Here is a 144,179-nt window from a genome sequence, read left to right on the forward strand (position 1 = left end):
TATTTCTCTGGATTTCTACTTCAGCTGGAATATTTCTTTTTTTTCAGAGAAATCAGAAAAACAAAATAAAACCTACATAGTTCAATACTTGTATAAAATTATGGTCTGTGTCTTCTCAAAATTCTCTTTGCTTCCTACATCTTGAAGAGATTAGAATTCTCTTCTTGCTCTGTGCGCTTTTACAATACATAGTATTTCATTCGCTTTTCACTTAAAAAATGCAGTGTCACTTGCTGCTTTCATTTTACTGTGAAATTGAATTTAACATTAAAATTTCACTCTTTAAAACATCATTCTTATTTGTTCTAATTAAAACAAGAATATTTGGCATTCTCAAGCCATTTACAAAATTTATATGTACATATACAGAACACATCTAGTTAGAAAGAAGTTGTACTGAATCTCAAAGAGGTTTGAAAATACTCTAATATTGTGTTTACACTGATCTTCTGTTAACATTGGTCCCTGTTGATATACTAGTATAAACATATTTATAGAGGAATGTCGTATGATATATAAAAGTTTATTTTGTCCAATAAGTAACATTTTATAGACTCAGACACTTCATGAGACACAATATGCAATATAAGTCTACAGAAATCTGAGAAAAAAACTACAGAATGCATAAGATTTCCTGACCCCAAAATTGTTTAGGCATGTATTTTTACAGTGACCTGGGCAAGTGTTTATTCTGTTATTTTGTAATTTGGCAAAAGGAGTAGAATTCTTTTTACACTGGAATCAATGGCTAAAATCGCTCATATCCATAATAGAGCAGCATAATCTGAAGGTTTAGAATGTCTGAGCTTGACTTTGCACAAATTACATCCAAAATCCTCTCTTTACTAAATGGAAGCATTGGGTGTGCAAAGCTGGCACACTGGGTATGACAAAGGTAGAGATAAAATAATGTAACTTTTGTGTAATCAGACTGTTTGGGTCTACATGGCAACTCAAAGAATCTTCAGAATCTTCATTGTGTGCAACAAAAGTTCAAGACCTCAGTAGCGGTGCCTTCAAATGGGATTTATTCATTGTAAAGTGGATTTATAATGGCTCATTTCTTTTGGCAAAATCTTAGATATTCTGAAGTCAGATGTAAAAGTGAAGGGATTTTCCACAATTTTTAATGCTACTCTATTAATTTCATAAATTGCACTTCTGCCTTCTTTTTGAATATTGACTCATTATTTGATATCTTCTAGTCCTCCAGCTTAGTAGCTGATCTCAGTGATTGGGTTAGTTGTGCAGACGCTTGATTATTATGTTTCTTCATAATTTTTAGAAGTATGAACTTGAGATTTATTTTTAATACTTTTCAAGTGGACAACAGGTATTTCTCTATGTCAATTCCAGCCAGGCAGGTAGAGGACTAATAGTTCCTCTTGATATGCTAGTAATGGGAATTGTCCATATCTGTGTTTCTGCCTTGTATTTTAACAAAGTTACTAAGAATTTGTCTGTCCACTTCCAATAGTTATTTTATATGGGGAAAAAAATGTAAGCAAATGAGATTGTCAGTTTTTTTATTTTGTGGCTCTATAAGCAATTTTCTATAAGAAACACTTAAAAATGGAAACATTATCAGAAAATATTATCAAAATGTTATTCAGAGATAATAATCCCACTAACAGCTTTTATTTTTGTCATTATTTGTTATCATACTTTGTGATGTCATTTTTAAGTAAAGGTGAGAATGGGTCTCATTTTGTTACATACTAAACAGAAAATCCAGGTAGGATTCATCTCACTTTCCATAATCATCTACAAGTTTAATTTACTTTAGCTGTTCAGACTTTCTCAGCAATCAGATGACAGATTTGAGCCTGTGAGATAGATGCTTATTCAGATGGAGTGACTTGTCCTGAGAATGCGCCTCATCCTCTTCATTCACTAGATAGAGTTTATGACTAACTTATGCTTAACTTATATTTACCTAAAGATGCTCAACTTTTAAGATAAGTGAAGCAAGTTTCATTTGTAGGGAAAGATAGTTTCCAGCGGAAAGGACTAGCAGCATGAATGACAAAATATAGAACATCTTCCTCTTCTCAGTGCAATGAACACAATACTCCAACTAATATTAAGGGTGCTTGAATGCAATTCAGAAGGCATTCATAGAGGATGGCATTTAGCTAGAAAAAAAAAAGGTACTTGGATATTATGATTATTGTTACTGCTACCAGTGTTACAAATAAAATGCAGCATAACTCTTTCAACAGTAACAAATCAACATGCGGCCAATTAAAAGAACTGTCCATTAAAATAATCTAACAAGATATAAAAATGAAACAAGACTCTATGTAAAAATATTGGGATTCTGAGAAAACTTACACGAAGTGAGCAAATGGTGTACTTGCAATGGTAAGTTGATCACTATTTCTTTCTATTAATCTTTTTCTTCTTTGGGTAACATAGCATGACCCTTTACTTGTTGCATAGGAATGTAATAGAGAAAATCAAGGAGTTTAATCGTGATTTTTTATAGGGTTTGCTGTGTAACCTTGAGTTTGACTGTTTCATATAAACCTGATTTCTCAGTCTATATAAAGAGCATGCAATTTTGTATCTATATTCCTAATACATTTTGAAACTCCATCACATAGTGCATATTAAACACAGAGATTCTTAGCTGAAAGACTTTATAAAAATGCAAATATTTTTTTATTATTAATACTCTCTAGTTGGCAAATTCTCTATTAAGGCTGCAGTCTAGAACATAACATTTAACAGCTGCTTAAGCATCAGCTGTCTCCTTGGCACTGGGGGCTGCTTTCCCTTTCAGTAGCACTTTGCAAACTTTATGACTCCCTCTGCCCTTTCCTGAAAGAAAATGCTTGCTGACACAGACCTCTTTTTCATGCACTTAAGTACACTGTAGATTTTCAGGGTATTTACATCAAGTCTCAAATCTTCAACTTTATGAGCCATTCCCTATGAGCTCTATTCTCCTTCCTGCTAAATGCCAGTTCTGGTTTGTTTGGTTTATTTCCTACAGTATGTTTTCAGAGATTGAGAAGTCTTGTCAAATATGCCTCATGGGTATCAATTTTACCTGAACAGTAATAGTAGGTTGGGAAAAAAATAATGTTAAATGGTATGCAGTCTGCACGTTGTCTGAGAGACCATCCCTGCCAAAGGGTAGCAATGACATGCTTGATAAGCTTCCAGGAGGGTGCTTGGACAGCCTTCTTCACCACAGTATCTTAGGGAAGCCATAAGGTGGCTTTTCAATAAGTCAGCAAATAATAGGGACAAATTCAGTCCTAAACTATCTATTGAATTCAACACAGCTAGATCAGAAAATTAATTTAGCCCAAAGTATTCTGACAGATCTCATTCATATTAATAAGCTTGTGCTTTGTTCATTAGGTGGTGTATTTTATGATGGAGTTTCTGGTTGGGTCACTGATCAGGCAAAAATGTGACAGAAGTTTAGAAACTGGGCTTTCTCTGCAGTCTGTTACATTCAGAGGAAAAGAGACACACACCTAGGAATGAGCACAGGGCTCTCAAGTTTGGGTTTGATAGCATTCCTTTAGATATATTGGTCTGGGAAGCAAAAGAGAACATGGGACTTGAATATCTGAGTTAAAGGTAACTAAGGATAGAGATCTGAAAAGAAAAGATGGAGACCTGAAGAGAATCTGAAAGTTGTTCAGACTCAAGGCTGAAGAACTGGCTGTCTTTAACGGCCTCAAGGTAAAGGCTGACTGAAAAGGCTGCCTCAAAAAAGAAAGGGTGTTGAGGAAATACCAGATAGCTAGACTTGGATGTGGGAAATAGGTGAGAGAAAGATCTAAAGAAACCACACTGTATGGTAATGTTGTTATAGTCATGATTATCCAAGGATTTAAACGAGGAAAGATCTGTGCAAAGAGGTAATATTGCTTGCTAAGCCAACTAATGCAGGGAAGAAAAAGACAATTTTCCAGTCAGAACAACCCCTCCCCTTGTGACAAGTGGATGCACACTGTCAGGAGTGGCAGGGCAGACTGGCAGTCAGGGCAGGGGAGCAGGCACCATGAGGCGCAGGGCCATGCCCTCAGTCCCGTCACCTCACAGCACCCAGGTGAGGGGAGCAGATCCAGGCCGGTGCAGCCACCAGGTCCACCCTAGCCCCACCATGGCTGGGCACCGCCACAGGGATGAGGCCAAGCCAGGAGGTCACACTGGTAGATCAGTCGGTCCTGGATCCATCTGGGAGCGAGGGCCTGAGTTTCAGTGAAGCCCCCATCATGGGCAGAGACCTTGATAGGGTGCTCACAGGTCTTCTTGCCCTGGCACTGTCCCAGGCTATGTAGCTGCACCCCGTGGCACTGGCCTTGAGCACAGGCAGCCAAACTGCTGGCAGGGGAAAGAGGTTGCACTCAGGGCTCTGACACACTCACACAAATGATCAGGGCAGAACAGAGTCACCTATTTATCAGTAGAAAATTACGTCTTGCAAACTAACCATTCTATCTCTGACGTCATTCTTACATGAGAGCTACAAAACAACTTGAAAAGGGGAGCCTGAGATCTAAAATTCATAGCTCTCACAGATGATAAAATCACGGACTAGATAAAGATATGGTTTTATGACATATTATAATCTTTTTTGTATATTTTCTCACTCTACCTGTTCATTCCTATATGTTGTACAGATTTTAAAAAGTCCTGTTCCCTTTGTTACAGAAAATAAAATCTCACCCCGTATTTAAATCCTCCCAACTTCATGGGTGCAAACTACATTTTCTCTCAATAATCTAACTGATAAACCTTTCTAGTTAAATTCAAAAAAAGATCCTTAACTGGCATTTAGGTCTGAAATTTGTTGCTTCTCTTTCAGACCTGAAGAAACACTCATTATACCTAAAGGTCATCTATTTTTGTCATATGATCTAACAAAATATCTCCTTTACCCACAAACTTTGTTTTTTTTTATGGTTATGGAAAGACTTCTTTAGGTTTACATTAACATTTCAACTGCACTTTCATTTAATAATTACATATCATATCAACAGGGACAGTGTTTTATTATGTAGAACCTTGGAAGAAGTTCCCTGGAAGAAGAAAGGGAGGTAACACCCCGGCCAGCTGCCAGATTGCATGAGCCCAATTTTAGAAACAATCATTTTTTTGTTGACTTGTCTTGTAATAACACTCTAAGGCTAAGGTTAAGGCTGTGCTAAGGCATTTCTGAATACTGTTCTAATCTGTGTTTGAATCATCTAGACAGTCTTTGAAGAAGCTTTTACCTGAAAGTTGATGTGCATAGATTTTATTACTGTTTTCTACAGTGGTTTTGGTCATACCTGTAGAGTAGACTCACAAACTGATTAATTGCTTCCAAGATCCAGGCAAAGTTAAGAATTATCCCAGTTAAACTCAGGGAGATTTGTCGTAGATGAAGAGGCCATGAACTTGAATTTACAGTCTTGGCCATATTTCCAGTGCTCCCAAGTGAAAACAACTACTGTGCAAATAACATCACAGTAAGCAGCAGCAAATCCATCTTACTGAAACAGTCAACAGGTTTATGCTACATCGCAGACTGTTCTGTGTTGGTCACACAGCAAAATACACAATGCTTCATTTTCAAATGTATTTGACATTACTTCAATAAAATAATATCTGACTTGACTATCTGTCATCTAAGAGGAAAAAGTTGAATAGAAAAATATCTATGGAATAATTTGATACTTAAAATAATATGTACAGATTTATCTGGTGAATAAGCAAGACTCTATTTGTTGGGTTTCCTCTTTGTCTCTGTTAATTTCTCCTCCTTTCCCCATTCTCATAGTTTTGGTTCAGATCAGTTTTCATGTACGTGTATTCTCAGGTAAATACTAAAGAAAGAAAAAAAGATGGGCAGTAAGTGGTCATAAATGCTTTTGCTTTTGAATCCAAAGTGATCCAGGGCTCCCTCTGATTTTAAATTATATTTTGGTGCTCAAAGAATTTGGGATTCAAAGCAGAGAGATGATAATGCTGAAATCTATCGAATGCTGACTTGAAAAGAAGTTGAGAGTGCTTAGCGCTTCACTGGATCATTGAACAATGGAAAACGTCATTTAAAAGAGTAATAAAATCTATAATCCAATGCACTCCTAGATGTTTTGATCAAGGCGATGCTGAAAAACAAAAACAAAGTGAAATGAAAGGCAGTGTGAAAGAACAGCTCACTGACAATGGAAAGAAAGGTAGTGAAAGCAAAGAAAATATCCTCTGGGTTTTGAAGACTATAGCTGCTGAACAGAGGAATCTGGTTGCGTGAATGCATACTCTGTTCTGCAGTGAGAATTCATCCTGCAATAAAACTAAGGCTCAGACAATTCTCTGTGCTGAGACACGATGCCTTAGGCAAGCTCCAAGCAATGGTTCAGTCCTCACATAATTACTCAGGTAGAAAGAAAGTTCTAAGCAAGGCATGAACAGTCAAAAATACGATTAGCAAAGGAAATAAATCTGTATTCAGTAATTTCTAGAAGTGTGTAAAATGGTGCGACAAAGAAAATTTACAAAAGGAAAAGAAGAAAGAGGAAACACTGGAATATAGTATTCTGTTCCCTTTCAAGTCAGTAAGTAAGCAATACTGAGAAAAAGCAAATCATTGAAAGAAAGCACTAAGATGACTCATTTGTCCTAATGAAGGTAATCATTAACCTTTTCAGCAGCAAGTACTAGAATGAAGATGAGAACTGACTACAAAGCAGAACAGATATCCCAGAACTAGTCGCTATTAACATAATATTATTTTATCCTTAGTCATTTTTTGAAAATAGGTTTTATGCTCATTGTATACTTTGCATCCAGTTTATAAATGTGTGCATGTTTGCACTGTTGCCTATGTACTAGTGTATTTTTTGTAAATCATCTATTCAATGCTATTGTGCTGGCAGTACATAAATTCAGAGAGCATTCAGTTTCTGCCACAAAGAACATGGAACTGGAATTCTGAGAATACTTTATAGTAGACAATGAAAGCAATGAATATTCAGAGAATAGGTGGAAAATCCTTGGATTTAAGGTGGGACATACTTGAAAAATTACTGAAGATGCTGAACAGGTCAGTGCTAGAGTTCAATATACCCCATATTGGAAAACCTTGTAAGAAGTGGTGCACTTAGTGATTTCTAACCGTCTATTCATTTAGCTATTATAAAGATGCCTGCTGCATTGCTCTAATTTAACATTCTTTGAGTATCAATGACCTCAAAGGAGGTTAGCTGTGTCGAAGAAATAACTTACGGCAAACTGAAAATGAGGTTTGGACATTTCCTCAACCTCCCAGTAATTGAGCTGTAGTCTGTATGCTTAGATTTCAAACAAGTGTCCATGAAATTACCCAGTATATGTATATGAGTGAGTATAAAATGTTGTATTAAGGTTTGCCCAAGTTTCTATTGCTCTATTGTTCTTCAGTTTTACTTTGGACTGCTTTGGTTTATACACTGAGGTTCAGGAAAGAACCACTGAGTCACAATACTGGAATTTGTAGAAGGAACTAGCAAAGCTCACTTTGTAGGTATATTTCTACATTTGTTTTAACTGCTAGCCATGGAGCTGGTGAAGAAAGAGAATTGACAAGTTGTTAATTTTTCATTAATTTATTTATTTTTAATTACAACAATTGTCTCTCTTTTTCCAGCTCAGGAAGGTGATTCTTGGCACTAAGGATGACAATTTACTTGTCCAGAAATGGTGAGTACAACTGAAATAAACATTTCAGAAATGAATTGAAGTAAGTAATCATGAAAACAGGCCATGTGACAACACAAACACATTCCTATGTAGTCAAGGAGACCATTCTGAGACAGACAAATTAATGAGAAGTAGCTTAAATCCAACTTCAATTGTCCTTTTCCTCTCTGAAGAAGTCTCCTCTCTATCAAGAATATCTTACGTTACCTCTTCAAGGAAGGAGTTTCCAAGTACTTCATTGTTTAAGGGAAGAAGTTGTTTTGTTTTTTTTTCCCCCCAAGTTATAGTATCTTTTTAATGTCCAAGTATAAGATTATATAGTATAATTAATATTTTTAATGGGTATGCATTACATGATGTATTGCCTTTTTTGAGTAACCAAAAATAATCAGTGCATACCTCAAAACTGTGTTTAAACTTTTTTTCTATCATACACAACATTGCTAGAATATCTCTTTTTTTCCCAGCCACGTTAAAAAGCATTAAAATTTTGTTTAAAATGAAATTTTTGAATTTTATTCAAAACCTGTAAACCCTGATTTCTGCCAAAGACTTAAAGACTACTTTAATCTTTAAATATATTTTTTAAGCATAATTCTTAAGGTGATTTTTAAAACTTGAAAAATCATGAAATAATCTACTATCTTTTCTTATTGCCTATCTCTGAAACTATTTTTATTTTTTTATATTTGATTACATAATTCCTTAAGAAAGGTGAAAGAATAAGTTCTTTACTCTGTTATTTTTCTAGTCATTTGTCTTCTCAAACAATACTCAGGTTTGATATCAAATTACCTTTACATTGTCATAAATAAGATGTATAACAATTATATTAATTTATATGAGGCACCTCTTTAGAGACTGTATTTGGAAATGTTTGTCAGAAAAGAACTTTTCTAACTATTTGAGGACGAAACAGACATTTGTAATTGTGGGAGAAAATCTTTTCTAACCCTCAATATGATTCTTAAAGTTTCAATAGTGAAGACTTTGGAACTTTTATAGAAGATAGGTGTTCTCAATAAAAAGAAAGAAAAAAAACCCTTTCAGACATGTTTAAGCTTTAGAAAAGTGGGATATTTCTTTCCTTGAAAAAGGAAGTAAAAGACAGCAAACTGTTTTTATAGTGTAGTTTTACGATTCTGGCAAAACACCTCTGTATTCTTCCTTGCTCCTGAGCAGAACATCATAACAGTTTTTAAAGGCATAATTCCTTAAACAAGATATTCTGTAACATGTGGCTTAAGCTGTAGTGCAGTCTTTACTAAAATATATTTTATAGAAGTGTAAAGCCTTCTGGTTTTGATAAAACAAATATGTTGCATATTCCTTTTTGAGCCAATACTCCCTAGATTTACAATCTGACATTTATAGGGCTTACTACTTGCTTTGAAAATCATTCATTCAATACCTTATTCAAAGTCTAAATTAAAATGCCTAATGATTAGGCACATCCTTCAAAACAAAATGTAAAGAGGAATGATATGAAAGGCAGGAGCAAAATATTACTGAGTTCTGAGTTCCCTGTAAACTTTATACAATTTGTAGTCGGCAAAATGTAGGTCTTAGAACTCTCCTCAGTGTGAACACTTTATGGATTTAAAATAAATAAGTATACATTATCACCTTAAGCACAATAAAAATAATCCCCAATATCTCATAGAATTCATAAAAAATGTGCAAAAACAGTGAGTAAAGAGATTTTTCAGAAGCATATAGATTTGAATTTGCATAATGCTTTGTTCTTGTGCCAAAAATATCTTCCTTTTGACTTAATTTTAAATGGATCCCTCATCATCTGGCCTGGGGAGATAAAGCCATCAGGATGCGATGCTAGCAGCATCATTCTCTTATGTGTTGTTGGCTATTGGAAGGGGCATTCCCCCACTGTAGTGCTCTAAAGGACTGAGGAGGAAGATGAGGAGGACCTTTGACCTTAGCATTAGCTGAGGGACAGCCTGGCTGCAATATCCTAACATTGTAAGAATACATGAACTGATAACTGATTCTGGGATCTGTGCCTTACAGCACAGTGGCCATGACCTGTAAAGAATGTCCTGTGCTTCATTTTCTGTAAGAAGTCAGAGTGATTTCTTCCATGTGAAGAATGAATGAGTTGCTCAAGCGGAAGGAGTAATTCATAGACCATAAGGACAAGACAGATCCCATTTATATTCTGAGACACTGAAGACTTCTTGCACGATCAGTACAACCCCCCCCAGACACAATAAAGAATTGGCTATCGAGGTGCAAGGGAGAGAGGAAATTGCAGAGGAAGCTTGGAGAGACAACATATGTTTATATGAATTAGACTGAATGACTGTCTATAAATTCAGCTCCATGGCAAAACCAGTATTCTGGGATCCACAGCTTCCAAGATGTAGTTTATTAGCAGTATGTCTGGGCATGCCTCAGTGTCCTCTTAATGTTAGTCACTCTGCACGGTAGACTGTAGAGTTTCCTCAAAGCTCATTCATTTTAGCTAGACGTACACTTGTGACAACCACATTCCTCTGTTCTCTTTCCACTGTTTTCCTGACTGTTCAGTTCCTCTTAGCTGCATCTTTATTGTTTGTTTATAGTTTGTTTGTTTTTTTATATAGCATGATCATGTCCAAAACCACCAGTCAGTGCTAATACTATAACAGCACTGCTGTCAGAAGGTGTGTGACCTTCCTTCCCTGGTTTGTGCTAATTGTATTTGTCTCCAGGCTTTCTCTTTCTTGTGCCAGGGCAAAGATTTGTACAGCCAGCAGATATAATCTGTACAAATACCTGTTATTAAAATCTAAAATCAATGAGCACCTAAATATGCAGTTAAACATATAGGCATCTTTTGAAAATGCTGCTAGGTTCTTATTTTCATCTTTCAGAGTTTAAATATGTTTCACAATTCAAATTTTAGACTCTTAAATTCATAGGTTTAACCTTTAACTTTTGGCTTTTCTGCTTATCCCACATATAGCTTAGAAGAACAAATTTATATGTTAATAGAAGGGTTTGCCAACACTCATCAATGAGACAGTACAATATACAGAATTAATGCTCAGATTTTGTTTTCTGTTGCTTTTATTTTAATTAATTTTAAATTCCAAACATTTTCAACCACCTTTACTTCACAGATATAGGAGCTTTGTTAAACACTCTGTTTAAATCACCCATTCACAGCACATACATTGTGTTGGAGCCTGTCAAATGTTGGAGTTCATCACAATAAATCTTATGTCACATTACACTGAACTCTGTGACCCAGGGACTTGAGTGTAATGTGAATGTCAAATTGTCATCTATGGTTACACTTCCTAAGGGAAGTGGTGGAAACACCATTGTTAGAATAATTTAAAATGAGACTGGGCAAATCACTAGAAAATTATACTGTGGAGAACAATCCCACTTTGGCGGGAAGGAAGAAATAATAGGTTTTTTTTCTTTTTCCTACTTTTGTTAAACTATGAGACATGACATGGTAGGTTTTGTTTTGGTTATATGTTACACACTGTTCGACAGACCTGTAATATCCAGTAGCTTTGGGTTCTTATGCAGCAACATCTAGTGACATCACTACTAATTTATACAATTTATGGTTCCAAATAGACCAACTTTTGTTGTTCTAAAAGAGGTTATTATCAAATACTAGAACCAAGTCACTGATATTTGCTCTTATTTCTCGTATTGCTGTCTTGATTTTCTTAGTGAGGGTTAACTATAAAATCAAGCAAATAAAATTTGACAAAACCAAGGCAGAAAAATATCAGGAATGTGGAAAGCTTTTCTTCTGCAATAATTGTCTTTTATTGAAATTTAAATAAAATATTGGCATTATAATGGAAACACTGGAAAAAGGGATGCATGATTCAAGACAATTTGTACTATTCTTTCATTATTAAATACAGTTGTTAAACACAAGGAGGAAAATGCACACATAAAAGTCCAGAAAATAAATAGGTCACAGATCATCTATTTTAAAAATGTAGATATACATAAACATGATATATATATTTATAAATTATATATATAATTGCATATATAAAATTATACACACACATATACAAAATGTGTATAGTATCTATAATAAATGAATATATAGATTTGGTAGAGAAAAAATTTAGGTAGGTACAAAATACAATAATATTCCAGACAGACTTTGCTTCAACCACATTCTCATAACACAGTCTTACAGGTGTCATAAGGGATTTTCAGGGCAGGTAACCAACTGCATGATGTGTATGCTAGAGGTTACAGTTTCAAGCACAGTCTTGGTTTCTGAGTTGTAAGCACTCACTGGTCTTGCTAATTCAACATGCTTGTAGACTACTGCAGAGTTGTGTCTTGGAAGAGACAAAATGGGCCAATGGGCAGAACGGCAGCCTTTCAGAAGTAGAGAGAAATGACCCTTAACCGGGACATCCATGCAGTTGATCTCCAATTTCTGTTGAGCAGTTGAATATAAAGAGTTTAGATGGGTGTGTACAGTGACAACCAATTTTATGGGCAGTGTTCTCCCATTAGCAGCAGTGGCAGTAACTTCTATCTATAGCATCAGCCAGCACAATAAACCCATCTCTAATCTCTTATCTCACCCTAGAGATACTACAGTTCATCTTTTCTACACTGAGGAGGAGCCTTAAAATGGCTCTGGACTATACTACTGTAAACCATTTCAGTTATATGGATATTTTGAATTTTATATATTTGAACTGTGTGATTATCACAAATGGTTTTTATACAGTAATTTTGATAAACCATTTCAAAACCTGACTATAAATTCTAAATGGAATACATCTCACCTAGCTTTAGATGTTTACAATATGGATGTTCATACTGAGCAGATCACCTCAAACTCCCTTCAGAGGCATTAGAGAGAAATAGCTGCTTTTAGAGAAGGGCTTATCTGACCTATTTAGACATCTATATTAGGACAAAATGATCTGCGCTTTCAGAGTGTCTTTGCCCACAGCCTACAAAAGGACGAGGGGTGAATAGCTTGGAATCTGTACTGCACTTGGTCAGTTAAATCCTCTTTCTGATTTTGACTTAGGGTGTTTTATATCGATCCGAATAAGGTTAATTTCTTCCTACATCAAGCTGCATTGATAAAAAAAATCCCTGCATAAATAAATATCAGTCAGTTTAAGCCCATATAGTTAAATAAGTACACTGTGTACAAAGACTAAGCAGAAGCAAGAAGTGTTAGAAATAATAGTACTTCTGTAATTAGTAGGACCTCCTAGATTTTGGGTAAGAAGATAGGGAGAGAGCTGACATTAAAAATAAAAACATTAACTTTTAATAGACATGAGAAAGATTTAAAGGAACATAGAAAGGTTGAGAGATAGAAGTAAGGATGTGGAACTAGAAGATGACTAGCTTGTGGAGCTGTTAATAAGTGCACTGAGGCAACGGAAAGAGCCAATCAACCAGTGATGTAGGGGGTCTGAAGAATGAATGGGACAGAGAGCCAGTTTTCAGCACAGGCAAAATAGTCACTTGCCAAGGACGGTGAATTTATGGGAGGAGGCTCACCACCTTAAGAGGGAGACCCCTGCTCTGTTGTACTGGTGCAGCTGCAGTCCTATGCCAGTGCTGGCTCAGTGGCAGTGAGAGGGACTCTTGTCCTACATAGTCTTCTCATACTGTTTATGGTTTTGAAACTGAAGTAGATCATCAGCTTTGGTAGGGGATGCCTATGGCCCTGCTACCTGCATGAAATAAAGAAATCTTTGCTTTGATAGAAGGAAAAAAAAAATAGTAGGGAAGAGGGTTGTTCAGGCAACCCCAGAAACAAGGTTAGGGATTGGAGGAAAAACCAGCATTGCTCATATTGACTTCTGCTTTACCTTATCAATCTGGCCATGTTTCAGCAGGGCCTGGCACATCAGCTCAGAAGCACTTGAGAAGTAGGGTAAGCGTAGGGGAAAATACTCAGTGCATAGAGCCCCCTTAGTCTGATTAGTTTGAGCACCCTGCTAATCTCAGGGAAACAGTACAGGAACACTGAACACTGCCATCACAAAGATTTCTCTCTCTCTTTTTTTTCCCCCATCATTCCCGGGGCATAAAAAAAATCATTTGTATCTAAGCTGCTGAGAAGTCCTGCTTCAGGCCTCTTGGATGGCTCTGATAAGGAATCCGACATTGTGGCTCCAGGAACTGGAGTGGAAGGAAGGAAACAAGGGCTGCATCTATCCTGGTAAATATAACAGTCCCTAGATCTTAGGCCAGGTAGCACAGCATAGTTTGCATATATACAGCTAAAATCTACTGTCCCACGAAAAGAATAGATTCATCCAAACTGTTAAAGGGAACGGTTTGGGGACAGCTGGAGACAGCACATGTTATCTCCACAACTGTGCACGGCTTGTGCTTGGGATGCAAGTTTTGGCATGCTCCCAAACCATGCCAGCTACACAGTTTGAACAATGCCAGTCTGCATGGAAGTGCTGAAGCCTGTGCTCTGACCCAGCTTTTCTAAATAAAACGGAGCCTAAGACAAGAGTAAAATCTAACCATGGATATCAGGTTTGTGGAGAAAACATTTTGTGAACTTCAGAAAACAGAAAAGTCAGGAATCAGACATGTTCCTTTTTCATGTACAGTCACATCCCAAACACAGAAATACTGTGTTATATAACATGCTTTATTCTGCAAAGAAAACAAGGAAAGTCCTTCTTCCCATTCCTCTTTTGTGCGAGATGCCAAAAGTTTTCCTCCCATTGCTGCTACTACTCCTTAGCAGCTTAGTATTAGGGAGAGGGGTGTGTCGTTCTTGGCAGTCGTTATTCATGGCCAGTGAAATTTCTGTGTTAACTTAGTGTAACTTGGCTGGCTTTATAGAGTGATGACAGAATTTAAGAGGAATGCATAGAGGCATGGCCAAGTTTTATTTGTAATGAGCTGTAGCATTGCCTGAGGAAGTATTAAGGACTAATATTTGACATAAAGACTGCTGCAGTGAAATTGTATAAAGGGTTCCACAGGTAGATATAGATTATGTGGTGAGGCTAGAAATAGATGTTGCTTTTGCAGGCAGGTTTAATTTGAGCTTCCAAAGTGTCTCAGCCCCTCTCTCCTCTCTACTTCTTTTGTAGTGAGTAGGCGGAAAACTCAAGGAGAAAATTTTCTCTTCTCCTGCTGTGTTGTCAGGAAGATACTAAGTGAACAGAGATGATTTTGTTACCTTTAAAGAACTGTGAAGTAAGGAATCATGCTGCAGACACAGGAATGAATGCAGGATAAAGGAAAGTGTTCAAAGGCTATTGACCTTTGCAATTGCCAGAAACAATATTTCTAGGGACAGTGGCTACGAGTAAACCCATTGCTTATTTAACCAAACAGATATTTCTCCTTCTGTAAAATAACTAGTTCAGAACCTAATGAAAAGATTAATATATCTGATTATATTTTTCTGTTATGCAATGTTTTCTTCAGATAAGCAACTGACTCCTCAGAAGTATGATGTGGCTAGATTAACATGGGCTTTGATTGGAAAGTGTGGAAAAGCTTAGTATGATTTGGCATTATCCAGTTACCCTCTACTGATGAAAGTTGATTATGACTGCTATTCTGGTACATGGCATGCCTAATTATTGAATGTGCTGATATGAGAATAGTTTTGGATTGTAGCCAAAGCTGTTACTCAGAACAAAATAAAGAAAAAAAGAAAAAAAAAGATATGCAGCATCAGCTGAGAAAAAGATTTACAACATTCATCAGTTTGAATTAAAAGGAAAGAGCTGATAGGAAAAAAATTCACAAAAGCATAACCTGCCTGGAGATTCTATGGCAATTGATTAAGCTCTGTAGGGACTGAAATACATTATTGATCCATAAAACAGAATTTCTATTGAGAGCGAGTAAGCAAGTTCCATGGTGAAAGAAAAGCAGTCAAGGCCAACAGGCTTTTTTGCTTATCAACTAAAATGTTACTGAATTAGAATGATTTCAGCTATTGTCACAGCTTCTTTTTACAGATGTAGCATGGGCAGATATCTATGGGGAAAAATACCTACAGTAAGCACTCAGTTCACTTGCATAACATAGACAGAGGCAAGAGCTGACCAGCTCCATGTCAGTTGACAATAGCACTGCACACACAAAAGGCCTGGTTTGATTTTTTTTTATTGTCAAGCCAAAAGGCAGAAAGATAAATAAAAAATATAACATTTGCATAATGGCTGTTTATTCTCAGAACAAATTCTGGTATTCACTTGCAATGACTAGTTGCTTTATCCTTAAGCTAATGCTCTTGAACTTGACGGAATCTCGCTGGAACTTCCTGGAGTGTCATCACTTGCTGACATTCATACCAAGTGTCTCTCATCTCCCTTCTCATCAAAGCTTGTCTGGTTCATTTCTTTGCCTGAAGTCAAATTTGGCAAGTCACTACAAACAAAAGTATTTATCTGAAGTTATTTGTAACTCCCACTAAAGGTACTGTTCCTTACAACTTCAGATAGAAAGGAAGGGCCTGTCATGCCCAGTTTTCATGGAAAGCAGTAACGAGAATATGAAACTTGTCCAAAGCCCTATGAAAATTCTGTTTGAAAGCAGGGAATTTAACCTGCTTCAATAGTTCCCCCCTGCCCCCCCAAATAACCACAACCAGTTTCATGTGCTTATTCACATCCTCACAGTGCACAAAATGTTCTTTACTTTGTCTTTTTGTAGGGAACAACTTGTAGACCTGAAAAAAATACATAACGGTATACTAGATTAGGAAACAATTTAAGCATATGCCTTACTTTAAGCATAGGAGTAGTCCTATTAATTTCAGTGGCCTCACTGTGAAGACAGTTGACAAATATTAATGAAGTGTCAATTATAAATATGTGTTGGCCTTTGTTCCTTTATGTTTTGAAGTCATCTAAATTATTTCACGTGAGATGCATACAGCTGCTAACAACTTTTGGCTATTAGTACTGATTATTATTAGTAATGAGAATAATTCTGCCTTCCTTTCTTTATATCGGTTCATTACACTAGTTTGTATTATTAGTGATTATCATTATGTTCATTCTTAGGTAGGGACTGAAGCACATTAAGTTCAAAACAGTTGTTAAAGACTTCCTACACATGAATGGTGAAGTGGCTGAATAAAATCTATATACAGACTCCTAGTTCAATAGTCTGTCCTGTCCCCAAGATCACACCTCCTGACAGATCTTCAAAGTAATTTTCCTAGAAATACATCACACCTGCTTTTTCTGCCTAAAAGATCTGAGATCTCCCTTACAGAATGATTAGCCATGGAGATTAACCACTTTCCTGAGCAAAAGCTTACTCTAAAAGTAAGCCTAGGAATCTTTGTAACATGACAGAGAGTGAAGCCATCTGCAACCAAACAGGTGATCAAAAATTGAGACAACAACAACAACAACAACAACAACAACAACAACAATAATAATAATAATATAAAAATGCCTTTTTCCCCCAGTTAAAATGTTTACCGAAATGTTTTAACAGTTTCTGAACTGGAGATCTAAGAATCCTTTTGTTGGATTCAGTGCATCATAAGGAATGTTGAGGAATTTTAATAAGTCCTGAGAATAAAACAGAAACTAACCTTTCAAAATGTTGTTGATGTTAAGTTGATATATATATTTTGCTGTCAAGTCAGGCCAACAGCCTGACGCACAGTTACAAACAACAACAACAAAATACTGGAATATTCTCAAAAAAAAAAAAAGCTATTTTGGTGGCAACAGAATGCAAAAGATAAATCCTAAATAAAGAAAGCCATGATTGCTAGTTTATATGTGTGTATATGTGCATATATATACATATATGTATATGTGTGTGTGTGCATGTGTGTGTATATATATATATAAAAATATATATGTACATATATAAATATATAATTTCAAAAGGGAATGGGAAAGTGTGATAAACTTGTTTCTCTCCCATAACTCAGTTAAGTTTCATGTTCAAGTTTCTTGGAGACTAAAATCCATTCTATGAGTGTACGATCCCTTGACACCGTTAAGTGCTACCATTGTTCCCAACATAACTGCCACAACCACACAGCACGACAGAGCATAGTGCTCTGCTCAGAAGCAGGAGAACTGGCAAGGAGCGGAATGTGATCAGCAGAAGGGTCCTTGTTTGATGAAAGGGATTGGATACCATTTGAAATAGGTAATTCAGTTACCAAAACAAACAAGCAAACAAACAAACAAAACCCCCACACTATTTAAAAAGGCTGTATTTGTTTTCTGCATTAGTTATGTTTGCTTGTCTAACAAATCTGAAGCTGGTTAGATATTAATATATTATTATTTGCTGAGTACTCTTTTTTTTAATGTTTTTACATAGCTTTTTGGTTAATCCCTTTGGTTTATATCTTATTATCCTCTGCTCTCAAATATCTAGATCTTACAGCAGCAAATATACCAAATATATTAATGTGAGATTAGTACAAACCAATGAAGGCCTATATACCAGTTTGCTATCAAACAAAAGAGATTCTGTAGTTTTGTGGGGGTTTTTTAAAGGTGACAGGAGATCTATAATTTAGAAGGGTAGAACATGTTCTGCCGAAGTGAGCCTGAGCATTATTTTTACTGTGTGTATCATAGTGTAACATCAGTATCATTCTATATGAATGGAATGACTTTTCCTATCTGGAGGAGAGATATAATACCATTTCAGTATATGTCTGAAATTACAGCCAGCCCTGTTATTTTTTAAAAAGAGTGGCCTGAGTTTTAGAGAGACAGACTGAAAATGTAAAGCAATACAGTGACGTCTATATACTATGTCTGCAACAAGCAAATCTCTCCACTAGTGTTATGTTAAATATAATGCTAAAACCTTAATTCTGAGGATTTACCATGAAGTGTGGGTGTTCATCTAAATAATTATCTCCTTCCCTCTTTAGTCAATGAGAGAGACAAAATTCTACAGATGACAATTCATCCTAGATAACTGTTTTAGGATCAGTGTCTGTCACTCTCTGGTCTTTATACTGAATGATTAGCTTAAGCTAAATGCTGATTTTTTTGACTCCTAAACTAGGGTACATTAGAACTACTAGAACTACTATCTAGAACTACTTATCTACAAAAGCGTTTGCAGGGTTGGAGCTTAATTATACTAATATGGAAAGAGCAGAGCTCATAATTCTGCACTGTCAGAAGCTCTAGAGCAAGGTGTGTTCCTTTAAAAATCTTTTCTGCTACTAATAAAAGAGAAGATATCACAGGGGCCCTTTTACCTGACAGGGTTCCACTCTGCTGCTTGTTGGAAAGCTCCTGCTAAAGAAAGCCAGGATTTTCCAAACTGTATGCTTGAAATGAGGCTCTTAATTTCATAATTAGGTCCTTAAATAGTTCAATTAAAAAAAAAAAAAAAAAACTCTCAGGGATGTCAATGGGAGTTCCTGGTCTTTCTTTGAAGATAAAGCTATTTTTATACAGTTTGCTCATAAATAATGTATTGCCTCTGCAGTAAAAGTTAAAAAAGTCACCAGTTGCTTCAGGAACATTGTGCAATAGACGATGTAGTTTAGCATATTAGATCATTTTTTCAGCCTTGAAAATTGCAATGTTTCTCCTCATCTGTAGGTAACAACACTGAACAGGTGCATCTCATTATGCTTTTGGAACAGTGCTTCTCATGAGTAATGCATCTCCTAGGGTGGTAGGATTTAGAATTTTACATATCACCCTCGAGGATATGGACATGCTGGAATTCATCCCAAACCATGTGCAACCTTAAGAACAGACATACTTAGATTTTCAGTACACCACCTTTTTTCTCTTCAAAACTTTTCAAAGAATTCCAAAGAAAGCCTCGGGGCTCTTAGAGGACAGATTTAAACCAATCAATCCACTTGTTTTCTGCTTTTTTCCTGTTAAATACTTTTTTATTCTTTACTTATAAATAAGCTCTTTAAAATAGTTGCTTTTGTATTTATACTACACATCACAGATTTTTTTTCTTCCATGAATGTCTCTCTTTTCGTCTAATCTTTAGTATGTATCTCTTGTCTAATCTCATCTTTTTATTCTAAACTTGTCACTGTTATTTTCATGTGAAATTCTCATATTCTTATATTATGAGAAGTGAATAATCATATCCTACTCACCTTCTCTGTGCCACTCGTGATTTTACAGTCGTCTATTAAATCTCTCCTCCGTTGTGTCTTTCCAAGGTTGTAGAGTCCTAGTCTATTTACTCATTCATCATACAGAAGCCATTCCATTATTTTGATCATTCATGTTGCCCTTCTCTGTCTTTTCTAATTCTACTGTGGGTTTTTTCAGGTAAAAGGACTAGAAGGATGCCAAAAACATGCAAGAAACAGGCAAACAATAGATTTATACAATGATATTTTGTTTTTTCTCCTTCCTAGTCAATAATGACTTTGCTTGTCTGACTACTACAGAACACTAAGGCAATGTTTTCACATATTTGAAACAAAAACATCACCAGTGCCCATAAATCAAGCAAAAACAGGATAAAATCTCCTCTAAATTAGAGGCTGCCAGCAGTGTGGCAGGAGTTAAACTGGACCACCCTATACATATATACCTGTGAGATCATTGCCGCAGGCTCCTTTTACAGCTAATAAAAGAAATAGCCATTTTTAGGGCATGACCGATCTCCCCTACTTAGACATTCACTTCATGATAACAAGAATCCTGCCTAGGCTACACCTTTTTCTCCCTGTTGTACAGGGAGCCCAGACTATTAGCTCAGTGGTAGACATCTACTGTCTAGCTAGACACATCTGACCACAAGTCCCACTGCTAAAGTTCAGCACCAGCATTTTTTTTTCTCTTCTCTCTCCTGTAGTTTCTGCTTTGTTGACATTGGGTGTCAAACACACTTTACTGAACTTAGGCAAGGCTACACTAGATTGCTGATTTCTGCCTTTAACAATCCAGTAAAATCTCATATTGGCTTTTAGGGGAAGAGGAACATGGGAGTATACATGTGCTTGCTTGTTTATCCATAATTTTCTGGTGGTAAAGGAGAAAAGTGATAGAATACTGGCAACAATGGGACAAAAATATTAATATTTTTCTGTGCCATTTATAACATACTCTGGGCACATAAAGGAGGAGAGGAAAGGAAGTTAAAAAAAAAAAAAAGAAAAACCTCTCTCAAAAAAGGCTAAAAAACAAACGTTAAAGAGTATTTTCAAGTGATACACCTCACCTTCTTCCCATCACAATGGTTATATCCTGTAAACATATTTGATGAAAATCAGTTCTGTCCATCCCTGAATATGATACAGCTTTCAGTTTTCAGAGTTCGTTAGTAATATACGGGCCACAGGAGACTGTTAATCATATCCTAAAATCCTATTCAGGTAGAATCACATGAAGCAGAAGTAGAGAAAATGGATTATGTCAAATATTTTAATTAAAATGTATTGGGGACCCTATCTCTCTTGAACATAAACACAATCAGCAACTTTGATTAAGAATTTTCTATGTGAAAATGCCAGCTTTCAGCTTCCTTTGTTCTTCACGTGTGCCATGTTTGGAGGTCAAACAAGAGAATTTAGCACTTGAGCAAAATCATCACTGTTGTACTGGCACCTGGAAGGATGTGACAAAGTGCAGTGACATTTACAAATCCTTTGATTGCCAGGGATGATGAGATGCCCTGGTTAGTCAGAGGAGTGTTTATTTTTCCTTTGTAGCAACTGTAAAAGAGTCGGTCATCAGATTGTATCTGCTCAGTAGAAAAGGGTACAATAAAGGTGAAATATCTAGTCTAGAAATATTACAGCTGATATTTAGGGCAGGAGCTTGTCTGGCCTGCCTTTTTAATGCTTGAAACCATAAACAGAGCTTGGAATGTCAAAGTGATGAAACTATGAAGTTTACACCAATTTTCCAGAAGTTTGGTTTATCAAATGCCACTCAAAAGCAATCAAGTCCCATGAATTAATGATTAAGTTGTTTCACATTTAGCTACATGTATAGGTCTCATCTCTCCATAGCTTAGCCAGTTAAAGTGAGGTGTTTAGCTTACACCAGAGAGCTAGGCTTCCTTTATAGTGAATAGAGAGAAACTTACCTTTCCAAATATTGATTTTTCCCACCTACTTTGCATAAGTGCCTCCTGAAACTGATTCATCTGATCACAAGAAAACTATAGTGGCAGCTTTCTCTTTCCATTAGCCATAATGAGAATCTATATATCTGGGTTAGTGGGATGTTTTCTTAGACAAGGACACCTGATATTAGGTGTCTACACATTTGCTAGGTATCTAAGCTCCTATTATCAATGAGGAGCTTATCTCCAGAGCCACTGGAATCGACAGAGTAATTCATCTCTCTGGAAGGTAAGGCTGCCATTCAGAGAAATTTTGACAGGCTGAAGAAATACGCTGACAGGAACCTCATGAAATTCAACAAAGGTGAATGCAAAAATCAGCACTTGGCACAGAATAACCCCAAGGAACAAGTCATGCTAGGCATTGACTGTCTAGAAAGCAACTTGCAGAAAAAGAGTTGGTGATTCTGGTGAACATCAGGTGAACGCAAGTCCGTAGTTCATCCTTGTAGCATCGAAGACTAATCACACTTGGGGCTGTATTAGCCCAGTCCCTCCTCCTCATCTTCAATGCATATGCTCCCTAAAGTGCCTGTGCCCTTCCATAACAGCACTCCAGCTGTGCAAGCTGCTCCATGACATATCTGTGATCTTACTGAGTTTGTAGCTCTGCAACTTCATACAGACTTCTAATTCTTCCTGTTTGTTTCCCATCCTGTTTAAATTCATGTAAAGACACTTGAAATGGGTCCCCAGTCATACTACTTTCTCAGGGGAAGTGTGGGAATGTTCTCAATCACACAGTCTTCTGCTGTTCTCCTTGCCTCTGTTTCTTCACTTTGGGCTTTGGTCTGCATCCCTCAATGATGCTGCTACCCCATATTGTCAGATGGATCCTGTCTCTCTATAGCAATCCTTGTTCCTCAGAGAAGGTTTTGTGATCATAAAAGCACATTCTCTGCCTGCAACACCAGCCACACAAGCCCATCATGACCTGCAGGGTGCATCTGCCACCACCTGAACCTTTCCCTTTCACTGGCTGGCTCAGGGAATACCCAGGCTGGGCTTCCATGCCCTTCATCTTGGCTCCCAGAGCTCTGTAGTTACTCTCAAAAGACTCATGGTCTCCCTTGGCAGTATTGCTGGAGCCCATGTGGATAAGCAGCAAGGGGATAATAGTCTGAGGGCTGGATGGGCAGTCTCCCCAAAACATACTGGATGTGAGGCTCTGGCGAGTAAAGATGGCAAGTCAGCTTGGCAGGTGGGTGCCTCAGTTGCCTGAAGAAGGGAGGTTCTGATTACTACCATCTATTACTTCCTCCTGATGGCACTGGGTCCAATTCACAGGTCAGACTTACCCAGCTCAGGTGCCTTCCTGATAGAGCTTGTTCCTCTTTCTTTGTTACCATGATCCTATAACTAGTCAGTAAGTGGTACCTGCAAGCAGATAAATAACCTTCTTCCTCTTGCCAGAAGTCACAAACTTCTAGCCTCTACTGTTGTGGGAGTTTCCATAACATCCTCCAGCCACTCAAGCAGATTGCCTGGCAGTCCCTTGTTCTGTGCAACAAGAGCACCAGGCTCTCATCCCTGCGAGTAATGTGTGGGTCCCCCATTCATCCTCTCTGATGCTACATGGTCTACTTACCTCCTCTCTCTGTCTGGTGGCTCAATAATTTGTGTGCACAGCCCACAGATAATGCCACTGGGACAGTCACCTCCTCTCTCAGAAACCCTGTCCAGGCCAAGGCCTCTGCCTGGCCAGTCACTCCCGATGGCACTGTGGATTGTCCTGCAGTGCACCACCACCGTCACTATGCTGGGTTCAGCAGTCCGACACCATCCTAAGCAGCAGCTCAAAGCCTCTGGTGTGCTCCCTTTCACGTCAACTGCTAATCCCGTTTGCCCTTTTTGGTCACTGGTTAAATAAAATTAATAGATATTAGTTAAATAGGAAACTGGACACAAGCCTTCTCTGAATCATGGTCAAGCTCCCAGTTTGTATCATCAAAGCATTTTGTTTGCTTGGGTAAAAGTTATTTAAAATACTATTTGTGTCTTTGAAATAAAGGCCAGGGCTTGCTACCTGGCTCTTCTGGCACCTTGGAATTTTTTACTTGTTTGTCTACAAGGAGGACAGATTATTTTGTTGCTAGTCTGAGGGTTTCAAAGTGTATAATGGTCACCTCAAACTGCAAAACACAGAAGGCACAGTCCTCCCACCTTACCTTCTCAAATGTGAAATAATGCCTAATATACCAATATATCATATGTGTTTAAACTTAACTTAGCAAAAATACTATTTGTATTAAAATGTATGAATGTATTACTTCAAATGTAAAAAATAATACGCTTTTTGTATATGCTTCTCGCTTTGATGAAAGAATGACAAGTACCAGTCATATTCCTGAATGCACCACTAGAAACTGTTCAAATACTGTGGTGAAAAGCTCAGTATAAGAACCTGTAGAGAGCTGAATACTGTTTAATGTGGAAATATCCTTATTGTTTTTATTACTGAGAACTGTAAAGTACCTCCCAACCTGAAGAGAGCAAGCAGAATCTGGCCATAAAGGAAGAGAAGACTAGAATACATATTACCTAGGTGAGACAGAAAAGATGCAGTCTAATTATTTTATAGTGCCCCTTAGAATTAGAAATGTTTTCTTTTTTTAAAAGATTACAAACAACTTCCACGTTGTGGGACTGGGCGGCACCATCTGCTTCTTGCATGCAGTTATCTGCATTATTTTGCACTTGTGGATATTTTACAACAGCATATCTGCAGTTAAATGATGATTAATGAGTTGTCCAGTTTTCAAAAAAACAGTTTTGTAGAAAGCAATACACCAGTTGCACCTCTATCCAGATGTTCTGTGCAGATGGTATGCTGTTTTCTAAGAGGCATTAAAAAACCTCATTGTGAGGGCATGTGTATGTATGACTTGAAGAATGGGATTTGTCTCCTCTACCCTTCTACAACTAGTTCTGAAAATTATTTTGAACTTTTCTTTCTCAGATTATTTCAGTTCTTACAAAAAATATTGGACTGGGTATGCTCAGAATTCGCAACAGCCTGGGGTTATCATCTTTCTAAAATTTAACATTATCCATGAATAATTTCCTTGACTATGATGAAAAGTTTCTGTTTTCCTAAACATTGGGTAGTACCAAAATAAAGAACAATAACAACAAAAAAAATGAGGGCTAGGACTTCAACAAAAAAAGGCAAATGGATATGACTCATGCTTCTGAGAGCTGAGCTTCTGTGACTGTTCCAAGTCATCTGTTTTTATGTTGATATTTGACCACAGACTGTGCCCTAATAGAACTACTTAATTCATTAGCTGAATATATGTGTGCTTTCTCCCCAGTATTGAAGGCTAGTGTAATGCTACAGCAGTGACTATTCTGTTGACCTTTTCTGTATAGGGTTATATTTATTTTGAATTGCAGCAGCGAAGGCCACACTTCATGTGAATGGCAGGTACATTATAAAATGCACTGTTACCTCTATTCTTATTTTTGCAGCTAGGTGACACATAAAATTAAGTCTTGCCCACAAAGCTAAGGTAGATTCTCAAATGTAACTAAATCCCAGTTCATGTAACCAGGAATTTTGTAGATATTGTCATGGCGAGCATATGGCAACTCCATCCATAGGCATCCATTACTGATTGCCACAGAAGGAAACAAACATCTCCTCCAATCAAGACAACATATCTGACTGCTCATGTAGGACTGAATTGAAGAGTGACTTTAGTTAGAAGACATCCAGATGCAAATAACTATGTTCAAGTTTCTAATACTGAGAAGAATTATTGTGTCCCTCTGTCACGTGCTGATACCATATGGCAAAGGTAAAAAGCTTGAAATCTATGTTACATTTTAGGGAAGAAACAGCTGGGGAGTGTCTGGGATTAGCTTAATCAAAAATAGTGATTCTGTTAGATTCCCCATGAAGAGAAGACCAAAGACAAATCAAATGCGCTTGTCTCAGATGATGTCAGGTTAAATCCACAAAATGACAACACCACCTCAAAAGCCCATTTAACCTGATATTTAACCTCTAAGATTCAGAAAGTCTGTAGTTCAGCTCTTGCCTAAGCGTCCAGAGACATATTTCTGTGCATGTTCAAATCATTGAAGTGTTGGAAGCAACGAGAAACTCAAAACTTTGCATCTCAGGTCAGTGGATATTTGTGCCTGTCTTGAATGGAAAAGTTATTGAGATAAACATTGTCAGAGCAACCTGCTAGATTGGTGTCAGAACAAAGCACAGCTGGAACAACACTGATGTCTTTATGAAGATAAAGCCCTTAGTTAAGGGCCTTTGTGTGTACAATCATTCAGATTTGTTTGAACTATAATCTTCATGCTTCTCTAAGAGCCTGTGTTAATGTACCTGAGCTACAGATTTTGGGAAAGCATGAAAGCTGAGTCTGCTCAAAACAATCAAAATCTGGCATCTGTTTCATCTTGCTTGCTTGCTTGCATTCAGTCTGAGTTAAGGCAACATGCAAATTGCATATGCACTTATGGCCAGTAGTGTTAGGCACTTTCCCCTGTTTGATGTTGCTCACATGACAAAATCACTGAGGTGCATCAGTGTGATCAACGGAGATTCATGAATTACTGGGGCTTCTTCATATGCAGGCAGTTGCCCCCTTGAGCACTGCCTAGAGCACAGAAAGTGGCTGGGATTTCCTACCCGCAGGAATGCGGTGCTGCCCCTGAAGTGGCCCAGAGAAGGGAAGTATACTCCATGTAATGGCTGTGTCTAGGGTTACAACAAGTTGCCAGCATCCTGAAATCTTCACCAGCAAGGTGTTGCTGCTCATGATGGGAATTTCTTCCTCCCCTTTGCCAGGAGGCACATACTGTTGTTGATGCCAGTGGTTCATCCCTCCTAGGATCTCAATTCTTTCATTTTTCACTTCTCTTTGTTTTCTCTGAAACTGATTTTACCTGATCAGTACAAGGTTGGGCTCCTGTGGTGACTGTTGACCACTAGCATCACTGTAATCTGCAGTACTATCCTATTTCTGCACTCTTCCACACCACATTTTATTCTGGGGTTGAAGATTCAGTCCACAAGGAATAACTACTTGTTCTCACTATAAAATAAAGTTAAAAGAAATTCAAGTAAAACAAGCTAAAATCAGCCCAGGCCAAATATTTTGGGCATAACTGACAGGGTTTGGTAGCAGCGGCTGCAGGGGTGCCTGGTGTGGGAGGAAGTCATTAACTGCCCTGTGCTGGTCACGGATGGTTCCAGCCAGCCCTGAAACAGATGAAAACACCACATTGTGCACCAAAACTTCATCAGTCAGAGGAGCACATGGTCCTTTGCTCAAACATATTTAAGAAAGGGAGGCAGCTGCTCAGGGCAGGAGGTACGGGAGGAAACACTGGAGGAGGAAGTGAAGGAGACACTGCTGGGGACACAGCTGGGCCACCCTCTTGGAAGGAGGTGCTCCATCCTGGGACAGGGACACCCCTGAGGGACCATGGCCCATGGGCAACCCACACTGTGGCAGAGACACCCCCAAGGGATCGTGGCACATGGGCAACCTGTGCCTGAGCAGAGGAGCAGCAAGGAGCAGCAGAAAGAAACTGCTGTGAATGGACTTCACACTCCTGGGCTGTCCGCTGCCTCCACCGAAGGGATTGGGAGGGACCAAGTGTAAAGGCAGCAAAATCAAGGGGAGTCCAGACAAGAGAGGGGGAGGAGAGGTGTTTCCTTAAGTGTTTGTTTGTTTTCTTTTGTTTCCCAATACCCTAATCAGTAATTAAAAGTTTATGCTAAGTAGCAATAAATTAAATTAAGTGAAACTCCCTGAGTCGAGACAGTTTTGCCTGCAACAAGACAAGCTTGCCAAGTCCTGTAACCTACACGATCAGGTGAATTAAAAATCTGTGTTCTTTAAGGAGTCATGGCAAAATCATATTTACTGGACAACAAGTTTACAACGGGCGACGAGTCTGTGGCATTACTGTATAGCAAAGGTCTTCTATTAAATTGAAGGCTAGATCATTTTATTGAAATTATCTAAAACCTATTTGAAGTGTTACAGATCTCCTGGCAAATTATTACAATCAAATCTATGATTTCTGTATTGAAAATTTTTCTTTAGTTCTTTTTGTTTGTTTGTTTCTCTTGCTATATGACACAAACAGGGTAGGGATTTCAAATGGCTAATAGATTGCCTATACAGAGATAATAATTAACTTTGCTTTCTATTACTATTGGTATACAATGATTGTATGGAGTAAACATAAAGAAATAAAAAAGCTGTCAACTTACAGTGAACTTATGTATGAGTAGTCCACAAAGGACTAAAAATTACTGTTATATACTATTGATACGAATAAAGGTGTAACAGATGGTAATAAAATTGGATCATTATAACTGACCTCTTTGAAACTATGCCATTCCTAGCATGATAAACTCTCAGGAATAAGTATTAAGGATGCAATGATTTAAACATTATTCATCAGTAAATATACATTTAACATACAGGAAATAGACTTTTTTTTCTGTGAGCTTTCACTTCTATATTTTTAGATATTACTTCTAACTTGTAGTTGACTAATTTTTAGTAACCATATGATTTTTAATTTGATGCCCGTTCTCCAATTTGTGTTGCTCTTTATACAGGTTCGAAACTGCTACCAACGAGAACAACATTATTTTATTCTAACCTGGATTGATGTAAAAAAAAACCCAAAAAACAAGACATGGCACAGAACAGCCAAAAATGTCCTTTATTTCCTTTTGACATGTATTGCATGTTTCTCTCTTTTTATCCTCCTAGAAATTATTTCTGTTTCTACAGCACTGAACATGCAGTTAGTGTTCTGGAAATAATCATTCTGACTTATCACCATTAGGATTTACCAATTAGCTTGTCCTTTTACTCTGAAATAACCTGTGGTAACTAAAATAATACTTTCAAATGTAACATAATAGTCAAATACCAACATACTGTGTTAACTAGCTAATTCTGTGAAATTTTTAGTAACTGTATTATAGAGAACACCTCTGAATATAGTATTAAATTAATTCACCTTCTATTAGTCTGATATATTTATACTCAGTGGATCAAACTTATCCTATCTTATACCATGAAAAGTTGATAAATTTTTATCAGAGATTACTATTTCAACAGAAGAGGTCTACTTTCAATTATGGAAATTCGTATGCTTCTAAAAAACAGAACAAGAAGATCTTAATCCATTTAGGAGACTGCTCATAATGAACAAAAATTTGGGCCAAAATTTTAAGTGTGATGGTATGATTTTTATGACATGCAAAGACAATTGCAGTGCTTTCCTGGCAAGACACAAGGAGAAAACAAAATGGCAAAAGCTTCCCAAATTGACTGAATATAATTAAAAATCTGTCAACAGCTTTTTCCACTTAGCTCTCTTATTTTATGACATCTGGGATGTTACTAGGTGCAGAGGTGCAAAGTCTTTTCATTCTGACTTAAGTGTAAAGGGTGAGATAATCTGTTATACTTTTGCCAGTTGTTTCAAAAGCGATATTTCCCTCAGGAGATATTATCTGCACCAGTATCAAAAAAAAGCTAGAGATACGAGAATTGTTTTAAATCAAAAATACAAGTCATATAACAAAATAATTAAGGTATAAATGGCACACATTCTTTTGTTTTAACTAATATATTTTGAAACTTCTATAGGCATTAAGACATGACATTCTACTGTTACATTTGTCAAAAAATAATTGTTTCAGTGAATCATTTTGAACTTCCATATTTTTTTTGCACTTTCCCACCTAATGACAGCTTCCATCCAAAGCAGTTAGTCTTACAGTAATCTCTTCATGTCAATTCTCACTGTTGAGTTGGACAAGGTAGATACTGTTAGTGTCTGAGCTGTAAAAGCCTCTGTCATATAAAGACAGAATTGTACGTCTTAAGTTTGTATTCAGACAGTTAAAACACCAGCTGCTCACTGCTGGAGGCAATATATAGTTTATTTCTTTTTCAGCCATGGTGCCCAGCACTTCTTAGAAGGCAGCCTGAGGAATGATGGCCATTAATATAAAATTGAAGTCAGAGAAAAGATTAACACAGAAAATTTCCATGCTTGTGCCAGCAAACACTGACAAACCCCTGTGATTTAAAATACCTCCCTGACAGTTTTGATTATAATTAAATCACAGACATATGGGAGGCGAAACTGAACGTCATTCAAGTTGTCTGAGTAGCAAAGTTTTAGAAGCAAAGAAACAGGGAACTTGTTTCTTACTGAATGTCACTTTTCTTGTTTGTTCCCTGTTCTTTGCTTTGGTAACTGATCCAGCAGTACAGCCATGATTTTATTAGTAAATATTTTCCTGATGTGAAAAGTAGAGAGATTCTGACTTTGATACCAAACTATATTTTTTTCTTGAAGTAATGTACTGAATGATATTGAACAGCGCAGGATCTGAATTTTCTTTGTAGTCCAGAATTACAGTCAATTTTATTTTCCTGGAGGATATTCTGGGCTTCAGAGAAAACAGAACCTGTTCCCCAAATTGGGTGTACCTTCTGGACTGTCTGCTTCATCTAAAACATCAGCAGTTTCTTGAAAACAACCTATCTGTTACCAATGTATATAACAACAAGGACATGCTGTCATTGCCTTTGTTTATACAGTATCATTATTGATTCATTTCTGTGGAGATTTAAAGTATGCAGCAATGAATAAGACAGTTATGTTGACGACTTTAAAGACAAAAGTGAAAGAATCAATTTCTGTTTTTAAAACCCTGAAATGTCCATATAATTTGTTATTTTTATTTTTTAAATTACCTTTAGACATGCTGTATGTGGATTAGATTCCAGTCTCAGGTGAACTCTTTTGTCTTCAGTGAGCTTCTTCCAGTACTTTGAAATGCACAAGTTAACTCTAGAAGTTATATTTATATAAAATTTATATATAATATATATGTTAAATGATATAAATTTACATATTGGCATAGAAAATCACTCATGTATATGTGTGTGTTTTATAAATGTATATAATGCATATTGCTTGTTACTTCCCATATAAAAATTGAGATGGTGAGTTTTTGAACTCCAATGTCTTACAGATATGTCTTCTTGAACTTCCTGTATTTCTACTTGGTATTTTATATCAACTATTTAATGTAATAACATTGAAATGAACAGGGAGGATGAGTTGAGAAAGAAAATACTGTGATTTTCAGCTTAAAACTCTTTAAATTGTGGGGGAAAATAATCCAAATGCAAATATAAAAGGAAAGGGGAAAAATCTGGAAACCAATAATAGGGTAAAAGTAATTTAGGAACAGTAGGTGATTCAGATAAGCAGTTATTGGTAGCTGTCTAGGTGATTGACTTTGGATATGCAGATTTGTCTTCATAAATTCAGGACATCAGGTTTCCAGACACTTTCTAGATGATTATGAATGCTTCTGTTTACTTTTAGAGTCTTCATTACTTAAAGGTAAATAAAAGTGAACTCTGAAAAATGATTGAAGGAAATGAAAGACTGATGTTATAGAAGATTAAAAGGAGATTAAGTAATAATCTGTTTAAGAGATTGTGGTGAGGGTGATCGTGAAGTTTGCATCTGAGCTGAAAAGGTTTTATGAGTGCTGTAATTGATCTGTTCAATAAGGTAGTCATCACCTGGCAATGCTGGGTTGTTCACCTTCCTTGTGTGAATGTGTTGGTCTGATTTAATAGGGAGATGGTGGAAAACGAGGAAAGCAGCATGAAAGGTGAAGTTTACTTCCAGTTTTCAGCCAAATTCTCTTAGCTGTTTTGCCAGACTTAGAGATAGAATGTTTCAAAAGGCCTTCTGGAGGGAGCAAACCCTGGCTAGGTGAGAGCTTTCAACAGTGCAGGCAAAATTGAATTTGCTGCCCTAAGCCTGAGCAACAAGGTAATCCTCATCACTGGCCAGGGAGAAATTCAGTTTGTAGCAATGACAAAATGGCTAAGTAAAGGGCAAGCAAGTGAGAGAAAGTAAGGAAAATCTAGAATGCCTCAAGGCCTGAGATGTAATTGTGGATTCCTTCAAACGGACCAGAAGCAGCCAGAGTGGCAGTCAGTGCCGTTAACAGTGAAATGAAGTACAATAGTTTTCTGAAGAGCATAAAAACAATAGATTCAGAAAAACTGTTTAGGGGAAGAAGTAGACAAAACAGTATAACTTGATTAATGGTACATAATTCAGATACAGCAAGTTTAGACTGAATTTTAAGGCTGGGCATATCCCAGTAAAAGAAGCTTCATTCAGGATAGGGAGGTAGTCTTGAGGACTGCATTCTCCCTTTCACTACCATTACAGTCTAAAAGCTGATAGTTAGATCACACTGATTTTAAATATCATACTGATGGTTATTTTTTACCTGACATATGCTTAGTATGCTTAGAAATGAAAGCATTTCTGCCTTCTTCTTTTTTCTTTTTTTTCTTTTTCTGGTGTCCATACGTTGATATGAGTATCACGGACCAAATCTTCTCTCTTTCCACATAGGAGGTTAAATTGCTGGATTAGGGAGGGCCTGGTTGAGACAACCTTGAAACAATAATTTACCTGTGCAGTAGCTACTGCATGCTTTTACTCCTTATGTAAGAAAAGGATTTAATAACCTTGAAATAAGTGTAAGATAAGAGCAGACATACTGGCAAACCACAGAGAGGTTTAAATTCATGATCTAGCTCAGTACATAACACTTGCACATACATCCATACTGCTGTATTATTATCACCAGTTCCAATGTTTACCATTCCGTGGAGATGTCCTTCAATATGTAGCTCAAGTTTATGAGATCTGACAGAGTCATGGCTCACTACTTTAAATTTATCTGAAAAAGTGTAGCTTCTGTTTCTTAATCTTCTTCACCCTTGTTGTTACCTGAAATCATCATTTTAAAAATCACTGTATTGGATTGTTCTAATTATAATCTCATTGTAGTAAAACCAGTTTGTACTGTCCCTTATATATTCTGCAGTGCTTAGTTTTTGCTTTCTGTATACTACCCACCTCATTTCTATCCCCCTGCCTGTCCAGATATGTCATCTAGTGATTCAGAAGTGACCCATTCTGTTACTGAGGTAACACACATTACAGCATGAATTCTTGTGCAGAATTTTCCATATTTTAATTTTGTTGTGAGAGAATTCTAACTTAGAGTTTGACAAAGTATAAAAAGATGTTAAGACTGTAAACTTAGGTGACTGTAAACATAAATAAATAAATAATTTATTTATTTTTGGTGCAGCTGTTTTAATGGTAGGAATAAACCATGAATATTTCTTTTGTTTGCAGTTTTAAAACTTGTCATTCTGATGATTCTCTCTAATAATTTTACAGCTGGACTCCAATCACATGGCACAAATCAGGAGAAACATGCTGTTCTTTTTTTTTTTTTTATATATGTTTAGAGATTATCATAAAGTAAAAATTATTGTTATACCTCTTAACCTGCTGCATAACGTTACCTACCTCGTCTTTGTCTAGAACACTGCTTATTCTCTGTTTGTCAGAGATGTATCAACTTCAGAGGGGAGTTTAACAAATGATTCTTAAATATAAAAAAAAATAGTTATTTTATGATTCCTTACCAATTTAGAATAAATTTATAATTTAAAAACTGATCATAGTGTTAGTAGCAGAATAAAGGATCATCTGGTGATGTAAATGTCTCTCTCAGAGTTAACTTAACACAGATTTAGAAATAACAACTCTTATGCCACTTTTTTTCTGACAATGATGATTGAATATGACCAAAGAGTTAAATCTTCCCTGATAATTTTTATGCTATATATACAATGAAAGCGTGGAGGATACTAGCTAGAATATAATGCTGGGTAAGAAGTCCTTTACTTCATCACCTAAGACAGCCCTCTGTTAAGGGTAGCACTGAGACTGAGGAGTGCATCTTGTATGAACAATTGCTTCCTCCTCTTCAGAGCATAACAGATTGCATAGGCAGTGTGGGTGAAGGCTCTGTGCCTCATCTAGCCAGGTTGCTGTGGAGGGACAGGAGATGGTATTCTACCCTTCTTTCTAGCACAAAACAAGGAGTAATCAAAGAGCAAATTGTGACTGAGTTTGATCTTTTCTCTGTTCCTGGAGACATGAACTGTGATATCAACCTATTCCAGAACAGGAGAGTTGAATTTATATGTCAGCTGTGGCTGCCTCTGTATGATTTATAGATGGGGCTAGCCTATGTAAGGTTTTGCTGGAAATACCCTTTTTGTCTTTTTCAGAGTTCTGGGCAAACCTCTGACAAATGAAGACTTTGCCTAAGTTGTAAAATTCTTCTCAGAAACAGGATCAGAGCCTTGTTTCCGAGGGTTGTTTTGGCAGATTGTGGTTGCCAGCAGGAGGCTAGTGATGGGTACTAGCAAGCTATGGGAATGGTGAAGGTTGCAGGTGGAGTCTTGGATGGAATGGGGTTAAATACAAGGCCGAAGAGATGTATAATGAATGAATGAGTGTGTAGGGACTTTTGGAGAAGTTGGTGACTTTTAAGGAATGAGAGTTGTGAAATCTGTTTGAAAGAGAATTTTAGGTTCTTCTGATGGATTCTGTTTCAAGGATAGTATTCTCTCCACCCTGCCATCCTTGCAAAGTACTACCACACATGATCGAAGTACTTCTTTGCCAACTATTCTTTTCCTTTTCCTGTTTTCACTTGTTCTTTTTTGTCAGTCAGAAAAATGATACTCTTACATACTGAAGATCTGCTGTGCTTTCATGACTCAGTAAAGTGTGTAGATACCTGGCAGGAAAAGACATACACAAAGAATAGCTGCTTTGCACAGGACCTTTTATGCTCATGAAACAATCATTTAAACTGGTTTCTCCTTGATTCCCTTCCCACTGGACACTTGCTGTTTAGTTTGGAGGTAAAATATAGATAGTGAACCATTCATAATACTTCTTAGAAAAGCATTTTTGATTTATAGTGTTAGAAAAGGGAACTGTGTTGTTGAACATTGAAGAAGGCCGTCACTGTCATATCTCCATATCAGCTGTTCACAGCAGTACTTTATAAATGCTCTGTCCCCTGAGTCCTGCAGAAAAACCTATACATTTTGGAACATCCTTGGGGGCCAAAGTCTCATATTCCTTGCTTATTGCAGCACAGATAAATTTCCCATTTTCTTGCCATGAATTCCTGCTCAGAATATCCCTCAGGTATTTGGACAAGTCTCAGGTATTCAGACAAGTCTAAGTGCATTGGGCTTTTTAGAAGACATTTTAAGAACAAAGTTTGGTCAGAAATGAAAGAGGATAGGGTCAGATCTATTTCTGTTCTCCAAAAATCTTGTTACTTAGCACAGGCAGATTCTCCCTCTCCAGTTGCAACTTCCTTTATTCATTGTGTGATTCCCATATAGCAATCATTTCTATATATTATATACTACATATTGGAAAATGAAGTGAATGATACAATGATTCTGAGATGCAGATTAGAACATGCACATTTTGTATATAAATGTTAAGATATAGTAATTCACTGAGTGTATTTTCATGTCTGGACTGAAAGATTGGATGTCAGGTACCCTCTTCCAGGTTAATGTACTAGATTTAATTAGTTTAAGCCTGTCAAGTTCTGGGCTTCATTTCCAGACAGCTTCATGTACAGATCAGGAATATTAGATCTGATATCCAGAACACTTAAGCTGTCTTTGCAATTTTGATATTCCAAATACCATGCAAAGGCCTAATGCCTGTTTTTAGAGTGCTGGGTAATAACACTTAAGACAATCTTGAGGCCGAAATACCACTTTCTAATTGAGCCTGGCTCAGGAATGATCCTGGTTGTTTTTTACAGAAAAGAAGGGCACTCCATGCTTAATAGGCAATTTGCATCTTCAGTGTAGATGTCTACTGCTTGTCCCTTTAGCTTTCTTTTCTATTGCTGCAGTAAAAATGGAAGGTAAATAAATTGACCAGGATCCTTCCATGGGGGATCTGGGCAGATGGGATTTGTATAGATTCCCAGCTCAGTTTGAATGTAGCATTTACAGACATAATTGAGTATCAGGTACAAATTCCTGGGGTTTCCTTTGACATCAAAGCACTTTAGTAGATAGACTGCAAATGTAACCATGCCACTCATATGGAAAAATATAACATTCTCAGCAGTGCTTCAAAACCAGATACCATTTTCCATAACAAATTGTCCCAGACAAGAAACCAGCTTCCATGACTTGTCTTTTGCTAGGTCTTAATGTCAGGAAGATACTTGTACAGATATTTCCATGGCCTTACATGCTTTAGGGCCTGTTTTGCTACTGGAATGGTATAAGGAGACCTTTGTGCATCTGAGACAGAAGTCCACTGTGCTTATCAAAATTCTTTTATTTTTTTCAAGAAATTTGTGAAAAAGCATATAAAAATGTATGAAAAGACAAATGTGTGGAATTACTTTATTTCTGGATGAAAATAACCATGGTAATTTTATGGAGCATAGCTCAGAGCTCACAAGTTTTGTTTAAAACCGACATGATTTTCAGTGAATTTTTTTGTGTGCTACTGCAGATTTACATCTTCATAAGTGTACAATCTGAGGACTATGTTTATGCTAGCTGACACTGCTTGGCCGTGTCCATATTATTACACTTTTTTTGGTTCCTGAGACAGAATGGTCATGGTCAAGCTGGCTATTGTGAATGACCCCTGAACTTAGCTAACACCCTAACTGTGCCTAAGAATTTGGGGAAATGCTAGTTGGTCCAGGCCAAAAATGTGGTAAGGACCATTCTAAAACAATTGGAAAATATAGATTACCAGTGCCTGGGTTACAGCTCTAGCACTTTTTTTTTTTCTTACTGGTATACTCATAAGCCTTGAGTGTCCCTGACTGACCCCCAGACTGGGGGTCTGCTTTTGTTCCTCCCGCTTCATCCCTTAAAAATTCTGTACCAGCTGCAAGCTGTGTGTAGCACAACGCACCAGAAGGGATCAACTTTATAGGTTCTCGTTAAGCTGCCCTACTGCACTGTAGAATAGCTGTGGTTTCACTGTCTGTAAAGCCTTATAGTAAAGAGTACCTTTTGGGACTTGAATGTAATCCATAGCTCTGCATTCTCTTCTGGTTCTAAACCAGAAAATCATGCAAACTGTTGTGCATATCCTGTTTATGGAGAAGTTTAAGTCAAGTTTGTTTTTCAATGAAAAGTTAATGGGACTTGAAGTGTGAGTTTGTCAAATGTGTATTCTTTCGTCTTGATAATATCTGGGAAGGGATATCATTTTTCTTTTAGTTTTGTACCTATGTTTTCCATTTATGTTATCTTTTCATATAATTCCTTTTTTTAATTTTTCCTTAAAAAAAGTAAAGGTAGAGTGACCAATGGTATGGTTCAAGGATATCTGTATGTCTGCAGCAGGATAAAGTGGATAACCTAACAAACAAAATCTGTAGCTCGTATTGTAGATGCTTGAACAAAATTTGTGATAATATTATATTTACTATAAATCTTTCAAAGTATTTTCCAGATATTTATAATCCAAAATATAATTAAATAATTTTCTTGCTTGAAGCAGAATCTAATTTACATGGGAGGAAGGTATTGTGATATCTTTTACTGGACCCACTGATAAACTCAGAAAAATATAGCAAGCCTTTGGGCATAGAAACTCACCCTCATAGTTGCCTAGAGAAGTTTTAGTACCACCAACCTCTAAAATATTCCTAACTTGACTGGACCAGGCTACCTGACCTAACTTTGATGTGAGCCTTGCTTTGAGCCAGGGGTTGGACTAGATGCCTTCCAGAGGTCCTTTCCAACCTAAATTTTTTAAGGATTACATGATAAAATAGGATCAAAGCCTATTCAAAGCCCTATAAAGAGCCATAGCCCTTTTTTTATCTACCTCCTTTTGTATCCCTGGTGACAGAAGTTGCAGGACTAGAATTCATAGCCACACCTAGATTGTCTTTTTATAAGTTGACCAGACAAATTTGCCAACATCCTTACTGTTTACCTTTCAAGATAGCAAGCAGAATTTGGATTAGGGATAGTGGGCTGGTGTGACTGGTGGGAGGAAACAGTAAGTAAGCTTTGCATTTTTGGACACACAGAGGCAACCACTGACCTACAGAGAGGCCAGGCCATGGCATGATAAATCTGCCTCAGCGCCAATCCATATATCTCATGTACAGGCGTAATAATATCCTGTCATTATCATTGGGTATATGAGATGATCTATGGGTCTTCTTGATAGTGACCTCCTGTTGCATTTTACATGAGTAAATGAGATATGTCAGCATCCTCGATCCAGGCAACAGCAGCAGAAGCCTAAGGACTTCAAGGAATTTCTGGAGTCCCCTCTGTACTTCAAGGAGGTGATTCAGATGCCCAGATACATCTAGTGCCACTTAGAGTATATGCAGTGATGAGAATAGTGATATTAATAGGGCAGCATGGTAATACAAATACATAGAAACTGATCTTCAAAAAATGATTATTTGGGCATAAGCATATTCAGAAGAGCAAGTGTTATACATCACAGCCAAGGTGTAAATTGTGTGAGTCTTTTATTTTATTAAAAGTTTATTAGACACAAGGAGTATATTCCATAATTCACTACGAAATAAATCTTTCAGTGAAGAGAATACTAGTTCTAAATCTATTTCCTATATGTCATCGTAAAATCTATACCGGACAAATGTATTTGTTATGGCTTCCATTTACCAATTAACTGTTTTCTATGATAATTTTAATGTGCTTTCTAGCATAAGGGATATTTAAATTCATATTTCTTATGAAAGCAGTTGTGTCATGAACATTAAAGCTAATAAATGCTCATGAGTAAATCCAGTTCACAACTGAGTTCTTGTAAGTTTAGGATGTTTTTCATTCCTCTAATAAATTCACAATAACTTTATGATACTACTGTAAATACTGATGGATAATTCATGTTTATAGAAGACAGGTACTCTTTGTATATACATTTATAGATTTTCAAGGAATAATTAAAAAAAAAAGCTTGGATGAAGGCTAGAACAAAGAATTAAGTTTGTCCTAAATTCCTCCAAAGGTAGTTCCAGCCATGATGCTTCTAGAATCAGGATGTTACAAATGGCTCCCATGGCCTCTTCTGAGAAACATTGAGGACTGAGACTCAGATCTTTATTATTAGACATCTGCTCCATTTAGCTGCTTTTTGTTCACTAGGTTGACCTCAGAAAATGATTTCATTGACCCTGCCTGAGGGGGTCTGCCACACCGCCACTTCAATCAAGTTCGTACTCCAAAGGGAACATATTCAATGATAAACCAAAAGAGAAAGTAACTATTATATCTGAGATAAAGCTTTCATTAAAACATCATGAAATCATTAAAAAATGATTATTTTGAATATGTAAATAAATAATGGATCCACAGTGGAAAGTGTTGAATCTTAAACTATAATAACTCAATAGGAGTGAAGTGTTCTCTACCTTCCCAGACCTGGACCCAAGTGTGCAATTGATATTTCTAGAAGAAATATTTCTGAAAAGCCTTCAACATTTTTCACTTTATTGCAAAGAAGAAATAGGTATATCAGTTTCTATTACTTGAATTGGATGAGGACATACATCCTGATTGTTCTGATATAAAGTGAACATTTTATAGGTAGGTGGAATTTTCATGCATGTATAAAAGAATTGCCCAAATATTAATATTTATGGGATATTCATGTATCCAGAGATAAAGATAATTACAGGTCAGAAGTTATCATCTGACCCAATGGTTATCCAGCCTGACATTATGATTAATGGGATTTACACATAAGGGTGGTTCATTGCTGCTTCTGATAAATCCTATTATGTTCACTTGTCAGTAACCAAGTATTGAAATTAATGGCTAATGATGTACAATTCAGATAGGGAATGTGCGATCAAAGAAACCAAGTTGAGAAAGGAAAAGAAAACCACTTTTGAGTGTGTATATATCCTGAATCGCCTACTATCAGAGAAAAAGTTATAAGGTCTGAATATATGTTATAACTGAATAAAGAAATGAAATTGGAGGGGGGTGGCAAAAACATAAAAAATATTTTAGTAACTACACTCCTTTAGTCTTCTATATTTAGGGTGAGAATATGGGCTATAGAACAAGAAGAGAGGAATCTTGTTTATTCATACATGCAAGGCTCTTGCTGAGGTCTTTCTACAATCTTTTTTTAAGGCACAATTTCTTCCTAATTAGCTATTCCTCTTTGCAGCCTCATAATGTATATGATATAACAGGTTTTTATGAATGGGACAAGAAGTCATATGGACTAGGATACAGAAAGAAATAACAGGCAACAAGGAGAAAGAAAACTTTGTGAGAATGGTTAGGTTAGTAAAACAGTTAATAAAATGGTTGCTCCAGGCATAGTTAGCAAACTGGAAGTGGGACCGCTGTTGCTGTCTCCGAGTCTGCTTGTACAGGCTAGAAGGTGGCAGTAGCTGTTGAAATGGGCTTCAGTCCTCTTTCCCCAAAGCAACTTCCCTTCTGATCTATGGTTTCTTTTCACTTTCTCTGTTGGGTTGCAATAGGCAGGGAACATTTTATCAGAAAAATATTTACTGTAGCAATAACCAATCCGTGCATCCTCTGGAAAAAGGTACAAGGATGTATGTAAGTATCAACATAAGGATGTATGCAAGTATCCCCCCAGACATGGGACATTTCTGGAACATGTTGCTCTTCTTGATAGTCCAATAAACCTCTAAAAACTTATTTTGAAGAGAAGGATCATTATGTGCATGATGTAAATGAAAATTGGGATAAAATGCAGTAGAGGGTTACAAAAAATACTGTGCTAGATTAACCTGATATCCTTGTTTTATAAGCATAGCATATGCAATAAAAATAGTTTACCTGGATTTCGCAAAGCGTTCAGTAAAGTAGAACTATAAGGAGATAGTCAGACTTAAGAGACTGTATTTCTTATATATATATATGCCTGTGCAAGAAGTTGTTTAATTGGATAGTGCAATGAATGATGCTAAAATGAAAGAGGAAAGAAGGTAGTGATGACTTTGTGAAAATTGAAAATGTAAGATGTAAGATTTCTAGAGGGTTTCTTCTAGATTAATCTTGTAACCTACCTTCTTTTATACTTTTGTTATGGCTTTGAAAAGGGAAAAATGTGGGTCTGTGGGTCTAGACTGATAAAATACATTGAAGATAAAGTTAGGAGCCATTATCAGTGTGGAAAATGATAGGAATGTCTAAAGAAAGGGCAAGTATCCTTAAGGACAAGTGGGATCATAGTCACCATGGAAAGTCATAATGTCACACAAGGTGTGTGACCATTCCTATTTTCAAGCATCTAAAAAATTAGTTGCCCAGCTGGAGTCATCCAGGTGCCTGTTGTAGTCAGTGAATAGAGATAGGTAAAATGTGAAGTCATTGTTGGAAATGACTATGGGGAAGAAAGGCCTGAATATACTAGTCAAATACAGGGTTAGCATCACATTGACATCAAGGAACTGTGAAAAGGCAAGCTAGACGGTGCTAGGAAAAATATTTTCAGTAAAAGTATCATTAATAGCATTACAGAAGGCCCTGACAGGATCTGTATATAGAATACTTCATTTAATTCTTAGGTTGTGGTTTCACATTATTAATGACCCATTACACAGTGGGCACAACTTACTGATGTTCAAACCTTATTACAAAACCCACATTTTGAATGGAAACTACTGTCATCACAAGAGCAAACAGCCAAAGTGTTGCTCCAGGTCTTGCATGTTGAGACAAGTTAAGGTCTGAGACAAATGTCTTGCACAGAAAGCTGAGGCAAGGGACAATCTGAGAAGGCTAATTGACTGAAGTAAAAATACAGTGTCTCATCTTGCATGAAAAGGAAAGTGGCAGCACATAGAAAATTTTTTCTTTGAGAATATGACAAAAAAGTTGCAAAAAGGTTATGAGCTTGTGACGAGGTTCAACAGAAATTAAATGTGCTGTAGCAGAATGGGCATAAGTGTTTGAACAAAATTAAAATGTCAAGTGTTTTTGAGTAAATTTAAGCAAATTTGAACAAAATTTAATCCAGTAGTGAGAAGTTATACAAGGTCAATATTTTGTCTCATGGGACCATAGCATCTCTTATTAAATAAAGTCTTTAAGTATTATCATCTTGTGCTACTACTAGCCTGGAGGACAATAAAAGAGGTATTCTTAATTCATCTAGCAAAACAGTACCTTCTGAAGGATATGCCTACCATCTAGTAATACGGCAGCAGGATGCGTAGGAAAAGGAGGGGGGGGGGAAGAAAACGTGAACTAAGTATTAGTGTTAACATGAGAACCTGTAGATACTTTGTGGGCATGAATAAGCTTAGGCTACAAATGAAAAGATTTCTATTCAACAGTGAGGTTATGTGGCAACCTTCTACTAAGATTTGGAAGGATAAAAACTCAATAACTTTTAAAAATAATTTGTTTCTAAAAGGGATCACTTGGCCTGTTCATGATAGCAGGGACACAAATCTAGAGGTTGTCTCATATACCTATTCAGTAACAAATTGTATTCCAGACACAATTTTAGGCTGCATTTATACAGTGTATGAAAATGTACTTTATCTACTTTCTTTTAATGTAATTTTGCTTTTAATACCATTATATATGTATACTCGTTTTGGTTCTTTGAAGGTAAAGAAACTCTTCTAGCAGGCTTTCATCACTTATTATTTCAAATGCGGGCATTATGTGAATTATGCAGAGGCAATAATTTTTCTGTGATATCCTGACAAAAATGAGTTTTTTCACCTCTAAACACAATGCTGGCAGTCAGTAATTTCATGTGAGCCTTTTATTCCTATCAGAGGAAAGAGGAGTGGATAATCAGGACCCTAAGGGGTACATTAATGTCCTAAGTCAGGACATCGTATGAGAACTATAATTCAGTTCATAGGTGACCTGGCAATTAATAACTAGTAGTTATGAGGGTCAAAGAGCAAAAAGATAAGATATGGTGTAAATGATTTCAGGGAGGTGACTGTGTGAGAATGGGATAATTCTCAAGGATCTTACAGGCCAACAGAGCATTCATTAATAGTTCCACATCTGTAGGTAAACTCTGGTATATGCAAGAAAATGAGAAAGATAATAGTTTTCATTTAAAATGTAACTTCATCTAGAATAAAAATTATGATTAAATAAGTTTACATAATTTTTCATAGCTGAAGTATATGAAAAGCCCTTAATGCAAAGCACAGTAGTTTGAACAAAGTAGGGTTCTCTTTACTTGCACCATCAGATATACAACATCTACATTTGTGCAAAACCTTGTAGCATGCTTTAGTGATAGTGCTAAGAAATAAAATAGATTATCATACAGTTTAATGGTAATAGATGGTAAAGGAAAATGGCAAGAAAATAGTCTCTATGAAAATGTAAATACAGAACAACATAATGTAACAGAGCAATACTAGCAAAGGTATACTTGAGGTTATAGTAGGGAAAACAGACGTCCTGACTCATCTGTGCTTTACTGTTTTGCCTGGATTGTTTTCACTTGTTGTTGTTTATTAAGCTGAACCTTAAATATGTAACCATAAGATATGAGGCTGTCTCATTACTGGGCTCTGCATGGCACTCAGCTATTCAGAAGAAGTTTTAGCTGTAAATGGATAATGATACAGATGGAAAATGTGTAGAAATGCAATCTCATGAATGCCTTAATCCTAAAGTACATTTTAACTTTTTATTTTTATTTGTGTTCATACATAGCTGTATATGTATTAAGCTATGGGAAAAGATGTGGTTAAAACATCTTTTTTGCGGGATGCTTCCGTTTTCTTTGTTTAAAACAGTCTTCACAATCAGAACGCAGTCAAGCTGCTTGTCCATGAGAAAACAGACAAAACAAATGTAGATAATTATTTTAAAGCACCACATCCACAAATGTCTTCATGTATCTGTGCATTTGAATCATTATCATATGAAGAGCTGGAGGATCAGGGCAAAAATGTACTGAAAATATTCTATTGAAAAGAGCGCGCGGTTTTATTTGTCATAATTAGATTTAGAAAAAAATGTGTAATGATGGACTGGGAAGGCAAGGGGCAAAAAACATACAAATCTGACATGGAAAGGGAAGATTTTTTTCAAAAGATATTGAAATATTTATTTTTAGCAAGGTAAAAAATATTTTTCACTTTCCTATAAGAATGTATAATGAAGTATAAAACAAACCTCAACTTTACAATGTTGAAAGAAAACATTTTGACCTTAGCAAAATGAATTATTTCCATAAGGCTGATTTGAAACAAAACAAACAACAACTTCTGAAATACTACTCAGAAAAAAAGACACAGAAATTGGAGTGTTTCCCACATAACTGAAATCTAGGGATTTTTGAAATTATGATTACACAGCACCAAAGAATTTAATTAGGGAAAATATGTCTTGATGTTGAGATTTAACATAAATCCCAAGGAACAAAAATATTAAGAACATTGTTTTCATCTGTACCAGGGAACAATTCTATGCTAAGGAACATTCTCAGGAAGCAAAACTCAATTATCTATACAGCTAAACTGTTAAACAGTCTTTGGCATGATTTTTGCCTGGATCAAATCCTACTCTCCTAAACAATTCCTGGATATGGTTTGAGATTTAATATAGGTCAGACACACTTTCAACAGACAGTCTGAAAGTGGCCCTTGTAGTCTAGAGCCAGAGAGAGCTGGGGCTTGACACTTATTTGTCTTACTAGTATATATATATATATATATAATCCTTTTCAGAACAGTTAATTCTATTGTTCCTACATAACTCCAAAATTTTCCAGACCTAAATTTTGAAAGGGATTCTAAGAGGAAAAAGAAGAGTTATCCAGGATGGGTGGGAGTATTTAGAATTGAAGTTTGATTTCTTCATGGTATTCTAGGTATTGGTATTCTAGGTCCCCCCTATGGTACCTTACATAAGAAAAAAATATATATATATATTGGGAGGGTGGTCAAACACTAGAACAGGTTGTCCAGAAAGGTTGTAGAGTCTCCATCTGTAGAGATATTCAAAACCTGACTGGACAAGATCATGAGCAACCAGCTCTAGCTAACTCCGCTTTGAGCAGGAGGATTGGATTAGATAATCTTCAGACGGCTCTTTCAACTTCAACCATTCTGTAACTCTGTAAATCTTCCAGTATCTTCCTCAAATATTTTAAATGCTTTAAATGCTTTTAAGGCGGGATAAGGGGCATCATATGTTGTGGCAGTTTGAGTTCCTTTAGGGAGGGTAGGAAGGAGAGACATGAACAAGCAGGCATGTTCCTTCTTCATCTCATTCTCTCACTTCTCTGTAGTCACCAATTTTCATAAAAGTTGGTATTGCTAAAACAATAAGCTAAGACTGTAAAGCTAGGCTGTGACTGGCTAACTGGTTCAGAGTTAGTACACAAGAAAGAATAAAGGATAAACGTAATTGCATAGCACTTCCTTAGTCAACTGGATGAGAAAGAGATCTCCAGATAACCACTGCTTCTCTGTCCTCAGTCCCTTTCCTTTAAATCAAGCCCTGAATTTCCTGTTTAATACAAATGATTTGTTGAGTTTTATACGTAAATGGTTTTCTAGGAGGTGATATAAACAGAAGAAAGACTTTAGTTAAAAAGAAAGACTCATGATAAAAAAGAAAAAAAAAAGATGGATCAGATGGAATTAGCTTGCGTAGTTTGGTCAAAATGGAACAATGAATAAACTACTCATTCTGATCTTTATTAGGACATAACACAATTCATAAGATTCACTCATAATAATTTTTTTTTATATTGTTGATGAAGTTAAATACGGCAATTTTATTTGCAAACAGAATGTGAATATTGTTGAATATTTTTTTCTCTGTAACTACATCATTTTTGCATATTGACAAATCACAATGGTGACAAAGGCTTTTGACTGACTAGTTCTGGTGGCTTAAATCAGCAAAATGAAGCTGTGTATAGTTTCTTCTATAGTTGCTCTTTCTGCCTCATACACCTTTGCCTATTCAGGTGGAAATTTTAAGAGCTTGTGGAACTATACAAAATGAGCAGAGAATAACCTCAGTGTCCTCTCCATTCATGCTCTCAATATAAAATCAGGTTCCAATTCTACGTCTGTGTGTGAACTATTGTTGAAGCATAATAGCAGCTCTGTTTGCCTACAGGGCCACAGCACTACTAACATTTAATTCATTACTTAGTAAAACACTTTATAACACCCAAAGTCTGAAAAGAAACATGAACAATTTAATTTTATTATTGTGAGTGTAAAAGAAGAATAGGCAATTTCAAGTACATTAGCTTTCTTCCATATTCTTGCCATTGTAGAAATTTAGGCGTAGCCAATTAAAGTAACAGAACAGAAATAAATGCTAATTGAGAATAGCCACCATTTTAGACTCTAAAGAGTAAAATTTATGATGACAGAACTCAAACCTTGATCACTCTAGAGACATTCTCCTCTTCTGTTCTGTAAAAAGGCTGTTAATCGTTCCCTTGAGGCCAAATCCCCTGACTGTCCATGCTATTCCTAAATATCCTTCCATGGTGTCCTGAGAACATGCCAAGTAGCACTTCTAAGGGAGAAAGCTGAGACACATCTGGGCTCTTATAGAGTTCTTCGGGCATTCCTATACTCCATCTGGGTGACAGTCTCATCTGAACCACACATTTTAGCAATGTTTCATATGTCACCCAAGGAGAAGTCTCTTGCCCTTCCCTCCAGAGTATTTACAGCTTTATCATTGTGACAGGACATTTATCAGCATCCACCTTAACAAGCAGACCACTAACTGCCATCTAAGGTATAGACCAAACACCAGAGAAGTTTGGTCAGAACATGCCCTGTGCTTGTTCTTGCTTTTTCTGAGTAAAGTCTCAAGACCTTTTAGACTTCAAAGGATTCCAGGTAGTATTGGCAAATAAGAATGTCTTGTCTCTTAACATTTTGTGATAGATCTGCATACATGCTAAAAGTATATGTAAAAAAGAAGGTACAGATATTTTGGGATACGTGATATAAGTAGTGTCTGGCTGGCTCCACAGATATCAGCATGATGCTGTCCTTCAAGACCTTAGGGGATTTGCATTTCCTCAGTCTGGAACTCCTTGATTATTGTCTCCTTTTCTCCTCAGCCTTCTTCAAACTACAACTTGCAGCTTCTTATAACATGCTGCCATGGAGCTACTGAAGGGTGTCGGTAGGGTTTTTATGTATGGCTGTATGGCACATTACAGGGACTGCGTGGTTCAAACAGGTTGAAGAGCTTCTGGTGTAGACATTGCTCCAGGATGTAGTCATGTAGTTTGCAGCATTGCTGTGACTGGGGAGGACTTAAGGGAAGGCCTCAATAATTGCTCCAGACCATGGTGGTCTGGGGCACTGATCATACAGAACAACGTAACGTTGTCTGTTCTGTCTACTCACTGATGTGTGTCTACCTGTAAGAACAATTTAAGTTACAAAGAAGAAATGGCTGACCAGACAGTGGTCATCTGATCTCTGATATGGCCACTACAGGGGAATACGTTTTTAGAATGAAGTGAATTTGTCTCTCTCCTGAGAGGGGAGGGAGGAAGAGAGCGGGGTCAGTGCTGTATGTGGTGCAATACAGCTGAGTGGGCTGCATGCATTCTGAGAAAAATGCCTGGCCTTTGCCCAGATCTTGTGCGATTAACACAGGAAATGGTGGTAATAAAGGTAAAGATAGAAAAAGGAGAGTAAGAGGTTACAGAATCTGTTCTTTACCAAAGAACACCAGCATTTCTATCTTTGTGTCTCATCACTGTCATCAGATTACACAAATAGTCTGACCTTTTTGCAAAGAATAAACTAGATACTGAATACATTAAGCCATAATAATTGCATGGGCCTAAATGTTAGATGGTCATTCTGAAAAAAAAAAGAAAAAAAAAGAAAGATAAATACTAAAACATCAGAATAGTCCTTCCTATATGGTTCCAGAACTCATCTCTCCCTACATAGTAATGTGATATATGTGCTAATAATTGCTCTGCAGTTTCTGATCACTACACTGCATTGTTAGCTAGCCACTGGGATTGGATTTGGATTGAAAAATTTGAAATCCCATGCACTGAATGAGTATAATAGACTGCTCTGTGTGTAAATTACATTTATTTGGCTGCAGCCAGCAAGATAAAATGCTTAATCTAAAAAACTAATAATCACAAAACAGAAATTCATCACTATAACTCATTTCTGTGGTACATGTTACAAATTAAAAAATAAACACTAGAGGAAACTATATATAAAGAATCCCAGAGGCTTTTATACTATCCAAAATGGATCATAATTTAACAGCTGAACAACTGTAATATTACTTTATTGATGGATTGTGCTCACAAGTTGTGACTCTGCAGATAAATTATATTTCAAAAAATCAGAAGCAAATGATGGAAATCCTATTTTTAAATGGTGCTATTGAAATTCATTCTTTAAGCTTGGTAATGTTGTGTTTGCCTTTATCAGGAAGAAGTGTCACACCACAATTAAACAGTGACTAGTCATCTTTAATTATAAGAGTTCAACCTGCTTTCACTGAAATTAGAATAGGCAAAAGAATCTGTTCCTTTGGAACAAGCCATAGTGCATTTGAAATAAGATATAGAAAAATTCTACCATTTAATGTCATTTACTGTGGATTCTATAAATGGATAAATGGGGAAAATGAACTCAGTTTAGAGTAAATTGCTCACCTATGTGGACTATCATATTCATGAATAAAATAATCTTTAGTTTCTGAATTAAGCTAGTATGATCTAAGAGTAAATTAAATTGGAAGACTTCTTTCCTGGATCCAACCTATTTTCTTGGACATTCTTCTGTAGCCAGACCACATGCAGAGGATACAATTAAGACTATTGTCTAGTTGTAATACACAGACAATATAAACTATCTATCAGCTTCCTGATGAAAAAAGCTAATGCTTTCATTGACTTAAGCAAATTATCTGGCAAGCTAACTGACAAAATCCTCCACTGTGGCAAACATGGGTGCCTGTATAAGTGGCCCAAAAATAAGAAGAGCAGTAGCACCTCCTTTCAAGTGGAGTTTGCTTTAGGATATCTAAATTCTTTGTTTATCTTTTGAGAACATTGCCAGCTTACCCAATGAACTCCTTGCCACTCCAGTTCAGGATAGCCATAAAGCAGAATGGTACAAACATCATCTTCAGAGATTCTTTGAAGTTTTCGCCTTGGAAAGAGTTGAGAGAGAAATCTTTTTCTACTAAAGCACTCTCTACCTAAAATCCAAAATTTTAATATAGAAGATAAATGTTAATATTGATCAGGGTGACACAATTAAAAGAACAAGGATAATAACAAATTTAATAATTGTAATTTGTCAGTGTCAGTTAGGCCACATCTTATTTTACATATTAGAAAAGCCATGTTAGCTCTGATGCCTTAAATCACAAGCCAAGACTAATAAAGTACTTACATTATCACAGCCTGTAATTCTTGTGTTATGAAGACTCTAAACTCAGAGAAGGATCTTGTTTATGGTGGTAAGCATAAAAGTACCACAGCAGTGACAAGAAATCCAGTTCAATATAATTTGCAGGTGTCTGAGCAGACTCAAAACTGGTAGGCCAAGTAGGAATAAAGCTATGTTGTGCATAAGACTATTACACTTGACACTTTCTGCTTGCATTTAAACATTTATCAGTCTTTATGTATATAAGCAGTCAGGGAAATGTAAATCAAGAGCTTGCTTGCACTATCTTGGAAGTCAGTATATAATATCAAATCATCAGGCACTCAAATCTTTTATTCTTGGAATGAACAAAAAAATAGACTTCAAATCACTCTCAGTCTGCAGTTGTCATGCAAGCAGTAGCTTAAAAAATATCTTTAAAGGATGTGAACTGAGCATTCTGCTCTCACATCTACTTATGCTTTTTGTAATAGACAGATATGGGTTAAAGAAACTGAAATAATTCAGGGAAGGAGAAATTCTTACTCTTGATTTTGCATCTTAAAATTCATCTCCATTAAAATAATTTTCAAAATCAAGTTTACTCCCTTTTTTATATAAGACAGATAGTTACAGATAAAAAAAAAAAACTTTGCTTTTTCTAAAGTACATATTTGTTGAGAAAAGAGATTACATTGGCTGAAATCAAAAAGAAGTAAAAACATGACTATTTTGAGATTTTCAGCTTTACTAGAAATATTTTTATATATCTAGTCTTGAAGAACATAACCATCATGTGTGGGTTTGAATATGTGGAGTATGTGGACATCTACTCTAAACATCATTTGAAGTTAACAAGAATTCATGCCATTTGCATCGGGCTCCATAAAAGTTTAAGCTCTCTAATTTCAAAAATAATACTGTGACAATAACTTTAAGAAACATGAATATCTGTATTTGAATCCAGGAATAATATAGTGAATAGCACGTTGGTATTAAGCCTTTGCTATTTACCATATTCAAAATGTATCTTACTTGATTTCATCTTATTATCAAAGTATGACATATTTGTTTAAAATGATGGTAAGAATACCATAGCTCATTACCAAGGACCTTGTAGTCTTTTGCGCTGGAACATGTATGTAGATGAATGCTATTTAGAGAGTTGGAAATGCCAGCAGATAATTTGTTTAGTTATCATTTACTGAAATGGTGAATTTCTCTACTGAAAGAGCCCAGTTATAACCACCTGGTCATATTCACCATCTGCTCTGAGACAAGTTGCCAAGCTAAGGAGACTTGCACTTAAAACACTCCATCAGAATAGAAGACGTCTATGCAATGGATTACAGTAGCCTTCTGTTTTAGAATAGAAATCAAAGTCTATATTTTGTCATCTGAAAATGTACTTGGATTTTCTATGTCATATATTGTGAATCAAGTAAAAGCAGCAGTAAGAAAACAGTGTTTCAATCACTTCAAAATGAATTATGATTCAGATAGTTGTGTTTCTAAATTGTGATTGGAAATCAGTCTATAGAGAAATCTGGTACAAATAATGTTGCTTTATAATGTTCTTTCGTGTGTTATATATCATTTGAAAAAACAATCAAATTTAACCTTTTTCCGTAACTAGATGTAACTAATTGTAAAGGACAACTGTGTTTTAAATCAAAAATTAATTTACAAAATTGTATTTTCTCTTTCTGAGTTTCTTCAGACCTGAAATGTCACAGGAAAACAAAACTGTTATAATAATTCAGTATGAAATGAAGCTTTCTATTTATTTAGATATGAATACCTTAATATTCACTTTAGGCATTTATTATTCAGGAAATACCTATAGTATTGTTTACAAGTCTCTGGATTCAAGAAACTCCAATGGATAGGATTTATCCATGTAGCAACTGCTCAATACTATCTTTTATTTATATCTTAATCCAATTACTGATGCTTTATCTATCTTAGAATGTATGAACATGAACCAAACTGGAATGTAGCTGAATAACTGTGCTGGAAATAGTTAGGTCAGACTGAAAAGCTTTGCTTTCCCATATAATTTTACTCATTTAAGGGAAAAAAAAAAAAAAAGAGGCAAGTAAGGGTTTGGAAAACTGCAGGCTGAAAGTTTTGTGGGAGGGGGGTAGAATTATTTAGAAAACTAAATGCAAAATGATTGAACAGAGAGCTGGGGAGAGAGAAGTTTGGATCATTGTTAGTTGTTAAAAGCTTTAAGCCCCAAATTGTTATCAGTGGTTCTTCAGTCCATAGTTAACAGTGATCCAACAAGCCAAATTTCTCTATATGATGTATCTCAGCTGTAATACCTTAAACTCTTTAATGTGTATTTTTTTCTCACAAAAACACATTCTGTTTAATAGGCATGTTTTTGTGTTTACATATTAAAACTGAACTTAGTTATTTTGGTCCAGAATCCATGAGTTGAATAATTGTTCCCTTTGAGCTTCATGTCTCTGGTGCACTCAAACAGTAAATCCAAATAAATAAGCAAAATAATAATAATAATAATAATAAAACCCCAATATTTAGTCTCCAAGTTTACTGTAAGGTTCATATGCTTCATGTTTGTCATAAAGCTTAGTTCCAGGAATCTACAGTTTACATGAAAACATCCATTTTTATTTTATAAACATTTAAGTGTCTCGCCATCATACTTCCAGGAACAATCCAAACACAATCCGTATTATTTCTAAATGCATAGGAGGCAAACAGTATTGAAAAATCATTTTTTATTGAAAAATTATTATTATTATTTTTAATTATACTTTTAACACTGATGTCCTGACTATCATGATTTTTATATGGACAAGAATGACAATCTCAGGACTTGAGATTTACTTTAGGTACCAGTCATGGAGGACTAGTTTCCGAGCTGGGAACAGAGAAGCCTATTTCTCATAAAGCTATTTAATTAAGAAGCATGTTTAAAAATTAAAACTGTTAAGAACAGTCATCGCTTTAGCAAAAAGAGAGTGAATATGCAAAGGAGATTAAGTAATGTTAATATGGGGCTAATTACAGAATTGTGATAAACTTCTGAGCATGCCTACTGAGAACTAATTAGTCTTCCTGAAAACCTTTTCAGAATGACTTACTAAGCTGGGTGATTCTGTTTTATATTTTTGCTTTATTAAAGCTGTATGGAGAATAGTTTCATTCTTGAGAAAATTTTAAAGTATCTAATTCCTTTTGTATCCTTTTTGTTGCTGCTTCATACAGAATTGAGCCAATTTAAACCATCTGGAATACTGTTTGCAAAGTGAATTTTGTCTAAAAGACCAGGTTTTCACTCAGATTTCACTGAAAGTAATTAGAAAATCCAAGCTGAAATTTGAGAAATTTTCAGTCAAAACCTTTGCCCACATAGATACTTTTCCACAAACATTTCAGTTTTGACACAGCCATTAAAAATAAAAGTTTATCCCATCTTCACAATTTTCATTTTCTCTTAGCAGTCTAGTTCTTGATCATTGTCTAGGGTGAAAAGTGACAATGAACCAAAGAAGGAAGGGTTATTCAAGGAGAAAAATCCTGAATAGAGAAATTTTCATGTTAAACAGTAGTTTGAGATGTTACCAATAGGAATCATAAAGAATTTCAATCCAAATCTACAAATAGTTTGCATTAACCTAAGTTTTCATTTTCAGCAGATAACATATTCACTTCTAAAGTTTCATCAAGATTTAGCTTCATCAGGATCTAATTGCTACGTTGGTAGTGTTTACTGATCCAACATTTACTTGCAGTAGTTGTTGTTAATTCTGCTCTTTCTCCAGTCATTTCAGTGGTACTTCAGCATGTGCATCGCCCTGCAGTCTTGGGGTTCCTAGTACCAAATCAAAAATACCACTCTGATAATGACATGTCAATGACTGATTCAGTTTTTCCAACACCTGCCACTTTCCAAACCCACCAGATGATAAGGGATCAAGTGTCCTAGATACCTTAACACTTCCAGCTAGAAACGATCTCAATGTACCTCTAACAAGCTGCCCGTCACTTACCCCTTTTTCTCGATATTTTTTTTCTGCTCTTTGCTTCTGCTTCCACCAACAGAACACAGACACCTAACATCTCCAGAAATGCTGGAGGCATTTTCTAGAGATAAGGAAAGGGTAATTCTCTGTATTGCCAGGGAGGGAACAGTGACTACTTTCAATTTCTTGTTTATGAAAACAATGGAAGTGAAGTCAGATAGCCAAGGATATGGCCTTTCAGCTCAGCTGAGAAGATGGCAAGCCTATCACAGTAAAAGAAAAAAAAAGAAAAAAAAAAAAACAAAAATAGGGAGAAGCGGAAGAAAGGGTGGCTGCAAAAATGAGAAGGGACTCAGCAGTGTGAACACATGTGAGTTCGCATTGGGTGGGCAGTCAGTAGGACATTTCAGAGCAACTTTGCTTCATAGCCAGGCAACATCTGCTCTCTCTTCTGAACTCGTTATGCTTTTGTTGTCTTAAAGGGTTATACTGTTTATTCATAATAAATGAATATATTAGATAATGTCAGCATGAACTGCAGACTCAGTTCCATTTCTGCTTCTTCAGTACCATTGCCACCCCACCTTATATGCATGTTTTTTTCAGCCCACATATCATATACCTCTTTTATAAGAGAGGTCACTGCATGCCCACCAGCTCCCAGGGAACTCCTCTCATTAGGACAACTGCAGCGTGAAAGAGTCAGGCTTTTAACTGATGTTTGTTCATCAATAGGGCAATACCAAATTCCAAACAGTAACTCTGTCAGCTAACCTACCATCTCTCCACCTTCTATATTTTAAATTATAAATGGTTCCAGATGAATCTGACCTATTCTGATTTCCATTTTGCTCTGTGTACTTTTTTTTAATAGATCCTTACATAGTTCATTGCTCATTGTACAAATTTTTTGGCCCTGAAATGTAAGGTAGTATCAATGACAAAGGCTAGGGCTGGAAAAACAAACTCCAGAGCTACCAAATGGTATTTTTGGATCTCAAAGACTGCAAAGCCACAGGCTGCCAGGGCCTACATTGTGAGATTTCAGTGGCATTGGGGGAAAAAGAAAATGGGGAAAAAAAAGGAAAAAAGATAGGAATTAATTTTTAATGACTTACATCCAATATATATGAAATTTCCCAGTGTAAGCAAACAGCTGTCAAGAATTTATATAAAATATTCAGCCAGGACATTGCTCATGATTTGACACTTCTGGTTGCCACAGATGAGTGAACTAGCCTCAGTTGGCACAGGTAGTAGCCATGGCTTCACTTGGACTTTTTCTCCCATTCTGTTTCTATGTGCCCCCTTTGCTTTTGCAAATACCAGACCAGAAGTAGAATCTCAGAAGTAAAGGAGGGTGGCCTAACTCTATCCCTCCATGAAAAACATATTCTCTGCCCATTTGGCATCTCCTTAGGTGGCAACTAAAGATGTTCTGGTGACAGATGAGGTTGCCTTTGAGGACTTTATGAGCCATGGTAATAAGAATAGAAGTGGCCTGCCAAGTAACAGTGGCACAGTGGCTCCATTAATCTTGATTGGCCTAGATCTGTTTGCCTGTCACCAGCCAGGAAAGAGAGGTGGATTGGGGCACCATGTATTTTGCTAGGCCATCTGTCAGTGGTGGTAGCAGTGTCCTTAGAGATGGAAAATGCCCTGTAAAATGATGGAATAATATCTCTTTTTGAGCCATGCCTGTTGGGAAGTTTGGATATGTAGATATATGTGTCATCAGTATTAACACAGCTGGGAGATTTACACGAGTGAAGCCAGCTATGTCATCACATATGTCACTACTGAAAGGTAGCATGGATCAGGAACAGGAGATGCCACTTCCCAAATCATTTCTTCAGTCCTTGAACTGATTTTCAGCAGAGCAATAAAAGCTGAGGGCTGCAAGCTTCCAAATGCACTGTGCCAATCTTCTTCCTGATGGTCACTGTTATTGCTATATTAGTTATTTGTCATTTACTCATCCACAGATCTGAGTAAACATCACCTTTCTTATCCTACAGTTCTACTGCTGGCAGTTTCACCATATTTTGCATGGTGACCTTCTGCCATGAGGCATTGTTCTTCTAAGGAACCAGATGTTGAGAAAAAGGTGACAGCTGTTTCATTTTCACTATTTTTTTTTTTTTACCAGCACAGGTTAGCCAGTATTGTACATTAATCTAGATCAGTGCCACTTGCCACTGAATGGATAAGTTCAGGCCTAGTACATGGACTCTTATTATAGTCATACCACTGGTAGCTGCTGCTGCTGCTGCTGCTGCTGCTGCTGCGGCTGCGGCTGCGGCTGCTGCGGCTGCGGCTGCTGCGGCTGCTGCCGCCACCACCAATGCTGCTGCTGCTGATGTTGTTGTTGCCCAGGGTAGAGGATAAAAATGTAAATATTTTGCTATTTCAGTGCTGCAGTGCAGCTTAGCTTAGCTGCTGAGGCATAACATTTGTTTTATAGGAGTTGGTGGCTGATCTTCGAGCAGCCAGTGGAGACTCTTAAAATGATAATATAAAAAGTCCAAAGCCCACAAGGCAGGCAAGAGCAGCTGAATACAACACAATGTGAGATGCAAAGCAGCATGTCTGTGGTGCATACTCACACACAGAACTTCTCTACCTTCCTGCCAGTCTGTTGTTTCCTATTTGTAGTGCTGTCATGTACCCATATCAGAACTGTCTGAATCTTCCACAAATAGATATCTCTAGTACACATATCCAGTATAAACTGTCATCAAACCATGGCTTCTTTCTCTACCACATTTTTTTTTTTTTCAGATTTGTCTGGAATTGAAAGTAACTCTTTCCACATTTTTATTGTTTCTCTTTATCTTCTGTATCTTCATGGGTTGGTATTGGTTTCAGTCTCAGTTCATGGAATAAATATGCAGTACATCTATGACTTTTTTTGTTCTTGTGGGAAATTCAGAACTTCTTAAAATTCAGCTTTCTTTTATATTTTAGCTGGTCTGTTTTGTGAGTTTTTTTATTATTTTCATCAAGACTTAATAGGATTGGAAATTCTTTTTCAAAAGAATGATAGTTTTTGTATAAAAGTCATTAAAGTCTCAAATATTCATTTAAACTTTGAATAGTCCTGAAATTTTTAAAGAGCATCTTTAAACTTAATTGGTCATTAAATAAATTAATCTCTTTTCTTTCTAACAGCCTTAGGAGAGGTGAGTCTTATCTTCTGAAGTGTGGGAGTATGCCAGATATTCCCAGGTAACTAATTTCTCAGTGAATATAAATACTCTATTCTTAGTTTCTATTTTACTTACCATTCTTGTATTGTCATGGGACCTCATTATATTGCATAATCATTCTTAGTATTAATCTGAGAAAGGTGGTAATAATAGTGTTATATATAGATAAAAGTTGAAGGACAATATTTGTAACAATACAAAAAAATACATTTAAGGACAACCTGTTAAACAACATTGTGAAGTCTTTTGGGGTCATTTTTTTTTCATCTGAAGAATCCAAAAGGCTTATAGAAGTTACTGATAAGAAGTTACTGATCAATAAAGAAAGTTTGTAGAGTTTTTTATTGCTCTTTTAAAGATTGGGAGTAAACTTCAGTTTGGAGATTAAGGCACTTAAACATATGTGTCTACAGGTAGTTGTCTCTAATGTGAGCTAAGCGTCTAAACTCAGATTATAGTCCATGGAAATCTAGTGAGTATAGTCTGTGTAGACCTAAGAGCATTTCAGCTAACCCTGATATTTAATAGGATTGAAAAATATGGTATTAAATGCCTGAGCTCAGTCAGACGAATTACCAGAACATATCATTTCTTAAATGAAGCAATCAAAACCATGCTGTGTCCTCCAAGCAACAAGAAATGCACAAGGATGGAGGTGCCAAACTGCGGAGATTGTGATCTTTATGACAGAGACTGTGGAACTTATGTTGGGCTGTGATAATAGTTGGTTACCTCCTCCTGGTAAATCATTTCTGAATATAAAATAATTGTAAACACTTCTTAAAATTCACTGATGGCACACTTGGGTGTATTACCCAGTATCAGAAGAACTGACTATAAGAACAGTAACAACTATGTTTGTACCAAAGTTCAGGGTCCGTCTCCTTCCATTCCCCATTCCCCCCCGCCTCACCATTACCTTTTCTCTTTACCTCTTTAAATCTTGTATTCTTTGTTCACTACCCCCAAACTCACCAAACTCCTCCATACTTGCCCTATATTCCTCTGCATTCCAAGGTTGTTTCTGTGTCCTTTTGTGACAGTCCTCTTGATATAGATAAATGCTTCATTAAAACATTTGATAGCTGAATTTGCACCAAAATTAATGAGAGTTAAGAACTTAAGCACCTTTTACTGTTTATTAGAGCAACACTTGAGAACACTTTGTGAGGAAGCATCCCACCCTAAGATCTGGCTTGTGGCCTGTCTAGTTTCTTCTGAGTATGCTGTGCTCAGCCTAGAGAAATCTTCTCACAAATCCCGTTTACTCTTGTGTCAAGTGGTGTCAGAACCTTTTAGAAATGACCCTAACACTCCCTTGGAGGTGAGGCTGAAGGTTGCACCAAGTGCTGTGACCACACTGCAAGTGAGTGCTTAAAGGTGGTCAAAAGCACTGGCTGCACTTGACTTTTCCCTCTGGAAACACCAGCAGGCAATATAAACGGACAAAGTATTTACTGTTTACAAGTTTTGACTATGTATGAATAAAGCACTTCCAAATGAATCTTTTCAAAGTATTTCTTTTTTAACAGCTTGCAGATACTTCTTTATTTATTTTGGAACTGCTGTGATACTGTTCTTTCCCAATCAAGTGGTGGTTGGTGGTACAAAGCCTGTAAAACAAACAGACAAATAAGATGTTTTCTATTTGCAAGCAGACTTTCATACTATGAGCAGTATTTTTAAAATTCAAATGAGGATGACAAAAGACCCAGTACTTGTTACTAGATTGTGACTAGATTAAAATATTTGACCCCACGAAGTGGTACACAAGGCCATTAAAAGCTGAAATGTTTCAAGTTTTCACTATTACCTTGCAGCTTGGGTAGGTGTTTTCATCTGTTTAAAATGGGCACAAAATATCTTGTATACGTTTTAGAGAAAGCAATATTAAGTCAGATATTAACCAAGAGCAGTTTTTGAACTCAGAGCACACATCTATATGCTTTTAGGTTAGAGGTATATCTACTGTATAAGGATAGGTGTCTTTCTTATAACTGTGCTTGAAGCTGCCTGGATGGGAGTCACTTTGGTCTAGCCTGTACATAGCTGTGTTGGTTCAGTGCTGTGCCTGAGCAAATGAATTATTAGTGTCTGATCTGAAGAGGATACTCATCTGGACAGTTTACTCATATTTATCAGCATCTGTCCACATGGCAGTATATGAACATGTGAAAACTCCTCTAGTCTTCTTGCTAATTCCTAGGAGACCCAGCTGTATGATTGTATGTATGTTCATTGTCTTCAAGGAAAGTATCAAGCTGATAATTGTTGTATTTATATTTTCCCTAAATAGAAAATTCTGACTTTAGGGCCTATTATTAAGTCTGAGCAAATTTAAATCAGGATATTAAAAGTTTGGAATTAGTGAGCTATGAGACCCTCAGGACCTCCAGAGTGCAGTCTCAGAAAGCTAATCCTGTACAGCATTAAATTGCTCTGCCATCCTTGAGGACTTGTATACTTTTTTATTTCAAGTGAGCTAATTCATGGCCATTGTCTGAATACACAGACTTGCTACAGCACTGTGATTTAGCCTATCTGTTTCATTAACAAAAATGAGCACAGTTTTTCTTTCATTCTCCATTAAAACATCAGTATATGTTAAAATATTAAAATGGATTTTTATTGCTTTTTAAAATCTAAAATAAATTTGAGACATATAAACGACTGCCTTTTTTGTTTACAATATGGCATCCTTCCAAGCATACTCCTTCTAGATGGATTTTTTCCAGTACTGCTTTGTTTTAAAGAGAAATGTATATATCTTGATCTGAGAACAGCACTTGAAAAATTTAGCTCATTTATTGTTTTGTTTCCTTCCTGCATCAAATGAAAAAAAAAGTTATAAAAATATTTCAGTATTATTATCTGAATGTTAATATAGTGGAAATTATTATTTGGAGACATTTCTGTTATAAAAATATAAATTATGCTAATGATCATTTCTGTAATACACAAAATTTCAAAGTAGGAAGCATAAAAAGTTCATCAATATCAAATTCCAGCTTCCATGGTGGTAGATGTTGTGCAGACATATGCACTTCTGTGACAGTTCTATTGTTCAGGAAATACTTTGATCAAGATAAAGGAACATAACTCAATGACTCTGCCTTTATAAATTATCACATATTATTGCTTAAATGATAACGGCAATTGGGAACCATAAGTGAAGTTATAGTCCAATTGTGTGAGATACTGCAATACAGAATAAGCGACAGAAGTTTACATATAAACCCCAACCAACCTGTCATTTTAGGATGAGTCTTTTCCTGAGGAAAGTCCCATCCTAAAATGACCTGTACATGGAACTACTTGTCAAACTTTTGGTGAGAGCTTTCTCATAAGGAAAAAAAAAAAAAAAGTCTGCTTAAATGTCCTCAGCACTGTGTATCTAGCCTTAAAAATATTTTTCTAAACAAAATTGTCTGAAAATTTGATCAGAATTCATTAATAGTTTCACAGTGTCCAAAATCATACTTCTACTTAATTTATTACTTACAAAACTATTTTCAAGGTGTTGATAATTTGATGGAAACTTTCCTGAGTTTTTAAACAGAAAAGTGTTTTAATATGTCATCATGGAATCATCTTCTACAGGAGGAATACTGAGGTTCAAAGCAGATATGGTCAATATACATTCCCAATGTCTTTTGAGTAGAAATTTTATTCTTTATTTCGGATCAACCTACACTCTTAGTGTGACTTCCCTAACAAGCCAACCTCCCTCTGCAATTTCAAATAAATAAGAGTATTTTTTGTTTATGTGTAGTGATGCTAATGTTGTATCAAGGAGCAACTGTAGTTCACCCACAAAAAGGGCTGAACTTCAAGTTATTTCTCAGTCTTTCCCTGTATATACTTTAAGTATGTGGGATATCTTAAATATGTAACATATCACTTTGACTCAGGGAAGAAAAAAGATTTCCACTGTCTGCTGTTTCATAAGATTATAAGTAATGCATTATATTTCATTGGCTATTTGTCAAGGCACATTCAAGAGACATAAATTTAATCCTTTTCTCGTGTTCCAGAAAGATACTTGGGTTTTTTATAGTAATGGAGAAGTCTATGTGTTTTAGTGCAATGCTAGAAGTACAAGGATGACATTTTCATTTTAAACACTACTTTTGCTTTAGATAGATCATTGCATATGAGGTCATTTGATGATTGGCTAGCCTAGGTTCTGGATTTTATTGCGTTGTTTCTACTGTTACAAGGAATTGATCATTTAGGTCTGATACGTTGTTTGAAAAATGTGCTGAAAGTCCTTTTTCCTTGAACATAAAAGAAACACTGTTTTCTTGCTTTGAAATTTCAAATTTTTTTCTTCCCAGTATGCCTGTTGCATGTAGAATATCAAGGCCACATCCTTAAAAGTATTGAGCTGTCATTACATGTACTTCCTTATGTTTTGATATTTACAATTGTTTGCCCAGATGTATGAGCTCAACCTCCCTGCATATTGTGTGAATACACAAGGGTGGAATCACCAGGTCTCTTGCCAGAACTAAAAGCCACTGAGCAACTATTGCTGTAGCTGGGATCTTGAGAAGGATCTCTCTCCTCTAGAATTTGGACCAAAAGGCCAAATTTCTATTAAAAAGTTAGCATAATTCAAAATTCTAATTAGCAGAGTGATTATGCTATATATAATTTATTATAAATTGCATCTACTCTGGTAAAGTAATATAATTTACATCACACAGAGATGATGCGTATTGCACAAGCTCTTTACTGCTATTTTTTGTATTAGCTGAATTAAAGGTAGAGTTGGTGTGACTGTACACCTAATGACATACTTTCATTATTTTACAGCCTTCTCCTCAGGATCGAGTTCACATCTCTTTTTGATTTTTTTTTTTTTTTTTACGGGCCCTGTCATGAATTACTACTCATATCCTGTTTCCCTCCTTATTTACAAAAAGGGTGAGGTCATTTGTTCATTCATATACATCCGGTCCACAGATTTTGGCTGATATTATGAAGTTTTTTTATGTGAAAATCTCTTTAACAGGGAGTGTCGATACATCCAGCTTTAATGGCAAGGCCTCTAACCACCCCCATCCGTTAAAATGCAGGCAGTGGGAGATCGTTATCTTCAAAACGGCGCTTTGACCCAGCAGTTCGTATTCATAAGGGGTTTGTCAAAATGAGGAGAAGCTGCTCTTCTGTCTGTCTGCAGTTGAAAGACTTGGAGACAAGAAATTCCCCATATGAGACGGAGGAAGAAAAAAAGAGATTAACAAGCCTAAGCCTCAGAGCAGGAGACCTAAGTAGCAAAGCCAGTTTATGACCTAGTGGTTTCCAGGTCCCAGCTCTGCTCTGGAGCTGCCTGTTCCTGTGCTGTGTGCAGCATTATCCCTTCCCTCGTGTGGCTTTTCTGCTGCCTCCTGTATTTTGCCTTTTCTTAGCTGTCTCCTCAGCTCTCTGGGATCCGAAGCCGAGCTCTGATACAGCACCATGGCACAACCTTAGTTCAGATTTCTCAGCAAATTGCTAAGTGGTGAGAAAAATCTGGTAGGAAGTGTACAGACTAGAGCCATGCAAGATAAGAAGGATAAAACTGCAGTTAAGAGGTAAGAGCTGAGGACGGAGTAGTTAGCAGCTCAAGGATTCAAGAGGAAAAACAGTAAAATGAGAAGAGGTGTTTAGGCTGTAGGTATATCTTGGAGAGCAACTGTCATGGTGCTGCGGGGGCTGGGGGCTGCTGGCGGGGCCAGGCCAGGTTGGGCCTGGCCGCCAGGGCCCGTCCCCCCGCCCCGAGGGACCAGGGCCCCGGGGGCAGCCGGGACAGCCCCAGCCCCGGGGACGTCGGGCACCGCCATGGGACCAGGGCTGGGACTGGGGCCGGGCAGGGGCAGAGCTGTGGCGGGGCTGGAGCTGGCAGCGCTGCGGTGTCGCAGGGCAGCGACCGAGGGCCCTGGGCTGGGCTGAGATGGGGCCGGGGTTGGGGAGAGAGGAGGCCCGAGGTGGGGTGGGAGCAGGGACAGGCAGGGCAGGGGAGGCTGTTGGGGCTGATTTTGAATTTTCAGGCATTAGTCTGTGGGACTCCATTGCTGTGGAGTCCTAACAAATGTGTCTGTCGTTTCTCGGCCTAGTCAGGTCCAGGAAGCTCAGAGCACTTAGAGCACGAAGGTGTTATGGGCAGAAAGTGGGTCCAGCAACGCGGCCCAGAGGAGGGGGTTTCCACCAGAGCTATCGCATGCTAAAAGCTTTTTATTTCAACTACAGTTTCTTTGTCCTACCATACAGCCTACCGATACTTTTACTTCATAAAGAGACACTATTATTTCTTTTGCTGAGCCTGAAAGAGAAGGCTTGTCACATCACTAGGTTCCAGACATAGGAAACAAAACTGAAGTATTTTTCAAATATATCAGGAACAAAAGAAGCCTCCCATATGTTCTGTAGGGCCTTTTGATGATCAGGGGATAAAAAAAGATGCTCACAGAGATAAGACCGGGGAGGAAATCGGGTGAATACTACTCTTGTGCTCACCAATTTGCAAGCTGAGGATGGTGCTTGTTCCAGCATCCTTGACCATGACAGACGAGGCTGAGGAGGGCTCAGGCTGGAGTGTCAGTTAAAGAGGTTTTGAAGAAAGTGATGAAGTAAACAATAACAAATAGTATATGTTGATATCAACACAACAGCCAAGTGAATAACTTTTGGTGTGTAACATCTCCTTTAAACCTGTTTTATCATCAGAAGTACAGCAAGTGTTGTTATGTCACATTAATTTTTAAACTGGATTCAAGGAGGATCCAAGGAACTATAGATCAATAAATAGATCTTATATATGAGACAGATAAATGTAAATAAATAGAATAAAAAATAGAATGAGTGAACCAATGGCTAAATACCATATAATGGGCAATTCTCAGCAATTCATATCACTAAATACCATAAAATGGGCAATACTCAGCAAATTCTCAGCAGTCCAACAGATATTCGCCAAAAGCTTTTAAGGAAAGTAGACTGCTATGGGATAAGAAGGAAGGTTGTCTTATGTTCTGGTAACTGATTCAGAAATGAAGGGTGGGAATAAATGGTAATTCTTAGTGGAAGAAGGTGTCCCAGAGGGATCTGTGTTAGGCCATTTGTTATCTAATATTAATAAATGATCTTGGAGAAAGGTTAAATAACCAACAGAGATGATGCTAAATTAGTTGTGACAGAAAAGCCTCTGCATCTGCATCAGTATTTGATGGAAAATGTTCACAGTATTTAACATTTTACCAGTGCAATTGTCTATAATCTCAAAAGAACTCAAGACTTGGATACTGTTTAAAACTAGTCAGCATTTTTTGCCAGAACACAGGTTTTTGACTGAATAATAATCTTTTCTGTAAACTGAAACCTTAATTAGAAAAATAAATATTGGCTTCAATTTCCTATTTTTCACAAAAGCATTCTGCACGTCTTCTGTAATTTTCTTTTAAATACATTAAGATTAATGAAATGCTGCAGATGGCTAAATAAACAAACAAAACCAGTTTTGTTTGGCATCACAACAGAGGTACAATAACATGAAAAAGCCCTGACAGGACAGCTAATAGTGAAGTTACTAAGACCTCAGATACAGAAGACCCAATTTCATAATCTTGCTCTATGCAGTCTCCCTTTAGTTAGAGAGATTTGTGCCTCACCTGAAAAAAGAACTCTGTGCTTAGTGATACAAACAGGAACTTCCTGCAGCCCTCTTCAGCTGGGTAAAGATTCTCACCTTCACTTGTATTTACCAGGAAGTACCTAATGAAAGTTTTAATGAGGCAAGGACAGATAAGTTAATAGGAGAAAAAAGTGAATGTAAGAAATCAGCAATTAGTGATAAAATTAAAAAGAGGTTTGTTAAAAAAAATCAGCACTAGTTTTGTCTCTAGAAGATCAAACAGAAAGAAAATGGTAAATGAAAACATCCAAAAATTATTTTAAAAGCAATTTAATAAACAGTTAATTTAAAAGAGATAAAGAAAAATTCAGGAGAAATTTAAGCAATGGGTCTGTTTCTTTTTATACAAAATGAAATCCATTGCTTAGTATTCTTTCCTGTCTGAGTACTGTTCTGAAATTTTCACAATATACCTCACAACTGATGCTGAGCTCTAAAAAGAGAATTATCCTTGGAAATATTTAGAAAATATTTGCAGCTTTTATTATTTTTATAAAACTAAGGTTTTCTAAATAATTATCAAAATGCCCTAAATTAGAGATAGCTCAAAAATCTTTGGTTTAGTATTTGCATTTTACAAATGGAGAATAATACGTATACAGGCAAATTCAGGGCTCGGGACTTCTCCTTTTGGAGGAGTTGAAGCTTGCACTCAGTCCCACAGTACAAGATCATGTTCTGAGTTTGTGAAATTTATTAGTGGCAAAGTCTACCGATAAGAGAACTTTTTTTGTCCCTCAGAGTGATTTCCTGTTCTCTGAAAATAGCTTTAATAATCTTTCAAAAATTCTTTATGCCTATCTCACTTTTCTCTTTTGAGTGAACTTTGTCATGGACAGGCATTGAACCTCTATGGTTCAGCCATGGGAAAGTTGAACCATATATCCCTAATGAGCCTTAATATTTCATGGTTTGATCCATAATCTATGAAATCAATGAAAAACTTTGACTGATTTCAGTGAAGCACCTATCAGACCTGTATTGACTTCATATATTTGATATTTTCAAATAACAAAACGGTGCGCATGATGTTATAGCCTAGTTAGATGTATGTCTAATTTGTATGACTATGACCTTATCATAAGATATTGTTTGATAAGCTTCAAATAATGTTTTAGATTTCATGTCCTTACCTTCAGGAGAAGCAACACTATAAAACCAGCTGAATTTTCAACTAACATATAGTAGCCATATATGCCATTTTTTATGGTACATTTAGGTTATCACCAGCACTGACTTGAGGGTGTTGCAACTGACTGGCATTCAGTAAATTTAATTCACAAGTTTGACAAATGTTATTTTTCATCTGATGACAGTCAGGAATTCTGAATTCTAATCCTGGTTTTGACATGTTGTCTTTGGGCAAATCCTTTAAGTGACTCTCTTGGTTTTGCCTTCTGTATAATGGGAATTACGAGAAAACTTATCTACCTCATAGGCTTAATTAATTAACTCTGGCAAAGCACTTTGAAGAAGGGATTATTTAAGTATTTAAGAATTTTTTAATGTAATCTAACTGAATTCTAGAGAATGGAATAACTTTTTGTCAAATCTGGGCTTTTTACTGAATTAATAATTAATAATTTTACTTAGCAGATGATTCTTGTGTATGCCTCAGCTGGTCAACTACTACACATTTTAAAAGATTTTAGGGGTAAATTTTCAGAACAGTGAATTAGATACAGAAGTTTCATTAGCAGAATCATAGTATTTATTTTTACAAATAGGCTTTGCATCTAGAAATTTATTCATCTTGAATTTTCAATGTGATGTGTTACTGTGAATGATTTAACATTTGCTTAATCAGTTTAGCTTGAAGTTGTTAACAACATAGGACAAAAACTATGAAGAGAAAGATAGAGGGAAGAAGAAAGAAACAGTAGGATTGTTAATTCAGCTGCAATGGAGAGCTGAAATTCTGAGCTCCAGTTCGGTCTCGTGTAAATTGTGTCCTCTTTAGCTATTGCAATTATATCTGTGGTCAACAGGAACTGTACTTATTCTTTTGGCTATACCAGAGAGAGGAAAATGCTGAAATATTTAAAAAGAATCATAAGATAATATAGGTTGTAAAAGATTTCAAAGTTCACAGAAACACAGAATCACAGAATGGTTGAGGTTGGAAGGGACCTCTGGAGATCATCTAATCCAACATCCCTGCTCAAACAGGGTCACCTACAGCATGTTGTCTAGGACCATGTCCAAGATGGCTTTTGAATATCTTCAAGGATGGAGACTCCACAACCTCTCTGGGCAACCTGTGCCAGTGCTCTGTCACCCAGTAGGGCTGGTAAGCAGGGCTGACTTTGAAGTTAGGTTAGGTTTGTCAAGGCACCATGCAGGCAGGGGCTATGTGGGGCCTGGCACAGGTATCGGTGGGGGATCCCTGTGGCAGCAGGGCTGGTCCTTGCCGCAGGGCCTGTGCCACTGCCCACAAGGGACCAGGACACTGGGGGCACCCAGGCAGCACCAGCCCTGGCCAGTAGGCATTTCTGTGGGGCCAGACTTGGCGATCTGCTCACAGGTCAGGGTTGGGATCAGGCCTGGTAACTGGGGTCAGACACAGCCCCATAGTGGCTGGGCACCACCGTGGGGATGGGACAGGCTGAGGCTGGGATAGGTGGTCACCTGTGGGTCAGGTTCAGGATCAGTGGGGCCTGTGGCTAGGCAGGGCTGGAGTCCGGCACCACTGGGGAGTCGCAGGACGGTGACCGACAGCCTCAGGCTGAGCTGAAATGGGAGCCTAAGCTTGGGCAGGGGCGGGAAGGCCCTGAGAGAGACTAGGCAGGGCCAGTAAAGCCTGTTAGTGCCCTCATGGCCCTGACAAGGTTACCTGAGTTTTTAGTATTTGCAGTAGTGGAGACTCCACATCTTCTCTAACTGGCTGTTCCAGTGTTTGACCACCTCTTTCTGTAAGGAATTTTTTGTTTTAAATCTAACTGGAATTTCACATGTCTTAACTTGCATCTCATTCTTTCACTGTGCATATGGTAGAGGAGTCTGACTCCATCTCTACCCTCCCATTAGGTAGGTAAAGATAGCAATACAATCCCTTTCACAACAGTGAAAAAAATCATCTGTTTCAGTCTTTCCGTGAATGTCATATCTCTCCAGTCCCCTAATCATCTTGGTGGCCCTCTACTGGATTTGTAACAGTATATCAGTTGGAGCCCAAAACTGGACACTATTCAAATGTGGTCTCACAAATGCCTGAGAAAGGGGAAAGATTGCTTACCTGGACCTGCTGGCTACATTTTTTGCTAATACAGTCAAGGACATGGTTGGCCTTCTTTGCTGCAAGGGACCACTGCTGCCTCATTTCCAATCTGTTGTCTTTTAGGACCTCCAGGTACTTTTCTGCAGAACTGTTTTCTGTCCAGTTGGCCCCAACCTGTGCAGGGGTTATTGCATTCCAGGTGCAGGACTTTGCATTTGCCGTTGTTGAACTTCGTGAAACTCCTGCCAGCCCATTTCTCTAGCCTGTCAAAATCATACAGCCCTGCCTTCCAGTGTATCACCTCTTTCCCCAACTTGATGTAATCCATGAACTTGCTAACGGTGCACTTGGTTCAGTTGACCAGGTCATTAATAAAAGTGTAAAACCTTATTAATCAGTGTCAACATCCAGTATCAGCCTCCAAGGAACACCACTAGTGAGCAGCCAGTGGGACTTTGTATCACTGATCATAACCCCATGAGCTCTGAGGTCCAGATAATTTTCCAGCCACCTTACAGGCTACCTATCTATCTAATTTTACTGCACAATGGTTTGCTTATAACCTTTAGAATTCTTAAGACATGCTTTATGCCTTATTTTTTCTTTTTGTATCAATGCGTTTAGCTACATAGTCGTAAAATGTTTAAGTAATTTTAGAAACATTTCCAAGTAATTTACTATGATAAAAAAGGGCTCTCTGCTTACAAAACCCAGATCCAATTTCAGCCATTCAGTATTGTACCTGGGTTAAAAGTGGTCATTTTCCCATCCCCTTTCCCCCCACCAAATTAACTGAACAAATGAAATCTGAAAAAGCACAGATTTAGCACTTCTTTTTAACTATTTTCTTCATTTTATTCTGATACTGCCTTGGTAATCTTGAATGCTGTTTTTATTTTCAGTTCAATTGCATATTCGTACTTTCTCTCATGAATGTTCAGGTTGTTTTAATGGTACAAAAAAATAGACAGATTTTATGAACGAAGAATATTATTAGATCAAATAGCCTGAGCTTCTTTATTATGCAGGACATATACCATATTCCAATTATTCCTGTTTTGAGACAAGTAGGTTCTTTGACACTGGCACTTTTTCCAGAAAGGCATCAAACACTGAAGCAAAGATATCAACAGAGACAGAATCTACAATGTTTTGGACATTCAGTAGTTTAATTACTCTTTATTTTTTGAATTCTCCTTTTTTCTAATATTATATGCCTTTATATTCCCATTACTCCTTCATATACCTGATTGTCTAGTAACTATCATCAGTAGTAATAATAGTAAACATTATTTAGAGCTATACCCAGTAAGCTGAGCTTGAAATATTCATATCTTTACTGACAACTTGTTGCTTGATGCCCTTCCTTTATTTTAGTATCTTCCTTCTGTTGACTCAAACTCTTGACCAATCTCTGCAGACAAAATGAAATCTTGCAGAACTCTTCACTTGCTTGCCTAAGGAAATTCCTTAACTCTAATTCTTTTACTTCCCTCTTGCTCAGACCTGTCCCTCTCCCTTTGCTCAAACCTGTTCACCTCCTTTTCTAGTTTGCTGTTTGAGTGTCATGCTTTGATCATGCTTGATCCTCTCTCATGAGTTTGTAGCATTCAATTGATCATGAAGAGTCATACATAGTCACTAAAGTCTATGTTATATAGATGTTCTACCAAATATTATTACGTATTTTACTAGTTCTATCCTTCAATTTCTTTTACAAAAGTGTTCAGTATTTAAAAACAAAAACATAATATTCTTATTCTGTTAATTTGCTCTAATTCTACAGCTCTACTTAAACATATTCTATCTCACAACATGTTTGTAAAAAAAACAACAACAACAAAAAAACACTGTAAAGATAGAGCAAGGTCAGACAAAAGCACAAGTTATTTGGCTCACACATGAAGCAGAGAAAAGTAATTCCCACAACTGCAGGAAGCACTTGTTGAAATGCTCCAGCCTGTGTTCTGTCTGAATTCAAATTAAATTATTATAGCAGTTACTTATTATCTTAAAATCCATGACTCTGTGGAGACTTTCATTAAAGCCAGTTCAAAGAGCAAAAAAGATCACTTCTGCTGAAATGTCAGGCTCCTCTTGAAACAACAGAATTGATTTTTCTCAAATTACCACAGCAAATTCTTAAATTCCCTTCATATAGTCTTGTTATCTCTTTTTGTGCTAAAATATTTCATTCATAATACAGCCAAAAGTCACCAATATTTAGAAGTCACGGCATATGTCACTAAGTTTCAAGCAACTTAAGCAGCATATTTTTTAGTTTGATTAATTTGATACAGAAAGAAGGGTTTTTTCAAATTTGATTTGTACCAGAGTCACAGAATGACTGCTTGGTAAGACACTTCCGAAAACCTTGCTTCTGCGCAATGAATATGAAGTTATTTAAAATATCCTGAGTAGATGTTTTGAAATATTTGCTTACATTCCAATCTGCAGACTTATTCATAAATTTTTACACATCAACAATAGAATTACCAAAACACACATATCTTTCAGATTTGTTATTTCATAGAATTAGAAAAAATATTTTTTCTATATAGCTAAGAACATTGAGAAAGCTTAACTATATTTAAAATTACAATTCTAGCAACATTAACAAAACCCTCAAACATGCCATGTAGTCATAAAAGAAGGAGAAGCACTTATTGTATATTATTAATGAGGTTCTCTAGGTTAAACTAATAATATTTATGTATTGTATTACAATATCCAAAGTTCTCAAATTACCCACAAGTAATTCAGTATACTTGAATCATATGTCTACAAGCACTGCCAAAATCCATTTGTTAAATTTGCATTTTCTTCATTGAATATGAGGTTATGAAGGGCAATATGATAAAAATATACTTTAAAATAAAATCTTCCTTTGGAATGTCAAGTAGATACATACCAGAGATAGTATATTGCCTCTGAGCTTTACATGATGGATTCAAAAATATGGTGCTGCAACAGGGCAAAAGTACCCAAATCACTGATGAAAGAGTTCATGTCAAAAAGCTTGTTCATACTTTATAAGCACTGACCTGCAGTGACAGCAGTTATCATCATCTCTTGCTGTATCTTGCAGGGTGGAACAGAAAAGATTCTTCCTTTAAGAAGCAGATCTTTCTTATAATTTTATGGCATATCAAGGCAACATATTAGCTGCTATCACCACTCAGACATGCAGCCTATGCATTTGGCAATATTTCATTTAAAAACAGACACCTAATTGGTTAAAAAGAGTTCATATTAAAATTTTTCCCTTAGTTTAAGAATATTTTATCAACTATACAGTCAAATACATATTTTTTTAATCATTTACACCATTAGACCCCCAAAATGAATGCAGAAGACATCTATTAATATAACAGCCAAATAATCTTCCCTCAAATTGTTTAAACCGTCATACTTCTCCTTGCCTCTACACTACTTTGATTCTCTCACACCATTCCCTTCTTTTATATTATTATGACTATCTAGTCTATCAATAATAAAATCTCATAATCCATTATACTAAAATATCCACCCTTTACTTCGCTATCATCCCTTGTATATGGAATACAATCCTTATTTTGACCTTTAATGTCAGCTCCTTTCTCTTCATTAAAACCCTCCTCAAAGATCTAGATATTGTTCCTTTTGAAATTAATTTTAGACCCAGTTAGTACAAGAATGGTTGGTAAAAGAAGTGTTAGTAATATTTTCCTTTAATTTCGTATGCCATTAAGACAAATAGATGAGGAAACCTCAAAACTTCCTTGAGGGAGTTGTCCCAGGACACTGATTCTGCCTCAGAATATCACATTTAGTCCTCAGTTTAGACCATGTTTTTTAACTGAATGTTGCTTGTTGACATTGTCCTGAAGTGTGACTCAGAGTAGAGGAAAATACATAAAATCAGGGCACTCTGAGTGGAAGTCATCTGAACAAATGTAGATGTCTACAACTTAGTCATCTGAGTTTCCCATTGGAATCAATGGAAAGAAATAGGCACTTCCTAAAATTAATATCGTCCTAATATAGATGTCTAAAATAAGCAAGAAAAACTGCACCGTAAGTGGACATATTTCTTTGTATTGTCACTAAAGATAACTGGATCAGATTTAAATTGGGTTAGATTAATCTGCTGGTTAGATTCTTTTCTTGTCAAAACTAGCTACCAATCCATAGCCATTGTTGGGGTTTCATAAAGTTTTTTTAAATTCATTTTAAGATTCATGAAACAACATAATCTTTGATTTCAACTCACGAGTCATGCTTGAATTTGACTTGTCTACTAGTGAAATAAAATGGACACTTAAGCCATGGTTATTCTAGTAAAACAAGTCACAGCTTGAGCAATGGCTCGCAACTGCCCACATTGCTTAATCGTTAATACGTTTTTGTCACTGCTTTAGCCTATGTCAGCCTTGCCCAGACAGTGGCCATACATGGTTCAGGGAAGAGCATGTGTTAGCAATCATTCCCAGTAGGCATTTTAGACATGTCAACCCTGGTCTGGGAAGGAAGTGTGTTTAGGTTGTGAACATCGACAATGCTATGCCAGTTAGCCACAGAGTCAGGGAATGATCCCTGGCCTGCTTCATTTTCTTGTACAGCCATAGCCTTAGGGATCAGGCTAAGAACTGATTTCCCTAAAGTTAATAGCAGCTTTACCACTGTTTCATCAAAGGCAGGATTTTCCTTTTATCTTTTTGACATAATGTGTGTGCAAGTCTCAGCTTCTATGAGAATTGCACAGTGAAGACTAAACAGGTGTTTTAATTCTAGGAACTGGAACACAAGGAGCTTCCCTTTTCTTATACTCTCAGCTGACTTGAAATAGTTCATGTAATGCCTGTAACATGCTAATATAACATCTTCAGAGAAGCCTTTCCTTATACTTTCTCATTCATTAATTATACTAGTAAGTGCTATTTTTGTGTTTCTGAAGATAACAAAAAAAGGTATGAAAGCAAATATGTCTGAAAATATTAAAGAAAAGAGGGCATATCTAGTCTTTATGAGTGACCTCGTTTTTATTTTGTCAGCTCTCAGGTTACTTTCAGAGTGTGAGAATAAACCTCAAGGGATTCTAATGTTCTTTCTAAGCATTCACTAGAAAAATGTTATAAAATTCTTATTTTATTTAACAAACCCAAACTAACAAGCCTATCATTTTCAAATCTCTGTTTAGTCTGATGAAGTCTTGGTATCTGTAGGACTGATTAGGATTTTTATGGATGTTTAAATAGTTTGTTTTATGTCTGCTTGTCTGCTGAAAAATCATTTCTATTAGAAACTGAAGTAAAAGTGTATCACAGTGCTGTAAGAACTGCTTAAAATCTCAGCTTCCTAGGAAAAAAAAGCTTCAAAAGGACCAGATTTTATTTTTTAATCCTCAGTTCAGTGAACAGCATCTCTTTGCTCTCTATAGGTGCTCCTTTGACCAACAAACTCAGGTCCAGTTCATCCTCTGTCACATTCTCACCATAGATCAAGAACTGTTTCCATACTGAGATCTAAATGGGACTTTCTAATACCTCTCATAAACATGAACACAATTCTAACTGTCCCACAACCAAACAGAACTAAAGCTTACAGAGGGCAACAGAGACCTTACAAAGGATTATAAAGAGAGGAAACTTCGTGTGATCTGCTAGGAAATAGTTCACTTTCAATTTATCGTAGTTGGATTTAAAAAAAAAAAAAAACTTGTGGAGGTGGCATTAATAGTTAAGTTTTAAAGATAAGATTGTAAGTAATTTTGAGTAAGAACTAGAAAGAACAGAAGATTCTTAAAACTGAAAAAAGCTTTGATAATAGTAGTCATAACTAGAATTGATAGATAAAAAACATTAAATATTTTTTTGTCAGAATTAGCTGGCAGGTCAAATGCAAAAATACTGTGGAATTGTAGTATTTTTGGAAAAAAAAAATGTGTGTGAAGCCATCAAAATAAAATCTTCCTTAACATAAAGATATGCCAACTTAGCTGGCCAACACTTTGGCAAATCATTTAGTGGGCTGACAAGGAAAGTTGAGCTTAGAATTGTAAATACCACAGGATTCTGGTCAATGTGCTGATTAAAAAGCTCACAAGTGATGGTTTTTTTACAAGCCAGTCAGCTACATCATACAGAATGAGAGGCATTTGTCTACAATGTTTAGATAGAAAAATTAATTTGTTATTGTAAATTTTGGGTTGGGGGATGTTTTTGAAGGTTTTGCTCAGATACTGATGTTTCTAAAGTATGTGTAGTTTTCTAACACGCCTGATATTGTACCTAATATTTGAGTTAAGGCTGTCTGATATCCTTTACTACAAATTAATTTAAATTATTAATTTTCCAACAACTAGAAGTCATGAGCTAACTGCAATGCTAATAAATAAAAAGAGGACAGTGGCAAACTGTACTAGAGAAAGAAAAGATGTGTTATTCCACAAGGGCTGTTTTCCTGAAAGCTAAAGAGAGTTCTGAATGGTATTGAATATTAGGAAAAAAGTAAGCAAAAATATGTGGATGACGGTTGGAAGTACTTTTAAAAGAGCTTTTAGATGGCCAGAAAAGCATGACCTCACAAGCAGGAAAGAAAATATCTTTTTCTAAAGCTCTTCTAGGTTAATTGGCTAAGTAATACATCAATATGAAATAAACAATATATTCCAGTAAAAAAGTAAAGGTAGTATGTGATAAAATTCAAATGTCTCAAACAGAAGAAGTAGTAAGAGAAGTTAAAAATAGGGAAAAAACAGCTATTTAGGGAAAGGATTGTGACATTTCTCATACTGTATATGCATATATAACAGATGCATGTACAGATGTGTATATGTCTATGATACACACCTATCAGACATATGTACATATCTGCTACTAAGAAGTGCTAACACAATGTTCAGTAAAGTCTTCTGGTGTTTTGGGTTGCGTTTTGCAAAGTAGCATTGTAATTCATGTATCATATGACAATTATTGCAGTAGACTCCAGGCCATCCAGGAAGAATCTATATAATATACACTAGAGATAAGATTTTACAATTGTGTGACCTGGACAATTTACATCACAGAATCATGTAAGTGCTGGTTGAGACAATTGCCATTATTCTTATGCAAATTCTTAATCCTGAGGGGGGAAAAATGTATATTCCCAGACTTGAAGAAGTAGTATGGTTTCTCAGCAGTAAAGAAAAGTTAGCAGGATGACCAGGTAATTCAAGACCACTTAGCCTAGCTTGAGTCCCAGGCAAAATAATGAAAAATGTTCTAGGGGATTTAATTAGTAAATAATTAAAGGATCAAATTATAACTCATGTCATTCAACATAGTTTTAGTGAAAATAGAGCTTGTCAAACAAACCCCATTCCATTCTTTAAAATTATAAATATATTTGATAATGATAACTGCACTGATGCAACAACCTTCTGCAAGGTATTTGTGACAGAGTATGTGACTCTATATTATTTGGAATAAAGATAAGCAGTACTTGAAATCAGTAATGTCCACATTAAATGGATTATAAAACATGTGACAGATCTCAGGAAGTTGATGACAGTTGAAACACATCTTATTATGTGAATTTCTAGTTACGTCCCATAGGCATGGTAACTCCAGCATTGTTCAATGTTTAATCAATGACCCAGAAGTAAACATAAAATCACTGTCAGTAAAAAACTGAATGAATGATATATGATGAGGAGATGTGAGTCTTGGAGAACTGAGCCAGTTCAAACAAAAAGAATTTAATAATCAAATTCTGAATCTTACATCTGGGAGCAAGAAATGTAAACTATGTTCACAGACTGAGAAACTGAAACTTGTAAAGCAGTGGATATTGGGCCGTAACAATACATAAGCAGTAGAATGTAAGAACTGTATAAAAGGGGAGAATTAACATGATTCTTGACTGTCTGAACAAGAGGGAAGTGAACAGGAAGAAAGAAATGTCTTTTTTCCCCTGGATATGCCCCTGGACCCCTGAAACATTGTCTACATTCCTCTTATCACATTTGTGAAAGGACATTAAAATATGGGAAGGTCAAAGTAAAAAGCAAGAAAAACACCACAAAGTTTGTAAGAAATGCTATAGAGGAATTCAGAGAATTCTATTTGTTTAGCTTATTGGAAATATGACTGGAAGGTGATTGGTTACAGTGCCATGGAGAAAAAATACAGGCACTGACAGACTCCTGAATCATCCAGAGAAAGGCACAAGAAGAACCAGCAGGTGGGCAATAAGGCTGACTCTATTCAAACTGGAAACCAAATATAGCAATTCTAAAAGTGGGAGCAACCCTTTTAAAAGGGTAGCAATGAATCTCGTAATGTTGTAGGACATATCTTCATGTCAAACCAGACCATGTGCCCAGCCAGGATAGTTTAGTTTGGGGAGCCGGAATTAAGCAGCCTGGAGTCGACAAAACGTTATACCAGATAATCTAAGGATACCATCCTGTCTCAAAAATATGTGGATCTCTTTCAAAAGTTGCTGCAACTTCTAAAAATGTAACTGTATTTTTGCATGAATGTCTTCAGTTTAGAGGCATCTATTTTCTACAGCTATTTCAGATTGCTGCACAGTACATTTTAAGCATTGCTTCTCATGGAAGGTTTATAAATACTATGGAAATATTTGTGTATTTGAAGCTTGCTTCATTCTCTGCCTGATTTTGAGGTGAGATACTGTAGGAGCATCTTTTGCAAATTAAATTCCTCTAATTTGTATGGAGAGGTATGAACAAAACAACTTGTGGCATTTATCCCAGACCAAGAGATCAGCCAAGCTGTGTGGAACAGGAGTGGTAATTGCTTTTTCTTAGTAAGATGTCAAACCTTTTAAAACAACAAACATTCACAGGAGATCTATTCATTTTTCCATACAGAGAATATTAGCACAGATAGTTTCCATTAGAACCAACAAAATAAGCATGTAAACCTTCTGCATACTGTATTTATGGGATTATGAAGTTCTCTGTTAGTCTTGCATACAATGATAGCTTTCTGCTCTCAGAGTTTCTTTTGTTGGTGCACAAGGGGGATTTTGGATGAGGTTATTAAGCACTACGGAGCCCTTTATCTCATTTTAAATGGTGTTGGTCTGGGAATTAGCACATACCTCAGACTTGTTGCTAATTTCGTAGAAATACAGACGCAGCTCTTGCATTAAATAGGGGGAACATTTTTCCCATTCTCTCCAACTCCAATTAATACACTAAATTTTGCTCAAGTTCCTTCATTCTGCTTTATCTAGAATTGGAAAAGATCTGTCAGTTGTAACCTGCTAACCTGTAACCCCCTTGCCAGAACAAACTCACTTCCAGTGAGGCTTTATGACTATCAGCTTTTAAAGTGATGCTGGGTTAGTTAATAGACAAAACTACTCTGCTGTCACTAGTCACTCAGGCAATTCAGTTAACTGCTCTGAATAGGATTAATACAATGTTTGTCAACAGGTAACCATCCATTTATCTTGTTTTGAGCTATGCTGCTCACTTCCTTTCTATCTTTTGAGAAGGTAAGTTAAGGCACTCATGCTTGGAACTAATAAACTGGTATTTTGTCACTTTGAGGATTATAGCTCTCATTATTTTATCATGAAAGCTACGAGAATTACAGTGCATTAAAGAAGAAATGGCATTCTTTGCTCACCAGAATTTGATACTTGCATAATGAACATGGTGCTGAAAGCTAGAGGAATTTATGTTGTATTTCGCTTTTCTAATTATCTGAACCCTTTAAAAGAGAGGGGTAAAAAATACAGAGACCAAGGAGCCCTGTAGTTCATGTGGAAATAATCTCAACTGCTGATTGCAAAGCAAACCTTAACTATTATAGTGGCACATAAGGCACTAAACAGTTAGTGAGATTTAAATGCTGAAAGACAGTGCTGAAATACAGGATTAACCCTGAGGAATTACAGTTCAAGAACCACATGTAATAACTTTTTGTTGTTGTTGTAGAATCTCAGTATCCAGCATTTACAACTATGGGTCTAAAACCTTCCAAACAGTCCCCAAGGACTTTCCTGATACCATGGCACAGATCTGATGAATGTGGAGTCCACATGGAGTAATTACTGATCTGCTCAGCTGATCTGGCTTTCTCTTACTTCATCCTGAATTGTGAGACTTCTGGACAGCAGGCCAAAGGTTAATTAGCACAGCTTTCATAAAGATGTCATGCTATATGTTTCAATTGGATCTGTGGGGATGCATACAGCTTCCGCCAAGACAAGGTGGAAAGAAGGAGAACTAGAGAAGGCAAGACTTGGCAGGGAAGCTCTTCTATGATTCACACACCACGTGTCAGGACCTTTAAGATGGTAATCCTATATCCCTTATTCAGGTTTGAAACAAATTAAGTTTTCCTTTCTAGCCTTGTCTTATCGGACAGCAACTTAGGAAGGGTGTGGGTTTGATCTCACAGTTCTTCAGCAGAAAAGAATATTTTGGCCAATGAGATGATGTCTGTCTGTTGGAGGTTTTATGTTTTGTTTTGTTTTCCCTCTTTAATTAAAGCCTACAGTGAAATATTGACTTTAGACTAGTAAAGCTAAGCTCATAGGCTCTTCCTACAGTCTCTGAGGGAATATGAGTACATTGTAGGTGATTCAGAACAGGATCCCAACTTAAGCGCAATTAATCATTTTGGGGAAGAGTCTGTTTCTGTGGGCTATAGATAGGAGCCAAATTAGCCTAGCCTCCATCAACCAAAGCCAGCCCTCTGAAGTCCTTTCCCCTTTCTCCCCCCAGATCACAGGAATATCTCCGAGTCAGGAGTCTAGTCATCCTATGCTTCTTATAAAAGCTATGTGTAGCATAATTAAGCTTCCAACTCCTCTGTTGGATGCCTAAAGATACATAGAATCGATTTAGCCTCAAAGTATGAAAAGCAGTGAAGGAAAAATACTGAAGGGTTGCTTTTTTTGTATATGCCAATATTGATGGAATTTTAAAGCAATTTGCTGAGTAATAATAAATAAATCATATAACAACTATGCAAATATAGAAATATATAGAACAGCTGGACTTCATATATGGAAAATATGTATATTTTTTGTTAGAGAAGCAGCATTTATATTTTTAGACTAAAAGTGACCACGAGTTCTGTCTATATCTATTTTATGTTTAAATGTCTTGCTAAAATTAAAGACAGGTGTTGTCCTGGGCATGACTCAGCTGACAGAATTTTCTGTCTTAAAGTTACAATGTAATTCTCATAACACAGTGTGTATGTACAGGCATATGTGTAACCTGTCATAGTTTAAAAGAATGTAAATGAGGAGGTACAGGGGAGCAGTTATACCAGTGGTGGGGCTGACAAAATAAACAATGGCATGTTCCACTGAACAGTATTTTTTTCCAAGGAGTTTTGTGAAGTTAATAATTATATACATATCCTGCTGTTTTCTTTTTTTCAGCATGCCTGACTCTTCTTTCATTGAATGGGATAATGAATGCCTAGAAGAGTAAATAGAAAGCATATTAAGTTTCTTGCTATGTCATACACTCTTTCCCTAAAGACACACACACATTTCTAACCTACTTCTATTTTTGCTGTTAGAATGTTGTTATCTGTATTAACAACTCAAACATTTCATCCTGCCTATCTCAGCTGCTGCAACTGAGATGTGTATTTTCTCTACAGTATTTTCACTTAGTCTGATCCTTGCCTTGAGACTTCTTGAAATGTATTCTTGATTTACACTGTTTAGTTTTAAGTGTAATTAAACGAGATACAGTTCCAGTATGTGTTGACTGTTAATTAATATTTTATATCAATAATCTTATGTTTCAGAAGAATGGAGATATATTAAATATTGACTACAGTAGTTATTAATAATGCATGCTTTTTTCTCCTGAGATGAATGTTTTATAGTAAAGAATGTAATATACAAATGACAGACTTTGCTCTGTAAGAGCTGTGCCCATTAAGAGTCAATTTATGGCTTCTTTTGAGCAAGCATAGTGTCTGAGAAGTGTCTGAGTGTGAGTAATAAAGGAAGGAGAGGGAGGCTTAAGAAGGTAGTTATTTTACTTTTCTCCATTCCAGATGCTTATTTGTCTCTAAGATACCAAGAGCAAGACTGCAAGGAAGTAAAATGTCCTTTTGCATTCTACAGAAAACAGTAAGCCTGGCATTCACGTTCCCTGGGTTAACAAAGGATGCCTTTTGTTGTCATGGAGGCATATTGTCTCTCTGTTCCACTGCTTGGCCATTGCTCAGCCTCTCTCTTCTACTTTGCCTCCAGTTACCTGTGCTAAGTGTAGCATAACCTGTATAAAGAGAGAAAACAGGGAACCAGAGAATATTTCCTTCTGCTTTGCTTCAGTGTTTAAAAACATCTACTTGCTCTATGCCATTGACATCAAACATCAATACTAACATTATTGTTAGGCCAACATATGCATCAGAAAATGTTTCATCAAGAGAGGAGAAAAGATAACAGGAAATTTTTCCCAAAGCTGATCCAAAAGAAACTGGAATGCAGAGGAAAATTGTGTTTGAACAGCAGCCATACTCTACTGCAGCGGATACCAGCTTCTAAAAGTCTTTTGATCATAGCAAAACTTGTTATTTCCTCCCAGCAAAATTTTCTTCTCTGTTGCTGTAGTTCATAGTTTAGTGATCAAAGGGAACCATTTTTATTTCTGAGAGGCAGAAGTTTTTACCATTAGTGTAGGAAGAAGCAGCCATTCTTGAATATTTTTTCTTCTGAAAGAGTACTTTGAGCAGAAAGAAATTTTTGTCGAATGCATCTTCTAGGGGAAGGCATCAGCATCTCTGCCACTGTCTGCTACAGACATTGCGAAAGCATGCAGTCCATATAAACAAAAATAGCTGTGTTCCAAGTATTGTATTTCCCTTCAAATCCCCAATGCCAGCTGGAAAGGCTACTAGATGTTCTAATCTCACATGCTTCCTTATGTGGCTTCTTCATTACAAACTCTGGGCTTTTCTCCCCACTCTTGACATCTTTCATCTTAATTTCCTTTTGTGTTTTTTTGATAGTGAAGATAAGATAACAACCATGCTGGTAGTGTTTCCTGGTTTGACATCCACTTTGACTACTTAATGAAGGCTTGTAATTGTCTCAGAAAAATGCTGTAAAGTTAAATCTTTGATTGAAACAGATCACTCAAGATGTATGAACTAGATGGTTGGCAGCAAGGTTTGATTAAAGGTAAGAGGATGCTATTAAGCAAAAGAAACTGTGGACTGCATGTCAGGAAATTTATACTGAAACTGGACTATAAGACTAGAATTTACTCCCAAGTGAAATTTTTTCAAGAATAATTGCATGAATATGTTAAAGCAAATTATACAAAGCACAGACTATAGGGAGCAATTTTGCAAATTAATTTTTATCTCTAATTTCCAGGGCTCAGAAAATCTGTGATATCTGCAAATCCTATGTGGTAAAGGTGGCAATTCCACTATGTTCTTCTAATGGTTCATTTGTACCGTTTTCTTGAGGACACTTAACAAACAAGGGTTTCTATCCTGAAACCATCAAAGGATATTTCTTTTTGCCTAGGAAATCCATCTGCAGTGGACCTGAAAATGAATGAGAAACACTACAAGGTAGAACTGCCATTTTCTTTAGTCCTGATCAGTCTAGATCAGTGGGCAGTTGCTGTTAAATGCCATAGAAATAATCAGGATTCCATTATTTTTCATCTTTAGACTATTAGACAGGGGACAAGGGTTCTTCTGCTCTTGTAGGTTAGGCTACCATAAGCCCAGAAGATTTTGTTTTTGCTTGGAGAACACAGCTGATATCTCCCATTACCACATCATGATCTCTGAAATTTTGCTGAACTGGAAACACCAAAGCTTGAAAGAGAATGGGATGCCTTGAGATCTTTAATTCTTTTCTTCTTCATTCCCATGTCAGTGACTATTTCAAGGAATTCAATTAGGCCCTGGCCCTTTCTTATCTCAGCCGTCTTCACAAAGTTATAACTCTGTGAACTCTCATGAATGAGGTTCTGTAGAATTACTTAGAAGGAGAAAACTCTTAAAAATATAATAAGCTTTCCACACAAAAATAAAGGAGAGGTACAATTTTTTTTAATATGTAATTTAAAAAAATTAAATATATTTTCTGATATTTTAATGTATTTCTGATATTTTAAAATAGAGAAAAATCAGGCCTTTTGTATTTACTTATGTTTGCTTGCCTTTTAAATTTCTGCAGTAATGTCCCATGATAATTATGGAGAAAGCAAGAAATTAAAGGAAAAGCACGAGATTTTGCATCAAGATCTACAAATCAACACTGCCACAGTGTCCCACCTATGACAATAAGTATCTCTGATCATAATCATAAATTTCTTGCTGACAGCACATGTTTACATATTGTATTTATTTTAGATTTAAAGTATTTTCTGTTGATGCTCTGGAAAGACGCTTTCTGGCAGCACATACTCTCAGGGAACAATATTGCAGTAGAATATCAAGTAGCGAAAGTACATATTTGAGGGAGGGGTCATGAACCTCAACACCATGTTTACTTCCTTGCTAACCTGATTACTCATCCTCATATCCTGAGAATTATCTTAAAATATATGTTTTATTTGTCCTGTTCCCTTCTGTTCAGAAGCTTTTCCACAACTTTACTGTTCTGATTGTCTGTGCCAACCCTCTAACTGCCAACCTAAATTAATTTATTTATAGACAATCAGTTCTTTTGTCAGCGTAGTTCTTTATCTTAAATAGGTCTTCTCCTTCACTGCTGTTTTACCCTTGTGGTGTATTTATAGAGAGCAAGCATATTTCCTTTTGGCCTAGATTCTGCTAAGCTAAATAAAGCAGGTATGTTTGTTTTTCTCGTGTAGTGTCCTGGTTCATAATGGTAAATTTTACTGAATTTTTCTGAATATCAGATTCCAGAATGGCTCACAAGATGCTGTACAGCAGCATTAACATTTCTGATCTCTCTTGGCAACACCAAAATGTAATAGACCATAAAAATACATTTATCTTATTCCATGGTCACATCATACTGGAGGATCATAGTCATCCTACAATAAACTGGTACATCTAAAATTTTCTTCCTATCTGTCATTTATAGCTGATAGTCTCCCAGTTTACAACAGATATTTTTTTCCTAATATTTCCTATATTCATGATCTTCCAATCTGTTTTATTATGTATCATCCTATTTCTATTAATTCAGTGCCAGAAGGATCCAAAATTGTATTGGATGCTATGGATGTAACTGAGTCCTAGATAATGCGTACTTGTAGTACCAACCTGATTCACATTGATCTGACAGGTTCACACACTAACCACAGATAAGGAAACTAATTAAGTGGTGGCAGGAGCCGTATATACTTTGAAGCATCATAGGATCTATCTAGTCAAAAGCTATTTTGTTCTCTGAAGTTAGTTTTAAGCTAGCCTGGATACTAGGCTTGAGAACAAGTGTAGAAAGAAGGCTTATGTTTCCATTCTTAATAAAGCAGATCAACTATCCAGCTGCAAGTGAATATGAAACTGTTCACATTCTAAAAGTCAAAATTAATATATTCAAATGTGACTTTTCTGCTTGAGCCAGTTGGAAATGGAGCTCACAAGGAGATGTGCATAAATCTTGCTTACCATTATTAAAAATAATCTTTTATTGTTATAGGCCTCTCTTTAGTTTTGTATAGAGGAAACAGTGGAAGTTCTCCGAGCAGAAGATAGTAGAAATGGCTGAATAAGAAACATATGGTTACAGGGACGCCTAGGACATACTTATATTTTAAGTTAATAGTATGGGAGAGATGTAGAAAGATCATTATTTTTTGTCATCAAATTGATTTGAGTTTGTTTGTTTGTTTGCTTTTTACTGAGAGCAGATCAATCATTTTGTTTTTTGTGGCCAGCATCACAGTTTTCTCTTTTATCCCTGTATTTGCGTAAAGGACATATTCTGTAAAAATAAATAGTTTGGGGGACTCCCACTGGTGTGCATGAAGTAGCTGTGACACAGCATGAGAGCAATAAGAATTGCACTGATAACAGTAGTTGAGGGACTTGAGACTTCTTCACTGAAGGCATTTTACAGAAATAGAAATTGTGAGGCTTGGGATGATTATTAGCTCCCAGCAGAGAAATATCCACTACCTGTTGCTTCCCATCAGGATGCAAGAAACCCCACTGTAACAGTTATAGAACAATTTGAACCCAGAAAAGTTTTTTCCTAATTCAAATAATTACAGGCTACCCTGAAAATAAGGACTTTTAATCCTACCATAACTCTTTTTTTTTTAATATTTATTATGGAAATTTATTTTCTGTTGTCTTTCACATTAAATGTGTGGGGTTTTGGCTTTTTTGTTTTGTTTTGTTTTGTTTTGTTTTGTTTTTTTCCAGGTATGCTACGCTTCCTTCATTTAAGGACAGTCAGGAGTAATGAGTTCCATTGCAGAATATCAAAAAAAACCATTTTTATAAATTGTATGTAACACCTATCAATGCCACAAAATGTCTTCTTGTCCAGTACTTAGTCAATTGTGTCCTTTGAGATGCAATATAGTTTCCAGGTCACTGATGTATGTTGTCATATTTTCAAGACATCCACATACATTTGATACCTGAGGACATTCTCAACTGGTACTAAACATGTATGTGTGGAAGACTGAAATGAACTCTGAACTCTCAGCATAATGTATGGAGACTAGTGACTGCTCTGCTGAATCACTTTCTAGGCTCTGTTAACAATTCTGATTAAATCAGCCTCAACTGCAATGGGATTGGGGACTCCAGATGTTTTTGTAGACTCCTAAACTTAGGCTTTCAACTTGAGCTGAATCCTGCCCTTCTGGAGATATCAACTCAGTTGGTTAGACACGGGCATAGGGATATTTTAAGGTATCATCATTCCTGTCCTCCACGTGCTTCTAAAGAGAGTGTTGGTGTCCTGTAATTCTTGTCAAAACACTAAATAGAGTCCTGGAGTTTGCTGGAAGATTATAGACAACATATCTACCTGCAAGAGATGATTCTTACCAAATCGTGTCTAGCATTCTTAAAAGAGTAAACTGGATCCTAAACCATATATTTTATGAAAAAAAATCTCGCAGCTTGTTGATAAGAAACAAGAGCAGATGTCTTCAGTAATATTACAAAAACTATTTAACCAAATATATTTATTTTAAGTTAAAAAAAAAAAAGAGAGAGAAGACCTTAAGAAGTTGACTGGTTAATGTTCTGTAACAATGCCTGTTATGCCTGCTAATGGTGGAATAATGTTATGTGACATCATGCTGACCACATGGCACTTATTTTTTGTCCTGTCACATGGATTGCTGGCAGCTTGATGGGCCATGGACATGTCAATTTTGTGGAAACTCTGGAAATTGCACTTTGTTCTTTCTTCTTTTGGCTCAATACACTTGTTACTGTTTACAACACCTGGGAAAACATCCTCCATCTTCACTGTGCTAGAAACTTTATGAAATCATGACTGTATGTAAAGGAAGCAAAGTCTGTTTTCCCTTTCTTTCTTCCACCTCCCAGTTCAATACTCTGTCATTGATCCAATCCACCCTCAAGATCCACCTCCTCTATGAAGCACACAGAAGTTAGTGATAGGCACCACACAGGCAAAGGTGGGGCTCAGGATGGTGCAGCCTACAAAAGAGGGGTTTGCTCTAGGGTGCTCCCCAAGAGTTTAGGAACCTCGGGTGCACCACAGCCAGAGTCACCACTCTGTGGGGTTGCTGTAGCTCTTCAGTGACCCCATGATTGCTGAGTCAACACAGTCAGCAAAGGGGAAGTGACACCGCAGACTCACACCGTAAGCATCTAGGTACTGTGGAACTTTGCACTGGGTTATTTGTTGAACATCCCTACTGTTATCTGTTGAGCATGTGTACTGTTACATGATGACCATATTGTCGACCATCCTGTTGGCCATCCTGTTGATATCCGTACTGCTATTGACTGAGGTCATCTGTTTTATTGTGTAGCTGTGGTCTGGCATTGTTCGACTGGATAATGAACTAAGCCCGGGAAGGATAAAAGAAAGTAAGCCACATACCTCTGTGTGGACTCAGACTCACTGTCAGCTGGCCTGCGGACCTGACAACCCACCCATCAGCGGGGACGCTCCTGATGCCGACGGCCAGGGAGAACCTGAATCATCTTGGCAGCTCGAGCATGGTGAGAACAGTCCAGGTAAAACTATACCAGAGGGGTGGCCCATAAGGACAAGGAAAGGGCAGGAGCGGTCATTGTACTGTGCATCCGAGGCTTAACCATGGAGCTCTGATATGTGTATTGTATTTTTAGCTCTTTACTATACTTTTTAGCTTTGTTATATTTGTAGATTGTCTGGGGTTAATTGTTTAGTGTTGTGCAGCGTCCGTCATATGTGTAGAACTGCTTAGCTCTAACAAATTCTCACACTTGACAAATGATGATCTCTTGAGTTCAGTGCAACTAACCCTGGAATCTGAAAGAATCCTGGATGCCCTTCTGTTGGCCTGTCACAGTTAGCTGACTAAAAAATCCTTTATAGCACAGCTGCCCTGAGTTTATGCAAAAGAAATGACTACAAAAAAAGTTTGTTTTTTTTTTGGGGGGGGGGGGGTCAGAATTTTTAAAATCCAAGAATCATCCTAACACTATGCTTCAATGATAAGGAGTAAGGGAGAGTAAGGGAGTAAGGAGTAAGGGATATATAAAACATTCATATATTTTTCTGTCTTTCAGCATGTGAACTGTTTGTAACAGGTGGTTTGTCTTTTTCATTTGAGAAGTCATTTATCACATACTAAGCGCTGCTTCAACCTTTACAGTGAATAAATAACATGAATGATTTGCCTTTTCTTTCCCTGACCCTTTTCCAGATAACAGTCATGTAAAGCTTTTTCAGCAGTAATAAATGAAACCTTGGGAGCTACAAAAGGTATTACAAAATCAGGTAGAGAGAAATTAAAGGATTGCCCTGAGTCACACACTAAACTTTCAGTTCTGTAATTTGTTTCTTATGGCTTAAGCAAAACTAATTGAACCTTGAATGATTCCAGAGGACCAGCGACCATGAATACTTGTTGGATTGGAATCCAAATTTGTAAAACAGCTGAAAAGAAATCTTTTACTTTTTTGGCATTAAGCCAAGTTTATGGCTTTATTGAATAGCAACTTTGCTTTCGCAAAATGGGTGCAAAATGCCCTCGTTTAGGTTTAGTGGAGCTTTGTGTTTGCCTTGCATTAGTATACATATACATAAGAACCCAAAGCATGCAAAAAACTAAATCCAGATATTACCACGTGTGTGTGTAGTCATGATTAATGAAATTAGAGATATTCTAAGGCATAGGTAAAAAATTGTAGGTTCATCACTGGCCATGATAGAATTACGAATTTCTAACACTATCATATCTCATGGGAGACTAGTCCTAGTTTAAGAGATCTCAAACAACAGCAAGTACAGAAATAAAGTTTTGTTGTGCAAAGTTTGCTGCTTTAAGTTCATTTATTTGAACTTTAGCAATTTTGTAAGCATTTCAAAATATGCAATTTCAGCATAATTGATTCTTTTTTTTGTTAGACTTTGCTGTTCAAATACTTCATCAGAATTATAAAGGACAGCTAATTATATGCATTGGTTTAAAAGAAAATTTTTAGGTCTTCTTCATAGCATTATTAGTTTATTTTTCATTGTTTGTAATGCACTCTTAGGAGCTTGAAGGTAGCATTATCTTCAATACCATTCCTGCAAATGCTGGCACCTCATTCCAGTGCAGAGCTCAATTCTGTACATCTCTCTGGATCACTACTATCTCCATTTACAGCTGCTGTAATGTCTAGTGAGTCTGGCTGAGTGATCCCACCTGTGTTAAGAACTAACGTGCCCCGAGCTCACTGCATAATCTATAAAGAGAGAGACATCACCTCTATATGGAAGCTCAGATTTCAGGTTGAATATGCGGCCCTTTGGAGGTGTTCATCTCCACTAACTCTGTTTTTAACTTGACTCTTGATTAATTACCTAAATTTAGGCAGTAAGAATCTGGGCCTAGTTTCTTTTTTGCAGTTCCTCCACACACGTCCTTTTTTTTCCTATATGCCTTTCACAGGCTACAAATTCAGAGTGTTGTTGCTCAGTTCAGACATTGTTATAACCTGTGAGTTTTCAGAGTCTTTCCAGCCAAGAGACTGGTTTAAGTCAATATTGAGATCCACATGCCAGTACCTACAGAACAATCCAATGAGTCTGCTCTCTCTTTCTTTGGAGTGAGTAGCTTTTGCTTACTGTGTTTTATTGACTTTGTTTTATTCTTTCTATTTTTGTTGTTGCTAGATGTTTCTAACAAAAACCCAAGACATTCACAAAAACAACCCATCTCTCCAACATTATAACGTTTCTCAAGAAAGTGAGCAGGCTGGAGATCAGCCTGAGCTTTCCCAGTACACAGGAGACGATCTTCTCTGGTATAAATGTCTGAAGTACTGATAGGGTTGATGCTGTCAGCAGTAATTTCCCAAAAGAAGAAGCAGCCTTCTTGGGTGAAAAATGATCTCAAAGGCACTGTTCCAGGCCTCTATGTTTAAAACTGGGTCTTAGACTGACCTTTGGTACAAATGAAAACCAGCAAAGAACAGGAAACACAACCTTCAAATACGACTGACAAGCTACCCTTTTAGAAGCAGGTTTGAGGCATTCAGCCTAAAGAGTAGCCTGACTTTCTTGATGTGCTAATGTATTACCTTGCAATAAGAGTTACAACAACAACATGACTCTCCTAGATGCTATGATATGAGTATTGAAATGATTCTACTACACTTTACTCTGTTTGCTCTGAATTCATGATGAGAACACTCTGTATATCACGATTCTGTGTTGGGTTGTCTTATTTTTCTAAGGAGAAATGGCAGCAAGACAGAAATATATTTTCTACGATGAAAGAATACTTTGCATGTACTGAAACACCTGACAGCTTATTATGACAAATCAGTATCAAACACAGGTGCTTACTCAATTTAGAGCCAATTTCACAGCTTTTTGGTTATGATAATATAAAACAGTCACATTAAATAGTTGTCTCATTATTATAAAAAATATGCATATCAGCCCAGTATTTCAGCCAATGCAAATGCAAGTATACTTAATGGAATTAAACCTAAATAAATTGCATAATATTGAGATTTTTTACATTCCTTTACCTGAACTTTAATGTATTTTTTTTTTGGGGGGGGGGGGGGGGACACTGACATTGGTGTTTCTCTTTGAAAAGTTTATCAGCTAGTTATTACTGGACTTTTTTTTTTTTAAGAGAGACAGGAGACAATATGAAATTAGTGGAAGAATGAAACATAAGAGTAAAATGATTACTTATTTGGCTGGGAGTGTTTGCAGCTGGATTCTCTGGACTAATTTGAATAAGCTCTTTTCTTATTATGCAGTAAAAACAGGAAGAAATGGTTTGCACTCTGAAGTTCTGATGATAGGCACTTGAATATGAAAGTGTTGACCTTAGCTCTATACAAGGAATTAGGAGACTCTGAAATTGCTGTGACTTTCTGGTAGAACTAGCATAATTGAATGTGTTGAACAATGGTTGTCTTATGTTTAAAAGACATGTCAGATAATATCTTTCACCGAATAAAAATGACTCATGATAAATATAAAAAGATCAGGAAGTCAAGAGTAGACTTTAACAGCCTTAAATATGAGAGAGGACAGCAAGAACATGGAAATGGTTCAGGTCTTACCTAAAGACAGCCCTAAACAACCCATGTCTCCACTACTGTTGAAAGGAGTCAGCATACAGCTCTGCTCTTATTGCCTAGCATTTCCAATGGATGTTTCATTGTCCCAGCTGAAAATGACATAATGAAACGGCATGATCATGACCCATGACTGTACGGGCACCACAGCAAATATCATCAATAAAAAGGTTAAACTTAAAAAGAGGAAACATTTTCACAGACTAGTAGGGGCAGAAATTCAATGAGTTCTATAAATAATTAGATCCCATTAAAATGTTCCTTCTCATAGCTAATGACTTCATTTATAGATCGTATGGGGTTCCGCAGTTCAAAATGTTTTAAAATAGTCAAAGAGAAAAAAAAGCACAGAAAATGCTCAATTCCAGATGATTCTGATGGTAAGCCAGGTATCAAGTATATTCACTGACAGAGCAAAAATATGTAACACTGAGTCATATTAGTATCTATAAGACGAATTACTGGCACAAGTAATTTCTTTATTAGTACAAAGAGTCCAGGGTGACTGGAAGTATGGAAAATCTCTATCGTAAATGTCTACATTGAGTCAGATGAATTACTGTTAATTTGACAATTCATTCAAGCAGTTGAGGTTGCACAGTTCCTGATAGTACTGGACTTATCTGCCTGATAAATTCTTCTTAATTGGAGTGAGGATATGTTTTAAACATACTGACTTTCTTTTTTTTAAGTAGGCACTGGAGGGAATGTTCTTTTTATTTTTCAGTGAAGACATTGATTATCTTTTGTGCTTTCCTCTTTAATCTCTCCTTATTCATTATACTTCTGTTCTGTCTTCTTTTCTTTCTTCTCTATTTTTTCTCCACCAGAATGACCTATGGCTACCTTCAGCTCTGTGTCTGCAACTCTATGCTACCTTCTACAAAGCCAAATTAAAAAAAAAAAAAAAAAAGGCTAATGGAAGAAAGATACTGAGAAAAAAATAATGACATTGATAGCAGAAAGATACTGAGAACAGTGTATCTTTACTGCAAATGTAATAACATGGCTAAAAATAGATTAAAAAAATCTAGTATTTATCTAGTCAAATTTCCAATTTTAAATGAAGGTAGTATCTGTGAAGCTGGTAGAGTTATTTCAATTAGTGTAGCTTTTTAAATGTCTCCAGTGTATTATAATAATGGAATAAAAAAATTACTCTCCAAAAATACTAGTAATGTTGTGTTTTACTGTTAATGTTTGTTGTGCTGTCTGTTATAGAAGGCAAATGATAGGATCACAGAGAGATGCAGCCTGAATGGACCATCAGAACCCAAATGGGTTATAAAAAGCAACAATATGAAATACAACTTCTCTTATTTGCCATTGGAAAATGCAAGCACAAAACATGAAAACTTCCTTTTAGCAGTTATTACCTCTTCCTCACTCTAGCTATCCCAAACTCTGAAAGCTGTTTGCTCTGAAACAGCCTGCACTCAGACTCTACAACCCTTACTTATTTGTATTATTCTTAAACATTTTGTGGTTGGCTGAATGGACTGTATATAGCTTAATGTATAAGATTAAGTATTTTGATATCCCTGCCTATTTTAACAAATTACAAGCAGAAGGCTTTATGAAGGAGAGCATAGGCAAACCTTTTCTAAAGAGCAGTTATAAAAGCAAAACATACCAAAACTTTATTTTTTTCTATTAAAACAATGGAAATACATGAAGAAACATAAGATCTACAGTCTCAATGTCTAAGAACATAGGAATCTTAAGAATAGAATAAAAATTTAGAAAGCTGAAGAACTTAAACCTTTAATGACCTTACCAATATGGTGTCATACTATAGGTAAAAGTATCATAAGGAGTTGTGTTTTTATTAAGGGGAATTCGAGATGCTAGAGGAAGAGCACTTGAAGAGAAGAAATATTAGATGTGAAAGAATTTTTTAGATGTTCACTAAAAAAAATCAAAATTTCAGAGATTCTTTTGAAGCTTGGACTTTGGGATTTGATTAAAACTTCAGGAATCATTTCAATTGCAGGCACATAACTACATTTGTTGATAGAGGGAATTCATTAGTTACACATACAGAAGGAAGCGGACCACAGACACAAATAGATATTTCCTTATTTGATTAGTCCGGTGGCAAAGGATAGCAGTGTCAGGGGCTCATTGGCTTAAGACATTCAGTGTGTAAAACAGACATGGTAATTGATCTTGGGGATGCAGAACAAGAAAGGGAATCACAGAAAATACTTATTTGGGAGAATTATTTGGTCAAAAATATTAAGTCTCTAAAGATTTCTAAGATACTATCCTGTAAAAACCTGTAATAAAATGATATCTTAAGAAAAAAAAAAAAAGGTATCATACTGCTGTGCAAAAAATGATGACAATAAAAACCTTGCTCTAGTGATTATTCTAACTGGAGTATTGAAAAGTTCCTCTAAAAATATGATTAACAGAAATCATGGCTTTTGTAAAATGTGTTTTTTTCCCCCTAAACCCAGCTACTTTTTTGTTTGGATTTTTTGGAATTCTTTTCTTGGTAAAACACTCAGATTTTATTTTGGGAGAAACTAATCACAGGTGTCAACACATTCATCTGACCTGTGCCCTGTCGTACAACACAGGACAGGCAAAACCTTCGTTATGTCTTATAAATATGTTCTTGTTGGGATGAAAGATTGCAGAACAGTACAGGCAATCTGGACAGCCAGTCCTTTCTGCAAAGATCAAGCCATGAAGACACCACTCTCGGAAGACACTGGGGGTGAAAAGTAATTTCACTTTAATGCTGAGCCGTCTCCAAATAAAACATCTGGACAGTTCTTAGACAATATTTTTTATTGCTTAATTACTGAGAAGAGTTTCTGCATTTTGGCATTTATTATTCTGGCTGTGCACCATAACAAGTGGAGAAATACTGGAATTTTCAAAGGATAAGTGTTTTGGTATTTCACCTGCTTTCCTTACAATATAAATTGTCGTGCAATATATTCAAGACATATAAATGCTGCAGTGAGTGACTGGGTTATCTAAGTACACCCAGTTGAGCAGACTTAGTCTTTTAGATGAGAAAGCAGGAAAAATATGATTTGAAAGGATTAAGAACTTTAAAGGATAAGAAACTTTACAGACCTTTCATTTTTATTTTTAATGAACTTCATCTTATTTCAGATCTAAAACAAGAACCACATAGAAACTGGAAGATGTATTTCTGTTCTTTTCAAATTTCTTAGGAGATACTGAGTAAGCTAGGTTTTTATCATACTATTTCATAAACTTTGAGTTTCTCCATTTGAATTATCTTTTGTTTTGGCTTTTTAATACAATATTTTCAGTTCTGCTAGCACCTTTAATATCACTGTGAACATGTCAGATCAGTTTGGTGTTCATATTGGGAATAATGATCCCAATAAAGCTGCATCTGAATTGATGTAAATGTAGACAATGATGGTACTGAATTTCAACCATTATTATGCAGATCATTCCTGTTTCTACTGGGTAAGTAATTCATTTCCATATCTCTTCAGTTCTGTGTAATATCTTGCTGCTATCTTGTACAGCAAATGCACCTAAGTTTTATTAAAATACACTGTAAAATTATTTTATTCTGTCTGACCAGACTCTTAAATGTTCTTTTTCTCCATTTTATAACCTCTAACATCAGCCTTAGAAAAAATACAATTTACAAAAAAAAAGGGGGAGGGAGGGAGGAGAAAGAAAGAGCTCTGTTTTTGATGTTCGTATAGTTAAATTCTTTGAATTCAATATAGTATGCCAACTGCGATGGTAAATAGAGATATTGAATCAAGATTAATTTCTTCTTTTGCTTTTCTGTTATTTATTCAAGACAACTTTTCTCACAATTTCTAAGATGCTGCATTTTGACTTTTTCTTTCATTTTTAACCATCCTATGACATAACTGCAGCATGCGTAAGTATTTGTGACATTCTGCTCTTCCATAAACTTTATGCTTTTGAGGAAAAATCAGTAGAATTACTTTAAATGGCTGTGACCTTTTATTTACAGAAAAGAAATCACAGATTCTACACAATAGGCCGTGCCTAATATGGGGCACCAAGTTTCAAAGATATTCCAGATAAACTTATATATGAATGTGTGTGTTTACATGAGTCTGTATATGTATAATGTCTACACACACATATATGTGTACGCATATAGCATTATTACAAAACTGCCACATATCTCACTGTGCTTGTTCATGAAGGTGATGTATATAAACAAAGTTCCTTTGTCATTTGCTTTTGAGACTTTAAGCATTGTTATTGCTCTGGGATTTCAGAATATGTTTGTGTGTTCTGATCTCCTTGACTGGGACCTGATTCACCCTCCAGGTGCCTTAGTAGCTGATATGAGTATCATCCTTCCCACAGTTCCAGGTCCATTCACTTAAACATACCCTGTCAGAGTTCCACATTGGTTGAAATTGTTTCCAATTTACTAGTTCATCTCTTCAGGAATAAAATGTCAGGAAAGCAAAGAACAGAGGTTTGGTAAAGCAATTTATTAATCACAATGAACTTAATAACAAGGGTTTGTTAGAAGAAGTGATATCTTTTCTTAGAGAAATTCATCTAATAAAAGATATTGCTTCCCTCCCTAAACATCCTGCCTTGTTTATATTTGCAGACCATGATGGACAGAGCAACACTAGTAGCCAGAGAAGAGTCTTTGGCTGCATGATATTTCTGTGAAACTAAGTTCAGAAATACCCCCTGTCCCAACATGTACCTGTAACCTTATTGATCAGCTGCTGCATATGGAACAAATAGAAGTGATTTAGAGTGACAGTATAACACATAACAGAGTGTGAAGACCTAGAGATGATTTTTAATCCTTTTTTAAGTTGGCACACTGCTAAGAGCACCCACTCTCATGTGGAAAGTGTGAAATTCTCCTGCCAAAGCTTGTTCCACTGTCTAGTTTCAAAGGTTAACTATCAGGTGTCTTCCCCACTGCTGTACCATCAAGTCATGTTTTGCACACTTCTATCTTATTATCCTAAGAAATATCTCAAATCTGACTGTTTTTCTAATTTATTTTTAATATTTTCACTCTATTATGTGAAAAGCAACTGAAAGGTTTCCACCTTTAGTTCTCATTATCCATATTTCCTTACTGATGGTCCTTTCTTATGTAATGAAGGAAATGAGAATTCAGTCAAGACCTCATTTTGGAAACTGTTTACTTGTGTCTTGTAGAGCGGCTTTTTTATTAGAACTTACTGTCTTCTTAGAGCACTACTTTGAAGATCTGCTAAAGAAACTGAACATGTTCTTGACAAGTGTAAAGTTCGGTGGAAAATTGATTAAATAACAGAAATAGATTTATAAGATCCAGAAGCATTTGAATGCTAAGATTTCTTGCAGGGAATGTTTATGTTGCAAGTATGCATGCATAAAGGGCCTATGATATGGATAAAGAGAGGGAAAAAATTTTGCAGCATATGAATATTCTGTGGATGACAGCTAAAAAGTGCTCTCAGTAACTCTTCAAGTTATTTCTTTGGAGTGACACACTGCATGAAGCAAAAAATTCTTATTTTACTATCTGATTATCCATTTATTTCTTCATTTATTTATTATGATAGGTCCTAGTACCTTAAAACTTATGCCTTATATATGTCTGTGTTGGTAAACTGAACAGGGCAAAGATTGGGTATAAGCACTGGGTGTGATCATCCATTCTGTGAAATTGTTAGCATATTCCTGGCACATTTTGGGCCTGTGATACCCAGCGTTTTTCTACATAGGGCCTGGGTGTGATCCAGGCAATAGCAGAGGGCAGAGACTGCTCCCCATGGGCAGCACAGATGCACTTACCCCGTTCTGGAGGTTATGGCCACAACCTGTGTTGTGCCTTTTGGCCTCAGTGCCAGAGAACAGCCCCTGGTTCATTTGGTGTGGGCTAATGTGAACTCTACTGATGTAAACCAAGAAAGATATTCTATCCTACAGAAAACTTAGTATCAAATCTCTAAAAACAGTTACGTCCTTAAAGTAGGACTTCGGCAGGATTTAGGAATCCTGCCCTAAAACACTGATCCTAGCATCTTCCAGTTGAAGCACCTAAAGTCTATTCAAGCTCTTTCATTCTTTTTAGAATAATTAAATGCTTATGGTGATGAAGAAGGTAGGTACACTGAGGGAACAGAAAAAGAGAGACTCTTAAGACTGCTGTATAATCCACTACTGTGCTCAGGTAAGCTCCTACAGTCGCTGCAGTAGTGGATACTTCAGAATCTGATTACTTTACAATTTAATTCAAAATACAGAGAAGTTCATTACTGTCAGGTCTGAAAAGGGGTCTTTTGCCTTCTAAGATAAAACCTAAACTCATAACTGTTTCTAACTAATAAGTTTTAAGAAACACTATTACGAAGAGAATATTTGCTAGCTATCATACTGGGTAACATGACACTTCCCTACAGTTTAGAAAATTTGTTTTTGTGTTTTTTGTGCTCCAAGTAGCCACTATGTAAATATTCACATATACAAATTTATTCACCCAAATAGGAAACATTAGTCATTTACAGGGTCTCTCCACTGGTAAATAAAGCAAGCCAAGATCTCATCTCTGACCCTTAAGAGAATCACAGAATCACAGAATCGCTGAGGTTGGAAGGGACCTCTGGAGATCATCTAGTCCAACCCCCAAATGGCATGTCATGGCTTGCCTTCATATAGTTAAATCTCTTCCCTCCCAAAACTGGGTGGCTTCATCTATGCAATGTTCTGGCAACAGTTCTGTCACTTGAAGTGTGTCTGGACTTCAGCGGGGAGAATTCAAACTGGTGGTGTCAAAACCCTGCTACTTGGTGAGCTGAAAACGGAACAGCATGAATAGTCACATGCTGACGTGAACAAATTCCATGGAGTATGCTAGCAAAAGAGTACCTTTAGGGCCTGGCTCTCCTCTCAAACCAATGTAAATCATGACAAATTCTTCTGAGGTCAGTTGAGTTACACTTGACCAGAAATGATTTGAAAAAAGAAAAAAGTCCTTGGGCTAAACATTTACAATATGAACACTTTCACTTGACAGCCTAAACAAGTACCATCATTTTCTGAAGTGTTGAATACCCATTACTTCACTGAAAATAAAGGTTATTTGAAAATCTGTGTAATGTTGCTGGCAGTAGTTTCAGTAAACTCTTCTGTTGGAAGACTATATTTGAGGCCAAATAAACTTCTCTGATGACTCTACGTCTGCTTTTTCCTTTTTTGTTTTAAGCTAATTTATTGACGTGCATATGAGAAAAAGTAATTAAAAAATCATTCCTCGTACCTTTTTTTCTCATGTGGTCTTATCAGTGTCATTGCAAATCTGCACATATGCAAAGTTATTGGGAATTAATTTAGTAGGAAATTGATATTATGAAAGCTATTTTTTCAAAAATTAGAATTTTGAAACATATCTGAAATTTCCGAAAAATTTCCATCCGGTAACACAAAAGCATTCTGTTTAGATAATGGAAGAAAATGCATTAAAGGAATTTATATTTATGTATTCTGCTCAACTAATATTATGATACAAAACCTAGACAAGTCAATATGTTCAAGTAAATTTGAAGCATTTCATGCTATTAAGGCAAAATCTCTAAATGGTATGTTTTGACAATTCACCGTTATAAATTTTGTTGAAATCAGTACATTTGTGGTTATCATCGAGATGTTGACAAACTACGTTCTTAATGTATGTGTGTTTCTTAGTCTATTTTTGACCAGTCCTAGAACATCTCAGTAACCTTAAATTATTAAACATTCTTTTTGTGTCAAATTTGACTAGGCCTGGCTTTCAGGCCAATTTTCTAAGCACATTTGTATAATCAATGTTAGGTATTCTGGACTATACCACATGGTGCAGTGGGCTAGTTTTACTTTTGCAAAATAAGCATAAAAAGCCTTTTTCTTTTCTGAGGAGTATGAAACCTTTATATTACATGATCTACTTTCTTTTTTTATGTTGGAATAACAAGCATGCTGACACAACTGATTGCTTTGCATTCCTTCAAAGTCTAGGGAGAAAAGTTTGAAAACATTCTGTTTCCAAGCCATAAGTATTTGGTTGACCATGCGTCAATGCAATATAAATGCAATATAAAAGGAACAAAATTTCAGAAATTTCAATAAATATTAATTCAGTTCTGAGTTTATTTCTTTATAAAGGTTAAATTGATCTTCCAACATGAATTAATTAATATTTTGTGCTTTGAGAGACCCACGTTTGAAGAAACATAGGCTGATGTAAAAAAAATGTTCTAAATCATTAGTTTTCTACCATCAGGGTGTCAATGTCTTGCTGTGACAGATAATTCAGGTCTTTGTGGTATACTACACAGCCTTGTTTTACTTAAAGGCAAATCACAAAATCTTTCTTCCATTTTGTTTCTCAATCAAAGTTGTAGTCAGGCCAAATCCTTAGATAACTTTCAACTAATTTTAATTTTATTGATGTTAATTTGCCTGTGGAGGAAATGGGAAAACAGATCAAGGATATCTTATCTCAACAAAGAAATTTGAATTCTACTATTTCCCATTCATAAAGCTTACTGTAATTTATAACCTTGGGGATCCAGATGAAACATGAAGTGGAGTATGTCCACAATGTCTCTGGAGTGAAACTTGTACCACTGGCTCCAAAGATTAAGATAACTGTTCCAAAAATCCCAAGGAGTTTGAAGTTCAGCTAGCTTCCAGGTACCTGAGATATTCCTTAGGGGCTGTTATTGGGGATGACACAGTTTAACTTTATCATTAGCAATTGGGATGATGAGATGGAACCTGTTGTCTGCGAATTTGCAGACAATCCCAAGCTGGGGGAGCATTAGATGTGCTGGAGAGCTGGGCTGCCATTCATAGGGACCTTGACAGGCTAGAGAAACGTTCTGACAGAAACAATGTAAAGTTGAAGGTGAATACAAAGTCCAGCCCCACGCACCAGCACAGGCTGGGAGCTGGTGGAGTAGAAAGCTGCTTTATGGGGAACGATGTGGAAGTTCTGAGTATGAGACAGCAAGGTACCCTTGCAGCAGCAAAGGCTAACAGTGTATAGAGCTGCTAAGACAAGGCAGCACATCCAGCCTCTTCTCCGAAATGCACAGCACAAGAGGCAAGAGACACAAGTTGCAACAAGGGCGATTCTGGTTAGATGTAAGGAAGAGATTCTTCACAGTGCAGGTGGTCACTAGACCAGTTTGCACAGAGAAGTTTTGAGTATCTTTTGGACAAGACACAGAATAACTTGAGCCAGCTTCAAATTTGATCTTGTTTTAGTAGGCAGATAGTCAGATGACCTCCAAAGGTCTCTTCTGTCCTAAATTATTCTATAATTCTAGCAAAAAGATTTTTTTTTATCATTATTTATTTGTGATTACTGAGAGATGATACCTAAAGGCACCAGGAAAAGTCTGACAGTAAAACGTAAGCTACCTGTAATACTAATAAGGCCAAAGGGCTGTTCATTGCCTAGGGAATTAATCTTGAAGACCTGCATGTGGGTCTTCCAGGATAATACATGGTGTCCAAGGACTAGGCCAATACATTTCAGGAACTTCTAAAGAACTTAGATGTCACCAAAATCCTTTCTCACTGGTTAGTCCTTTCTGCTTACTAATATTATATTTCACATACATCTCAAACTACATGATGACATAGAAGATATCTGCAAAGTTTTACAATGATTTATTAATTTGTGGTACAAAGCTGACCTACATCATTTCTTCTGTTCTCCTATGCATAATTAGCATTCTGACATCACGTTTACAAGTTAATTTTGCTTCATTGTTAGAGGACTTTTCAAAAGGCAACTTTTTCTTGGTAACGTTGACCTTTTGCTATGGTTTCAGTAAATGGGTAATCTAAAAAGAAGTCTGTTGATTATAGCAAAAGGGATTTTTTTCGTAATAATTTTTGAATCAGCATCAGTTACAGCCATATTCAGAATGTAAAATTCATTTTCATGGATCTTTTGGGCCTCTTTGTTCTTAATCTTTTTCTAAACCCAGTAAAGAATATGGACACAGAGGAATGAATGATTTCTTGACTTGCATCATGTACAACTACAGAATGGGAATTAGGAAAGAATTCAGTTCAGCATATTAAAAATATATGTGTGCATACAGATATATGTATGGGTACATAAAAATATAAATCTAAAATGATTATTTTAGATTAAATAAACACTAAATCAGAGTTAGAACCATGCCTAACAAGTACAGAGGGTAACAGGGCAGGGAGAAGAGTAAATGTCACAAAAAATTGCCTGGATAAGGAGATTAAACTATCGTCAGAGGAAGGTGGGTAAGGGGGAACTTAGAACAGATGTAGGACAACTAAAACTGGTTAAAAAGATTTAGGACAAGGAACCAGGAGGAGATCACTGAAGCTTGACTAGGAAGTTAAGAAGGAAGGATAGGCTAAGTAGTCTCATCTGTGGATATTGCTCCTGAGGAGCTAGTCTGAGGAGGAAACACATCAGAAACATGGACAAGCTGAAGATTTCATAGGAAAAGCTTTCAAACATCCTTAAAATAGGCTGATAAATTCTCTAAGCCATGAACTCTACCATGATCTGGAAATGATTCTGGGAGTCTTGTATAGCTACTGCTGTTGCTGTGCAGCTTTGGAAGATGTCTCCAAAGTATGTCAGCTCTCTGTGAATGTGATGGTTCACAGAGGGGTGATAATCTCTTCCTACAACTAAAGGCAGGTGCTATGACAGAACTTCTGATTTTTCACTTTCCTTGTTAACACAGGAACAAAAAACATATAAGTATTTTATAAGTATATTTATATATAATTTTGTATATGTATATATATACATATATTAATATAGAGAGAGAGTCAGGCAAGGTTCCCAGTAAAAATACCATGTGATGAGACTGTTACAGACCATATCATAATGTGCATATAATAAGACTGAATTAAAAGCCACCATATAATATTAATTATTGTATTTTCTAAATTTTGACCACTGATGTCTTTTATTGTGATTTTGTGTAATATAGATAAATGAAGAAAGGAGAGCAAAAACAAATGAATGAGTGAACAACAATGCTACTGTATTGGTTTGACTGGAAAATGATTGGGTGAGCGGTACTACAATCTTTTATAAGCTTGTCCAATAGCTTAAAAGAAACAAGACATTTTCAATTATTTGTACAATTTATTACTATGAAAAAAATATATACTGCAGCCTAGGCAACTCAGACATGCTATAATCTAGGTTGTTACTAGCAGGAGAATGAACCCTTAGAACTTATGGCTTTGCCACCTGATATGAGAATATCTATATAAATAAAATCCTTTCCCAATTGTATCCTCAGCTCACAAGCATATTTTCGTTCCAAATAAGTCTGTCAATATGAGTTATTTGGTGGAACAATTTATCTGAACTGAAAACAGACTTACCTGCCAGCTGAAAACAGCATTTTTTTTCCAATCTATTTATCCAAATTAAACCCTGAATCTGTGACTGTCATAGTAAGCTGATAACTGTAGGGTGATGTGTATTATGCAGTTTTAAATAAATGTGTCTTTGTTCAGCGTCTGCTTCTGGGAGTTATAGCAGCACTTCTGTTTATTTTTCAGTTGTATAATTTCAGATTTTCCAATATCTTTCTATTCTGATTCTTAGTTATTTCTTAGCTAGGAGCTTTGAACAGTATAGTTTAATGTCTTAACTTTAATTAAAGTGACATCTGAGCTTTATATTGTTGTACCTAGCCATGTTTGTACATCTAGCTGGAAGCTTGCATGTTAACAGGAGGACAAAGATAGGCAATGCCAAATATGGGCATAAGTAAATTTCATCTGCTTTTTTAGTCTATGAAAACTTACTGAATTATACATTAACATCACAAAGAATGTAAAAATCATTTCCCCAACATATTCTTAGAGGTTGGTTGTTTCTCCAAATGGACCCTGATCTACTTCTGCACTACTAAGAGATGTAGTTCAGTTGAAAGCCTAAGAGATCACGTTACCTATGATATTAAAATCATAAAAATAATAATATATTTGCTTCCTTCAGCTTTCCTTTGTGAGTAGGAGTTTTTATGGATCATGCATTAAGAAATCTCTTCAAAAACAAGAAACTTTCTTTAAAGTAGTGCGTGGAGGTCCTCACATAATCACAACAGTAAAGGGCCTTAAGTTTTAAAAAAGAAAATCAAATATTGTCAGATGATAAGGGAAGTGACATTTAAAGATGATACAGCCTAAATTTCAAGACCTTCAGGGAGTACTGTTTCTGCTTAAAAACACAGTCTTCCCATAGTCCTAATGAGGAGTTTGGCTCCTGTTATTTCCTGGATTCAGGAAAGAGTGGAAAATGTCTCAGATATTCAGACATACAGTTCCTGAATTTGGCTCTGGAATAGGCCTTGATTGATGAGATACATTGCTAAATAATTACTTTAAATTGGTCCTTTACTGTCCTCTCATATGCTAGGGCTGAGAAAGAACTAAGACACTACAGCCAGCTCCTTTGCAACTTCCTTTTTGCCAATATGATATTTTGAACTTCTAACATTTTTTTTAGGACTTTGTATTTTCACTTGTAATAACATGGAGTCATATTTCTAATTGGCTTCTTTTCCATTTATTCTTATGCTGATTATTTGAGAGGCTCCTACTGAGGAGGAAAAATGGAAAAGGTTTTAGTCAGGAAGTGCATCATCTGGAGTGTCAAGAAAATACCAGAGTATTACCCATTTCTCATTCAAAGTGCCACTAGTGCTGACCTCTTACATATGCCTTGCAGCTCATTTCAAGTTCAGTTTCTTTAGAAAGAATAACATGAAAACAGAAACTGAAGAATACTGATTAGTGTTTAGTTCCTAACTTTTCTTTTTCCTGTATACAAGAGAGAACTGAAAATGATGACTGCATTGATTTTCTTTGTAGTAAAAAAGAATAAAGCCCAAAGTACCTATATTAGTAAATGAGTTATATGGTTATAGCTTACAGGCACTGCTATCGAGTATATCAAGCACCTGGTAGCACTCGACAGGTATACACTGCTACTATATATTGCCTAAATTCAAATGTTTGTACAACTGTTTGTGAATGAATCATTTGCACCCTATCTTATATACTTGTTCCCAGCACTCATCTGTCAAAAAGTAGCTAGCTGTATGTGAAGGGGGGAGGGGGGGGGAAAGGGGGAGCAAGTTAATCTTATGAATAACTTCTCTGACAATGAACATTGACCTCATGACACTTGTGCTTTCTATTCTAAGAAACCGCTTGCCCAAGTTACCTGCTCAGAATTAGTTATTGATTCTGGAAAGACAGCTCAGAGGGTAGAGTTCTCTCTTCATAAAGGTCTTTCTGTGCATAATTTAAATGTTCATTGGACAATTTCAGGAACTGGAAAATAAATAATATTAAGAAAATTAACTTGGTGATTTTTTAAAAACATACCATCAGTTGATTCAATTAAAACTGTAGTTTAAATTGGCTTGATTCTTGTATGAGTTTGCACTACCAACCTCAGAGTTCAGAAGAGGAGATAGTCTTTCAAAAGTCAATTTGAAATACACACGCACACACATATATATGTATGTATGTATGTATGTATGCATGTATATATGTGAAATAATATTTTAAAATCTATTTTTTCATCTTTCCCCTGAAACCTTAAGGTGCAGAAATTTTCAGAATTACTATCATGTCAAGATATCCCATCTACATTCTCATTCTGAGTACTGTGGTACTACAAATGTTTTCAGACTCAAGAAAGTATCATGAAGGATCACTCCATGAAGTACATTTAAAATCCTATTATCAGTAAACAGTTCTACTGACTTCACTGAAGCTGGGACTTTATTCTATGACTCTATTCTTGTAAGCCATACCTGAGGGGAAAAACAAAAAAACACCATCAACAGCAAAAGGGAACCTCTTACAATTATATTTGGTTAAGTGGAACAAAGTGAATTTCTGTGCTCTGCAGCATGAGCACACCTACTGCATCACCATCTGCATACAGTCTCTCTTTCTAACCAGATCTAAACTAGTTTTGCAGCAGAGTTCTTGATATCCACAGTGTAGTGGAAAGGTTTGCTTATCCTTGCAGAACTGTGGACAAAAAAAATAGCTAAACCATGAAACTCTGCACAATGCAAACTTTTATTTCCCAAGCAAATGAGTTAATTTCAGTAGCTGAGATGGTTTAAGAGACAATGGAATTTTTTGGTTTAGTACATAACTTCTTTCTTGACAGTATCCTTTTGTTTTGGAAAAGCATAGTTCAGGCTCTGCAGCTGTGTTGTGCTGTGAGCAATACATTTGAACATTATTATATCTGAATTTTAACACTGGATTGTGCTTATAAGTTTTCTTGATGTATTGTGAAAGGGTAGAATACTAGCATAGAGCATTTTGACTTTCAGATCTTATTTTAACACAGTTGCGAGATGCAACAAGGGAAGCTCCTTAAAAGCCTGCTGTCATTGCCTTATTATGCTTGAACTTAATTAAAAGTCCTCAGTTAACATAATTAATAGGTAATGAAAAACTATAGCCGTTTTCTGGCTGTCAGTGATTCAGCCTCTACAAGTAACATTTCTGAACAAGTCACATAATTTGTTACCTAGAAGGTGAGCACAAACTCGGTGACTGTAAGAGGAAAAGGAAGCAGACCTATGCTTGAACCCCAGCTGAAAACACTTAAGTATCTTTGGTATCCACAATGAGCTGAACACAGAGGTAGAAATAGGGTTGAAGTGTTGATTTGCTTTTTGAGCTTTCTACCCCACTTCTTCTATTTAAAGTCTTTTCCTCTGAGGAGTAAAAGAAAAGCACTGGAACGTGCTCCTCAGAGGTTAAAACTGCATTTCTTCCCAAATATTTCTTCATCTGTTCTTTCTTCTTAGAAGTAGAATGACAAATAAACAGACAACAGACTTCTTATCCCAATCTCAATTTTCAGGAAGATCTTTGCTGAATGCACTTGTATGTCTGCTATGGATATTTATTTTTCTTTGGCGTCTCATTGCCAAAATAGCTTGCTGTTGTAAAATTCAGCAAGTATTGGCCAAGATTCCTTGGTCCATTTAGGCCACTTTGCTCTTGGCATACATTTGGAAGCAGCATGAAAGTAGTATAAATGATTTTTTTCCTAGGCAGGGCACTCTGCAGAAATCTGGCGGAGGAGATTTTCTCCTGCCTATACTATCTGTACTTTCTGACCTACAGTACAATACATGTATTCCCATACTTTTTTTAACCTGAGTCACACAGCTTTCTTTTTTCCTTTTTTTTTTCCAGTTCTTTTTTTCTGTCTCTATCTTCTTCTATAAGAGAGTGAAGCTACCTTAAGTTGTCAGAAACAAATACACTTTGTCCTTCCACCCCTTGATCATTCATGGTGTTTCTTGCTCTCATGTCTTGTTCTATTTTAAAATAAATTTTATTCTGAATGAGATGATTTTTCCCTCTTTATGACTAGAACACAAGACGTGTAAATAAAATAGATATAGTAACATCTACTACTACTACTACTACTACTACTACTACTATTACTACTAATGTAACATAGGTTTTTATATACATATAATAAAACATATAATATCATAATAAAATAAACCCATTTTTATTTATATAGTAACATATCCTCAAAATGTTACCCAAGTCCTGTTGGCAATTTGCTGCCCCTTAAGAACAGCAACATGCAGATATTAAACTGTATTAATTCGAAACTAATGCATTTCATAAATCCTAAAAAAAGCATACTTCATCTTTTTCTTCTTGAAATTTGTTTTTATTTTAATTTAAAAAGTAAATCAACTAGGCTATCCCATAAGGCTTTCATAAAAATTCTGATTTTGAACCTTCAGTGAAAATATTTTCTATAAATGAGGACATGTATAAAGATGAGAAGCAATAAAACATTAAAATATTAGAACTATAAAAATGGAAATGAATATGAAATGAGTTGGCAGTGGCAATTCCTTACTGAAGAATAATTTCTATGTTCTATGTCATTGCATCAAGAGTCTTACTCAGTGGGAAAGCAACACAAATGCTAGTTAAGATGGGAGGAATAATGCAGCTGTTACTTCTGTGCATGCCAAATCCAGTGAGATCTGCGCTTAAACAGGAACAGAACAAAGTCCATTGTATGCTGATTGGTAAAAAAGAAGTATGGAAGTGAAAAATGATTTTTTTTTTCTTTTCTGGACAGACTCTATCTCTTTAGTTTTAGTAAATTTTATTCTATTTTGCCAACTCTGGCTCCAGCTCACTTTGAAGCCTGGGGGAACTCAGCACTGCAAGATACAAACAAAAATGCCAATAGATTTGCTTGTTTGCTCTGGTAAAATATTTTACTACAGGAAAAAAGTGTATATATATATATATATATATATATTTGTCTGATTCATGCTCTCAGTCTAGTCAATCTGAAACATCTCCAGAAAATCGAAGGAGTTATTCTACCTATTAATCTTTTTCTTACCATCTCCTCATACCAAAGTGGGCACGGGGTGATTAAGGAATACAAAGATATGTTTGTATTTGGACTAGTCTAATTGTTAGCTTTTTTTTTTTTTTGAGGGGGGGGTGGACTTTCAGAATCCTTTTGCTGGGTGAACTTTGAGTTTCCTAGCAGGAAATTATTTTTTAACGAAACATGATGAAACCAGTAGTTCCAGTCCTCTTGTTCTGAGTACTGAAGCACTGCCTGCCACTGGCTCCCAAAGATGAATGAAAAGATTCTTTTATTGAGACTGGGGCAGGGGACACCTGTAAAGGGGAAAACTGAAATTTTATGGGCATTTATCTTTTTCCTAAAGCAGGAAACATATTAAAATTGATGTCGTAATTTGCACTGAATATGAAATCTTTGCATCTTCCATAGTCTCTTTTGTAATTAAAATTTGTCTGGAAAAAAAAGATGAGACCAGATTTCATTCCTTCTAATGAAGTTTACCTGTTATAAACGTTAGGTTGACTGTGTTAAATATGTTAATACTGAAAAAAATATATTCTCATTATATCTTCGTCTTTGTAGGTGTTGGTTCCAATGAAGATTAGTGTTTGCCCTTTTAACAAGGTGATGTCTTAAAGGTCAAGGTGATCTTGGTTTTTCTTGTTTCTTTTTTTGTTTTTTCAGCTGGAGAAGGAGAGTAACAAAACAAGATAGATCTAAAATTAGAAAAATAGCTGTGCTATCTCTAACATAGTTTCATTCCACTTGTCTTTTAAAATATTTTTCAAAAAATGCTGTTGTAGCTGAACTCTGAACTGCACCTCTAGTACATTTACTGTTACTGATACCTAAAATGACTGAAAAACAACTGAAGTTCCCGAATAAGTTTTCAAGAAGTTATCAAGAAGTTAAGTTTCACTGCACAGATCATAAGACACATGGTCATTTCAATAATCCTTCTGTCATCATTCTGAACTATACAGTAAGATTTTAAATTATTTATCTTCTTTCACTTCTGTCTTCCTCAGGAAAGGAAAGACAAAACACAATGTAGTTTCTTCTAAAATTTAGTTTTTGTGCTTAGGAAAAGCCATAAAAAATGAATACATATATATATATAATATATATATATATATTCTGGAGAAATATTCAAAAAATATTCACTGCTATTTAATCAACAGCCTTCAGTGAGCAATTACTTAACATGCACTGGACTAGACTAAAAGCTGAAGTCTGGGTCTTGTTTAAGACTAGGCTGAGCAGTGATGATGTTTTCTTCGTATGTCAAAGCAGCAGAGTTTTTTTTGTTAGAAGCAAAATGTGCAATGTATAGCCTGTAAAGGAGCCAATAACTCTGTATTCTGCCATACCATGTGGTGCTATTCAGATAAGATACAGGGCTTAGTCTTAACCTGTCTCAACCAGATACTCAATATCTGCTCTCAGTGATGAACAGTTATCCCTACAAGTTGTCCCAGTATAAATGGGAAGCATGGCTCAGAAGAATACTTCATACAATCACACAGTGGCTGAGGTTGGAAGAGACCTCTGGAGATCCTCTAATCCAATCCTCATGCTCAAAGCAGGGTCACCTAGAGCAAGCTGCTCAGGACCTAGTCCAGTCAGGCTTTGAATATCTCTCCAGAACCCCTCTGGGCAACAGGTTCCAGTGTTCAATCACACTCACAGTAAAAAAGAGTTTTTTAATTAAGTGTAAATGGCATTTCTTGTGTTTCAATTTTTGCCCGTTGCCTCTCATCCTGTCACTAGGCACCGCTGAGGAGAGTCTGGCTCTGCCTTCTTCTTTACTCCCTCCTGCCAGATATTTATACACATTGATAAGATTCCCCCTGAGCCTTCTCCTCTCCAGGCTAAACAGGCCCAGCTCTCTCAGTCTTTCCTCATAAGAGAGATGCTCCAGTCCCCTAATCATCTTTGTAGCCCTTCGCTGGACTTGCTCCAGTAGTGCCACATCCCTCTTGTACTGGGGAGCCCAGAACTGGACACAGCACTACAGATGTGGCCTCACCAGGGCTGAGCAGAGGGGAAAGATCACCTCCCTCGACCTGCTGGCAACGCTCTGACTAATGTAGCCCAGGATACTATGGGCTGCCTTTGCCCCAAAGGCATATTGCTGGCTCATGGCTTGCTTGACTTGGGACCCCCCTGTCCTTCTCTGCAAAGCCTTCTTAATGCCTTCTTTGCAGTCAGTTCATTCACATAATTAAATATTTATGATTCTTGAGCTTATCTGGTGATTATGTGTGATTGCTTTTCTACGCGATGCTTTATATTACATAATTAAAATGCATAATTCCTGTCATTAGGAAAAATACCACCAATAATTTTAAGAACAAGTAAGGATATGCTTATATGTATGAATGAGTGAGAAATTTTCAAAGAAATATATCAAAGGAAAGTATTATCTGTCTTCTCAAAGCTGTCCATGAACTTACTGCAATTTTCCATAGTTATCTAAATATCTTGAAGCATTGTCTGCATTATTCTGAAGATAATTTTAACTCACTGTCTGCTCTGAGGTATGTTTGCTGTGACTGCCTTAGGCAAGCTCACATTTTCTTCAACAAATGAATGAACATAGAGGCACATATAGCACAAATACTCATTTATGAACATATAGAATCTATATGATTAAAACAAGAAGAAATATATCGATTCATAGTGAGAAAATGAGAAAATATAATTAGGCTGGAAATAAACTTTAGCACAAATTCTTTTTATTTATCTATTTATGTGTCTATCTATCTATCTATCTATCAATCATTAGTTCAGGAGGAAATTTTTCTGATTTTGGCTTTAGACTTCTAGTCCGAATTCCATTGTAGTGTTATTTTCTCTGGAGATTCTGAAATGGGGTTTCAATCCATTCTTTTCTTCTTTAAAGTAATAATGTCAAGAATTATCACTCATATCTAGAAGAAAAAAGTTCATTTTTTCTCATTGTGTTTGGTCTCTCTTCAGATTGCAACTATGGACAATTACTACTACTACTACTGCTGCTGCTGCTGCTGCTGCTGCTGCTGCTGCTGCTGCTGCTGCTACTACTACTACTACTACTACTACTACTACTACTGCAGTAACAAGGAGAAGACAATCTCTAAGAGAAAATGAGCAAAAGAAATTTCAGATATTTTTCTCATTTTTATGATGGCCATTTTGAAAAAAAATTGATAAGTATATTATTAGTGACATTTTATAAATCCTACTATTTACCTGCACACTAAAGTACCACTAAAACTGATATATATCACAGTCTAAAGGGACCATTTACTCCTTAAAACTTCCTTTTTATTTTTCTTACTATTTTTCTTAAGCTTTGTTACAGTTTAGGAAGAGGGAGGGAGACTTTCTCTTGATAAGTTTAAGATGAAAGGAAAAATGATTTTCATAAGAAGCAGTCACTGTAAATAACAAATTGTTTTAAATTAAACACATATTATTGGAAGGTCTTTATTTTCTCAAATGGAAGAAGACTCTGAAGGAGAACATGATTTGTTTTCCTCTGGTTTAGAGCAGATTCACTGAAAAAATTTAAATCTACTATTCCTTCTCAAGAAGTCTGCTAATTAAAAAAAAATATATATATATTTTCTTATTTTTCTAAAGAGATGCTGATCTTTGCCATGAAAAAGTATAGTTTCTCATTGCCCTTTATCTCACCAGTGTAAAATACCTAGTTGCATATGAACTCTTCTTTCCAAAGACTTTTTTTTATTTTCCCCAAAGGGTTTGGATTGCTTCTGGATGTCATGAGAGTAATAACCTTAGGATCTGGAGTCTTCACCTTTTTAGTGTCTGTGAGGCACAACATACAAATAGTAGAGCAAATTACCACTACTGATCCTACTAGCATGGCTAAACCAGGGCTCGGAGTGCTCCATCTGAAAGCAACTTGGACTAAACAAACCCCAGAACTCCCTCCATCACCCTCCTGTGAACAGTCACCAGGATCCTCTTCTGCAGCTGTTATATGCCAGTAAAAGAAGCTACTGTGATCTGTTGCTCTTCACTTTCCATTTGTCAGAGATCACAAATCCCCTAAAATCTCCTGGCTGCCCCTTCATGAAATGGCTCCCTAACTATTTATTTAAAGTAAGCTAAATTACTTTAAACATTTCAATGGTCAGTCTTTTATTTTAATCCACCACATTTGGACTGAAATAAGTTAGTAAGCTGTCATGTGGGCAACTCAGCCAGCTTTTCTGGCAAAAGTGATAATTATGAGCATCTACGGGTATGTTGGGGAATATTTATTTACTCTCAAGTAAGGATTTTTAGCAGAGATTGAATGGAACCATCCGTATTTTTTCCAGGTATATTCCTGAAGAGTTCCCTATAAAAAGGAGCAGAGTTCATCAGAGCTGAAAGGATCTATAGAAATCAATAGAAAAGCTCCCCTTTTCTTCACTGAAATCCTTTTAGGGATCATTTTTCCCCAACTCTTTATTCCCAAATAAGAAGGATGTTAAAAAGAACAAAACATTATTTTCTTTTTTTTTTTTTCTTTGTCCTCTGGCTCTCATTCAGTTCCTCTTTCACTTCTTCATACTATAATACTCATGTGTGTTTGCATAATACTGAGAATAGAGTCCAAAGACCCTTAGGTATGTCTACCTTGATACTATCATTAAATAATTCTAAATAAAGATTAAAACAAAATTCATCCCATGAAATATGAAATGTATGATTCTAGATAGTTATGTCAAACAACAACATGCTTTTTGAATACTTTTTTTTTAGATTTGGTTGTTTTCTGTAGAATCCTGGGACATGAAGGGCAAACATTTTGATTTATAAATATAGATAAATAATAGCACAAATCTGTCTCTGTTCACTTACTTTGTTAAACTATCTGGGCTGACTACATTTTAACTAATGAATATACCAGAAAGGACAATACATAGTATATGATGTTCCTGAACTTATTTTAAAGAGAAAATATGATTTACAAATGAATTATTTTCCCTCAGCTGCTATATTTAATTATTTCATTAGAAAGAACAATCTGTAGGTTAGGATCCCAGGAGAAAGTAATTTAAGTTCTTGCTCTTCCACAGTTTATGCCTGTGACATTGACCAAGTTATTTATGCCTTTGCCATGAAACTACATAAAGTAAGGCATTTCAAATACAAATACTGAGTTCTAATCTAATCTTATCTGTCTATCTTCGTTAGGTCTACAAATCAGCCTATAAAGCTAGGTCAGGTGGAACAGACATGCTACTCTTCTTTAAGGCCCTTTGGATGTGACACCTTGAAGGTCCCACTAGATGAGGAGTGCATTTAGTGATCACAGAACTTTTGCAGCACTCACTAGGCTCTTACTTATTTATCTCATGCGCTCCTTAGGTGAGATTTATATCACTTATCTGTTGGTGTCCACATCTGAGCTCTTCACCCCGACTCCCTTTGTAATTAATGGGAAGGAAAACAAATAAAATAAAATAAAATAAAATTAAATTAAATTAAAATAAAAAACCTTTTATGGAATAATTTCTCTGGCCAATTTTCCTCTCTGTCCCTGGCCAAATGAAACCCAGACTTCATGATCAAACCAGCAGAAGGTATGTGAGAGACACCTTGTTTGCTGGATGCATCATCAAAGATCGCTATACTATGTGCTGCTGTTAACATCACTGGTGAGGGTAGGACTCAGGAGGGCTGAATCAGGGCCATTTTCATTATGATAGTGGGCAAAAGGAATGTAATACTTGGTGAGCAGAACTTGGCATCCTAAATTAAGCTCTTATGTAGAGAAGAAAGTGTTTTATCCAGAACATTTCCTTTTTTCCTTCACCTCCCTTTTTCTTCTTCCTTCCTCCCATCTCCTCGCCACTCTTTGCAGTGTCAGTCTGGCTCTTCCCTGCAACTACCCCAAACTTTTCCTTGTTGAATAGAACTTTTTTCTGGTTTGTTCTGGCTTTATTAGTATAAATGTCATCTCTGAATTTGATCAAAGGCCTGCTGGAAACACTGCGAGTATTCTCACTGCTCTAATTGCAAAATAAAACACAAACCATTTTATCTCTTTTGATACCTTTACTGAAAGATCTGTTCTTTTTCCTCATGAAAATAAATTGCATTTAACAAGCTTGGGGCTAATCAGTATGTGAGAAGTCTGCTCTGTTAAGATGTTTGGGGTTTGCGAATTTCCAAAAAAGTGGGTTAAGACACAGTGGCAGAGAGCCACCTTTTTTCTCTTCTAGCTGCAATTTTTAACCGAAAAATTAGATTTTCAGCTCAAACTCTCCAGAAGGGGAGAGTTCTGTGGCTGACTGCAGCTATGTATTGCTCCTCTGCATATGTCATTTTCAGATGAACCTTTCTAGGTTAGGTTTCTGAAGGAGAGACATGTATAGCATTTTTATTTGTGAATAAAAACAGCCTTAGATAAAGGATAGTGCCATAGATGTTCATGCATTTTAGGAGTCAGACAGGCACCTAGGGAGCTTATTTTTGCAGATTAGCAGTGCTGGTGTGCATCTTTGGTTGGAACTTCTGGAAACAGACACTTCAGCTCCCCTGATTTCGCTTCAGGTACTGTATAGCTATATATATGCATAGTTGAAAGATGGCTTGCTCTTTCCTGTTTTTGTTCCTTTCTATCCAAACCAAGGAACAAGCTCTCTGCATCTTTAGGAGATGAAATCCAAGTACTAAAGGTTATTTTAAGCTGAGCAACAAGGCATCCAGTGAATTTCAGATTGGAATTACAAATCATTTTTTCTGCCAATCTAAACTTGCACTTCCTCTCTTTTGCCCCTTCCAAGAGCTTTACTATCTCCTTCCAGTCCTTTGTGCTGACACCTCACCTTGACTGGGACTAAGCAACCAGATAACTAGCCCAGCATGAAAGAAAAAAAATAAAAATAAAAAAGTGGGAGAGAATTATGTTTGGTAAGTTTATTTAATGGATTAAATTGTGAAGTGAATGCTAGAATTATTGAAGGGACACATTGCATGAAAACATAGTACTTTAGTAAATTTGTTATATCCCCTTACAATCCATGCTCTTTAATTGGCATACTCCTATTGTCACACTTCTATGCCTGTGGGAGTACCAGTTTGTCCACTAGAAATGGTTAAAAAAATAAATTAAAAAAAAATCCTTGCATTAAGTTTCTCTTGCTTCAGACTTGTTAGAATTTGTGATCTGGTGTTATAGTAGTCCTTTTTTTTTTTTTCCCCCTATGTCTTTTTTTCATTTGAGCTATTTTATGCATCCAACATTGCATAATCTAGGTCATTTCACAGAACAGACTAAGTGGTGGTTATAAAAATAAAGCAGATTAAATTTTGTGCATAGGTCAGTGATTTGCTTTAATGTGAGACCAATAGAAGTAAAAAAATGTTTCAGGAATTATTTTTTTTAATTATATTTTCGTACAGGGTATTGAATATAAATTGTCTTTTGAAGTTAATAAAATTAATAAATTTGATGTCTGCTATACTGCAGACCATGAAAACATGAATGGAGTTCAGAGAGAAAGTGATTATCTTCGCTATTTCATCATATATGTTATTTCCTCTGAAGTTTTGCAAGTTAAGTACTCTTGGAATGTGTATCAGCATTAGAGGGGATTATTTTTTTTCAGAGAATACGACTACTGGTTCTTGACCACTCAGTAGTACTAAGACAACAACAGAGTTCAGTAAACTATCTAATCCCAGGTTTAAGGAATTGTTAAATTAAGGATCTAAACTCCTAACTCCTATTAAACATCCCATCTGTTTCTCATAAATGAAATAGAATTCAGCAGACAGAGAGACAGATAGAAAGATAGATAGACACCAGTTCAGTCCCCAGGTTGATTATTACACAACCATCAATGTGGAAGACCTGTATTAGCTTGAATATCCATTATTATTACAAGCTAGGCATAAATACTTACTCTTTCTAAGTTCAGAAATTAAACATTTTTCTGTTGGGGGTAAAGTCACTTGTATCATCTAGCCATTGAGGTTTGGTAAAGCAAAGGTAAATGTACACACCTTCCGCTGTTATTAGATTTAATTCCAGAATACACTGGGGGCCCAATAACAGCCACGTACTTTATACAAAACAGGTTGACATGCATGGTTATTATAAAAACATCATCACAGAAAAGTTCTGCTCCAGGTGGCTTTTGAATAATGAATCTTATTATTTCAGTAAAGACTTCTTTTCTCAGTTAAATAAAAATCACAAGGGTAGCGTCTCCCTGGAACAGGTTATCTCTGTCCTTGGAGGTTTTCAAGCCTCTGCTAGATAAAAACCAGGCTTACTTGACCTCATGCTAGCAAGATTCCTGCTCTAAGCGAGAGGGTGGGCTAAAAGATACTTTTCCGACTAATATTTCCATGATTCCCTGACTGAACTACCCAGTAAAGGCTATCTCACCTGGCCACGGCTGTTTCATATGGACAGGTAGAATACAACCTGTGCTCTATGTATTATTTATTGAAATTGGAGGCATTATCTTCAAAAACTTTACGGGTGAAGAATGCCTTTTCAGAGAGATTTTAAGGCATTAAACTATTGAGACTCTCTCCAAATCTACTCCCCCCCCCCAAAAAAAAAAAAAAAAAAAAAGCCTAATTGGGATAGCATTGCCTAACAAGCCTACCTGGGATGACATTTTATAAGATTGGGCAAGCATTTGCTTAGAGATGAAGAATACTGACAGAGGTGGGTGAGTGCAGCAGTCAGATGAGGAAGAGAGAAGCCACAGCCTCACCAGAAGATTGAGGACACCGGTTGCCACAGCATCCTGCCCTGACAAGGTGAACACACAGCGTGTGCTGTTATGAGATCAAACCAAGGAATCAAGCCTAGTCTCATGAACATGATCTTATCGCTTATGTGCAAAAGACTAATAGCATTGCTAATAGCAGAAGGTAGAGGAAAAGATAAAAAGTCTGTTTGTGACTATTGAGTTTTCTTTCCAACATCTGGAAAAAACAGTCTGATTCTGTAATCTAAGAGGACTCAAGGAAAATATTCTCTTGCCTGTGGCAACTCAGCAAAGTGTTATATGCCTCACATTCATCAGTTTTTTTATATGAATGCAATAGATGGCTGCGTTGTTCAGCAATTGTTCAAAGGGCTGCTCATCACGCGTGTGAACTGTATCTGATTAGTGTATGTGACAAGCCTGTGCCAACCACATGCGACTGGCTCGTGCAAGCTGCTGTTAATGGGACTGTTCAGCAGAAGGTCTGTGGGTCAGAGCTGTGACGGGAGCAAAAATGTAAATGGTGCAGGAAGTTGTGTTATTCATTTAGCAGGTGACACTCTGTTGCCTGAAACTGTAGTAAACCTCTGATCTAGAACATATTGAATCCACTGTGTTGCTCAAAATACTATTTCTTAGAGAAAAGCTAGGGTCAAATGTTGGCTATAAGGTGGAACAAACTAAAGTAGCTCATAATCACTTACATTTCCTTTCTGAATCCATGTGTCAGTCTAAGCTGATCTACCATAGAGAAGGTATAAGAGAAAACACTATTTAGATCACCAGGAAGGACTGTGTTTAATAAAGATTTAGGATACCTTGAGGAAACCAGAAAATCATGTGCATTTCTAGATTGTTTTTATTTATTTTTTGCCAAATGAAGTTGCATATTCTCTTGTAAATAACCTAAAAATAATTTAAAATGAACATATAAATTGGCTCTACACCCTTAGAATTTCTTTTCTAAAAGCAACAGTACTGAAAATTATTGAACTGGGTTATAGTTTTTGCTATTTAATGAAAGTAATTACAGGAGTGATTTGTAAAACCAAAATGTATAACATATAGAGAGGTAATTGAAGCAATTCTTTATTATTGTTGACTTCTCTGCAAAAGTACAAAAGACAAACTCAGCAAATTTGTAATTTCAGTTCTAGCAATACTTTAAAAAAAAAAATCCTGCAGTGAATGTGTTACAAGAATCTATATGAAAACCACCTTGATATTTTCCACATTTTATTTTATTTTTTACTTGACACAAGAACAGAGTAATGTGCAACTTCTAAATGTATTTTTAGAAAGACTGAAAGGAAGCTCTGAGTTGCTCTGGACAAAATTACAAGAAGAATACTTGAGAGAGCTTTTCTTTTTTTCCTTCTCAAGAATTAAAATTTAAAATGGAGTTAGCATTTATCATATTTAGGATTAACATATTTTGAAAAGTCACTTATATTTCATTCTTCATTATTACCCTCTAAAATGCTTCCAAATTTTAAATATATATATATATTTTATATATATATATATTTTTTTTTTTAATGTTAGTAAAAGAATCTTTTCACACTCTTCTCTTTCAGGTTCCTGTTGTACACTCCCACCTTCATGATTCACAGCTCACCTGCAGTATGCCGCTTCCCTAGCTGCCTGTCATCACAGCAATTTCTATGCTGCTTGCCTGTAGCCCTTTCTAATGCACTCTCTCCTATGAATTCCTTCCTCCCTGCCTTGTCTGTGGGGGTCCCCGACCCTGAATCCATGTTTAGACACCATCATAGCTCAATTTTGATTTCAAGAATATTTTAAAATAATTTTAATATCTTCTCTAAAAGCAGCAGAAAAGGGTTTTTTTGTTTTTTTGTTGCTTTTTTCACCACCAAATATGATTTGCATTATGGTTACACATAAAAGGAGAAGAGAGCAAAATATAGCCTCCTGTTTTAGACAAATGTATGTCTATACACAGTAAATTTTCACTTTGTCTCAATTTAGAAGATCAGGGTTTTCATCTGCTTCAACACCGCAAAAAATGAATTGGCAACAGACCTTAATGTACAGTATTTTTTAAGTGATATAAGAATTTTCTTCCTTCATCTTCTCACTCTCTAACTTTCTGCTCACACATGTGTCTTAAAGACACTGACTGTCAAATACAAGGCTTACTTTGTAAATTCTTATTAATTTTCGTAAATTCAGTTTGGATCAGTCATGTGAAAATTGTAATAGGAAGTCACAGACTGATTTAAGCAGAAACCAAGAATTAGATATAGAATTAATATTCCTTGTTGCTTAAGAAAAAAAAAAAAACTCACACAGAAAAAATTGAAAATATTCATAACCCTCAATAGAGTGTAACTTGTGTAGCAAATTAAGCATGATTTCATTTAAAATTGCATAATTTCTTTATTAGCAACATCACTAGAGGCACAATGATCTTAAACATATTTTATTAAAATCATTTTAAGTTACAATAATTGTGTAAATATCTTTTGAAAAGTCTTGATATCTTCTTCATCATCCAATATCAAAAGTCCTCTAAGTAAAAAAGTAAAAATTTAAGTGAAAAAATAAGAAACGAAAAATAAAAAAGCAAAAAAAAAAAAAACCACCACAAGATGTTATTCTCTCCTACTCAATAAGCAAAGCAAATACATTTTTCTGGGACACAGGCAAATCAAGATTATTTATGTTATGTGAAGGTAAACAATATTCAGGACTTGGAAATGAAATGTCCTACTGTTTTTTCAAGTGAACGCTATAGTCACTTTATTGAGGAGTAAAAGGTTCTCTGATATGACCGGAACCCTTTATATATTTGTAACTTCAGTCTCTACTAAAACAACTGTGCTATTCCATAACATTTAATATTAATTGCCTGGGCTATGCAATTTTGTATTACCTAGACTACTATGGCTCTGTGATGAATTTAGTCACAGGACACTTAAATATAATTTACAGCAATTTCAGGTTAGTTTGGTTCCAGATTCTGTATTTTTCCAGTGTGATTGCTTTCCCCCCCAGTGAATAAAAAGCATATAATTTTATTTTGTGCATAAATTCCATCATGCTTCTTTAAAAGATGTGCTTCTCCTTCTTTCGCCAGACTAGAAATGTCACTAAGCCACATGTGATTTCATGGATGGAAGAATATTGATTTCACAGCACTGGCAGAGACATAGCTTTGAATTACACTAAAATTTCAGCTAACTCTGAGAAGAATATTGTCCTTACTTGGCACACTTTAAGGTATCACCAAATTGCTGGTTTAATACATTAGTATTTAGTAATAGTTGTACTTAGAACATGTAGCAACATCCCAGATTGATTTGGATACTTCATTATTGATTGTCTTGGCATCACTTAACAATGTTTTCCAGAGAGAAATACCAAGAGACTTAAAACCGCATCCGAAGTTTGCAGAAGTCAATGCAAAAACTCCCATGAAGTTATCCTACTTCCATATATACTATATTTTGTAGAAAAGGAGTGAAGGGGATTACCAGAAATTTAAAGAATGGAGTATGTTGGAAGCATTTATTTGTACTCAGTTGCAAAGAAGGATAAATAGGACACAACATTTTTTCTCATCAATTCATTCCTAATCCCATAGTTGTTGCATAATTTCTTACATGGTGGGAGTTTGAACACAGAACGGATGGAGGCTGTAACTTGGCAAACATTTACTGTTGAGATGAAGAAACTGTAGAGCAGTTCTGTGCACAGTTTGCACTTCATTTTCACCGCACTCAAATATAGAAGAGGTTATTTTATTTATATGTTTGTTCTGTTTTTGTCACTTTTAAGACTTGGGTTTTCAAAAGTAATAAATGGAAGAGATGAATGAAAGTTGCTGCACATACTTATCTCTAGTCTCTACTCTGTTGGAGAGAAAAGGTGTGCACATCAGACTTTTTGCCCTGCTAGAGAAGTAATGCTGTTGCAAACAACGAAGCTGCTGGAGACTGAGCAGCCTATGTCTAATAGCAAAGGATTGCTGGCAAATTAATTTCTTTCATGCATGTGTGCAACTTGTCTCATCTCTCTTTTGTTGGGATCTGGACTGTAGCAGGCTAATTACACTCTTGGACAAACTTTACCATCCTGTCATTTGCTATTCTTCTTTCAGACCATCTGACGTGGAGATGTTTTTTAGTTAAATTTTCTCAAAAACTTGATGTCCTTTCATTCATTTCTATTATATCAAACCACATCTGAAAAGACCATCCAAAAGACCAACTAAATAGTACTATAATTCATTTGTGTTAATATATGCAATAATATTATAACATGTTGAATATCCTTCCTCTTTTTAAGTTTGTCATATCCCCAACACTGAAAGCTAAACTTTTGCTATAAACTATTTACTTTTTCTGTTCCAGGATATTAAAGTAATACGATACAATCCTGAATCAGTGCCTCCACAGCATGGACAAAGTATTTTGTCATACATCACAGCAAAAAGGCAGGTGGAAGTCCCTTCAAAAAAAGGGAAAGAAGACAACCTTTTTTAACCTTAGGCTGAAATTCAAGAACAAGTTGCTGAAGTAAAAACTGTAATGGATGCCAGCTGACCCACTATAACTGAATGCATACTCTTAAGTTATAGGAACTGCTAGGTAATTTGAGTTAGCTTATTTTGTCTTAGCGTATAAACAAAGTCACAGTACCTCACTTTTGTTGCAGGCTGAGAGCATGCACATAGCCAGTTCTGGTGGCTCAGCTGATGTGCGGTAACCTGTTACCTCCTGGTAACTCCTTCTTGTACCTGGACTGCAGTTTAGGTGTCCAGACAGATGCAAGTAAAAGGTCTGTTCTTTTTAACATAAATAATTTTTTTAAAAAAACAACTAATCAGTTAAAGTTTCTTTTGCTGCTGAAGCCATCCATATAAGAATTTCATAAATCCTAACTACTCTAATGAGGTAATTGATTTGAAAAACAGCACATTCTCAGCTGTTTGAAAAGCTTCTTGAGATTGAGCAATTGTCCTCCATGACAAGGAGAAACTAGAAGATAAAGGAAAACTTTATTTTCCCCACCCTGTACGTGTATTGACAGGAAAGGCTTCATGTACAAACAACAGTATGCCTGTTTTTCCCCCTAAGTGTCACAGCTGATCACAAATGACTGTCCTGAGGATGACAGCTATTTCCCAGGTGCCTGCTAGTAACACAGCTCATGCCTGAGGGAGGAGAGACACAGGGTGGGGAGGCTGCAACAGGCGAGGAGGGTGTGGAAGGGGCAAGCTGCACTTGGAAAGATTCGTTTCCAGACAGCAACCACCTGTGTGTACCCTTTCTCCCCTTTCTCTACTGACTGATGAAAAAAAAGAAGAGTTGATTTGGCCCAAATGAATAATGGATAAGGCAACGGTGCATGTTGCTAGGCAGCCAGATGAAGTGGAGTTGACTGTTATGAAGGTTAAGAAACAAGCTGATCTTGGCAGATCTTAGTCTTAGCATCCTCATGCTGAATGCCAGACCTAGACATTCAGGTGACATATACAATGCCAGAGAAAGAGAGGAGGAATGTTTGTGGTGACACTGGTCCATCTAAGCAACTCTCTGCTTGCAGTTATTACAGTGACCATGGCTCTGGCTGTGGTTGTGTTGGTTGGCATAGGTCTTCCTTAGTGAGAATGGTGGAAAATGGGTGGTCATGCTCTGCAGGGACATTAGAATTGCTATGGCAGTAAAGGACAGCACAGTAAACAAGAGAAAAAAAAAAATCTCCTGGCTGTGCTGTGGAATTTTTGCAATGGCACCCAATGCTTTTGAGATGATGTATGGCACATTGATGGGGTCTCTGCCATGCTATCTTCACAGAATCACATGATTGCTGAGATTGGAAGGGATTTCTAGATATCCTCTAGCCCAACACCCCTGCTCAAGGCAGGATCAACTAGAGCAAGTTGCTCAGGACCTAGTCAAGCCAGGTCTTGAATATCTCCAAGGGTGGAGACTCCACAACCTCTCTGGGCATCCTGTTCCTGTCTGGCCCCCAGGCTACAGCAACCCCACAGTGTGGTGGCTCCAGCAGTGGTGCACCCAGGGTTCATTAACTCCTGGGGAGCACCCCAGAGCAAACCCCTCTTCTATGGGCTGCACCATCTGGAGTCCTACACTTGCCTGTGTGGTGCCTACCGGATGCTTTAAGAGGCAAAAGCTTCTGAATTTTCCCATCCAGGTGTACCCTGACCATTTTCACAGTATATTCTAGGATGTTTATGAGGACTTCTAGTCCCAAACCAAGGAGAAGAGAGGACAGGAGAGGACAGAAGACAGGAGAGGACAGCAGTTGGAAATCTTTTATGTGGTATAAAGGTATATGTGGGCTGTCTAGATGTCAGTAACTGCCAAAATAACTAACAAAAATATTACCTTCAACTTCTTCAGCCTCATAACAATTCCTTTCTCTCAGCTATCCATTATCTTCATTTGTTCCACAATCTCTTTGAAAATCTTTTTTCACTATTTCAATTAAGTGTTTCCCACATGGTTTGATGCAGTCACTTGTGTGTGATAGTGTGGTCTGTGTTATACAGGATGTAGAATGAAATAATTGTAATAGTCTTTTTTGGCCTTAACTTCTTTGAATGTCTAGTTTTACTCAAAATCTGAATCAAATTGTTGTGTGTCACCCAGGAATATTCTGGCTCCCCAGAACATGGTGACGTTGACCCAGAGCTCATTAAAATCACTGAAAAGATGCCAACTCCCTTCAGGCCCCTACTGAACAATGAAAAATTCTAGGCTATAAAGCTCCTAAAACTGTGTAAAATAAAGATTTAGGGTATGAGAACTGAAACTTTCATTAAATCTGCAAAAATACTACCACTGAGCATATTAACATTCAACTAGCCTTAAAATATGTTCACTGAACATATCTCTAGGGAAAAAAAAAGAAAAATAGTATTTATGTATCTCAAATGTGGCCTGCAGATTTGAAGTAGTAGACATATATTATTCATATTCTTAGCAGCCTTTGTATGAAATTATGCCTAAAAATTATTCAGAGTCTGATCCTGAAATCCAAGAGGAGTTTTAACATTGATCTAAATGGAAAACACAGGTAGCACAAACTTTACGGTAGAATAGGATTCAGTCCAAGTTGCTACTTTCACATAACTGGCTGAAAGCTCTACCTCACTCAGTAGCCACAGCTAGTGGCCAGCTGGCTATTGTTCACTCAGCTAGGCTGTTTCTTCTTTCTCTGCTGCCTGCAGCTCAATGCCATCAGACACAAGTTATGAAATCGCTATCCAAAGTGGTTTCAGAAAGGGAAGCTGCCCTTTCATTACATTTTGACAAAATAAAACAAAACTTAAAAAAAAAAAAATGCTTAGAGAATTGGTAAAACAGGGCTTTTTTATATCTGCAGCACATTGTTTAAGTGCTGCATAAATGGTGAAACATGCATTGAAAATGTACAAACAAGAGCTTTAAACTCAGGATTTTTTATAGTCTTATATGTCTATAAAACCTCCATTTTCGTCCTTCATTTTAGCAAACATTTTAGCAAACAAACTATGGAGGACCCTCTTTTACCCCTCCTGGGAAACCTGCATGCTCGATCACCTCCCTGAAATGCCTGTACACCAATGCACGCAGCACGGGGAACAAACAGGAAGAACTAGAGATCTGTGTGCGGTCGCAGGGCCATGATCTCATTGCCATTACAGAGACATGGTGGGATAGCTCACATGACTGGAGTGCTGTCATGGATGGCTACGTGCTTTTTAGGAAAGACAGGCCAGGAAAGCGAGGTGGTGGAGTTGCTCTTTATGTGAGAGAGCAACTGGAATGTATTGAGCTGTGCCTAGGGGTGGATGAAGAGTGAATCGAGAGCCTATGGGTAAGGATTAAAGGGCAGGCCAGCATGGGTGACACTGTTGTGGGTGTTTACTACAGGCCACCTGATCAGGAAGAGGAAGTCGATGAGGCCTTCTACAGACAGCTGGAAGTAGCCTCACGATCCCAGGCCCTGGTTCTCATGGGGGACTTCAACCACCCTGATATCTGCTGGAGAGACAACACAGCTAGGCACAAACAGTCCTGGAGGTTCTTCCTGCAGAGCATTGGTGACAACTTCTTGACACAGGTGGTGGAGGAGCCAACAAGGAGAGGTGTGCTGCTGGACCTTGTACTAACAAACAAAGAAGGACTGGTGGAAGATGTGAAGGTCGGGGGCAGCCTTGGCTGCAGTGACCATGAGATGGCAGAGTTCAGGATCCTGTGAGGAGGAAGCGGGGCAATAAGTAGGATTGCAATGCTGGACTTGAGGAGAGCAAACTTTGACCTCTTCAGGGACCTACTTGGAGGAATCCCATGGGTTAGGGTCCTAGAAGGAAGGAGGTGTCCAAGAGAGTTGCTTAATATTCAAGCATCACTTCCTCCAGGCTCAAGATCGGAGTATCCCTATGAGTAAGAAGTCAAGCAAAGGAGGTAGGAGACCTGCATGGATGAGCAAGGAGCTCCTGGCAAAACTCAACCAGAAGAAGGAAGTATACAGAAAGTGGAAAGGGGGACACTTGGAGGAATATAGGAACGTTGTCAGAGTATGCAGGGATGTGACAAGGAAGGCTAAGGCCCATTTGGAATTAAATCTGGCGAGAGATGTCAAGGACAGCAAGAAGGGCTTCTTCAAATACATCAGCAGCAAGAGGAAGACTAGGGAAAATGTGGGGCCTTTGCTGAATGGGGTGGGTGCCCTGGTGACGAAGGATGCAGAGAAGGCAGAGTTACTGAATGCCACCTTTGCTTCAGTCTTTACTGCTCAGGCCAGCCCTCAGGAACCCCAGACCCTAGAGACCACTGAGAAAGTCTGGAGAAAGGAAGACTTTCCCTTGGTTGAGGAGGATCGTGTTAGAGATCATTTAAGCAAACCTGACACCCACAAATCCATGGGCCCTGATGGGATGCACCCACGAGTGCTGAGGGAGCTGGCGGATGTTATTGCTAAGCCACTCTCCATCATCTTTGAAAGGTCATGGAGAACAGGAGAGGTGCCTGAGGACTGGAAGAAAGCCAATGTCACCGCAGTCTTCAAAAAGGGCAAGAAGGAGGACCGGGAAACTCCAGGCCAGTCAGCCTCACCTCCATCCCTGGAAAGCTGATGCAGCAGCTCATCCTGGAGGCCATCTCCAAGCATGTGAAGGACAAGAAGGTGATCAGGAGTAGTCAGCATGGCTTCACCAAGGGGAAATCATGCTTAACTAATCTGATAGCCTTCTCTGATGGAATGACTGGCTGGGTAGACAAAGGGAGAGCAGTGGATGTTGTCTCCCTTGACTTCAGCAAGGCTTTTGACGCTGTCTCCCATAACATCCTCATAGACAAGCTCAGGAAGTGTGGGCTAGATGAGTGGACAGTGAGGTGGATTGAGAACTGGCTGAAAGGCAGAACTCAGAGGGTTGTGATCAGCGGCACAGAGTCTAGTTGGAGGCCTGTAGCTAGCGGTGTCCCCCAGGGGTCAGTACTGGGTCCAGTCTTGTTCACCTTCTTCATCAATGACCTGGATGAAGGGACAGAGTGCACCCTCAGCAAGTTTGCTGATGATACAAAACTGGGAGGAGTGGCCAATACACCAGAGGGCTGTGCTGCCATTCAGAGAGATCTGGACAGCCTGGAGAGGTGGGTGGAGAGGAACCTCATGAAGTTCAACAAAGGCAAGTGCAGGGTCCTGCACCTAGGGAGGAATAACCCCATGCACCAGGACAGGTTGGGGGCTGACCTGCTGGAAAGCAGCTCTGCGGAGAAGGACCTGGGAGTGCTGGTGGACACCAAGTTAAGCATGAGGCAGCAATGTGCCCTTGTGGCCAAGAAGGCCAATGGTATCCTGGGGTGCATCAGGAAGAGTGTTGCCAGCAGGTCGAGGGAGGTGATTCTCCCCCTCTACTCAGCCCTGGTGAGGCCACATCTGGAGTACTGCGTCCAGTTCTGGGCTCCCCAGTACAGGAGGGATGTGGCACTACTGGAGCAAGTCCAGCGAAGGGCCACAAAGATGATTAGGGGACTGGAGCATCTCTCTTATGAGGAAAGACTGAGAGAGCTGGGCCTGTTTAGCCTGGAGAAGAGAAGGCTGAGAGGAGATCTTATCAACGTGTACAAGTATCTGAAGGGAGGGTGTCGAGAGGATGGGGCCAGACTCTTTTCAGTGGTGCCCAGTGACAGGACACGAGGCAACGGGCACAAACTGAAACACAGACACTTCCATCTGAACATGAGGAAAAACTTTTTCACTGTGAGGGTGACAGAGCACTGGAACAGGTTGCCCAGAGAGGTTGTGGAGTCTCCTTCTCTGGAGATATTCAAAAGCCGCCTGGACGCGATCCTGTGCAACGTGCTCTAGGTGACCCTGCTTGAGCAGGGGGTTGGACTAGATGATCTCCAGAGGTCCCTTCCAACGTCTGTGATTCTGTGAAACAGAGAATTCCAGTAACCTGTTATATGGAAATTGGGTAAATGGCCCACACCAAAAAGTAAGCTAATTCAAAAGGAGAAAACCCAAACACATTTAGCACTGTGTATGATGCATCTGAAACCCTGGAGATGAACTGCCCCTTTCTATCTCATTTTTGTGTTTATACAATCCTAATATTACAGTAGAATGTTTGTAGAATATTCTCCTAAGATTCATTTAACAGCCTGAGGAAAACATTTATTTTTAATTCTTATAAAATTTTGAGACAAAACACTACCTGTGAAGAGCATCACACACATTAACACTTCCTTTTTCATAAGATGTTCTCAGAGTGAACTGTACAAAGAAGATTTCCTTTTTAGCAACTGCTACTCAGGTATCTCTGCCTGACTAATACACAGTAAGCTGCTGACATAAATATTTGAATGTGAACCGGAGCCTTTTTTTTTTTAGTCCTGCAGAATTTTCTGTCCTTTGGTGTCATAGAAATTTGCATTATCAAGGCATGTATGGTATGAATTTCAAACAGCCTATAGCACTTTTCAGTACTATAAAGCTATGCTTTTCTCCCTGTAAGGGGAAAACTTGAACTCTTTTGGAAGGATACTGGTTTATTTGGCTGTTGTTTCTTCTCTAGAAGTGACACCTTCCTGGTGTACATGGACATTGACTTTGTAAAATCATTTATATGGAAACTGGTTCCATAGGATGTTAAACTGCAATGAATTCCACACATGGTTATGCTGTAATATATGCAGTAACTGTATTGATGATTACCAGAAGTTAGCAGATCTGTGATTTTACCAAAATAATTGATACAAGAATTGATTCTGTATTAAACAAACAAACAAAAATGTTTTCTAGCAAGATTGTACCTAATTATTTTTTCTCCTTAAAAATTTGCTATACTTGCTACAGTTCTGAACTTTTCTGTCACAACAAGCTCTTATTTGAGTGGAAGGCCCAGAAATATATTTCTTTTTAATAGAAGATAGGTACAGTAACAAATATTTCTAAGAATCATAAGACTTTGAATGTTTGAGACCTATTTCTCTGATGTGTAAATATTTAACATGAGAGTAAAATCATGCATATTAGACAAGTGCTGGATAGGGGTTAACATATACATAGAATGAAATCAAATATGAACTTTAAGAAAAAAAAATGTTTATTAACAGTTTAATGTGCCTAGTTTGGATACCTTCTAAGGAGATGAGGCAGCCGGCTAGCACCGTTGTTTTCTATGAAAGTGATGATAGTAATTTTTACTCCAACAGAAAGTTGCAACTGTTTATTTTAGAAGATGATTTTCAAATTTTGAATGAAGAGCTACTGAGTTATCTGAGTTTAATAAAAATGATATGAAACATAAAGGTCAGGCATGACGTTATCTTGGCAGCATTGTATTGATTTTAGTTTATAGAGATAAGCTATAACGTTATTTATTAAAGATTTAATAAACCACTGGCTATCAATGGACCTGTACATATCTATAGCAAGTAAAAATAATTAAGTTCCTGCTAAGAGTCAGAAAATAATGGAATTTGCTTTTCAAAATAAATAAATAAATAAATAAACAAATTGAAAAAGAACGATTTTCTAAATTATACACTGAAACAACCCTTGAGAGATTTTTAAATTTGACTCTGACTATGACTTTCATGCAATGTATTTCCTTCTTAGAATAAAATGTTAGAAATATACTAGGTATTGATGGTTCTTCACATTTTATGGTGCTGAGAACTAAGGGCCAGATCTTTCAAAAAAAAATCTCCAATATTTGTCATGGGATTAAGAGACAGATTCTGACACCTTTACTGTTATGGATTTACTCCTCTTTCCATAATTATTCCTATTGATACTTAGAGCATTAATTATAGAGCATGATAATTTATGATGTAAGGCCTTAAATTGTGTCATTAGACATATCATTATGTAATCTAATAAATGTGTCCAAATGTATTAAAGGAGCAAATCTCTAGTCCATCCTTTCATCTACAGTTCTAGCATGAATGAACAGGTAGCCTGTCCTAATTTATTTTCTTTGTTAATTAAAAGGATAAGTTCTGTCCCAATTGGCTCATCACACCAGCAGAGTAAAAGTATGACAGATTTTTTTAGCTTATGGCACAAAAGAGACTCATGTGGCCAACATGGCATCAGTTTTTATTTGAGTCTTCAGTATGAATGACTATCTACAGGTAGATTAACCAGCAGTGACCTTCAAAACGCATCCCCAAAGAAGCTCATTTTCATTCCTGGATTTGTAATAAAAGCCCTGATCAATTTAACTTTACATTTTATTAATAAAAACTTACCAATGTAAAACTGTCATAACTTTTGCCTGAATTTCAATATGAGGCCACAACTAAAGGAATGTACAAATTAAGATATGTAGGGCTTCTTTTTTTTCCTTCAAAAAGGAATTTAATTTATTAAATTACATAGCAGAGGATATTACATTTAACAAACATGCTAAATGGAAAATTATAGTTTGAAATTTGATCAACCACATCTTCAGAGGGTAAAAGTGAAAAGGCAAGTGACCACACAAGCAACTGTTATTAGGTAAATTCTCTTTGAGGAAGGTAACTTGTGAAAATATGGATTACATGGTTGTTTACTTATGTTACTTTTGCCCTACCATGTTCTACTGCTGGAAGCATCAATAGTCTGCTGAATCTTGACCCCAAAAGTAAAAATTAAAGATTCAGAGTACATCAAAACCAAAAATAAAATTAAGACTCTCTCAAGCTACTCACTAGGTCACTAGAATCATTTTGTGTTTAACAATCTTTGGTTTTTAGACAAAATTCTGGACACTTTGATTAGAAAATTGGAAACAACTCCGTAGGACCAGTTTTTCATTTTGAGTTTTTCTACATGGTGCTGGCTGCAAGCAGTGAGAAAACTTAACTGAAAAAGCTTAGGGTTTTGGGGGGTTTTGTGAGGTTTTGTGAGTTTTTTTTATTGTTATTGAAATCACCATTAAAATCACTGAATTAAAAAAAAGTAGACAATTTTCACATAAGTTCTATGGTAAAGGGAAATGCTATAAAGATCCAGCACAACCAGCAGAACTCTTTGCAATAATATGGATCATATAGGCATGGAATCACTTAGGCTGGAAGGGAACTCAGCAAGTCTCTACTCCAACCTCCTGCTCAAAGCAGGATGAACACTGAAATAGTTATTTCTTTCAAATGAATTTTATCTATGACCAGTATTTTATCTGAACATAGAATTCAGACCAGTTTCTCAGGGCTTTATTCATTTGGATCTTGAAAATCTCCAAAGACTGATGCTACAACCTGTCAATCAACTTGTTCCAATGCTTGACTACCCTCATAGTGAATCCTCCCCTGCTTCAATGATGATTGTTTCTCATTTTCCTGCCATACATCTCAGTGAAGAGCCTGCTCCCATCTTCTCAGTAGCCTTCTCTGCGGCTTTGGAAGATTGCTGCTAGGTGCCATTCAAGACTTCTCTTTTCCAGGCTACACAGTCCTACCTCCCTCAGCCTCTTCTCTTATCTGTGCCATTAGAAAGGAGAAACAGTCTTTTTATTAGATCAAGTGCATCTAAACTCTGCTCAGATTATCTATAAAATCTCTGAAAAACTTTGTTGTACTCCAAAATGCTTTATAGACAAGTTCTTTTCGCAGTTACCCCATGAGGACTTGATCTATGGCCCAGAGAAGACAGTGAAATAATGGCTATTGATTTCAAGAGTTTTGCGTTAAGCCAAAACTAAAGGCATGTTTTTTTGTGAATTCTTGAACTTTGACTAGGAATTATTATTATTATTTTTTTTTTAAACCCTGCAAGCAGAACATCTTAATGCTTTTGGGAGAATTTACAGTCTCAAAGGCGTATAAGAATAGATAAATGTGTAAATAAATCAAATGCATAAACCAAATCCGATAAATAAATAAACCTTTTTTTTTCACAAAAGCAGGATGGGGAAATAAAAAAATTAAACAACAGAAATGTCTCCTGTTGCCTTCCAAGTCAAAAAAGATTATTATTTTTTTTTAAATGAAGCCTAATATTAATACTCTTCTAGTTAAGTGTGATAATCTCTTGAACTGGATGACATTCTTCCTTAACCTCTCAGCATTATCAAATGAAAAACTTGGGCAATGAAATTCCTATGCTGGTGGATGTGGCAGCATGGCAAACAATCTATTTTACTGAACATAAATGATTTTAAAGCATTTTGTGCAGGAAAATTACAAGACTGTATAATACAAATGGCATTGTTACTTGATCATAAACTTATCTTATAAATAAAGAAGTTTCAACATGGAAGTTTACAACAAATATAAATTTTGTGTTCAGCACATCTATCAAAAAATCTTATTTTAGCATTTAAAAGAATAATTGAGGCCTGAAGATAAAGGGACTTGCACTAAATAGTATGTATTCTTCTATAGTAATCTCCAAATCATTGTTTCTTTCTGTTAATCGAATTTTTCTCTAGGGCTAGGATTTTATTCTTGGTAACAACTTGAATGAAAATAATGCATTATATTTTGAAGAATTTTTTGCAGGCATGACTTGCTTTAACATTCTCAAACCTCAGTTAGCCTTTCAGGGTTAATGATGCATTTTACCTCATTTGTCCATCCACTATCCACTGACTCTTGCATGAAGGGGGAGATGAATGAACTTTTTTTTATTTAACTGCATATTCGGTTTCATCCTCTAAATATAGTACTTTTGATTGTCTGATGAGATAGAACTTCAGATCATTCCATTTACTCTGATTGGGGATGTCAGACCTTTCTTTTGTTATGTATCACTGAAAAATCAGTTTAATACTATGGTTGGTAGTGGTAAACCCTGCCTAGACCTTAATTTAAAAATACCATAGCTTGATTTTCTGTTTTCTGTAGGAATTGTTTTTCCTTTTTTTACTGAATATAGCATACTTATCAGAAAATACAATATTCAGTTTCACAACTAACAATATAAAACCAGTTCTCAAGTTAAGTTCTCTAAGTTATTATTTAATATTATATTAACTCTGTATAGACTCCTGAAGCTTATTAGTTCTTTTTTTCTAAACAGAGAATACCTAGCAATATAACATGTACCAAGCTCAAAAATATTGCAGACTTCTAAATGTTACTTTGGGCCTCAAGCAGAAATGGAAAAGGTTGTGTGGCTTCCTTACACATTCAGCATTCTGCATTGTTCGCATAGTTTCATTAACCTTTGTTTTCTTTGTTAATAGATTTTTTATATATAATATATATAAACATATATATATATATATGTATTCAGACCCCATCAAAATGGCTTTTTTGATCAATATTTGGCTGTAACAGGTCAGTTTTCATATTTCTACTGGGAAGTGAATCACAAAGTGCAAAGAACATGAGAGTGGTTTATAATGTCAAGATCAGGCAGACTGAATAATAAATGCGGATGTTTTCCATTTCATGTCCATTTAGACATTTTTAGATTCACAGCAAGAGTTTCCTACAGGCATGTGGTTTGGACAGACTTCTGGAAGTCAGACCCCTAGAATGGCCTCTCTGTCTCTTTTCCTTTCTTGTTGCTTAATACAAAGGCTGATTCCCTTCACTGTTGATATCCATATTCCTTTAACTTAGTAAATTAACTCTGGCAAAGTTCAAACACATTGTTCTCTTAACAGCGCTCAAGTTTAGATCATTTCAAACATTTCTAAGTTAGTCACACTAGTGTCGGCTACCTCGTTCTTTAATACTGAGCTGTGATCATTTATAGTTGATATGTGACAAACAATTTGGTTAACAGAATTGTGAAATATCATTTGCAGCTTATGCAGATGAGTCCTGATTTCTTTGATGAATGCCCTGGATTGATCTGTACTTGATTAGATAGATTTACTTCTACAATTAAGTTTTGGATATGAACTCCACAAAACCAATGTCACAAGCATTCAGTGATAGGTCTTCAAACTTTGTCTTACTTTTCTTAAAGCTTGTAACATTTCCATGGCATGCAAGGAAATAAGCAGTGCAATTGACAATGTCACTTGAGAATGAGTACGGAGTTTATGATGACAGCTGTCAGAATTCCCCAGTAGAAATGGAAGTGCTTCACATTTGGTGTGTTCAGTTCTGCAGCTGCAGAACATTTTACTCTACAGTGAAGTCTTGTCAGACTAATTCATTTTACACATTGGATTGGCAATTCCACACCTCAGAGAAAGGAATAATTCTTATTAGATTTCCTCTCACAAAAGGGTTGTCTTCCTAGAAAGATTTCATCTCATGTTGAATTTATGGAGGTCCCTTTTTGAAGCCTTCATCTCACAAGAAGTTCTTCACATCAAAGTAAAACTTACCCTTACCCTGCCTTACCCACACTTCTGCTTCATGCTGAGCTGATCTTATAACCAATGTTCCAAAAATGAGATGAAGAAATAATAAAGTATTAAAGGATTAAAGAACTGGATATTGTTGGCAATCCAGTGCTCAAAGTAAATCACAACATGACAAGGCCACATGGATAGATAAATAGGTCAGGAACTGGGGCATTTTAACATACCTGTGAAGCAGTGTTGCAGTATGTAGTACATACCACACTTATGGTAACATGTCAGATGAGCCCTGGATGATGAAAATGAGGTTGGGAAAGAAACGTGAATCTTAATGTATTTTTTCCCAAAGTAGCACATCAAGTGTGAAATGATATTTTCCACACTGGTGATCTAAAATATAATTTACAAGGAAAGTAGTCTGTAAGTGCCTGAGCCTCATATGCTCTCCCCACTATATATCAAATTCCTCTCATAATAGCTCTGCTAATTAAGTAATTTAGAAAGAGACTTATCTATGTTTGTTGATTTCGATGAGATTCAAGATGACAGATGGATACGTGTTCTGGAATATGCCGCTGACTCAAAACATACCCAGCTGATTAAGAAGAGTCTATTGGGTGCAGAAGGAACAATATGAGTTAACCATATAACACCGTGTAACATCAAGAAAGGAGTATATGAAGTTCATGTTCTATTTAAACAGACATATACAGGGGGGTATAAAAATAGAAAGTTTAGGAGATTCTGCACAGGTGTCAAAATTAGTGGAATGGTGTATTAATAGCAAAAGTTCTATGGAACAATGAACAAGAGTTATGGAAGAGTAAGAAATGTTAAGAAAACTGAAGTCAGGTCAAGTTTAACTGGCAAAATCTGTGCCAAAATGACGAAGTGGCAGACCACATGATAGATTCCTATGATTCAGGAGTCTTATAATAATAGAAGGAAGAAATGAAATAAGTAGTAAAAAGGAAAGAGTTATTAAAAAAAAAAAAAACTTTCAACAGATTCCAAGGTAGTTTTGTGACAGATACATTTACTTATTCACCCATCTGTGATTAATGAAACATTACATGGAAAAAGACTCTGAGGGAAAAGGTATAGCAACTTTAAAAAGCAATGCTGCTTGAAATACTAGGTAAATATTAGCAGGTTTGTGTGAATGATTTCATTTCGCTATTTATATTCTCAATAGAAATCGAAAACAAAACAAGGAAAGGGAGACGGAAAGACAAGTCAGAAACTTTGCAGAACAGAGTACTATGCAAAAGACAAGAGGTGGATTAAAACTTTTCAGGATAGTAAAAGAACTCAGTGACCCACCATTCACAGACAGCCCTTCAGAAACAGATGCTAATTAGCCATAAGAGTTGATGGACAGTTGAGTTACAGAGGTAGAATTTTTTCCCCTGTTTTTATAGATCAGAACCTTTTATCCTAGATATTGACTTTATTGGTGTGATCCATTGTTTTGATGTTCAAAGACTAGGCTACTGATAATGTAATACACTAGTGTTTTAAAAACTGAAACAAGCTCACAGTTAGCAGCTTCTTTATCAAGTAAAACATCTCACAGAATTCTGCTAGTTCATAACACTATCTTTATCACCCACTAGCCTTTGTGTGGCATTTCATGTGTGATTTTGTTGAAGCCTATTGGGACCATATTTTTCAGAAACTGTTCTTTAACCCGCTGCTAAATTACTCAAGTCCTCACCATAAGAAGTACTTCATCTTGAGCCCTTTTTATTTATAGTAGAAGAGCCCTGAATAAGGCATTCACCATAAGGGGATTTTGATTTAGGAACACATTTTTCCCTTTATTCTCAGATAAACAGCTGTTGACTTTCATTGTACACCACAAATCTAACATTTTTCAGCATAGGATCATGTTGGCTGAACCTCAGGGGTGAGGAGATTTTATTTTATAATGACTGGATGTTCTATATAGAATAGGAGAAGTGAGAGATCCACCCCTCATGTTCGCTTTCCATGTCACTGCATGTCTACTTTTTCAATGTACAACCTAAAGACGGGGACTGGTTTTGCTTATTATGAGTAATAGAAACAAATGAACAAGATAATAAATAAAGTTACCACAGCAGTTTTGTGCAATATTCATAGCTCCATCTCCTCCTCTCATTCTATGCCTTGACAATCCTTGAAGCCATGATTCTTGACTATCAGTCATAGGAAGCAGCATCTCTGAAATAGCCAATTTGCAGAGTGCCAAGCCTGAAAGTGATATCTGTGAAAGTTAGGAGGCAGACAGAAATCATGAAATGAAAATGAGCCCTCTAGACAAGCTGCTTCAGGCAGGTTGTTAGTGAGCTACTGGAAAAAGCCACAGTAAAGACAGTGACTTGTTTACAGTTCCTAAAGTCTGCTGAGTTTCCAAGCTAACAGGGCAATAAACAGTGACATTTCTCCTAGGAGGTGAAACGTGGGCTGTAATACTACCATAAGTCTGGTGACTGTGTAGGCTGCTCTTACTCCACACAGAAGCACCAAAGGGAATAAATACAGCAAACTTTCAGTGAAATAAGTGATTTGGTTATATTGTATGATTAAGGAGTTCTGAATGGCCTAAAATAAGAGAAATGGCAAACCTTCATGAAAAAGCACAAAACTTTGGATGGGGAGCCCTTTGCTGGTAAATAAAGACAAGCTAACATTGCCCTTTTTTCCCCTGTTTCTATTACTTGTGAACACATAATCATGCGAGCTGTTGAAGTGAGTAAGGCCAAAGAATTATCTAGCTCAGTATCCTGTTCCTAACAACACCAGGAGAACTTAAGAATATGGCAGGTGTATGATGTTTTCCCCAGTATATTCATACCTTTCAACCATTTGTGTTCAGCGCCTTCCTTGACCATGTGTGCTTCTCCGTTATAACAAACCTCAGTGAGTTTCTTTTCCATGAAGCTGTTCTGTCTTTCCTTGACTGCACACAAGCTTTTAGCATCCACAACATTTTGTGGCAAGGAGTTCCATAGTTTAACTGCATGTGGAGAACCTCCTCCTTCAGCTTCCTTTGAACATGGCTGCAGTTAATTAAACTTGATGTTCTTTTGTTTTGTTCTTGAAAGAAACAATGAATAACTGGCTTGTACCCATGCTTTCTATGCCATATAATTTTATAGATTGCTTTCATACACTTCCTGTCTTCCTCAGGCTGAAAGTCCTGGCTTATTCAGTTTTTGCTCTTACAGAAACAATTTCATAGTTCTGACCATCTTTATCACCCTTCTCTGGACCTTCCTGAGTTTGTTTATATTCCTTTGAGTTGGGAAGATCAAAACTGCATCTTCAAGATGCAGATGAACCATGGATTTGTACAGTGTTTAAACAATGTTTTCTCTTTTATTTTTTATTCCTTTGATTTTAATAATTTATTTTATTTACCAGTGGTAAAGTAATATTTAGGCTCAACCTAAGTTATTCCCTTCCATTGCACTAAGCATTATAAATGATGGACACCAAGTCCACCAAGTCCACATTATAAATGGTGGACACCAAGTTAAGCATGAGGCAGCAATGTGCCCTTGTGGCCAAGAAGGCCAATGGTATCCTGGGGTGCATCAGGAAGAGTGTTGCCAGCAGGTCGAGGGAGGTGATTCTCCCCCTCTACTCAGCCCTGGTGAGGCCACATCTGGAGTACTGCGTCCAGTTCTGGGCTCCCCAGTACAAGAGGGATGTGGCACTACTGGAGCAAGTCCAGCAAAGGGCCACAAAGATGATTAGGGGACTGGAGCATCTCTCTTATGAGGAAAGGCTGAGAGAGCTGGGCCTGTTTAGCCTGGAGAAGAGAAGGCTGAGAGGAGATCTTATCAACGTGTACAAGTATCTGAAGGGAGGGTGTCAAGAGGATGGGGCCAGACTCTTTTCAGTGGTGCCGAGCGACAGGACACGAGGCAACGGGCACAAACTGAAACACAGACACTTCCATCTGAACATGAGGAAAAACTTCTTCACTGTGAGGGTGACAGAGCACTGGAACAGGTTGCCCCGAGAGGTGGTGGAGTCTCCTTCTCTGGAGATATTCAAAAGCCGCCTGGATGCAATCCTGTGCAATGTGCTCTAGGTGACCCTGCTTGAGCAGGGGGGTTGGACTAGATGATCTCCAGAGGTCCCTTCCAACCTCAGCGATTCTGTGATTCTGTGATTCTGTAATGATGTTACAAACCAGGCTGCACCTACAGAACTAGTACAACACGCCTCAGCCTGTTCTCTGGCACTTGCATGAAGTGGCTTGCTGGTGCTATTAAATTCTCTTGGCTACACAGAGGAGTAACCACTTCCTAGCTGTCCATTCTAAATGGTCCTTAGCTTATGCTAATTCCTGAAACTATTTGGGAGAATGACAGTTATCCTGAGCAAAACCATGCCAGACACTGTTAGCTTCACCAACATAGATCCTAAGATCTAAGAAAATTCAAGTCTCAAATAAGGCAGAAAAGGAACGGCTTAGGAACTTAACTTTTCCTTTTGCTCCCTAGTAGCTGGAGCTTGTTGACTTGAAGCATATGCTTCAGATACAATTATCTTTTTTTTCCCCCCATATAAGGTTGAGATAGCTAAACACAGCTAAACCTGTTATGACATTGTTAATGCCATATATCAGCACTGAATGTGGGTATTCCAAAAAAATAAACAGCTTGTTTCTCTAGGTCCACAACAAAATCAGGAACTGACACCCTTTATCCCATTGAATCCGAGAAGTCCAGGGAAGTTTGAAGACTGAGTTTTCAAAAAAGACCTCTCATTTCTGATGATTTATCACTGAGGTGCTAAGGTTAGGTCAAAAAAACCTCAGGTGTCCACAAGACAGAAGTTTAGATGTTTTGCCTAATATTATTCAAGAAATCTGTGTCAGGATTAGTAAATGTTAGCAATGTTTATGTATGTACCAGTGTATTAACAGAAATTAAAGTAATCAGAAATGGCATTCAAATGTATAGAGTTATTTCTCTGCATTCTCATACATAAACTATAATGTCTCTTGCCATGTTTCTTTACTAACAAAAATTTAAATTAGTAAAATTCTTTCTAAGAAAAAAAAATCAATATCACATATACATGTTTAAGGCCTTTAAGTTAACATAGACTAAACAGAGCATATAAATTATAAGAAGCATATTATTCAATTTTTTCTTCTTATTTTCAAAATACTTATTTCATTTAAAAAAAAAAGTCATATGCCTGACTAACATCCCTTTGACATGATTCAATTGTCCTTTGTGATACTGAATACATTATTTTATCCATTCAAGCATCACCGCTGTGAACATAAAATAAAACATTTTCTTGTATTTAACTTTATTCTTTCCAGTTACTATTCACTTTGCCCCTTTTGCTTTCTTCAATACTGTGTGTAATATGACTCCTTATCATCACAGAAGCAGCCACTATGAAACTTGACTGCATATCAACAACTTGAAAAGACTCTAAGAAGAGCTTTGGAAGCTTAATCCAGCATGGTTCTCAAAGCCCTTGACACCTTGCAAAGGATCTCAGATCCCAGATGGCACTGGCAAGGTCTCTGAACATGAAAGGAAATTCTCAGTACCTCAGAGGATGAAACCTTAGTGATTATATCCTGATTCTTGGAGTGTTTATATATATATATATATATATATATATATATGTCTTCTTTCTTTTGTTCTCTCTTCCTTGTTTGAGACACTACCTTTAAAACAATTTCCATAGCTTTTATTCTAGGGGATGAAATTAAGTGTTATCAGTCAAAGGGTCGTACCCCCAAAATACAAAGACCAGCTTTCTAGAAAAGCAAAAAAACCAAATTCTTTTCTTCTTTTGTCTGTAACTGTGTTGAACTGCTAAATCATCTCCTGCTTCACAGAGAAAGAGAGAGAAAGAGAGACTGAAAGAGAGGGAGAAAGAGAGAGCGAGATAAATTCAGTTGAAAGGAAAATCCTTAGATTTTTCTGTTTCATCTTTGCAACTCATACCATTGCCTTCACCTCCACAGAAGCAGGTCCATTGAAATATCAATCAGAAATGTACTGAATCAAGATAAAAACACCTCATGAATGACTTGCACCCTGGTTACCTTAATTTTTGAAATTCAAATTTTCTCAGCCAATGAGAGTTTTGATTGGGAGAGGGCTTGAAGATGTAGCCTAGTACCACGCATTTTCTGCACTTATCCATTCCTCAATGAAACCTCTACTGGAAGACACAAAGGAACATCTCTATCTCTGTTCTTATATATGTGTTATCTGCTCAAAGGATGCACAGCTTATGTATCCCTTTCCTGAGAGCAGCCTCTCATTAATTCGACTTGTCGGAAATTTTCTTGTATTGTTGTCTTAAGAGACTCTAACGCAGCCTTCCCAGTGTGGTAAAAAATCATAGGCTTTCCCATCCCACAGCTTTGTAGCCCAGAATCCAGAGCCTGCTCCTGACCAGGCTAAAACTGTAAGAATTCTGCCACATCTTCACTCTCATACCTTAGAGCAAACAACATGAAAGTCCTTTTGGGCTGGCAATATGTGGATTGCAGTCCAAATCATCCTTAATTAAAGATAATCTGTTTTAACTCACATTTTAAAATTGCGTTATTTGCACTCAGACAACATCAAAGCAAGTATAAATATACAGAAGAAGCAGAGATTCGATGGTTGGAATAGTCATAAGTAACTTCTTTTGCCATTCCTTCTTTCTGAGCAAGTAGGACTTCACTAATTTATTGTTTGATGCCAGTTCTGGCATTTATTCTTTGACTATTCAGTCTCCTTCAGGTGCTACAAAAGCTGTAATGAACTTTATGTCAGGGGAAATTTTAAAATCTATTTAAACTGCCAGAGGAGCCATCAGCCATAAGGATATCTGCCAGGAAAAAACATAAAATAAATAAATAAATAAAAAGAGTTGCGAGTGCTATGTGCAGAGCTTTTTTATTTTAGTACCCAGCATTTCATGACACTGGTCTGTATTAAATAATTAGCAAGAACTTTAAAGGCAACAGCCTTTGCTAAAATGCTTCTGCTGTTTGAATTTCAGAGACATGACTATATACATGATGTTGGGAAGGGAAGATACTGATGCTTTCAGTTGTATTACTTGTTATGTGCTGTAGTCTTCCTTACTTTTCAGAGTGACTGTTACAAAGTAGGAGGTTTCAGTGCTCCGAAGCACGTTAGGGAAGGACTTACCACCCTGGTCTGTTGGTACAGAACATAACACAACACAGTGTGTTCTGGTCAGCAGAGAAGGATGAAGAAAGACTGCAGAACATGTAACATTTTCTTCAAAGGAGACCTCAGAAATTTAAAATATATTTATAAAACTTAAGTGCCATATTGGATCAGACTAGTAGTGTTCCATCTATCCCTCAGACTCCAGAGAGCAGATCTGTTTCCTTTTTAGAAATTTATGGGTACAACTTGTTTCCCTGGTGACGGAAATAAAAATTTATGTTATATCCCATATCACATGGAATTGACAAAAATTCCTTGCATTTTTTTCAAGAGTAACATTAGATTTCAATGTATATCTATATTGCTAGGGAGAGATATTACCTTCTTATTCCATGTCCGTTGTCCAATCATTGTTAGAGTCAATGGTTGGCAGTTGGTAACTACAGATGCCACCAGTTAATAGAAAGGATATCAAGATGGTGGAATTTTACATGAATGTTTGTTCTCATGGTAGGTTGCCTTAAAAATGTTTGGATTTGCTTTCTCAAAACCTGTTTTGCAATCTGCCTGCGTAACAACTGTCTTGGTTATTTCTCAATCAGTTTTTTAAAGAGTTATATGGCTCCCTTAACAGTTATGTATATTTTCCACAAAGCGAATCATCATCCTCATGATCACATCTGCAAATATTGAATCTTATACAAAACTGCTCAATATTTTTAGCATAAGATGGTTTCAAGCCTATGTGTTACTGTACTCTTATACAGTACTATTTCTGCAAGTAACAGCCAGCTCAATTCTATAAACAAGGCCAGAGCTAAACAAGGTAAAACGACACTTCATTTTATGATGGGCCAATAGGCTGCTGAATAAGTAAAATGAGCAAAGCAAATGCTTTCTTCTGGTTTTGGGGCTGATAGGTATAAGACATACCAACAGCTGCACATAAACACTCAAATAATTTTATTTTATTCCTTCAATATAGAGTAAATTATATGTAGCGTAATTTTACCTGTTATTTTTCTCTTCTTCCAAAGCATATGTATATCTTGAACTGTTAAGCACTGTTTATTATTAAACTGTTTCTAATGATGTATTTTGTGTCTAATGTGTCTTTTGAAGACACCAGGCAATATTTTTACCCAGTTCACTTAAACATGAATTTTACTAGAACAGAAATGACATGCAAAAGCTTTACAATTTATTTTTCATTTACATGAATGAATAAATGATATATCCTCCAGTATTTCATGATTAAATACATATTTTTTTTCATATGATATATGTTGACTTTCCATTACTGTCTAACTTGGTATCTAAGATTATTTTGATATGAAAGAAATTTATTTCAGTACTTGACTGACTTCATGGTTGTGATTGCTTTCACTGTTAACCACAGATTATAAATTTATTTGACAAAAGCACAGGTCTCTATAAAGCTATTGTAAGATTACACTTGAAATTCTTTGGTGTTTTCCTACCTTTTGCTACTCAGATCCATTCAGGCTGTGACACTGGAAATGATAAACCATATGACTAATTCAAATGTTCAGCATAATGTTGCTCTTTCTTTTAAGACACTGAAATCAAATATGTTAAGTTCTGATTTTTGCATAGATCAATAATGTGCATTATTGATTAGGCAGAAATAATTCTGGAAAGCATAAAAGAGATGCATAATGGTGGCAACCTTATTGGAATTACTGTTACTGGCTCTTGTGTTGACACTTTTCATTTGCCTTACCCATTTTTCTCACCCTAACATTTCACAGCTTTTTATATGAAGAAAATTATTTTTCAAATGAGAGACATGCTTATCAACAGATAATAAGGTCAGGTTAAACAATAATACCAGCATATCCCAGAATCAGCAGTTAATGAAATAGGATCCAGTGTAGAAATCTGGCTGGATGATGAAATATTCTATAATCCCAATAAGGGCATGATCCAGACTGTTAAATTATGCCAGTGCGTGCGTCTCCGACTTTTGTTTCAGGAGGACTTCCAGGTACAGAGTAGCAAACATAGCAATGGCTAAGAGATTCGATAACTGAATATTAAGTTCAGACTGAGAAAAGCAAGCCCTCTGCTAAGCCCTCTCCTAAATGCATTCTGACTTGTGGATGGAAAGATGTGGAGCCATACACTAAGGGCTGAAAGTCAATAACAAGCCACTTCCTAACCAGCCTTTCAGCTGTAACTAATCCTGTGATTATGCTGAGTATGTTTCGGGGCAAAGATAATGCAGATCTTCTTTTATTACCTGTATTCTGTGCACAGAAGCGTGCCTGGAGCATTCGTACGAGTATAGCTTAGCTGAGAAATACAGGAACTAACACATGGCAGTTCAAGGAGTAACCTGAATTACTGTGGCATGCCTTACAGCAAAACTGAAATTACCTGAAGAATTAACCAGCCTCGTGATCATACTGTTTCAAAGGCTTTATTCTATAGCAGGGCTCACTTCAACAATTGCAGCTGCATAATAGTGGGTTGGGATGTGGCCATTCCCTAGGATTTGTGGAAGTCTGCGTAGCATGTGGCAAGCACCAGCAGAATAACCAAGATGTTATATAACATATAACATGTTCTATATGTTATATAACCAATAACAAGTCCAAGATGTTTTCAAGGCCAAAGCCCTGAACACAGGCTTAGACTGAACATGCAGCATGGACATATTTTCACAAACCCCGGTCTCTGTCAGGGAGCAGCAGGGGCAGGCTTCCTCACAAGGAAAGGCCAACCAGAGCTGGAAGTCACAGCAAGTCAGGCAGGGCAGTGGCCAAATGAAAAAGGGCACAGTGATGACCAGGGTCAGCCAAGAGTCTCATGATCACCAGACAAGTCCAAATTGGCAAGGCAGATCTGAGGTCAAGCCAGAAAATCAAGTTGTGAGGTCAGGACCATGATCCAGACTAACGGACTGCACGGCAAGGCGCAGGCATGGCTGCAATGCTGCTGCAACGTAGCTCAGCAGGGCTCAGTGCACGAGCCTCAGCTTACAAGCGGTTTTCAAGCAAAGGAGGGAGGAACCCCGCTGAGGCTCCTTAGCAGAGTTTTTAGGGGAAAGGGTCTGCTGAGGCTTCTTCCAGCTTTTTCTTAAGGAGTTCCAAGGCTGCCAAATTTCTCCTGCAGCTCTCTTTTATCAGTGAGCTGGCCTTAAGCACAGAGAGCTAAATTCCCGGGAGGGGTGTCCTCTGGGCCTGACAGTGGCCGTCCACTGAAAGCATTCAATAAGCCAAAATGGAACAGTGTGCTAGATGCCTGTGTTTTAGAAGCAGAATTGAAAGGCCATGACATGTGAGCTTTTCCTCAAAGATCAACGGTTTGGATCATTTCTGAAACTGTGTCACAGGGTCAATAAGAAGTTGTTAAAGAGATATGATCTGTTCAGGAGTAAAAGTAAAACAAACACAGTGTTTTGTAAGCTTATATCATTACCTTTACTTGCCAAGGGGGAAGGCTTGTCAAAACTTGGTCTCAGCTGAAAGAATATCTACCATTGACTTGACATGAAAATCTTAAATTGAGTTTCACTCTCTTTCCATAAAGATGGAAATGCTTAATTGTGTATATTTTTGTGGATAAATATTGCCCAGCCCAGATGACCCTGAGTTAAGCAATTATTTCTTAAAAGAATGAAGTGCTAAGACACAACCTTGATTGTTTGCTCACATACTCTAAGATGCAAATAATTTGATCTATTTATAACGAGGTAACAATTCAAAACAACTGAAGGTGAAGAAACATAATCTTGACATGATAAATATACTAATACCAATTTCCTGAATTTAATGATTAACACAGTAGATCTGAAAGTGGGAGATATTAAAGATTAAATGGAGTTAAAAACTTTTACTTTTTTTCATTGTGCATTGGAGATTGGCATATATAGGTTGTGTTCCCCTTGTATATTTTTATGTATAAAAATATCCTCAAATTAATATTGCTAAAGTATATCCATTTTGAAAAATCCTGTAGAATTGTATGGTACTTCAGTCCACTGAAGACTATTAAGCTTGGGTTACAGAATCAGAGTCAAAACTACAGCTAGCAGCTTTCTATAATCAACAGTTCTTCCTTTGTAATTCAAGACTACTATTGAGGAATGCTCACTTTTCTGTTTATTTTAGTGATGGAAAGTGTCTAAAAGTGTCTGTTTACTTGAGGCCAGTTCAGAGGTTGGGCTTCTCACACTTCGTGTTTGAATGAATAACCATCGCACAGGCACAACAGTGAGATAAACAAACAAACAAAAAAAGACCAGATTGACTTCAGCTATTCTGCATGGGGAAGATAATCAACTGAACTTGATAGAGATGCCATTGCTTATTTTTTCAGTACATCCATAATTCCTGTGAAAAGCAACCAACACTATATTTTACTATAATCTTTCCCTTCATCACACTGAATGCTCATCCAGATTCATATTAAGATTTATTATCTCTTCACAGCAAGGAGAACACCAGGAGGAAATGATATTTGAAACAGGGCTGCTACTGGTACAGTTGAAATTATGTTTTGCTTATGGCTCTGGTAGAAAGCATAAGCTCACCTAAATGTATGTTTGAATAATTTAGAGCTATAACCTTCTATCTTAGCCTTAATTATAACCTTCCTCTGGTAGTAACCTCCCTGGAATGATATAAGGAGGGAAGTACTTATTATTTGAAGCATGGGTGTCAGAAGATGGGGAGGCCCTCTCTCTGGAATACCTATCTCCTTAGAAAAACATATTAAGGACTCCCTTAAAAATCATTTTTTTCTAGTAGACAGTAATGACTCATTTGGAGCCAGTGCAGTCTTGACTCTCCTCCACCCTACCCCCAAATAATTAATTAGTCTGTATAATGGTAGTTCATCACATGAATGACTACTTGGGGACTTTGATAGGTTAATTATTGGTTCATTGCACTATGCTAGTTCTGGAAGAAACCATTATGATCTATTTTGTCAGTAAAATGAAGGGAGAGAGGAAGAAAATGTTTACAGTTCATCATAGACCTTAATGCAATGCCTTCTCTGCAATTATAGAGTTTGGTGGCTTGATAAATAACCCTGGAAATATCCATCTTGAGAACTCTTCAAATGTTTGTTTCAGAATGCTTGATTAGCTTTGATTCACGAGCATATGGAGAAACAGCATTAAAAATGATGCTTCTGATAAACATTGAGATAGAGATTGTCTTAATAAAATTCAGGCTCCCAAATATGCTTCATATCACTAGAATTCTAAGAGTCATGCCACAAATTCAACTTTTTTATTAAAAAATGCTTTTTCTTGTCACAAAATTTTAAACAAGAAGAAATTTTCCTTTTTTTATTTGAATTCCAGCAAACCTTTGTGAAAGCAGGAAAAGCATGAGTTTGAGCTCCTGTGCTGTGTGACAATGATATTTGCAATATGAAACTACTTCACTTTGGTTCACAGTAGGACTATTTATTTGTAAAGTTGTCTGTCATATGTTACACAGTTGGCACACTTGAGTATAAACAAGCCAGTCTTCCGGGTGGGGAATCCCTGCTCGTGGGGCATAGAATGACTCTATAGTTCATGCAGTGTTGAATCTGTCTAACCATGCTGATGCAGGAAGCCTAACTTTGTGGTTCAGGCCATCCTGCACTGAACTAGTTATGAATTTATAGCTCCAGTACTTGGTAGCTTCTTATGACTGTACTGGCAGCAAGCTAAGCACTCAGACTATTTTTCATGGGGAAAATAAAGTGTGGTGGTCTTTTTTTTTTCTTTTTTTTTTTTTTCAAATACAGTTTAAACACTTCTGAGATTCTACCAACTCTGAACAATCTTGAATAAAAAATATTTTTGTCCTACAGACTGTGTGCTATCCTTTGTACAAGGTAATTTGTACAATATAAGATTTTAATGTCTTACATTAACAATGTACAATAAAAAAATCAGAAAACTTAGGAAAGTGCAACAGATGTTCATAAATGTATAAATTACTACATAAGTTAAACTGTATCAAATGGTAACTATCCCAGATACATTTTTCTTTTGTGAACTGACATGAAAAACATATTCCAGTAAACACCATAAAATAACACAAGCAATATCTTCAGAAATCTGCAAACTTTTCATTGTCCTAAGAATTATATTTTTAATAAACTCTTTTCATAATTATGAAATTAAAATAAACTCCATTATTACTCTACCTATCTGCTTCAGATTATGAAAT

The sequence above is a fragment of the Apteryx mantelli genome, chromosome 3, assembly GCF_036417845.1.
Source record: "Apteryx mantelli isolate bAptMan1 chromosome 3, bAptMan1.hap1, whole genome shotgun sequence".
In the NCBI taxonomy this organism is placed as follows: domain Eukaryota; kingdom Metazoa; phylum Chordata; class Aves; order Apterygiformes; family Apterygidae; genus Apteryx; species Apteryx mantelli.